Source organism: Rhinichthys klamathensis, unplaced genomic scaffold, assembly GCF_029890125.1.
Source record: "Rhinichthys klamathensis goyatoka isolate OS25496 unplaced genomic scaffold, OSU_Roscu_1.1 h1tg000412l_1, whole genome shotgun sequence".
In the NCBI taxonomy this organism is placed as follows: Eukaryota; Metazoa; Chordata; class Actinopteri; order Cypriniformes; family Leuciscidae; genus Rhinichthys; species Rhinichthys klamathensis.
This window is the reverse complement of record NW_026606912.1, coordinates 2,953,366-3,097,544: the sequence shown is the minus strand read 5'-3', so window position 1 is coordinate 3,097,544 and position 144,179 is coordinate 2,953,366. Positions and strand designations below refer to the sequence as shown.

Here is a 144,179-nt window from a genome sequence, read left to right as displayed (position 1 = left end):
TCATTAGTATTGTAAGAAAACAGTTATTTTACCTGGTCAAGAACAGCTCTGTTTTCAGCACGCCGTTTCAGTGCATATGACTTTAAATGATAATGAGCTTTGCTCACCCCGCCTCTCTGTTCTGTGCTACACCGTAACTCAATAACACAATAACCATAACGCGTTGTTCAGCATAAACGTGGGATTATGAATTATATTGAGAACGTCATACATAGAAAACATGCCGTAATGTACCCTGAGTGTAAACCTTAGACGCATTCATTGTGAAGCGTGCAGCTAGCGATTTGCAAAGATTAATATATTAATATAAAGTTTAATAAAACGTTACACTCACTTCCGTTCTTCTGGAGATTCAGCAGGAACACGAATATCTGGTACCGATGCTTTTTTCATGAGCAGCTTCTTAGCAAATCCAGCTTTATACTGATCCTCGTTTATAAAGCAGTCTGGTGAGAAATTATGAGGTGCCCCTAGGGACATTATTTAGAATTACCTTGCATATACATGTACTTTTCCTCTAACATAACCATATAAAACCAAATTCATTCACATACTATAATGAAATGCTCACACACATACAAGTGAAATGCTTTGACAACCACAACTGAAACGCTTACACACACACAACTGAAATGCTCACACACACAACTGAAACGCTCACACACACACAACTGAAATGCTCTCATACATACAACTGAAAATATTACGCTCACACACACAACTGAAACGCTCATACACACACAACTGAAATGCTCACACACACAACTGAAACGCTCACACACACACAACTGAAATGCTCTCATACATACAACTGAAAATATTACGCTCACACACACAACTGAAACGCTCACACACACACAACTGAAATGCTCACACACACAACTGAAACGCTCACACACACACAACTGAAATGCTCTCATACATACAACTGAAAATATTACGCTCACACACACAACTGAAACGCTCACACACACACAACTGAAATGCTCACACACACAACTGAAACGCTCACACACACACAACTGAAACGCTCTCATACATACAACTGAAAATATTACGCTCACACACATAACTGAAACACTCACACACACACAACTGAAATGCTTACACACATACAAGTGAAATGCTTTTACAAACACAACTGAAACGCTCTCATACATACAACTGAAAATATTACGCTCACACACACAACTGAAACGCTCACACACACACAACTGAAACGCTCACAAACATACAACTGAAAATATTACGCTCACACACACAACTGAAATGCTCACACACACACAACTGAAACGCTCACATACATACAACTGAAAATATTACGCTCACACACACAACTGAAACGCTCACACACACACAACTGAAATGCTCTCATACATACAACTGAAAATATTACGCTCACACACACAACTGAAACGCTCACACACACACAACTGAAATGTCTAATACAGGTTAGACAATAATAATACAGGGCTAAGATTATTACAAATAAACACAAGATTCTGACGCTTATCCAAGGGTTTGTGGGAGTGTGGAGCGCGCACTGCATGGCACGGAGGCGCGAACACTTGCGTTTTCCTATCAGCAGTGGAAACAACTTAAAATACTCTATAATTTCTGGTCATACAGAAAATAATAATACATCATTCGCAACTACTTTTATTTGTGTAAACTCACAATAACAAGAAAACGTTGTGCTTTTGTAAAATAAAATAAAACAATCAGGCGAGCTTTCATGGTCTCCGTGATCGCGTCTCAAAAATGAACTGAAACAAAATATAGCCTATGTAGGCTAAAGCTTGAAATGTCCACTTTTAAAGAACCAATTCGAATCGAAAGCAAATACCGTCTGATAATGTAATCCATATGAATTTCTCTCTAAAGGCCCATCCTTACAGCGGAGATGGAGGTATAGCCTCGTTATTTTTTCAGATTATAAATCACCTATAGCCTAAATCACCTCTCTGTATGGTTCGAGAGTAGGCTATGGCTCTTTTCATTCAGGACTGCGGGAAAAATGTCATTTCCTGGTTTGGCCTTAGTTAGAAAACCAGTAAAATCAATTTTTTGCATATAAATTTGTGAATATTTTGAATGTTTAATAAAGGGGCAAAAAGTCACATACAAAAATCGGAAAATACTTCAACATTTATTTTTTTGCGTAGCATTTGGTGTACACAGTTCAAATTCAAATTTTGGTGTTCAACTTTGCGTTTTAAAAATAGGGCTTACAACAACCATTTTTCGTTTTTCAATTGGCTTTATGCCACAGCTTCACTACTTCCTGAACTTCAGCCAGCCCTTTGTTTCCTGTCTGTCATCATTGGACAAACTGATTAATCCAGGTGCGCCTGGCCTCAGTAACAATAATCAGGCACACCTGGATTAATCAGTTTGTCCAATAATGACAGACAGGAAACAAAGGGCTGGCTGAAGTTCAGGAAGTAGTGAAGCTGTGCATAAAGCCTATTACGGGTTAAAAAGGGGAAAACGAATGGACGCAAAAGTACAGGGAGCATGGGTAATTTTAAAGCTTGCTAATGATTTCACTGTGTTTAAACGAGAAACAAGCCAAAACAAATTTGGGCGGTTTTTTGTGCTCGCAGTTTTTGGCGAGGTTTTGTGATGGAAAACCTTGGCATCTGGCAACCCTGCTGGAGTGGGCGGGGACTCTAACCACCTTCCGTTTCAACTGAAATGCTTGCATACAACATACTGAAATGATTTTCAGTTGTGTGAGTGAGAGCGTTTCAGTTATGTTTGTAAAAGCATTTCACTTGTATGTGTGTGAGCATTTCACTTATGTGTGTGAGAGCATTTCACTTGTATGTGTGTGAGCATTTCAGTTGTGTGTGTGTGAGCGTTTCAGTTGTGTGTGTGAGCGTAATATTTTCAGTTGTATGTATGAGAGCGTTTCAGTTGTGTTTGTAAAAGCATTTCACTTGTATGTGTGTGAGCATTTCAGTTGTGTGTGTGTGAGTGTTTCAGTTATGTGTGTGAGCATAATATATTCAGTTGTATGTATGAGAGCATTTCAGTTGTGTGTGTGTTAGCATTTCAGTTGTGTGTGTGTGAGTGTTTCAGTTATGTGTGAGAGCATAATATTTTCAGTTGTATGTATGAGAGCATTTCAGTTGTGTGTGTGTGTGAGCGTTTCAGTTGTGTGTGTGAGCGTAATATTTTCAGTTGTATGTATGAGAGCGTTTCAGTTGTGGTTGTCAAAGCATTTCACTTGTATGTGTGTGAGCATTTCATTATAGTATGTGAATGAATTTGGTTTTATATGTGTATGTGAGAGGAAAAGTACATGTATATGCAAGGTAATTCTGAATAATGTCCCTAGGGGCACCTCATAAGAAATGATTCGCGCAAACATGAGAGCATTGACGTTGCTCGTGGGGAATATTCCCTTCGAAAACAAACTCAGCCACTGCGTCTTCAGCGGTTCGGATTTAGGAACATTAAAATGACTGCTGTGTTCGTTATTACACCCAAGAACAGAACACCACAATCACTTAGACGCCATTCTGCTCATAGACAGTGCTCCAGCATATCAACAATGACCGCGCCGGTCCGCGCCGCGCAGACTATGATTGACAGCTCCCTCATGAGCGAGGCGGGTCTGTGTTGAAACGGTGCTGTCATTCAACAATTGCGGGAGGGGCGTGCGAGCCTGTGACGTCACAGGCTCGAACGGCTCGATTTGAGGCAGGGGAAAACATATAAGGAGATTAAAACAAAACCACTGGATGGATTTTTATCATTATATGATGGTTGTGTACAGACACTGCCAACACACATTTCAGTACAATCAACTTGTAAAAGTGCATGTACCATTATATGACCCCTTTAAGAATGCCGGTAGGCCTTTCCCTGCCCCTTAAACAACATTGCATGCTAGCTGGCATTTATGGTGAACTGTGGTAAGTGACACTATGAATAGTGAACCCGGAATAGAACAGAACAAACGGCAATGACATTAATATGACACGGAGAATAGCGGCAGGACAGCTTGAATGATGGCGCCGGCGTTTGGCTGGCTGACCGCTGCGTGAGCACGTCACGGCTCAGTCCGTGACATTTCTTCTTGTTCAATTCTCCGCTAAATTTCCCCTGTAAAATGTCCTTGTAACTGTTATTCTCCTCCAACAGACCAGCCCGTTCTCATCCCAAGGCGTCATCTAACTGACGCTTTTGACCATGCGTCAACATGCCGACGCACATGGCACCCCTTAAGCGTCAAGATGAGACACGCCTCCTAGTGGTCTAACCCTAACCCTACTCCAGACCTAAACCTACCCATAACGGAAGCGTCATCTAACTGACGCTAAAAGGTGCCATGTGCGTCGGATTTAGACGCATGGTCAAAAGCGTCAGTTAGATGACGCCCGAGGATGAGCGTCTCATATTGACGCATAAAGGGTACCATGTGCGTCGGCATGTTGACGCATGGTCAAAAGTGTCAGTTAGATGACGCCTTGGGATGAGAATGTGTTGAACAGACACATATTTTCCGCTGGGGTAAACTGCACTGGGCGGTTGAATGTGCTTACTCAATCCGCCATGTTTTTTGTTTTTAAAAGTGTCTTATTTTACCCAGAATGCATTGCAGTGTAGTCCTACTTAAGATAGTCAGAGTAATATACGTTTATTACAACGTAATTATACATTTATTACAGTGTTTGGAATAACGCCGTTTAAAAGAACAGCGTTAGGTAACGACGTTATTTTTTCAGTAACGGGGTAATCTAACTAATTACTTTTTCCGTCGTTACAACGCCGTTAACGTTACTGGACGTTAAATGCGGTGCGTTACTATGCGTTGATTCATGGGCGTCAGTTTGGTTTGAAATGTGTGGGGGACAGAGACGCATTCGGAAGTGCACTTTCAGAAGTGCTGGGTACAACGACGCAATATACGTAAATATACGTTGGTAAAAAATATACTAATGTCATAGAACGGATACCTTATACAAATAAATCGCCGTTGCGGAGACTATTCATTCCGGTGAAATCACAAAATAAAATGCACACAAACGTGTCCCTGCTTGATCTAGATATATAGATACATACAGCTATATCTAGGAGCTAAAGTTCAATCTTTAAAAGCACTCCATCTTGTTAAACTGTTTACTTTTTTAATGAAGATAAAGAAATACAGCAGCCTATGTCTTCCAGACTATTTATCTCAGGTTGTTAGAGTTTGTTTGATTTATTTAATTTGCTACAGTTATTGCAAACACACTTCATATTATTTAACTGTTTACTTTTGAAGAAAATACTTGAAGTACAGAATGTCTACCAGACCAGTTGTCTGACATTGGCAGTTTGATTTATTTAATTAAGAATTTGTAGTTTAAAAGTTTACTTTTGTTGTGAACAAAACACTTGGAAGTACAGGTTGTTAACTTGACCAGTTGTCTCAGGTTGAGAGAGTTTAATTTAATTCGCTAGAGTTAAATGCACTTTATATGGTGTAACTGTTTACTTTTCTTACAAAGATAATACTTGAGGTGCAGGATAAACCTCTTGCTGTCTGTCGACGTGCAATAAATATCGAAAGTTACGTACAAAAACCTGTCTGTTCTACTCATTTCAACTGACTTGTGAAAACTGCTAAAAAAAATCCAAATTATTTGACATATAGCTACTTTTTTTTAAACAGTAACGCAAATAGTTACTTTCCCTGGTAACGAGTTACTTTTATTATAGAGTAATTCAGTTACTAACTCAGTTACTTTTTGGAACAAGTAGTGAGTAACTATAACTAATTACTTTTTTAAAGTAACGTTCCCAACACTGTTTATTACAGTGTTATTATACATTTGTTACATTATTATTATTAAATGTGTTACATTATTATTTTGTTACATTAGTCTTTTTAAAAAAGTAGCGATTCTTTTGGAAAAAATTTGCGATTCTTTTTGAAAAAAGTGGTGTAAAAAATGTAATTATACATTTGTTATTCTTATTATTCATTTATTACAATGTAATTATAAGTTTATTACAATGTAAAAGTAGCGATTCTTTTTGAAACGCTTAACGTTATCGTTTTCTCAGAGTTTAGGCTCCTGTGTAATAGTAGCCTAGGCTATTCAGCAACTCAAACATACCAAACCAACAATTACTAAAAACACACAAAAACTGATTTTGCACGGATATTGCACTAGTACAATAAAATTTTAAATATTTGCTGACTTTTCATGGATCAAGAAGATACATTATAAGAGTGTGGATGCAACTTTATGAACTCATTTAAAAAAAACAGCTATTCCTTTAAATGTTGTATTTGTATGACAGAGCCCAGACAGCAACATAGTATCGGCCCAGATCCGGCCCACATTTGGTACGTGTGGAATCCACGTGTATCAGATGTGGGCCGGATCTGCCCGACACTATGTTTCTGTCTGGGAGAGAGCATATTATGAACTATGAGAAGTGTCAATGTTAAGCAGCAAAATTACAGATCAAAATTCAACCAAGTATAAAGGAGTCAGAATTGTTATTGAGATGTCAGGAAAAAACTTTGACGTTTGGATTAATCTTTCAAACACTTGCTATGCACTGGATCCTGCTAATTGCTGCTTGTGGCTATAGTATATCTTAAAACTGAAAGCTCATTCAGCAAACAGAGCATCCTCACAACATTTGAAATGTCTCCGAGGTCATATTCAGTAAACCACATCTAAAACACAACAAGGCAAGCAAAACAACTTCACCATAGTCTCTTCAACTTCTGTTTGTCTTAAAGTTACTCTTTCACTGCCCTCTGCTGATGAATAAACATAGTGTGCTTGGCTGCAATATAAGTGGGCCGCTGGCAGTGAGACTTCCTGTATGAAATATTATCTTTCACGTGTGACGAACTGTAAACGAAGTACCTAGGGGCAGCGGAAACACACATGGTGTTCTGATGAAGCCTAATTTATTAGTGTTCCTCTCCATGCATTTAATAAGTAAGTGTGTTGGTAATTGTGTTCATGTTCCTTATATCTGAACCGTCCTTTGCTGTTGGTTCATTAAAATGAGCTTCATTAGATAGAGATGCATTGACAGCTAGCGAGATGCGGCTGGCAACAATTAATTGGACATCACTACAGAGCCTCCAAACCTGAGAGAATTATTTGGCGGAGTGTTGAGTTGCTTTGGAGGACTGTTTAATTATACGTGCATTAACAGCTCGCTTGTTTTCTTGCCCATGTGTGAATTCGGTTTGCTCATGTCCCCTGCTCATCACTCTTTGTCTAATACGTACGGGTATTCTGAAATAACAATGCGATGGCGTGCACTGTTCTGCATGAATAAGCAGGGCAGTACATGTGCTTAACAGTGTTCTGCATTTCCTGCAGGTTTGGTAAAGGTCATTGTCAGATGGAGTTCGGTGTGCATGGGTTTATGCTCTTTGGAAGGGGAGGTAAGGTGTCTTATATAGAGGACATTCAAAAAATCATTGTCACGCATATTTGCTCAGTTAATGACTTTCTGAAAGAAAAGAAAATAATGTTTTTTTCCCCCCTTATTTGTCAGTAAGACATGCCATAATGTTCTGAAAGTTCTGAAAGACACTTTAAAGTACTTACATTATTTAAGATCTTGTGCACTAAATGAGAATAGTATTAAATAAAACTACAGATGACATGATTTTACCAAATGTCTGATTTCCCAGTTATATGTGACTGAAAAATTCAGTCACACAATTCAGAAACACAAAATTCATAAGATTGGATGTAAAATAAGTTTGTTAGTGATCAAAAAACATAATACATTCTCCAAAACTGGCTCGTTTTTTCTTTTACCGTGAGGGGAGACTGGCACTATTTTCCTCGAGTGAATAATATATATATAGGTTTATTTTTAGTAAAGTATAGTCAGAGACTAAACACCATTACAGATTTCAAAGGTTGTTGAAAGGTTATTTTACATTGTATGTGGTGAGTTGTCACAATGGAAACCTGTCATTAATTATCCCATTACATTTATGCATTTGGCAGATGGTTTTATACAAAGCGTCTTGCATTCAAGGTATAAAAGTCTGTTCTTGAATTCCCTGGGAATTAAACCCATGAATTTGGCTTTGCTATAGCAACATGTTCTACTGTTTGAGCTACAGGAATGTTTTTATATTTCTATTAACTTGCCCTAAAAGGACATGTAAGCACATTAAACTATTTTTTCAGATGCATACATTTATGAAAAATAAGCATATTACACATGTGAGAGGGTGGATACGAGGCTTCTGCTGTAATGCTCTTCATGTATTGCAGTGGGACTACAGCCCACATGCTCTCCAATTCCCAAACTATTTAATGACAATCCACCACATTAGAGTCAATTCATATCCATTCCTTTATTCCTAATTCAAAAAGACAGACATAGTGCTTTTCTGGCATCCTTACAGTTTCACGCATCAATGCATTCCCAGGATGCTTCTACAATAGGGAATATAAAGTGCATGTAGAATTAGGCAGTTGAACAACTGCAACCAAATATTAAAACTTGCCAAGCATCAAATGTGAGTAACAGGGTAGTAAATGGTCAATTTATTGAGAACAACAACATAATAAGATTAAGTCAAAGAATGATACACTAAAAAAAACACCCTTCTAATTACTTAAAAAGGCGACATTGAGCAGTTCCAACTGTGTAAAGTATTTTTAAAGCAGCTACAGAGTGGGAATTATTTTTACATTTGTATTCTTTCTGGCATGCATCTTCCATGCGAACTCATAACCGCCACCAGAACTAATGCCTTACATGTAAACATGCGTGTTATAGTCGGCACATAGTCACATGATAAATTTTTTGAAAATTTTCTCATTAATATTAGCATTATTATAAATGTCCTTGTCATTTGAGGCGTAACATTTTGTACTGTTGCCATGCAGATAGTGATTATAGAAAATCACCTAAATGAGGTTGATGCCAAACAAACTCAACTAAATCAAATTAATAAAAAGTAAAGCAAAAATTTATGTTTTTCTCAAACAAAACAATTTGTGAAAATATATATTCCCCCACTTTTTTTGACATAGGCCTAACATAGCTAATGGAACAAAGAAGGATAAGAGAATGAACTTCATCTACAGATGTGGTAGAAAAATGGGCATATTTAAATAACGTACCAAAATTTCAGTAATCGGTACCAATACCAGTAAAATTTGGCATGTTACTAAATAACTAAAGCTAGTAAATCCCTACTGATGCATGATTGCCAGTTTACTACATAGACAGGTGTTGCAAAAATCAAGCGTAGCGTCAGTTCTGGCAGGTCACGTTAGTCAAGCTCGCATCAGCCACTTCTACCTAGGAATACGACGCCTATCACTGTATACATAAGCTCCTTCAGTATTATCAGCATCTATCGCGTTCTCAGGAGCGAAGTACCCTCCTCCATCCCAAGCTCCTCCTCTCACCAGTCAGGATTTGGCATTCTGATTCTCCCTGAATCAGACTAAAATTCTCGAATTATGTTGTACATTAAAATTAATTAATGATATCTACAATACATTCATGTTGGTTCTGTTCTGTTTACCCTAAGGGGGGTTATTGCTGCTCTCCCTGCTTTTATCCATGCTAGGCTGCATGGATGCGCAGGGAGTTCTCGCCGAGAACAGAACCATACCGCCAATCCAAACTGTATGCTAACTGTCAATCATATTTGACGATAGTGGTCCTGACAGAAATGCCATTTTAGACGGTTTCAGTAGTTTCATGATTAGGCAAAAAAAACTGTTTGGGTTTTTTTTCACAGTTTTAGACATTTCATATCTAACATCATGCTAAACGATGTTCTTAGCTTCAACAAGACAGACAACATTCACTTTCTCCTGGAAAGCCACTGCTGGCTAATGAGGTGGTAAATGAACTCACTCATTAAACTTCTCGAACATCTGCCAAGTATTCCGTCCAGGTTCAGTTCTTTGAAGTACAACATTAAGCATTTTTGCAACTGTGAGCAAGAATTTACTTAGTGACAATAAAATATCACAATATGAGGCTCAAGTGCGCTCATCCAGGATGTGCACTTCCTTTTTTGTATTTTAAGCATATGCGGGATTGTATTTTTCAAGTAGACCCTGAGTAACTATGCAATTAAAATTCAATTAGACCACTGTAATTAAACTAACTCTTAAAACCACAGTGCCAGTCAATGGTGTAGAACTGTTTCGGTGCTCATAGGAGCAAAATGAACCAGAAAAGGGCAAGCATCTAAACATATTAAAATAAATATATAATTGGCCATACCGGTACTTTAGATTAGAGTCCAATTCTCACTAACTATTAACTACAACTTTTGCCTCAGTAAACTCCTAATTACTGCTTATTAATAGTTAGTAATTATTAAGGTATTGGGTAGGATTAGGGATGTAGAATATGGTCATACAGAAAAAGGCATTAATATGTGCTTTATAAGTAATAAGCTGCCAATATCCTATATGCATGCTAACAAGCAGCTTGATAGCGAGAATTGGGCCCTAAACTAAAGTGCCATATAATTACACACATATGTGAAAATATTACTTTGCACAAGTACTCATTGTAGAAGCTCTATATTTAAATGAAACAAAATCTTACCAAACAACAATGGCCTTTACATATGAGTCATATTTTATATATGATTCACATATAACATATTTGCTGGTGAAGATGGCACATATTTGAAGGAAGACTGCATCATGCCTGAAATAGATTCAATATGCTATATGGCAGTTCTCTTCTCACCCATCCGATATGCAGAAGATATAAAAATTGTGTGATTTATTTGGAGACTCGCAGCTCTGCCAAAATTGTAATAGCTGGTGGGTTAATTGTTAAGGTGTTCTGCGCAGTGCCTCTTTAAAGATCAATCATTTATAGATGTAATAATGACTTTGTAATGGTTCACTGGGTGTGCCACGTTGCCCTGCAGAGAGAGCCTTAATTCACCCATCATGAGCGGCCACAGAATGTTTTCCTGTCCTTTCTGCAAGATGAAGGACACATTAAATTTCCAAAAGGAAATCTGTATGATTAATCAGTATTTAAAATGGCAATTTAACACTGGCTGTGTTGTTACAAATGTGCAATCGCTGAACTCAGACGCTCTTAAACATTGCGTTTCAGACAGCATTATTTTCGCATTACTCTGATTTATGTTTCAGGGAGATGGCTTGTAGTGATTATTTTTCCTTGGTGGAAAATGCATGTTGTGATATGAGTGGGATGGGGTGCCGTAAAATGAGTGACTAGTGAGGAATTAACCTAGCGTAGTATCGCACTGATGAAAGGATATCGGCCAGTCATAGAGAACTGATTATATTTACGCAATGCACTTTTAATGATTTTCCACAGATCCGCACTCTCTGAGGGTGCTGGTTTTTGCCTTTGTAAAAAAGGAACTCAGCCCCTATACAAAAGCTGTTGTTTTATAATGTGCCGCTCCTCTGAGAAGCACTGCCTCATTAAGCTCATACTTACTTTAACTCTCGTTTAACTCTCGTTCATTTGAAGGCTTTTTGTAAAAAATAAATAAATAAATGTTCTTCCTCACATTCATACCGGTGACATATTATGAAGAAATGTGTTTTAAAAAGCAGGTTAGAGTCAGAACAGTAAAAAAAGAGATCTTCATAAAATTTAAAGATGAACATTGTTAGCAGTGTTTCATGGCCTTTTTTTATATACATAAATGCACTTAAACTGTACAACAGCTTGTCACTGGGGCAGTACCTAAAGGGGCAACTTTGTAACTTTACACCTAAAATGTGCATGTTAGTACTTTAGAATAGCAATATGTACACTTAACCCTTTTAGGAGCAAATACAGCACACAAAGTTGTCCCTTTAAGGCTGACAAGCTGTTCCCTAAAAATGTAAAATTTTCACACACAAAAAAATTCCTGAGAGTGAAGGTTTTGGCAATTTTTATATCTCAAGTGTCAATTTTTATTAACAACAAACATTTGAATATACATTCATCCTTTATTTTTGATTTTATTGTTTTACCCTCATACAGACTTTCAGTCTTAATTTCCAATAACAGTGGCATACAGCCAAAATGCTTCTGAAATAAATGTAGTCAAACTTGACTAATTCTGGGTCAGTGAGAATGAAAATGATGCTTAAAATTATTGATTGGCTTTAGTTTTCAAAATATGCTATTGGGTCAGTATATACGACCCTTGACTTGGGAATGGTGAGGATAAGTGAGTAATAAAGGGAATGGTCCTCAATTTACACCAGAAATGACTTAAATACATCTTTGACTGGATCTATAAAAAAATCTATGACTGGGTTTGGATAGTGCTTGCTTTTTAGACAATCTGAAGCTGCATTATGGGCACTGCACATCACTGCTCTTTTTTCTTTGTTTATTGCTGGTTGAAATAACTGCCATTAAAATGAATGGGACTTTTGACTCAATGGACTGATTTTCTCAGTTTAGGCTTAGTCAAACACAAAAAAAAAGTATGGATCCAACTCACCTGCTTAAAGCTTTCTTCTTTGACTTACAAAATCATCATGTTGTTCTGGAAAAGCTGCATTGAACTGCATGGTACCTGAAAGTTGTCAGCATTATCAATTTTTAGCTCAAAGGCCTCACCAAACATTCCCACTTAAACCCCATAGATGTTCTGTTGTTATTTCCCACAAGCAGAGGCTCATATTTTTAATCCGGTGAAAGATGTAGACTTTGACAGCAACCTCGGCCGAGTTGTCCAGAGCTCAGATCCACTGAAAGACCAGACTGAGATCTGGTCTCCGTCTGTTCCCCCCAGCCACACGGATTCAACAGACTACACAGAGCTTGTGTGCTGACCAGCCCACGGTGTAAAAACTTATTATAAGCCTCTCTGCATGGCTGCATGTGTCCAAAAGAGCGGTCGGGGAAATAGATGCTATGCACCATCAGAGAGAGAGAGCGTGCTTCACATTAAAGTCAGACCTATGAGTTACCCTCCACGCTTCGTAACAGCACTTTTGGGGACTTTGGAGCTAAAGCCTCTCCATGATTGCCATCTCTAATATCACTTATATGTTTCGAGCCAGGGGAGGCATACTTTTAAATGGCACTTTCCTCTCCCAAACGAGTGTGCGATTGTTCGAAAGTCTGGCTACAATGCATCGGAGAGTTCTCAACCTTAGCTGGGAGCAGTTTAAACCCACGCTAAGAGCACATTAAGAGCCCACTTTTTTATGTATCTGTTTAAAGCCTATGTAGAAGCACTGAAAATTCTCCCTCTTGTGTGTCTTTTTATATTTATGATTAATTGCAACACCGTTATTCCTTTGATAACAACGCATCCTACGTATGTGATGTGTGCTTGGGCTGGAAGCCTTTAGAACAGATACGGTTCACGGCTCTGAGGCTTCTGTCCCAGTTGTGACAGTCGCATTGCCCCTGACACGGCCTTGAGGCTCATTCTCCAGGGTTATTACTCATTTCACACTCACACACACACACAAATACAAAGAAACACCCACATTCATACACAGTGACACCATCATGACAACCCCGGATCCATGCTAATTATCCATAAGGAACAGGAGTCCTGCATTCCTAAGTCAGCTGGGGAGAAGTCTACCCAAGTTTGTTTGACACCTCATCATAAATCAGGGGAACTAGGCCAGATTATGTCCCTCGGCCTGCTTCTAAACCAAGTGAGGTTGCATTTTAGTAAAGAGAGAAGTATTGTCTGGTAACACGGGAGCTTTGAATATTAATCTCACTTGGTTTGATCTGTATCCGATCGCGGACGTTTTCCACCGTGAGACTGAAGTGCAATTTCTGTCTGGCTTTGAAAAGAGCTTCTTAAAAAGTTTCATCCTGAAATATCTCTGGCGCATTTAATGCTCATCAAATTAATTTGTTATTTTTGTTTGACTTTACAGTACGCGTCCTTCTGTCCTCAATCAGATAATGCCGCTATGCGACTCTTGCACAAACGGAAATTGAGAAGATGTTGTGTAGACGACGTTTCTTAATGATGTGTCTAGTTCCTGACTCTGTGTGAATCGCTCTATTCCCAGATCAGAATATCAGAACATTCTGCCATATATAGAGAGAGCATGCACAAGCTCATTTGGAGCAATAGGTGCTGAGTGTTTGGTGAGTAATTATGTCCTATGGGGAGCTGTGATTCAATGAAAGAGAATTTGAAATGAAGAAGACAGAAACATCGGAACCAGTAGGTCTTGTTATCAGACATCAAATTTGGAATAAATAAATAAATGAAAGTATAAGAATAATGCATGTTTTATTTAATTTTATTATTTAAAAAAAAAGATCAATGAAATAAAAGCAAGCGTTTTATTGATAGTATGCAATTTCAGTGGAGACAGTGAGTGTACTGTACAGGACAGAAGTGTAGGCGTATTGTGGACCATCTCATGTTTCATTAATTCAGAGCTGCAGTGAGACAGATCACTCACATGGGAGCATTATTAATAATAGATATTCTCAATGTTTCGAAAACAATGAGAGAAAGGCATTCAAACAGCGTATCAATAATTCAAGGTACATTCTATAAGGAAATTATTTTCCATGCTGTGAGAAAGGGAAACTCTGTGTATGTGTGTGATTGTGTGCGTTAAGTTTTCCTTGACAATTAAGGTAAAAAACATAAGCCTGAGGTCAGCCTTTGAGCAACATACTGCTGTAGCATCTCAGGCATTATGTGTAAATGTTTTATACCCGTGGTAAAGTAAATTAGTAAGTGTTTTCTCCTGCAGTAGGGTCATATGTTACTCTATATATTTTGGTGTCTGGTGGTTCACTTCTGCATTTTATTTGATTTATATGTATTCTTTTGTTTGTTAGTTTATGTATGTATCTATGACTGATAACTGATAACATCTTGGTCATTTATCAATCCAGAGATCATGATTTTTACATTTTCTGAAGACAAAACCATGCGACATATCTTCTACCAGGCAAAAATTGAGATGTCATTGCAAGAGGGAGAGGAAGTTATTTTAATTTAAGATTATGAGGGCACATGCATTTAAAAATAATAATAATGATGTGCATGGATAAATGATTTCTAATAAATACTGCAACATTCCATAAAAAAATAAGAATTGTTGGTAACAACAAAGTAATTGTCATGGTCAAATCAAGTAAAAACTGTACATTTTCCATTTCTTAGTGTCCCATCAGCACTCAAAGTCCTCTGAAACATTTGGCGAGAGTGTAGATTGCATGTTGTTTGACTGTTGGTGTGAATGACAAAGGAAATAATCCAACGATGCTCATTATTTCTCCTCTGCTTCCTATCTCCTCTCGTCCTGTCCTCTCTGGCTGTAGCTATTCAACCCTCGTCTTCCAGATTACCTGCTACCTGCTTGAATGGCCCGTCTCCCCCTCCCAGCGTAGCAGCCGGTCTGTCGGCGACAGTGAGACATCACTGCTCCTGGAATGGGTGCTGACACCATGCCAGAGAGAGACTGGAGCATTCCTGACAGTACAATGTCCGCTCCCCAAACCTCACTCGGGCGCCTTAGCCATAAAGCTGACAATGCAGGCCCACAAGTTTTAATGGTCATTTTCTCTTGATGTCAGGGAACACGTTCCCTAGCTGTGCACATATGCATGTATTTGTGTGTGTATTTGTGTGTATATCTCCACATTCCAGCCATGTCTTGTGGGTGTGCGCTTGTCTGGTGTTTGTGCTAGAGGGTAAAATTGCAAACCTATTGAACGCTGCTAACACCCACCTGCCTCACTGTGCATATAACACACAGACACAATCAGCCATTTGTCTTGACTGGTTATCAACCACCACCAGCAGTCTGCCCCACGGCGTTATATTAGTCCCCGCGTGCGCAGTCCAGGGATCCAGTGCGTGACAAGCTCTCCATTTGAATGCAGAGCCAGAGCGCCTGATGCAAAACCGTTGTTCCCAGCCAGTGCCTGCGCCACCCTGTACTGAAACACAGTGAAAGCAAGATAACGTCACATGCTTCACGGACAACATAGGTCAGTGTCAGAGGCCAGGTCTGTTGTCCTGACATTTACTCTGAGCTTCCAAAAATAGAGCTGCATTGCCCACAGAGGATGTTAAGCTTCTTATATGGTTCTAAAAAATATATAAATCCTTTGGACTGGTTAATATTTAATCCTTTACAGGTTTTATAAAAGTTTTATAAATAAAGCATTTTTGATAAATATGATTAAAATTATGTATACTGGTGGTCAGTCTTCTAGAAAAAAATATATATTTTACAGGGAATTGGTCTTATTCACCATGTTGAGGTCACATGACTAGCCATTTTACTGATAAATTAATTATTACTAATAGAAACTGCAAGCAGATATATAGGGCCAACCCAGCAACGTTCTCGCCTTCTCTGCCTTCCCTGCCTGCCTCCATCCATCCGTTCAGATGTACATGTGAGAGCAAACACAGACTTCTAATCGAACACACTTATTTCTAATCCAAGAGGAAGAAAGATTATTCAACGCTATCTCACGACCAATTCGTACGAATTTGTACGAGTGATTAAAAGGTGGCTAATTTGTACGAATTCGTACGACCTCACTCGTACGAATTTGTACGGTTTGTCTAAACCCACGTGATGGGTAGGTTTAGGGGCGGGGTCAGGGGTAGGTCATTCGTACGAATTGGGCAACTCGTAAAATATGTACGATTTAGCAAAAATCGTACGAGTGAGGTCGTACGAATTGTTACGAATAAGCCACCTCGTAAAATTCGTACGAATTGCCGTGAGATCGGGTTGGATTATTACAACGCTTACCCGGATAATAAAGGAATTAAAATGACACAACATTACATACAATTTTATAAAGTTGTCCCACACAAGACTCAAACCCACTATCTCTGGGTCAGGTGCCTGTCACTCATCGTGTTGCGCCACTGGGTAGACGTGTGTTCACACAGCCGCCGAAGTTCAGTCATTCATGTGAGAATCAGTTCAAACTAATAATGCACCGCATGTTATATTTAATAAGTTCAGATAAGATCATTCTCAGAAATACACAATATCTGGAACAGAAGCAAGTTTTGCACCACTTCTGGCCACAGTATCTCTTGCGGTTTGGGACTGTGCCACACAGGATACCCACGACCTGAAAGGGTTTCAGTCAGTTGACACGGATTCACCAGACTGCTGAGGATAGCTTTCAGTGTGAGAATGAGCACACAAAAGAATTACTTAATATTCCAACCAGATTAGCATGCTAAGCTAACTTAATATTAATGTAGTTTATATCTGATAGCCACATTAGAAAGAATGGCAACTGGTTAGCATGGCTACCAAAACTCGTCGCTGGAGGGAGGAGTCATGGAGGGAGACCGGACGACACCATGGAGACAACATTAGAGATGAAGCCCACCACGTAGCCAATGAAGCGGAAAGATGCCGATGACCTAGGAAGGAAGGGAAGGGAAGGAGCCACAGCAATGAACCCCCAAGGTGGAAGCAGGGATCCGGAGGGCAGAGGTTGAGCTGGAGCGACAGAAGAAAAAAAGCGGAGCCTGAGGCCCCATCCACACTACTGAGTTTTAGTTTAGAAACGGATAATTAAAACGAATACGATCTTCGTCCACACCAGCGTTTTAGCTGCGTATTAGAATTGATCTCCGTCCACATTAAAACGACTGAAAACGCGGATCACGTGACCATTCACCAACACTGGGCATGCGCGTGCCGGTGTAAACACAACTTCATTGATAAAATTATCCCACCATGCTCTGGGTTAACCCCAAACCGACGCTCCATGTACGGTCAACGCCGCCGCTGCACACGGGAATTGTCACAGATCGCTCGAATAATAGCTTGACTCCGGCGCATGTAGGCAGTTATAGCGTTGTAAAATGCAGAATTTACTTGTACAACAGCTGCTAGCAAAGATATAGGCCTACGCCATGACTGATGACACCCAATCATAGAGCCGAGCGTGAGCCTCTACTACGTCATCGTTTCTAAAGTCCTCCGTTTTGACCCGTCTACACTAAAACGCCCTCCGGAGATTCAAAACGAAAAACGCATCGGCAGCGTTTCTAAAGTTCTCCGTTTTGGGTCTCCGTTTTTGCCGTTTTAGTGTGGACGGGAGGTGCAAACGTAGCAAAAGGTCTCCGTTTTTAAACGAAAACGCAGTAGTGTGGACGGGGCCTGAGGGAGGGCAGAGCTAGCCCGAGCCGTAGGGGTGGAGGGGGTGCAGTGGACGGCCTACAGGTCCGTGGCGAAGGCGGTGCGATGACCGACCCAGGTGGAGCCAACGGTCTGCTGGAGTCAAGGGAGGAAGGAGCACCGGTGCAGGAGCCAGGGCGACGGGTCGAGGTGGAGCGGAGCGGTTTGAGGCCGGAGGGTAGCCACGGGCTCCTCACGCCCAGGAGGAGATGGTTCCCAGCAGTCCCAAGCTGTATCCACACCACTGAGAGGAAGCTGGGGTGGTACTGAGGGGCTGATGGGAGGCAGTGATGACTGGGTGGCAGGAGTGGCTGAGGACTGAGGAGGAGAATGGAGAACAGAACAAAAAGCAAAGCTTTCATAATGGGAGAGGGAGGCTGGGCGGGGTTAGCAGGACTGAAGACGATGATACACATTCAGGCATGATGAAGGGACACAGGAAATGTATCCCTCCACACTCACATAAATTGTCCATTGAATCCAGCCAGAACTTACTCTCAGTGGCGGGAGGGTGAGCAGGGCTCGCTTCCATCCCGTCATACTCCATGAGCACTCCCACGGCGATGGATGGTGCAGCCAGGTCGCACAACTGGTCAGACTCTACTGGCTCCGGCTCTGGGGTCTGCTCTGGGTTCTGCTCAGTCGCTCCCGTTAGCGTTGGCTCAAACATCGTGGAGGAAGCAGACTCTGTCACAACGCTGTGTTGTGAACACGAACACGAAGATGATGATGAAGATGAAGATGAAGGGAAAAAGGCATCTTTAATAAATCCACAGGTATATCCAGAGGACAGCAATCCAACACAACTTAACCACAGATGAGACCCGACAGTAATGAACAGAAACAGAGGAACTTAAGTATACATGCAAACAAGGATAAATAATAGCACACACCTGAACTGAATGATGAATCAATTTAACAAACATGACAACTGAAAAACAAAGTCCAAATGGTGTGTGACTGTGACAGAAATTCTTTTTTTGAATGTCAATGGTAGAGAGGCTTTATTTCGCTGAATAAGCCGCATTTGTGAGGAAATAGCTCATCATTTAATGAATCGACAGCCCATCGGCTAATCTTCAGCATGTTTGCGCTTAAACATTCATTTTGGATTGATCTATTTTTAGAATTTACACTAGAAAATGCCACCTTTGTTATTGTTTTGAATATGCAACTTCTTTCTGCGTAAATTACATACTGTGCCTTTAAATTAAGACAATAAAGACATTCAAAATGTTACAAAAGATTTCTATTTCAAAAAAGTGCTGTTTTTCTTAAACTTTCTATTTATCAAATGTATCATGGTGTCCATAAACATAAAGCAGCACAACTGTTTTCAACATTGATAATCTAAGAAATGTTTCTTGAGCAGCAAATCATCATTTACAATGATTTCTGAAGGATCAATGTGACACTGAAGTAATGGCCTGCAGCATAAATGCCAGGACAAGCAAGGATGCCAACATATAGCAAAAAAATCATTGAGGTTGAATTCATTTCTGTCCTTTGTGTCCATTACAATGTCAGTTTTGTATGTATATGGGAAGAATGAAAAGAAACAAATAAATAAATAAATAAATACATATACAAATAGGTTTGGCGTGAAGTGGACTCAGATAGGTGTCAATATAAAGTCCAAGACTACATTAAAGAGTGAGACATAAACAAAACCTTCTGAGTGTGCCTTTAATAGTAACTCTAGCCTTTAATTAGATTACTGCTGACATAGTTGGATTTAGCACAGTGAACATAGTGAGTAACATGGGCTTTATATATTTTATTTTTTAGGGAAGTTTAAGCCTATCCATGGGCCTATTAGAGATTAAAACGGCTTTGAATTGTATACAGTACCAGATGTTTCCAGGATTTTACAGTCTAATATGTGATTTTTGGCTTAGTCATCCAGTTTGAGATTGGGTTTTTTCCCAGGCCATTATGCTTTTAGCAGTGCCTAACGAAGTGGAATGTTGAATCATTATGCAGAGGTGTGATTTGATCAGAGGCCTGAATAAGGGATATTGTTGAGGGGGCGTCATACTGTAGATCCTTACATCCTCTGGAAAGTGGTATGAAAACAATAAATAACTTATTGATCTTTTTTCATGGTAAAGCAAGAGGATTTTAACCAGCAAGAGACCATGAACATAATTGGACCCGCAAGAAACATTCATCTTGATTACATTCAATTTGAACCAATAAGGATTGGGTAAGTACTGGTCATACATCAAAGTCAGATTGGAGGGACTTAGTAAATGGGAACTAATCTTTTTCTACCTGTGTCATCAGAGAGGTGGGCAGCTGAAATATGTGGACTAGCAAGTACACAACAACACAGCCCAGCAAAACAGTGATAAAAGCAAAGAAAGAAAGAAAGAAAGAAAGAAAGAAAGAAAGAAAGAAAGAAAGAAAGAAAGAAAGAAAGAAAGAAAGAAAGAAAGAAAGAAAGAAAGAAAGAAAGATTGGTATCTGAAATATTTAGACTAGCTGTAAGAGAGACTGTTTCCCATAAGAACTGTATTTCCCCAACTCGATCACACTAAAATGCGTCTCTATAGCACGCAGTGTGTTTATCGTGTAATTTATACGCGAAAATGAGTTTTTACGTGCATAGGATACGCATGGGTTGGTTAGGGTAAGTTTAGTAGTGGTGTGGGGTGCGTGTGTATTATACGTTTGGGTAGAATTAGTGGTGTGGGGTGCGTGTGTATTACACGCAAATGAACTGCGTATCAAATGCACGCAAAAACTGCATTTCATATGCACGTAAAAACTCATTTTCGCGTATAAATTGCACGATAATACACAATGCGTGCTATAGAGACGCATTTACGTGAGAACAGGCTGATTTCCCACATGCTAAGCTTCTTATATTGTTATTAAAATAGAAATACCTGAGCTGTGTTTGGCTAATTTAGTTACAATGTAATATTGCCACTTTAGTGATCCTGACTGTATTTGTGTCTTATAAATATCACTCTGGTTTAAAAAATCTCTGCTTGTTTGAAAAAAATAAAATAAAAATGTTTTGTTCTGGTTCCAACATGTCACTCTTTACTTTCGAGGAAAGCTATAAATATAAATATGTATTTTTAATTATGTGGTGAAATTAATAAACAGGGGGGAAATAAATGTATAGAAGTCTCACAAACCTATACACTTCATTTCGAAATGAACATAAGTTCCAGAAACCGGAGCCAGTTCTGAACTTGTGATTCTTTGACTGAGAAAGTCTGATTCAAACCACTGTAATGAGGGAGTTCGAGGCTGTTTCTTGAATACTTTTGAATGACTAATTAAAAAGAACAGATTCCTACAGTCATTTGCTTGTATAGGCTAATTTCATTAATAATTTCATTATCCCCAGGTTTCACAGAAGGCTTAAGCCTAGTCCCAGACTAAAATGCATGTTTGAGCGGTTTTAACTGAAAGCAACTTGCACTGGCATATCTTAAAATATGTGCCATTGTTTTGTCTCAAGATGCACACCAGTAATGTTTTTGTTTTTTTTCTATAGGCACATTTATAAAAGCTACTTAAATATCCTAATTGAATTTAGGCCTAATCCTGGCTTAATCTAACTTGGAGTACCACTTTGCCCTTAAAAATGATCAGTTGGCTTCATTTAATATTAAAGGGACCTTAAAAAAATATTTCTTTTTTTTTTCTTATGGATACAAATACATTCTGTCATGTTCAGAAAATGGATTTAAGTCTTAATCTTGTTTACTTTCAGCTATAGAGGCATGCTCTGGGAAGGCATGCTCTGGGAGGGATTTGAGACTTATTGAATAGTAGCATGAATCCCAAATAAACAATTAATAACAACAGATCAGGAGCAGAGCCATGAAGTTGAGCAGAATCTGCCAACTTAACTCCGAGTTAACTCTAGTCAGGAAGCAAAAAATTACATTGTTGTTTGAGAAGAGATTAATGAGCCTTCATTTAGCAAATGCTCATTAGAGAGAAGGCAGTTCTGCCCCAGAAACTCTTGCAACCAAATTTGCAAGACTCCATCAGAAGATATCAGATATTTGGCACGCTCCGCTTTTGCATTCACCCGGTGTTCTGCGCTCGAATCCGCTTAAAGTCTGAACTATGACCAGTGTCAAGCATATTCTATTGTTTCTCACCAGCCGAGTGTATTCGGTCTATCTAAATCCCAGACTAGCTGCTGAGAGGAGACAGGCGATGTGCCCTTTCTATGATGAATTCTCTGCTTCAGTAGCTTTACCCTGAGCACATGTTGTGTCAGACTTCTTTTGAATTGATAAACAGCATTGTGTGCATGGACAACCATTTTTTTAACCTGCGAAGACTTTGCCCCTACGGATCTGGAATATAAGATCCCCATAAACAATAGTTTGACTGTCAGTAAGGCTATGGGCATCTCACAGAACAGTTTGTCCCCATTATTGCCCCTTAATTACATTCAAACAGCAGTAAGAGCAAGCAACTCATTGCACTGATGAGAACTCTATTTGTCTCTTTTCAAGGCTGACGGCCCAGAAGGCATAATGCATTTATGTGCCTTTTTGTTTGCAAGTCATTTCACCGGCACTAGATTGCTCACATCCAAAGAGAGATAATCTGAAATCCCTTTTGTGAACATCCATATGTTCGTACATTCTCTGCTGGAGCCTGTCGATATCTCAACCTCTTAAACATATAACGCAGTAATACTTCCAAGACAGCCACATCTTAAAACAGTGTAGCTCCTGAAGGAGGAAATGCCTGCATGCGGTCTGCTTCTTTTAAGCTTCTGAATCTATATCCACCCTCACACCCATATGAATCAACGCAGAAAGGCACATTAAAAACGGTTTTGGAGCATCATTTAAACTTGTGCCATGTGCTTTTCTATGGCGAAAAGAAAATCTTTAAATGGGGCCAAGCTGAAGCTCTCATAACACCCACAATGTTCTTGTATTCTCTCTAATTCGTTTTTTGACGTGTTTTTTAAATGCTCTCCATGCTTCTGGCACAGATGTAATAAGCAAACATTTTATCTGATGAGCCTGTCTGAATAATACTGTTAGCTGAGCTGTTGCTGATCGGAATTTGGCGTCTTGGATTGTCTCCTCTTTTCATCCTCTTTTGTCTTTCATGAACAGATTTTGGTTTCTGACAACATAAGCAAGCTGATGAGGATTGGAGCATCCAGTATGATCAGAGCCTTTTTGAAGTTACAAACATCTCCATGTTTACTCAGTGTTACATCATTCCCTGTTTACTCTGTGCATTTCAAAGGGCTGTAATTAAAGCAGAAATATCCTCTGATTTTACAGCTTTTTCCTGCCATGGTCAGGATAACCTTGCTTTAAATGGTGCACTACCCTTTTATCAATGATCCCATGTCAAACAAATGATCATTGAAAAGGAACGCAGTAATGAGGACATGTCTAAAAACATCTGTGTGCCTGTAAGCACCCAAGGAGAGATGGAAGGAGGCTCTGAGTTTAATTAAATAATGAAATGTCTCTAGGCAAGACACTTTACCAAGTAATCGCTCTTTTTATTTATTTTTATATTCTGATTTCTTGACGATTAGCCGCACTTCAAGCTATGCTTCTGGTTAGACTGTCACATCTTGGCTAATCATAACTGCAGTTATTCTGTTAGAATGCCACAGTACATTCTTCGTAATCTTAAAAAAAAAAAAAAAGATTTTGCAGTATGACCCCCTACAGCCTAAGAAAAAAACTAAATGTGGTGTCTTCTTCCTCAAAAACTGTACAGTCTCTGTGTATATCAGCTCATATCAAACTGAATATGCTGATTTTAGATATATTCTGTGTATAATTTATACAACTGAAGGCATGATGTGCATTTTATCAACATGGTGATGACTACAATATTTTATACATTGTATGTATGTTTGTATGTAATACATTTATATATATATATTTCACACATTTATGCATGTAGATAAAATCTATATTTTTTATTATTTTCCATTTTATTTCAAATATAAATTATATGTGTGTGTGTGTGTGTGTGTGTGTGTGTGTGTGTGTGTGTGTGTGTGTGTGTGTGTGTGTGTGTGTGTGTGTGTGTGTGTGTGTGTGTGTGTGTGTGTGTGTGTTTTAATATAATTTATAGTTGTCGCCATGTTGAGAAACTAACATATTTGTTGATCCTGGAGCAACATTTCAATCATAAATTGTTGTGTTTGTGACATTCTACTATATTTAGTTTACATTTGTCATGTTCTACTATTAGCATGAACCATGCGAATATGCTTTGCCCAGCATCCCAACATCCTCCTCTGTCAATGTCCCATTGCGTTTACGCGTCTCGTGGGCATTTCCTTCACATGTCACTGTATTTCCTCGCTAACTCATTAGCTATAGCCGGCTACTTGTTAGTGATCTTGCCTTCTCTCCATGCTATGAAAGGCAGGCCACTAATTGAAAGTGTGTTGTGTGGAAATGAGCACTGCGCGCTGTGCCGCAACTCTGTGACAGGGCTAAACAAGAGTGGCTCCCCTATCCCACCCGGAGACAGCACCAATTAAAAGTGAATGAAAGTGGAATGTGAAGAAAGCTTCAATCAGAGAGACAGAGGACTGCTGTGTCATGCTAACGTTGCTGAATGTGGGGGAGGGAAGTACATGCTAGCTGTTTTGTTAGCTTGTTGCCTGTATATCTTTTTGCCCTTGGGCAGACTTGAGTATTGCAATGAACATCAGATCACAGCAAATGAACAATAGAAAGTATGAATGAACCGCTACAGGCCTAGATGACCTTAGTGGGTACTGAGATAAACAGGTTTAGATACAGTAACAGAACAACTACACAGTGCCACCTAGTGCCACCTGAACCCCAAATTCACAGTGCAGGGATAGTTTACCCAAAAATGAAAAATCTGTCATCATTTACTCACTCTTATGTTTGCTCTAAAACATGTATGAGTTTATTTCTTCTGTTGAACACAAAAAAAATGATATTTGAAAGATTGTTGGTAACCAGAGGGTATACGGCACCCATTGACTTAGTATTTTTCCCCCACTATGAAAGTATAGTAAGAGTTAGTAAATCGCTTTAGTTAACCTCAGTTATTTATTTCACACCGCATGCTACTAAAATAGTATTTAAAAAAAGTTGAATCAAACAAGCAGGCCACTATGCGTAGATGTGATATGATTTGTTTATACATAAAGATTAACTACAATAGCCATTTATTTCTGACACCAAACTTTTTTTTCCTTTTTTTTTTTTTTAGAAAATTTACAAATTATGATCAAATCAAATAAATCAAAATCACTAATGTGCTTACAATTACAAAAATAAAGAAAATAGTTTTGGTAGCACTCTTGTATTATTCTCTTACGCTCTTGTCACCTTGGATTAATCACTGATAATATATTTTTATCTATATACAGCACTATTTTAGCTTGGTTTATTTATATGCATACATATCATAGAGAATAAATAAAATCACTAAATCTAATAAAATGTATTTACTCGAACAAACGTTGATTATTATTGACTATATTCATTAGCCTACTAAAATAAAACTGTTTTATTCTGGTTTGTTTCTGAAAATGCCTTTTTCCTAAGTATTTAAATTCTTGTTTGACTGACGGTTTAAACTGTTGAAAGCTGTGCTAAGCAAGAGCCAAACAGATTACACATCATCATCATCATCAGCCACAACGGTTCTTAATTAGTTAGAAACCTATTATCCTCCAATGACAGGATCTTTAATTAGATCCACTCTGTTTCGTAGAAACAACTGCCACCTGTATGGGACGGCACAACACAACAGCCTAGACCAGGGATTCCCAAAGTGTGGTACGCGCACCCCCAGGGGTACGCGAGCTGCCACCAGGGGGTGCGCGAGAGGAAAAATGTAATGGCGGTCTGTTTTGTAAGTGGGATTTTTCCATACAATAAAATAAAAACCATGAACAGTAAACATTTCCTTTGTAATCGCTTTTATTTAAAAAAAAAACCCTATAATTTATTAGTTTTTGATAGAAACGTTGAAAACAGCTGCTGTCTTCTACGCACTGCTCTGCACTGCAGCCGCTAACGTGACAAATGTGCTTTCGCGCGATGGCTGGCGCTGAGCCAGTGCTGTCATATATCACAACCATTGAGTGTTTTCAACAACATAATGTTTATTTTAGGTTTCAGACATTTAAATACACATAAGTACTAGCAAAACAATGATTTTGATTTTGCTGATTTCTATGGAAGCGGCAATATTAATCCTTTTCATTATAATAAGACGACACAAGAGCTTCACATTTTACCCTATTCTTCTCCCAGTTCACCGGCCTCTTACTTTCACTTTTAAATCCAACAGATCCGATTCTCTGAACTGTGGCACAAACTAACGATCGTTATGAAGGTGTTTGAACAATAAAACACATCCACTTGCACATATTTGACAATCGGAATATCAGTGTTTCATGCTATAGCTAATACATTTGTGAATATTTTTGATAAAAAAGGAAAAATGACATAAAAGCAGATCATCATTCATTCAGCGCTGTGTTGTGGTTGCGCTGTGTCACGTGACAAGGAATGACGCGTCACCATGGAAACATTAAAGTGACAAGTTCTAAATAACGGTCGCCTTGAAAAACTCACGCTGGGGGGTCAGTTAAAATATTTTAAACTTACGTGTGAAATGGTTAAAAGTGGAAGCTTGTGCATAGCTTTGTTGCATTATATTGAAACGTTGTTGATGTTGTTATTGTCATGCGTGTTCTGGTTATTAGTGCATGATTAAACATGAGTCTTTATATGGCGATTAAACAAAGCTTTGTTGCATTTTTTTTTGTTTGAAGTGGGGATTGGGGGTGCGCCAACCCGGTTGGGACATAGAAGGGGGTGCGCAGGAAAAAAAGTTTGGGAACCGCTGGCCTAGACTAACAGAGGTTTGATACAGCTACTCTGAAGCCAATCAGCACTTCACAAACGCCACCAGATGTTTCAATTTCCTGAGGCATAAATATTCTGGAGATTTAGTTCATTGTGCACTTGGCCTGTATGTTACCTAGCAACCCAAAAACATGCAGTGTCCATAACCTGATCTGTTTTCTTCTTATAGTCACATATGCAACACATCAGTGATGTCAATTGAGAACAACCAGTCCAGCAATTAACTTCTGTGTAAGCATGACATTTATTGCCTACTCATATAACACCACTTATGTGAAGACCATAGAGCCATCGCATAACTCTAGGTCTGCAGATACAGGCACTGTGTATGTTTTCTCCAGTCACGTGTTACGAGCACGCAGGCAGATGTTGGTGGGGGTTCTTGCAACGCCTAATATAATTGTTGTAGGTCTAATTACAAGCAGTGCAACGTGACACAAGTCGTGAACCCAGCTTAATACATAAGTGGTATTGTTTCAATAACATTAGAAGTAATTAGTGGCAATCTTACACCATAAGAACCTCATTAAAGCAGCCTCATCCTGCCGCGGATGCATTTTCACTGACTTTGCAATGCTTCCATCTTGTGGTCAAGCTCTGTAATCAGTATTAGACATTTTGTAAGCATTAAGCATTTTGACTTATTCAAACATACATTAATAATTAAGACATTAATAACAGGTCAAGTAAAAATAGAATTAATTTATATTACATTTCATTTCATTTAGCGCTATGCTCATTTCTAACGTTTTTTTTTTTTTTTTTTTTTTTTTTAGTTATGGACTCTCCGAGGTAAATAGGCTACTGTAACGTCAGATCAGGTGACAAGGTCAAAACCTGCTTTATTGGCATCTTTATGTGGTGAAAACTATTACTGGGCAATTACACGAGAGAGTGTATTTCAGTTAGTTATTTCTTATCTCAACACATAAAGGTATAATGTATGCTTTTTTCGTGCAATAGTCAAGAGGAAGAGATGATCGGTTCACGTGCCTTCGTGGGTCAGGTAAGCCAGTGATCTATCATATCACATTAAATAGTGTCAATAAGACATTTATTGTTTAAATTTCACGTTAAGAATGACGTAATTTGAAATCTGATATTAGCTTAAAATTTAGGGTTTTAGTTTTTATCCACAAACGGCTCAAACTACCGCTCAAGATGATACAGTGAGTTACAAATTGTCACATATAGGCTAGCACAGTATGGCTACAAGGTATAATTGATTCCCGTGTCATAACCTTTCACCAAAAGACATAATAGGCCTAGATATGGGTTATTGACAAATAAAGCTTAAAAAAGGGGTTTAAATAAATATTTTCAAAACTGATGTAATGCATATTTTTGAGTCATGAATAAAATAAGTCTCAGTTGTTAAATAACATTTCAAAGGCGTTTTTTTTTTTTTTTTTACTGTTTTTATGTCAGGCGGTACAGCCAAATACTGTAGTTGTACCACCTGACATGGAATTTCAGGTGGTATATATAAGCCTATAACTCTCGCTGAGTGGCTATGACACGTGATTGAATAAAATCGTAAGACTGTTTGTATTGCCTGCAGCTGCAGGCATTATTCAGGGAGAGAAAATGTGAGTTAATAACTGTCGGTTGGGTGTAAAGACCATGGATTACTTTTAGTGTACTGAGTGCCTGCTGACAGAGTTTGCTTTAGGGTGTACCTGAACTCAGGGAAACAGACAGATTTGATTATGAATTCATTTGCATGTTTTCTAGGCCGACCCCTTCTTACATTTCAATGGGGAAAATATGGGGGACCACAAGGGAATCCGGCATTTCTCTGTGTCAGTGGACTATGAAAACCACAGGGCTACTTGTTCCAAAATGGAGATCCCATCTAACATTAGGCTGTGTGTCTGGGCAGTGTCCCATCCAAAATGAAGCATAGCGGCTGATGAATAAAGAAACAGGTCATGTTTATTTTATATATCAAGTATAACTGCAAAAATAAATAAAACAGAAAATAGGCCCCTTTTTACATCTGTTTTACATACAATTGAGCCTCAAGACTACAAAGCGAGTAATTCGGTGAAGATTCTTGGCCAACTGTTTTCGTTTCTTGCCACAGAGCTCATGAAGTATCTGATTTCTAATACAGTTTTTTTTTCTCCCCCAGTCATTTGTATATGTGAGTTTTCATACTGAATATATATCACCACCAGCTCCGAAGTCCATTCGCCACACCTCCTCTCTCTGTTTATTTAAATACGTTTTTTTATGAGAGCTCAGTCCTTCTGTGTCTCCCAAAGACCGTGACCCTTTGACCTGCATCTGTGCATTGCACTGCCATTTTTAATATCCTGACTGCTGATCAGAGCTGAAGGCCGGCCTGCCCGTGTGACGTGTGCTGGTTCATGTCATAATTTATTACACGCTATTTTTCTTACACAGCCAAGTTTACTGCAGCTGCCAGAGTGGTAACTGGCAAAGCTTAAGAGTACTATCTAGAGGATTGTTTTGCATATATTACAGGGTTAAGTGCAAACCAATCTGGTTTATACAAACACAGCAATCCAAACAACGAATACATTGAAGCTGATGAGTACCACACCACTCGGGCTGTCTCCCTCTCTAGCAGATTGTTTGAGGCTGATTAGTTGTATAAAACACAGCGCTGACTTTGATTACATTACATATCGTTATGTGTGGACGATTCGTGCGCCGCAGATAGACGGAAAGAGTCCCGGGAAAATGCTTTGGGACACAAGGTCAATTCAACAATACGCATTTGATTGCATTTATCCTGAAACAAATTTCTGTGTACACTATACGTTTTTCCTTTTCGTTAGGTTCCTGTAATGAATATCCCCTATATGTGCAACAGAATAGTTAGTGTCCATCCTAACACCGGATAATGCAAGTTCTTCCATGTCACATGTTTGGAATTTGTTATGGGTAAAGTAGTTCAGAGGGGTTCAAAATACAATCTCGAAGGTCGGAATGAAATTGTCTTGGCATTTTAAATGGAACACCTCCGTATGTCACTGAAAATAATCTTCCATGTGCTCCTATATCCTCCTGTGGACAATGAAAGGGGAAGTATTTGTGGTTAAAGGCCCGCTCAAAGTGATAGCCTTTCGATGCAGAGCTTCACGGTCTGCGCTGATTTCCCACAAACCCGTCAGCTAAAGTTACAGATGCAAAAGACAGAATCCACCTTATATCATGTGTGTTTTCACTCAGGTTCCACATTCGGCCGAAGTATCCGTTAATCCCACAAGCAATACACTCTCTTATTACTGACTGTTGCAGTGAAACATGTGCACTCTCTCTTTCAACAGGGTACAGCGGGGCTATAAGGCCCCTGGGGTAAAAGGCCTTTTACGTTTTTAAATTCGCACACAACTCTGAATAACAACAAACACCATGCAGTGCTGTGCTGGTCTTTGGTGTTAGTATGAAGACAATTAAATCTTAACCACTTTCGCCTTTTGGTAACTACGCACTGCAAAATTGTTATGACGCACGAGATTATTGAGTCCAGTTATAGAAAAAAATTATAATTTTGAGTTAAGGTTGTGAAATTTATTCATTTTTCAAATATTGTCAATTTGAGAATCTCTTAAATTATCCAACCCAATCTCATGAGAAAATGTATAATTTGGCAAATTGGTGTGCAAATTCGTACAGTTTGATTGTGACAAACAAGTAATTATGAAGGTATTTGCCACGAGTCAAAAAGTTATTGTATGTTCTGAGACAACAAAATTATCTATTTTTAGTTTTGTTGAATGTAATTAAATCAAGAGTTGTTGATAAAGGCCTGTAAACACTGCACAAAACACTGTTAGGTTGTCAGAGGATGAAAATGCAGAACTTTATCAATTATTTTCTTCAAGTTTTCCATTACTATTAGATTATTTGTTAAGGATGTGCAAAATTGAGCTCATATAGACAGCTCCAATCACAGCGAAGATTAATATGTGAAATAAACCTGTAATATAGGCTAACCGTATAGCTCCAATATGTCGACTGTTAATTTACTAAAATCAGAATACATGTGTTTTTATTTAGTGAAGATGTTATGAGTTTCTCAATTTGATTCAATTTGATTTTTTGTACATTTTGAATATACTGAAATGTTTGTTAAAAATATTTTTGTTTTTGGTCCATATACTGTATATTTTACCATTTTTACTCCAGTTGTACACCAATTATATTGCTCCATCAATATTCAATAAAAATAGGTTATATATACACTCTAAAAATGGTCTTTCACAAATTTTTGCAAGCAGATTTATTAAGTAAATTTCACATATGGAATAAAGTAAACTTAACTAAGTTGAGTAAAATTAACAAGGAAAATAAAGTCACTTTAACTTGCCCAGTAAAAGTTTGTTGCATAATTAAATTAACTTTCCAGTACTTTCAAATAATGTAACACTGAATTAAACCATGCGTTAGGGATGTATGCTTTAGCTACTTGTCTACATAACAGAAGTAACGCTGCGAACACAGAGACCTCAATATTTGGTAGGGTATACACAATAACAGCAGCATCCGATGGATCATTTTTTAAGTAAATGTGTCATTTTGAGTGGAAACTGAACTGTAGATGTCGTAAAATGGCCAGTCACTAACCTAACAACAAAAGCACTGATAAAATGTCCTTATTATTCATGCCCCAGTGCATGATGGGAACACCAGTATCAGAAAAGTTGAGTAGGTTTTACTTAATTTTATAACGTTGATATTTACAGTTTAATTTCAACAAGCTTGAATTGAGTAGGCTAAGCTACTTTTTTATTCTTGCCTGAACTAACGTTCCATGTAGCCAAGAAATTACATTAGTTTTTCCTGTAGTATTTAGGCCTACTTCACCAGAGAATCATTTTTATCAGTGTATTTTTGAGTTGACATTTGATTGGTTATTTTTGGGACCAGAGAAAGTGCCGTTGTGCCACAACAAACCCCACTATTCCTGACTCCACACGTGCTCCACTCATACAGGAATGAAGACAAGCTATTAATTTGTGTCGCGAGAAAAATACTGCGCGCTGACATTGATTCCGTGCCAATGGTCCACTTTTTGCCAGGGAACAGACGGGTCTCTCACGGCCGACATCTGCGCGGCTGGCCGCTTTGTCATGTTGTTGGCGCGGCGCTGTCACTCTGAGAGAAACAGCGTGACCATGTTGATTAGAGTAACCTTTTGGGCAGAGAGTGGAAATATGCTGTCAGCTCATTACAAAAATACATAAGCTCTCACATTCAATTACTCACTTAGCAACCGAAGATTAGTTTGCGGGAGCTGCCAACACCGTTGCCTTCGCGGGGTCAAGAGAGACTGTAATCAGAGCAGTTTGAGAACCGCTGGTGTATCGCTTTCTCTTTCACTCCCTCTCTCTCTTATCCTCGGATTCATCCCTTAAGCCCGCTCTCCTGACCCTCCCGCTCGAGTCAAACCTTAAAGCTGATAAATATTTACTATAGTGCAGTTCTTTTTTCCCCCTTGGGTCTTAAGTGAATTTCATAGTTCATAAAACATCACACGGGTTCTTTAATGAGAGCTTCCCGCTTCTGCTACGGGGCCCTCGCGAGCCTCAGATTATGTGTGTTAAATTCAGCGAAGAGAAGTGTAAAGCCATCCGCACCGAATCCCACCCACAGACTCGGTTAAACACAAAAAGTGAATGCGCGTACACATTCGGTTCTGCATAGCTTACTAAGTGGATAACCGCCTGCATTTTATCTGTAGACTTGATACTTTTAATGTGTGCGTAATGCATAAATGTGTGTGTATTTGCAGCATAATGTTTATTGACGCTACAGAGAAAGAGAAAGAAATAAAGCGAGCGCACTTGTGGATGTGAGAGTGGAAATCCTCTCCGGGCCATGAATCACGCAGAGGCCCTGGCGTGAGACGCCCGCCACCCACCACTCCTCGGCGGCTCCCAGACCTCCTTTTTCGAATACGGATCAAATCTGTTAATGCCTGACATTGGCTGTAAACCAGCTGTCCATCAGCGGCCACGGGGCAGATTTGTTATGACTGAAGGGATTCTGGGTAAGGCTGCCAAGAGAGGTCTATCCTTCTCTCGTGGCGCTGGTGCTTTGATTGCATGTTTAACCTAAGATATGTTTTGTGGAAACTGGAAAGTACGGTGCATGGTGGATATCGTCTGTCAGGGAATTAATTGGGGAAAATAGCTGGACTTGGGGGGGAAGGGAGCGCGGACACTATCTCTCTGCCTCCTGGTGTTTTGTTTCATTGCAATCGTTCACTGTAATATCACTTTTTGTAATTGGCCTCAGATGATAATCATCACCGGGCTTCTTTAATCATAGGATAATTACGGTGCGCAGAATACCTGGGCAGTTTGTATTTCAAAAAACAAATGATTTTTTTATTAGATAAAGCTGCTGTTGTGCAGCTAACATATCACAGTTTGATTATAGGGGACTGAGAGCTGGGGCTTGGGAACCCCCCAGACAGCCGCAAGGGTGTGTGGAAAATTTAAGAGAATTTCACAAAATTCATTTTTAAGGCTGTCATATAGTTGACGTGTTAACTGTACAAGATGTCAATTTAATGCAATCATTTTTAACACATTTAATAAGTTTGTACTTTTTATTGTCTAATTCGGCTGTATGACTGGTTGGAAGACATGAAATTAATTTAAACTATTTTATTTATTTACAGCCTTAGTATTATTAAATATGCAATCGTTTTGTCTTTATTTCACCAATGTACCTGCATCCTTTGTGTCCACTAGAGGGCAGATTGGGACCCCTAAGCATTTTAAATCTGAACAGTCCAGTTTTTAAATGTGTTCATAATTATGCTAGGCCTTTGAGATGTGTTGATTGAATGTTTGGAATCTTACCCCACTGAACTTTAAATCAATGCTTTCTTTCATTGAAATGGTGATACATGATCTGCAAAATTAGCTATTATTTTCATTACACATTTTATTTGTTTTGCAGATCTTGTGGAACTAATCTTCTGGTTTTAATACCCCATGCATAAGATAACAAATTGCTTTTGATAGATAACATATTGCTTTTCTTGGTTTTATTATAGGATAGTGTCTGGGAAAAAGCACCGAAAAAGTTAGCAAACGCTTACAGAGCAGTTCATTTGTCACGGTAATGTAAATCTGTCATTGTGATTTATTGATAATTCATTTGTTGTGAAAATGCTTTGCTTTAAATCTTTGTTTGTGCTTCATCTATCAGAGTGTCGTACATCATTGTGCCTTTGGGTTTTCTGCTAAATTCATGTTTCCTCATGTTATTTCAAACAGTTCTTGATATACTTGTTTAAATTCCTTGCGGCTTGAAAACTAAAGTTAGAAAATTATATATCCCTTGTATTCAAGGCACATATTCTTATGTTTTATTATATACAGGAATTGTCCTCTGTCTTTTCAGATGTAAAATGATATGCGCTATGTAATTTTCTGGCCGGAAAGAACAACGCTAGGAAATCATTTCTTCAATCAATTGTCTTTCAATATGTTTATACTGTACTAGGACATACCTCTTTAATAATATAATACCCCGAACATATTTCCTTTTGCCTTATTTAATTTTTTTCACATCACTGAAAATGACATTTTAAACCTAAGCTTAGCTTTTCATTTTCAGATATGATCTATCATTCAGAATCCAAGCGGCCTGTGCTGTTGATACAAATAATTCTGATTTATCTCCTGTAAACGCATGTGATTTCGCCTGTCACGGACGAGTAAAGCGCTTGAGACATTCCGCCATTAATCCCCACATTGTTTTATTTACTTTCGGCTCTCACCAAGTGGAAGGCAAAGGGCGCATTATGAGGTCACAAAACAACGACTTCCCTGTTGGGTCTCAGCAACAGCCTGTCATTTGTGGCATGCTTTTGAGGGAGTGAATTGCCCTGAAGGTTGCGGAATAACACGCACTCTAATCTGAGCGTCCTTGCGAGTGCATTAAAGGTCTTAAACTATCTGGAGAGTGTCGTAAGCCGTGTTCCCGGTGTGCTGTATGCGAACCTGCCCTGTGCCTGTTCCTGCGATTCCCCAGGGGCCGTTCTGAAACCAGGGCCAAACGTTTCGCAGCGGGTCAAAAGTGTGCACTCCTCCTCCCACTAACCCACAGGCGGGTGTCCTGCTCACCCCACACCAGAGGCAGACCCTACTGGAGGACTGAGGTTAGCCCACACCGCTAATCAGCACTGAAGCCAGGGCAGTGCCGTATGATGGGCCCTTCCTGATTTCCCAGCACTAAACCTTGTTCCACACCCTTATGAATGTACACACACTCGTGCATGCATTCTCCATAGATACAGCTCATTCATATTGCTCATGTTTGTTTGCTCTGGCAGGACGCTTGAGAGGGAAACGGTTATGCCTTCTCTAAAGAGCTGGACCTTGAGGGCCCAGAGAACATAAAGATGTGATCTGAGCCTTGTAAATGAAAGAAAAATTGGCTTTAGTATATGATTACCTGATTTACTTCGGAGAGATGTGTTTGCTGCTAGCTGGCGGTCCTGACCTGGGGTCCCACTTGCTTTTCAGCGGCCGTGGTTTCGGTGGGGAGGAACGCTAACAGAAGGCAGTTGGTAGCTAGCGTGCTGGAATGAATGTGGTGACAGGCCTAGTAATTACACACAGAATGAAGGGCCACAATTGCTAAAAAGCTATAAAGGTGCTAAGCTCACTATATAACAATGTAAAAAGTGATCAGTTGACCTAACTTAAAACATTTAGGAAACCCATTGCCTTAAAATTATTAGTAAATAAACTTCATGCTTAATAAAAAAAAATAATAATGTGGAATTATCAAGTTCACATAACTTTTTTTTTTTTTAAGCGTTAAGTTTATTTACTTCATAATTTAAGGAAACGGGTTTACTAAATTTTTTTAAGTAGTTGAACTGAACACTTTTTACAGTATACTTGTTTCTCGAACTTATAATTTTTAAAATATGATGTCGCATTGTAGAGCATTCTAGGGTTTTGCAGAGTACCAAACCACATGCCATCCCACTGAAATACAGTAATGATATAGGAAAATGTTTATGGTGGTAAAAATATGTATTATTTGTCTTTCTTTCGTTCAGAGTCCTTCCTGCGCTATTTTATATGTTTCTCGAAATGCACCACAGAGGATGGCCAACACCCGTTACTATATTTAGATGGGGGAATCCACCCAAAAGATGTCAATCATGTGGCCACATCTCTCAGAAGAAAAGGTAAATCAGAGCACACAATCTAATTCAATTAATACATTTTAGCAGTAATAGAAATTGAGAACATCTGCCATTTTCTCAATGAAAGCATCGCCAAGAAGCGTAATGATTTTAATTATGTAAGAGCGAGATGTAGAGAAAAAGAACAGCTTATGCACAACCGAGAATATGGAGCAAAATGCAGCATTTCTTAGAAAACAAGCACACGACTAAAGATTTATCTGCTTCTGGACTTGACTCGCTGCTTAATTTTTCTTGGACTCCACCTATGTTTTTCCAAGTCCCGAGAACTATGCATAAAAAGGTCAAAGAAATAATGGTTTGGAAAAAAACTAAACAAAGTGTGTATTAAATTTTAAAAATACTAAATTACAGCCTGATTTGGGGGGGGGGGGGGGGGGGGGACAAAAAAACAGAGATTAATGGACTCAGTCCTGTGCTTTGTATATCTCACTGGCACTCAGTGAAGAAACACTTTATAAATCACACTAGACATGTGAAGGATTATTAGTGCAACATGCTTTGTTTCTTGGTTTGTGTTATTGCCAAATCTTTAAGTACCTGCACTACCCTCCTTTAATCTGTTTTTAAAAAGCCACCGAAGACGTTTAAAAGTATTATTCTTTCGGTGTGGTTTTAGAATAGTGTGCTGTTTAAAAAAAAAAAAACTTAAAAAAAACAGGAGACCGAAGGTACGCAGAGGAGCAGACTGTGATTTAAAATCACTCAACAACAATAACAAATTGTTAAGAAACTACCAATGTCTTCGATTGCTGGAGTGTTTAGTAAAAAACATCCCACTTAATCAGCTTCATGTCTGGAAAAACATGCTGCCCTGAGTCAAGGACTGGGTATGGATGTTTATTTTTGATGATAAATAGTCCAAATGCATAAGCACATAAACGCAAATAAATATTCGGCTCACACTGTTGCCCTTCAAGACTCAAGATCTGCGTTTCATCAAGAGAAAATTGTCAATATAATCCAAAAAGAGTGCTCTTACAGGCAAGACTGGCATGTTGCCAGCGTCACAAATCATATTTAAGTAGCTTATATACCTTCAAAACAGACTAAGCTGTAATTATTCCTTTAAATATGTATGCAGTATCCCTGTCCATTCCTTACACACACAGGCAAACACGCACATCTGTATTTGCAGTTTTCATATTTCTCTTGCACACCCATGTGTGGATAGATGTTATGGTCCATTAGCAGGAGATAACACAGAAACTGAAATGTCTGTATGGTTAATGTATTTGGAGTATTTCATGGAAATCGTTAGCTTGTTTTAGGGCAGGCTAATTCATTTTAATAGTGGCAAATATAATGTAATGATAATACTTAATTATTGTTATTATAAAAGTTACCTGGAATTTAAAATGTAAATGGCAAGTGTCATTGGACGGGAGTGAGAGACGTTTAATATTCCCTAATATGTAAAAATCTTGCATTATGCTAAAATGTAAAAAAAAAAAAAAAAAAGTTTGTTTAAGAAACAAAATACCATTATCACACTGCCACAGTTCTAATTCCGGGTTAAAATTAGGTGACTTAAATTGACTTCGATGTGTTCAAGTAACTATCAGAAGAAAATATATCTAGGCCTATTGAGTGCAGTGTGAGCATAAAGTGACAACACAACATTGAATAAACGCATGACAGCGTCAAAACACCAGAAGCAATAACGAGATAATACGCGGCCAATGAATGTTGTCGGTATATTTCTCAGAGATGTCGCGTTTGAGGTTCTTTTCACCGTTTTGATTTTTTTTTTTTTCGGCACAGTTATAATTCGGGATAGACGTTGCTTGTAGGCCTAATATGTAGCCTACATGTAAGTAGGCTACCCAGGGAAATTCGCTTTAAAAAAATCATTAAACATAGGCTATGTGGTTCTGTTTGCTTTGCTGTTTGAATACATTCAGGCAAACTGGTTAATAAAAAATAACAATAAATAAATAAAAGAACAGGTGGTTTTCGTGCTTTTTACACCATTCAATACTTCCCTTCATTCCTCTGATGATTAGGTCATCATCGAGCTGGGAGATTATATGACAATCCATTCAGGCCGTTTATCGGCTAATGATTTGACTTTTGGACTTATCAAAAGAGATAAAAAATGAGACATCATGTGACATTTTCATGTCAAGTTCTAATTTCTAATAAGCTTGTTCACAATCAGTTTGCTCAAATATCTTTTCATTACCCCCAGGCCTAATGATAAATTACAGTGAGATAATAGAATAAGGTCTCTACACTTTATGAAAATGTTATTATAGCATAAAGATTTAAATTAGAAAATCCCTCGTTTAACAAATGCTGATAAGCAGTAAATCCTAGAGGACTTGAATTGAAATGCTTGAGAATATTTGCAACATTTTTAATAAATACGAAAAATCAAACTTTTTTTTTTTTTTTAAGATATTACTTTAATAGTTGCTTATGTTCTTATTTTGTTTTCAGGCGGTTAAACGCTGATTTAATCAATTTCAAACTTGATCGTCCTGCCATCGTACATGTCAGTTACAGCCCATTCCAGAACATTTTATTTTGGTATATCTACGACAAGACTTCAAAAACGATTTCAGTATATCAGGTAGGCAATTATATGGCCAGAATCCACGTTATTTTGTGTAAATTTAAATTAATATAAATAACAATATCATTGTTAAAGGTAACATTTACTATACATCTGTGCAACATCATGACAACACATTTTACTCCTACTCACATGGTACTTTACAATATGTACATAAAGTCCGAATCGTATTTTGTGCAAGATTTTCCGGTTTCATATTCTATTTATCAGCTGTCAGAATCCACGTCACTTTTGCCTTCCTCGATTTTCTCTGTGGTTGCTTTCGTGGATTTGTTCCATTTCTGTGAGTTTTCTGATTCCTCTGATGAAGACCTTTTCTGTCTTCTCCATTTTGCTCGTCTGTTTTTGAACCAAACCTAAGCGAAGAAAATGGGTAAAATGCTTAATTTCAAGAATATGAAAAACAAAGATTATACAGATGTCATTTGAAATCTCGAGTTTGTTTTATGCAGTGTGCGAATTATTCACTGACTTTCAGGGGGTCGAGGAATTTCTGTCAGTAATTTCATTGAGGTTCGTCTCAAACAACCCAAAAAGACTTTGGCGCCCCTGCCGCGAACTAGAATAAATAATCTTTCTTAAATGCGTTATAGACGAAACACTAAACGATTTTGTGACATGTTCATCAATAAAGCGATAAATTACAGTGGTTGAGACTGATTTTCACTAATTAGGCTACTCCTCAAGCGAGCACTTCTTCTAAGCGCATTCTGACTAAACTCAAATGTAACTTTTGTGGTTACAAAGTTTTCGAGTTCACAATTGCACTGATTTCTCCTACGTAGCTATTAGTCTACTTTTTTTTTTTTACAAACACGTTTAAAAAAAAAAAAAATTAAAAAAAAAAAGAAAGAACGAAATGGAATATAATCTTTAGTGGTTTAATAATCTTCCTAAAATCCTATTTGTATTAACTATTGTAAGGCCTTTTTTATGGAATGCTGTAGATTAGAATGTCCACGCTGTTATAGGTCTTTCTTGTGATAGCAATAGCAGTGTGAAATTACAGGCAGCTCCACAAAATAATTCTAAATTAAATAGGTTTTACACACACTCTGTCAGTATTATTACACTGTAAAAAAATATTGTTGGTTTAACTTAAAATTTTAAGTTCTTTGACATTTAAAATGTGAGTTGATACAATGAAGGAGATTGTTTCAATCAACAGAAACTCAAAATACTACATTAGCCTATATGAACCACATACATTATGGTTTGACAAAAAAAAAAAAAAATTGTGATAACAAATCATGAAAACATTTTAACAGTGTAAGAACCTCGGCCATATTGAACATTTTGTAGGCTGCAAACTAACGTTAACTTTCATTTTAAGTGTTTAACTTTAAAAAAAAAAGACCTGTCACTCACCTCTACTTTCTCTTCACGTAGGTGCACTTTTCGTGCCAGTTGCTCTCGTGTGCCAACATCAGGGTATTTGGTTTCTTGAAAAAGGTTCTCCAGTGCCTCCAGCTGCTCGTCGGTAAATATGGTTCGGTGTCTTCTCTTGCGCCGACAGTGTAACTGGTTGAGTAGCTGTAGCTCGGTTCTGGACAAGGTGCCCACGTTCATGTACGACATCATCTGATGTGGAACTGGAGAAATAAGCACTGAACCGGTGCTATCGTAACCTGAAAATAAGATCAAATCGTTTTTTGGAGCGCATTAATATAAACTGCATAAATATAAAATTTCAAAGTCATCGGACTTGTGTAACACGTAAACAAATGGCTAAATTCTGCAAAAAAAAAAAAAGTCCTCATCTGATCAAGAAACAATCTTTATTGCGTTCTTTTTTTAGACTAAAATTGTTCGATGTTACAATTAGGTTCGTCAGATAATCGTGTTGGTTTGATGCTTTTGTAATAAAAAAAAGAACTATTCACACCGGACTATAAAACTTAAAATGTGCTGCAAAAATTAAGAGGAGCAAAATCCACCATGCATTTTATTAAGAGAATTCTGAAACATGCACTGGAATAAATAGGCTATATATAAAAAATACATATATGCTATAAACCGTAGAAAGAAAGCAATAAAAGTAACATAGCCTACCTGTGGGAATACACGGACACTGTTGCGAGCCGAGGGTTGGTATTGCGCCGCAGCAAGCTGGCCCAGTCGGCCCCTGGACATGAAGTTGTCCGTAGTAGTAGTTGTTGTAGCCTATCCTGGTTCCATTTATCGATTGTAAGTTAGGAGCTGGAGGTCCTGTGTGTGAATACAGTCCATTAAATTCGCCAGCTGCTGTGTACAAGGATTCCGTCAAGTTGGAGAACACAACCGGAGCATTCCGATGGAGCAGAACCGAGTCCTTGCAGCTGGGTCTCCCTGCCAAGATGCTGTCGATACTAAACATCCCAGCGGGCATCACAAGCGAAAAGATGTTTGAGACTTGGTGCCAACCGAACTAAAATGTTCTCGTAGTCCTTTTAAAAATCACAGGTTTTCCTCATAGTAGCAAAAAGAGCGAATTCTTCGAGTTTGTTCCCTTTGGAAAGAGTGACCAAGCGCAAGAGATTCAGTGACTCGTTTGTGGCTGAGCTGAACCTCCTGCTCAGTTTTATACCCCGCTGACGTCATTGAAGGATTTGTGAATGACTTCTCCAATAAGAGATTGGCTGGGCTTAAGGTTAGCACACAATGGCGTGAAAACCACCGATCTGTGTATTGAGAATTAATTCGATTAAAGTTATTTGCTGACTTTTGAAACAAATAATTTAGTTCCAGCCAGCATTTTTAAAGAGACAGTCAGATGAATTCTGTCAACACTTATACTTTAGTTGTAAATGGTTGTCATAGTTTTATATTTCCTCTTTTTAAATTAAAATACTTTGAGTTTTTTTTAATACAATATAGCTGTAAAGTTCTTTATGCGTAAAATGCATCTGTTTGTTCCTGTGTTGATGAGAAGAATAGCGACTTCGCTTCAGCAAACACAGATTCTGAGTCCTAGCAGGTGAGATTCTTTTTTTTATTTAGATTTTGTAAAAATGTATAGCTCGCTCTCATATCAACAGACACTCCTTTCAAATAATTTATTTTTCAATGTCGTAACAGAGGTGACAGAAGAGGTTTTAAGTCGCTATAAATATAAATGATTTGCAGGATTATTTTGACATAAGAGAGTAGCTATAATAATTTCATGTATTATTAATTGATTTGCTATTGTTGGGCTATGGCAGGCATCATCTGAATCAGCAGGTTCTGGTAACATCCACCCAAGCTTTTCATCTATGAAAAAATATAACAAATAAATGAATGAGCAGACGTGGCTTGAAACATTACTTTCTATACTGGACACAGAAAATGCACAACATAGCTAGCTATATCTGACAGAACTGAAACTTTCGGTTTTATGTATTTCTAGTCGTTTACAATTTAATGTTTACTGTTTTAAATAAAAAAAATACAATATGATGGCATAAAATAATCTATTTGTTTACCACAATAAAATACACATTATCATATTAAATGTCTGTTTTAAATAGTGCTAAATCTTTATAGCCTAGGCTACTTGACATCAATTTACACAGTTTAGGGAAACTGTTTCTAAACGAGCCTATACATTTGTAGCAGGCATAGCCTATAACAGTAGGCTATTATATCAAAGTTTGAGACAAAATCACTGAGTTACAGACGTTGAAACTATAGCACTCCCTAATGGTTCGTATAGCAATCTATTTATTTATTTCTCTTTTTTTTACCCCTGAACTGATGTCCACGGATTCCGCTGCATTACCAAGGACTATATCCTAAATTGCTTAATAGTGCATGTTATTTGCAGAAGGCTCGGTCTGACACGACTGTCGCGCTCTGTCCACGGGAGATAATGCTGAGCAGATTAGCGTGTTTACTCCATCACGAGCGGATTCCCGGTAGGGAGGAAATCGCGCGTGTTAACTTACAACACCTCCAATAAGCACGCGCTCAATGAACATATGACCCTCGCTGTGATAAGATAACGACCATTAGCGGCTCTATTCTCCAGCTCTAAAACATACTTATTGCAATTACATTGCTTGATCAAATGGAATTTGCATGAGGGAAGATGCTGCTTGCTTACATTGGCTATTCAATTTATCTCCAATATCGCGCAATTGTAATGTCTGAATGTTTATTGGGAAACCAGAGGAGATCCAGGAAGCGTATCCGTGGCATGGCACGGTTGATTAGCCTAAACTAAATCTAAACTATGAATAACACATTCATATTGTGTTTATACACTGTATCCATCGTGTATAAAATTGATTTAAATTTACGGAATCACACAAATCTACTAATTATGTACAGGCATAATAACTGCACAACAAAATGTAGATGCGCAAAAACTCTCTCATGAACCTGCCACACGTTAATCAGTGGTTCTTAGTCAGGGGGCCTCAGCAAACTTCTAGAGGATACTAACTTTTGACATAATTATTTAGTATTATATTAGCCTACTATATTATAATATAGGCCTATATAATTTAAATTTGCTATTAGCCTATTTAATTATGTAAGCTAAACACCAAAATCGCCAAATGAAATCAAGATGTGCAACATTCAAACTGACATAGCCTATTTCTCATTTAACTGTCACTTCATTTGTCCCTTTTTAGTTATAGGCATACCGTATCGTTTTTTAAATGGAAATCACGGAATTAATCTACTGACTGCTGTTTTCTGTAGTAGCCTATACATAAAAAGTTTGAAAACAACCAGATTCGTCAGTACAGTAGAAGGACGAGGAGAAATATCTTAGTCCACATGAAGCGGGCTTCGAATATTATAATGGGGGACCTGGGAGTCAAAAAGGCTGAAACCCACCGCATTAGACTATGTTGACAGAACGTAAGACACGCAAATGAAACAATGAGGGGCTATTAAAATATCGGCCAATCAATGGTCACACGTTATCACAGGAATAAATGCTTAAATGCAGGGCCATTTACGCGTGGAAGTTTGCCTTATTACGAGCGGCAATTACTTTTCAATAGGTGCCTTTTGTTGTAATAATTGCATGTTTATCGCATGATTAAAAACGGGAACAAGGTGCTTAACTATGCGGAAATTATTTAACTCTTCATTGAAATTGACTTTGTTTCTACTATATATATATATAGGCTATATATATATATAGGCTATATATAAATAGGACACACACTTTGGTTTTACTATATATATATATATATATATATATATATATATATATATATATACACACACACACACACACACACACACTTTGGTTCTATTATATATATATATATATATATATATATATATATATATTGGTTCTACTATATATATATAGTAGAACCAGTCAATTTCAGTATATACTTATAGCATATTATATATATTAGAACCAAAGTCAATTTGGTGTATATGTGTGTGTGTGTACAAATTCACACACATTATATGTGAGCGGTTTTACTTTATTTGTTTTTACTATATATATAGTTTTTCACTTTGGTTTTACTATATATATATATATATATATATATATACACACACTTTGGTTCTATTATATATATATATATATATATTTTTTTTTTTGGTTCTACTATATATATATATATAGTAGAACCAGTCAATTTCAGTATATACTATATATATAGCATATTATATATATTAGAACCAAAGTCAATTTGGTGTATATGTGTGTGTGTACAAATTCACACACATTATATGTGAGCGGTTTTACTTTATTTGTAATACTAAAAAATACATTACACCATTTAACTTCTAGCATAATTTTGACACATTGATTGGCCCTTAGCCCTTATGTAAACACTTTAGCCTATTATGACTGAATGAAAGGATACTTGCATTTTCAGCTCTGCTCTCTAGGCACTCTGTAATTCAAAAAGGCACCTATAGCATTATTATTTCCTCTTTTTGTACATGTATCTCAACTTTCAAGAGGCACTGAAAGGAGGTAGTAAAAAGGATTGAAAAAAAATGAGATGGCCATTTGAAATTAAAAGCCGCGAAAGAGGTGTGAAGCCACCACTTACATGCTGAATAGCTGACATCAATCACAGAGAGTAAATGGTGGCTCTGCAGACAGGCCTAGACAGGCCTCTACAATAGAGGGTCCGCACACCGGCATCTTCACGGCACAACATATATTTCAAAGCCTTGATCTCTAAAATCTATCGTAATGCAGCAAATCAAAAGGGACTTTGTAATATAACCACATTTTAACTAGCAAAAACAAACCTCAGAGTGAGACAAGGCTGTCAGAGCCTCCCGATCGCCTCAAGTGCACAATTCTCCATTTCGTTTTTTTACATGTCATCATGTCTCAGAGAGAAAATATCTGTGTGGATGAATGAATGTCAAGATAGACAGATAGATAGATACATTCCTCCTATGTGGACCTCCACAAAACACCCAAGTGTGTGTGTTGCATTTATAGTGCTAGACAGAGGCAGAGCCATGAACAGTGCCAGACAGCAGTGTTTATTTCCTGTGTATTTCAGCCGGGACAGAAAGGGAACCTGGCATTGGATTAAAAGGGCTTCTTTGCATTTAATCTTTCATTCCATACTGGTGCCGGCGAGAAATCCATATTTATTGTTCATGTCATGGCTGTCATATGGCGGGTGCCTGTTTTACAGTATGTCTTTTGTAGGACCCCCTGAGCTGAATTCTACAGTGCTGAAACACAGGCATTCACTGGTGCAACAGTTCAACAGACGCCTTGAGAGCTTGAGACCAGAGCACATACAGTGACTTACAAAGATTAAAAAATATTCACTCGAAATATTTTGGAATGTTTACTATACTACTTATGATATGTTTTTTTTTATTATTAAATGTGAATATTTTGTGAGTGAAACAAGTGTTTAGTGTTATGTCTGAACTCTGAAGATAACAGCTCACTATTTCTACTTTTCATCTAGATTTTTGATATTTCCAGTATGTTCACATAACACAGAAACAACAGCAGTGCTTTCAAAAAGGTCTTATGTTTTTACTGGGGCCGTCAAATCGATTCATCGTGATTAATCGCATCTAACATAAACGTTTTTGTTTCCATAATATATATGTGTGTGTATATATATGTGTGTGTGTGTGTATAAATGTGTGTTGCTATACAGTATATACACACACATACAGTACATATATAATATATATAAATATAATAACATATACACATATATTATGTAAACAAAAACATTTGTTAAATGCGATTAATCAATTTGACAGCTATAGCTTTTACCAATTTTTACTTTAAACAAATACTAAAACCTCAAATGGGACTGAAGCAGTTAAGCATCTCAATTGAATCAGTTTTTGTTATTAAAATATAGTGTGTGTTTATCTTTTTAGGCCTGCATGGAATTTTTAATTCAATGAAATATAATTTCCACAGTGTGCATCAACTGACATAATTTTTTTATTTTTTTTAGAGAGAACTGTTGTTTTAATTTAGTGATTTTAGTGAATAAATAGGTGGCAAACACAGAAAATAAGACAACGCTCTCCTTAAAACTAATTTTAAATCAATAAAAAAAGTTATTTGTATACAGCATGTACAATCTCTATAATAAATGTATTATCCAGAGAAAACCTTTTTTTCATCAAAGAGAAAGTAGCATGTGGCAAAGTCAAAATGTTTAATTTTTTTAATTCAGTTTTTGAAACATTGCTACTGCCCATTCTGACCCTTCTCTGTTCATTTCGTACATTTTACACAATTTCCGAAAGAATTTACGCCGAGAACCTGTCATTGTGCATAAAAGAAGCTCTCTCTATATGAGGCCTTATTAATCATTATTTCTAGTGTGAAACTATCAGCCAGTCTCAGTAATTACTGATTAAAAGCAGCTGGTCCTCTGGCTGTACCGCTCTGAGACAGGAGCGTATGCAGTGGCTTGTTATCTAACCGAGCGTTAAGATGAGAATCAGAGACACATTTACACATCTTAGAATCAAGCATCCCTCTCTGCACTCTCTCTCCTGTCAGAGAGCCATTGTAAAGCGCTAATTTGCCCATGCAGGAATCACAAGAATTTCAAATGGGTGCTGAAGGACGTGACAGAATCATAATGGAACCTAGAATCAATCCATCAAAACGTCAGAACAGCGAATGTCACAAATGAATTGAATGCAGCATATTAGTGCGTTAACTCAGGCTTCTTAATGTCCTGTGACACTTCAATTTCTTTTAATTTTTCCTTCTTTTCTTGACTCAAAGACACGTTAAGGCCTCTAAGTGGTATTTACTTTTGCGCTACAGGTTGATACTCGCAGTTTGAGTTTGTTGTTTATATAAAGTATGACATTTTTATAATTCCTAATAAGTGTTGTTGACATTAACATGACTCTAAAAGGCTGGACAATACCATGGACAGCAACAATGAGGCGTCTGTGTCTGTGACATGCTTACCATTAGAGGGCACAGGTGTGCAAAGAACACTGCAACCACAGATGCCTATCTTTATCTTCTGTGAATGTATCATTTTAACTACTAACATCATGCTACATTAACAAATTGAGATGATTGACAGCTCATTTTAAAATATTCCAAGGGAAAGGCTTTGCAAAATTGCTAAATTACAAATACATAGTCAATGCAAATTAATTGCATAATTGGCTTTTTAAATAAAAGCAAAAACTAATCATGGTGTTTTTACTTCCGGATGATGTGGGGATAGAAGAAAGGCAGTAAAACAGAAACATATTGTCTGGATCTGGGAGGTATTACGGGAGAGCACCTGGACCGACGACGGCAACTTAAAGTAGAAACTCAATCTCTGAGCTTTACCTCAGCCTGCTACTGGTGGTGGTCTCCATTAATCCACCACAGGTGCCAAAGACCCTGGCCTGCCTGGCTGATACTATACCAGAGGAGATTTGTTTGTCAGTCCTCCCTTTTGTCCCACTTTAATTTGAATTCTTTTTTGTAAATCACTGTAAATGCTTTGCATAAGTTTACATATCCAAATGACTTCTCCAAATCCTCTTTCCATTCGTCATTAGCCTTTGATTTGAGGATTGTCACAAAAACATGGTCTATGTGTAGACGTTTTTTCTTTCCTTCAGAAATGTCTTATTGTAAATCTATATCTCAACAGCCTTGTAAAATGTTAAGATAACGATAACCATTTCTGAGGCTATAGTGAATTACTCTAACACGCTACCTTGCACAAGAGTGGCTCTGTTTCACTTGGCTTTTCAAATTACACAGTGCTGCCATTGTGATTTACAAATAAGTGAACGTGCCAGCTAATAATCTTTAATATCCACCGATGACAGAATGGAATTAGCCGCATATTTTCTCCCAAACATTCAATTTTCTTCCTCCTCGTTGTGTAAGCTAGGCCCTAATCCCGTCTTTATGCGGTGGGGTATTAACCCTATTGAGGCATCAGTGTGTTGGCCTCTGGACCCGGGGGCGCAAAGCGCGCGCTCACCTGGGCTCAACGCGCCTTTTGTTAGCGCGCGAGACGCACCGTGCCAGCGCGCGGGTTATTCAGGAGCCTGAGAATCAAATACAGTATTACATTTAAGCTATGCAATAATTACCCTCATTAGCCGTAACTGGAGCGCGCAGCGAACGGATTTACCAATAAAGCTTCACTAATGCTATGTAGACTCAGGAAACATATCATAAACATAATTCAATAATCATTGGAAATACATATTAATGCGGCCCTCCGACCCTCAAACTGTCAGCGTTTTGCCCCGGAGGAGCGTTGTTAAATTTATTTCCCCCTTCCTTGCTGCGGTCATTTCCCACATTTCCATTCAATGAATTGAATGTTTATTCTCTGTGCAGCTTCAGGGTAAGTTGCAATGCCTCAGTAACAACAAATAAAAAAGTTTTGTTGCTCTGTCCGTTTGTTCAAAAGGTCGTAGGATTCGCCCAGTCACTGACATGGAGATTTAAACCAGTCATTATTCAATTGCACCGTGCGGGTTAAAAACACAGGCTAGTGTCGGGAACCTTTAGACAACCCCGATGCAACATATTACATTATGGGTTGCTTCAGAATGTTGTTATTGGCTCTGCGATGATTTTGATTTTATCGCGAGCTGATTCAATCAGAACAATGTGTATTTGAGTTTATTGTGGTAGACAGCAATGCTTAAAGCACTATTTGAGCCGATGCGGTCTGGGCATCTTTAAGCTTTCCTGTACAGATCATAAATAGGAGAAAATTAGTTTGAAAGTTGAATCTGACAATTGTGTTGTGTAGTGGTTATCTAAATATTTAATCTACAAAAACATGAAATGTCATCAACTATTAAGAAAAAGTATTTGCATTTAATCTTTATTCAGAGAATCTGTATGATAGGGATATTTATCAATGCTTTTGTAATGTTTACCTGAATCGACCCTTCGATAAGCCCCGCCTTAAAAACGTTGTTGACCAATCAGCAAATGTTGCAGTCCGCGATGTTCCCTTTTGGTTTTGCACTGTTTCTTTGGATAGTTATTATAAAAGCCATTTTATGGGAATTATCAACAACAACAACAACAACAAAAAATCAACGGTAAAACTTCTGTAATAGTGTAATAGTCTGTAGTGACATGATAAACGCTGTAGGCATAGGCAATTTTTTTCCGAATCAAATCTAGAGAAGTGATTAATCGCAATTAATCGCACCCAAAATAAAAGTTTGTGTATAATCATTTTGTATATATAAATACACACATGCATGTATATATTTAAGAAATATTTGCATACTGTATTATACATAATTTATATTATATTATACATGTAAATATTGTATATATAAATAACACATTTTTCTTAAATATATGCATGGCTGTGTGTGTATTTATATATACAAAATAATTATACAAAGTCCATACACATATATTATGTAAACAAACTTTTATTTTGGATGCGATTAATTGTTGCTCAGCACTAAAATTTACATTTTAATTTACATTCTGATTAAGGTAGTCAAAGTGTTAACAGTAACAAACGTTTTCACATATATACTGAATGCATTTTAAACTGCAGATGCTTTTTACAGAAATATCTCTCATTTGGAATATTCTGCAAAGCTAATTGCCAGGCTATATTTGAGCTATTTGTATCAGTGTATTACTGCAAACACAGTGTTACAGTTTTGCACCTGCACATATGCTGGGTTCAGAAACCTCACCCAGTGCAGTGAAATGGGGATCAGGAAGGAATTTGTGTAGCGAATTGAGACGTACCTTGCCGAAGGGAGAATGGACATTGGCAGCCTTGAGCACAATGGTGGAGTTGAGATTTGAACTCCATTTGGTTTAATTTCCTCTCAAGTGAAAGGCAAGGAAGATTAATGTAATATCCCCAAATCCATCCTGTTTTATTTCTATTAAATCAACAGTGAAATGCAACCACTAGGCCTGTTTGTGGATGGAGAATTTGGATAGTGTTTCTCCATCTAGCTAAAGAGACCTCGTGTACTTTCAAGGCAATGAATGATGCTAGTTAAAAAAAAAATCAGTTGTTGCTTAAGTCAGCCTCTCCGATTGCACGCCATCCTTCAGAGAAGAAATGACTTGCAGTTATTAAATTTAGTATGAGTTACTGTCATGATACGAAATAATCAGTTATTTCACTTTTCCATGGATAACCTCAGGCTATACCTGCTATTCATTTTCCCCATTATATCTTTTGTTTTCTGTGCAAAGTTTTATCAGTGATATTTCGTTCTCCAACATCGAGTGGACGGCACTTAAACAAGTAAAACTAAAAACACACCAGAAGCACAATAACAAATCTCTGGGTGGGTGGGCGGTTGGAAAGAACAATACTTTTATGGTGATCTCCAGACTCACTGGCCTTTCAGAAATGTTGGTTTGCACAATAGGCCGCTGTCCTGAATGAAACCCCACTAATCCGCAGCTTTTCTAGTCATCCTTACAATGGAGTGATTGGGAAGACAAACATGTTAAACTGTTAAGCTAATTCGGACTCTTTTATTATTTTTTTCCTCTGCATTCTGCAGGATTACAAATGCAGAGCTCAGTTGTTAGCATGCAGACGTACTCACTCAGCATCGGTTTAAGTGCTTGCATAGGTGAGTCAACAGCGAGCCTCACCTGTAGTCACACTTGCATATGCACACCGTGGCCCGCACAAGCACAGCCTGTTTTACAAAAGTGTTTTCAATCCATAAACCGAGACCATTGCTTTTTAAAGCGTGTCTTTTAAGACACCATAAATCTTTCCTTCTCGCCAGCCGCTTTCTCTAGAGTGACAGTCAGCATACTCGAGTTTGACGATGATTGTTTTCAGTGCACCCTTCGCCCCCCCCCCCCCCACCCCCACCAGCTCTGCACTCTATCATTTGGAACAATAATAAACAACCACCGACGCGGGCAAAAAAGCCTCCTGAAATCTATTACTGAGAATAGTGTGGTTATGCGGAGAGCGGAGGGGAATGTTTCCCCCCCCCATGCAAACATCACTGTAATTTCCAATGCCAAACTGATTCGGGCCAGGCTTACCATGCTCTTATCTGATCCGTACGGGTGGTCTCCCCGACCCCTCCTTTTATTCCAGTTGCACAGATCTGGAAATCTTCTTCACACCACACTTGGGTTGTGGGTCTCCCCTGCCAAAGAGCGACTGGAATCATTTCAAGGGAAAAAAGGGAATACAAGTGGTTAGATTGGGGGATTAAGATCACTTACAATATGGGCCGGTTTATAACGTGCTCTCTGTAGAAACATTCTCCTTTTCATTTGGCTGTCGAGACGCTTGCTGAGGCAAATTTCTTGGTTTTAGAGTAGCAATCAGGCGTTCTTCAAGTCCTGGACCACTGAAGGCCCACCATGTAGATAATGTCCTCAATTACAAAGGGGTGAACTTGGTCTTGGACTTCAACAATAGTTTGCCTTTGCAGAGAAAATAGTCAATTTATTTGACATAGAAATTACCCGATTACAGACCTAAATGTGTCTGTATATAATCAATTACACACTTAAATTAGTTTATTTATTAATAAGAATATATAAGAATAGAGAGATAGAGAGAGGCATGTTTCAGACAGTGCTGGAACACCGAATTGATTCCTCTTTTGCGTTTACTTGAGCTTAAACGAACACACAAAATTATGTCAAAATAACCGTCTCGGCAAGTATTCTCTCGGTTATGTCCTAAGTGAATAGTTAAAAAAGAAACCGTGCATTCGGTCTTAAAGTGACAGCGGCCTAATATTCCTGTCATTAATGTTAAAATAAGCTTGAACCTATATTTAATTTATATAGTGAACAAATAGTGTTATAGTGAGTAGAGCAGTCAGGAAGAAAGTGATGACGACTGATAAGTGTCCCGCAAAAAGTGTGAGTACCAAGCAGCATCCCCAGGTGCTCCCTTGAGATCCAGACCAAAAAAGTTATGTACACCCATGTATGTATACATATATAATTGTATTAAATAAATGTATATATTATATAATCTATTCTATAGTAATAATACTAATTTAAAATATAAATATAATATATTTATATTATAAAATATTATAAATATAAATCAAAATTATATTCTATAATACATTTATAATTATCTATAAAATTTATAATAATGAATATATCGTTTTATATACAGTATAATATACATTATACACACTCTAAAGTATATAAAAACATTTATAAACAAATCATAACAGCTAAATTATTACATAATTTAGAGAGTGAGAGAGAGAGCGAGAGAGAGAGATTTTAGTATACAATCTAAAATATTTCTGTATTACAAACAGAAAACAAAATGGAGAGTTTAATGTAGAATTAATACAACCTGTCCCAGTCTGAAAAAGTACTACACACAATTCCCTTAATAAATAGGTGTCAATTAAAACCTTATTAATGAAGATGACACAGTATCCATCAACAGTGGCAGGCCATGCATTTGACACTCAAACTGATTTGAACGTCTGCACTCTGCAGCAATGCCACATATGTAATGGCACCATAAATACATTTTTACTCAGACACAAAAATGTCTGACAAGGAAATAGTCCTACAATATCACAACATTTTAGCACGTCCATATGTCAAGACTGGCAATAGAAAAGTTTTAAACACTACCCGATGTTTGCCGAACAATTTTTTCCCTCCATGAAAATAAAAGCTAGGCTGAACGTCAGACACACATCATTTTTTAGAGTGCTCAGTGTAATGTTTTCTGCAGTATAGACTCACAAATGCATTTGAGCTCTGAGCTTCTGGCTGGATCACAGAACAAACAAACACACACACACACACACACACACAACTCTACTAGCATATATCTGCATTTGCTCAGACAATGTTGTGCCTTCATACACACACAACCTCCTTTTTCCACTTTCTTTTGGCTGAGTCACATTACAAACATAAGAATTTAATAGCTACTCTTCACTGATGAAGAAACCTTCTCTTAATGTTTCTTTTTCTTTTTTTATTATTCACTGTACCTCGTAAACACAAATCTGTCCAAATATGCAATTTCTTGTCTTTGTGAATATTGTTCTTGGCTGGGCGCACCCCAGATTAGATTATATTGATATAGGGAAGATGTATTTAGAGATAGAAATTAAATGGAGTTCCTCATGCCATAACCCTTAATTTGTTTTAGGTTTTCATTACATATGTTCCTGATTACTTTATTTGCTGATTTGCTATGTCTGTTATTTCTCATTACTACAGATTCAAGAACATCTGAAACTAAACATGTGCAGGTTTTCACTTGGAATTCATTTAGCCAAGTCTTCAGCACTACAACAGTGCAAATATTTGTTTATATATATATATATATATATATATATATATATATATATATGTTCCCAGAAATAAAAATGGACACTTTGGTTTTTCAGACAAATGAAAAAACAACAACAACAAAAAACAACAGGAAGGTGGCAATAAAAATTCTAACATCATAATATAAGATGAAATAAAATGTGTTCTAGTCTCAGACATGGACAGCACCAAAATGCATTTACTTTTTTTTATTTTTTTACCAAAGACATTCTTTTTGTCAGGAAACATTTTGAATTACTAAATGCCTTGGGAAATTTGAGTAGCCAAAATGTTCATGCATAATACATGTGAAAGCAAAACAGGGTGTATCAAATATTACGTGGTCTGGACATGTACCTTTCAGAAAACATGAAGATTGGTTACACTAAAATTGCAGCAGCTTCGTAATTTCCTAGAAAGCACATACACATTTGTTTCATCAGTAGGTAACAAGAGGCCCCTTGACAGAATTCGATAAAGCCATACAGTAATATAATGATTTCATATGAGTTACTGTCTTCACGCACTCTGAAAGAGCATGTCAGACATTACAGTAAACCAAGCCTGAAATTTGGACCTGATTACGTGGCTCTGCGCCCACAGTGCAAGTTGATGGTAGAATGAGAAATGCCCCTCTCCCCACTTTAGACGCTAAAGACATCACCCATGCTCTCAGTGGATTCTCCCTGCATGTAAACTCAAGAAGTAGGCTGAATAAGAAGCACCAGATGTATGTTAGTTCCCGATCCTCCACCTCTGCCCTTTGGAAATGTCTTAAATTTCCTGGGATGTTTCTGTCGAAGAGGACTCTTTCAGGGCAGACAGCTTTAGAATAAAGTTTCCATCCCACCTACCATGCGGTGCCCCGTCTTTATACGCAAGTGCCTCTACGTCTGCATTTATCCTATTACCGAAATCTACCAGGATCCAATTCATCTCGGCAAACAGTTGGAAAATATGTGATTTGATGAGACCTAAAAAAGCTCAGATTGTGGTGCCCATCTTGTCCCTGAATCTAATTCTCCATGATTTGAGCAGCCAAACATCCCAGCCGGGCTTAATACCTTATATCAAATCCCTCTAAAAGCGTATCATTTCCAGTGATTTCTCACACTTGCGGCCTACTTGCAAACACATCGGCAACTGGGTGGTGGAAAGCCACCAGAGTACACATTCTCTGTCTCGTTGTGTTTTTGACCGCTGCCAACCTATTTATTTTTCACATTCTAAGTGATGGCTGAGAAGAGAGTCGAGGAACAAAGAGTCATTCTGCAAGCTTGTGCAACATTAATAACAGTTCCATTTTCCACATTGCTGTTGAGTGGAGAAAAGTAGCATTTTCTCCTTTTCAACATGCTCATATTCTGCTCCGATATAATAGCTATGTGGGACAACCGGCAACAATTTCACTAGACAGAGAGCTATTACAGAAAACAGGCTTTTCTTATCCAAAGAAACATGTAATATCTTAAATATAATGTTTATAATTGTGGGATTTTTCAACATGGTGCGTACAGTGTACAGAACCGAAATGGTTGCAAAAAAATCATCTCGGGCCAAATCATTCACTGGAAATAGATAATTGTGACTGAGCTAAAACCATAACCATAGCTCTCACCAAGGTATTACAGGCATAAGAAACCAAATAGTCAACCAAAGTTGTTTCATGTCTGAATTTCCAGAACAATATCCAATGACCCTCTTTAGAGGAATATCATAACTGAGTGATGGCCAAACACAATCCAGCCCATGAATCTGTCACCCTAATACAGTTTGCACTATCATTAAATTATTGTTAGTGCTGCAGTTAGTGTGCGGTTCGTCCCGGGAGTAATATTCTTGTTTTATTTCACATCTTTTGTTGTTACATAATAACTTGGACCAACTGTGTTCATCCAAAAGGAGCAAATAATTACAGATCATGGCTTTAAATGTTATTTCACAGTCCACATTTTGGTTTGTCTACGATGTCTAATAGTTTACCCAAGTGCTGCTAAAGAAAAGGAATGTGTTTTTTTCCCTACATTTTTCCTCCCCAGTGAACCACAAAAGGGCCAACACATGGTCACCTCAGGACTTTATATTTAGATATTATGTGGAATATTTTCAAACACATCAGAGAAATGATTCCCGTCCCGAAGCCTAGCTGCGTTTTAAAAAAAGACCTTTGAGTTACTGCTTTTACCAACTGGAAAATGCCTTGTCAAACCAAGCAAAGCGGGTCTCCATTGGGATGTCACATAATAAGTGAAAACCCAAGGAAAAACGGGTCATCAGAATTCCATAACCACACACAAGTCCCGCCTCTCAGGGGAGCCACCGTGGAAAGCAAAGCGCTGCCGAGAGTCACTCCTGTTTTGGCTCTGAGGAATAATGATACATATACGATATATTCTGAGAAAACTCAGCTTTTATCCAAAAATAGATGTAAAAGGTGTTGATCAATAACGGTAATATTATAAAATATGATCATAATTCTAAATAATTGTAATATATATATAATAAAATGTAATTTATTCCTGTGATGGCATTACTCCAGTCTTCAGTGTCACACAATCCTTCAGAAATCATTCTAATATGCGGATTTGGTGCATACATTTTTTTTTCTTATTAGTATCAATGTTGAAAACAGTTATGCTGCTTAACGCATTTGTGGAAACCGTGTGGAAACATTTTTTTTTCCCTAGGATTTTTTTTGATTGAAAGAAATTAGATACATTTAATGCATCCTTGTTTAATAAAAGTATAAGTAACTTTATATGATTTTTTTTTCCACATTTCACAAAAAATATTTAAACTTTTTTTTTTTTTTTTAAACAAAAGTGTTCATAAAGTTCAGTCTAAACCAGTTCCTTGATGTTTAGAAGTTGTAGTGAGACTCTGCTTCACTCTGTAATTACATCATTGCTTTGCATTACTGGTTGAGGCCAATGATGTCATTAAGTCTGAGCAGCTTCCAAAACTTCTGCAATGGGTTTATTGTATGAGTAAATCTACTGTTTGTTTCACTAATTCCTAATATCATTAACCGGCTGTTTTACATGCCCCTGAAATTCAATCAAGCCAAAGAGCTCTCTTTCTTTCTCTCTCTCTCTTTCTCTTGCGCGTTCTCAGCCACAGCTTAACATGCACTACTTTATTTGTTGAGTGCTTTTTAGAGCTGCGATTAAAGGCACTGTTTTATTCTGTTTGCTCTGCGGGCCTTAATTAACAATGCAGAGCCATTTATTACATTACTGCTTGTAAAATTTAAGTACCTCCCCATATTGGATGCAGGATTTCACTAGAAGAGCCTGGGGGAGAATTTGACACTTCGCCGAAGCCAACGCAAAGCTCCTTTTTTATTTCATCGACTCTAGAGATACATTGCGATGTCAGAAATATAGACGTTTGCTTTAAATTATTAGTACTTTTTTAAGTAAACACAAGAATTTGGATACTCCGGGCAGCCTGGGGAGCTGTCCGTTAACAGACGAATTGGGTTTAAAGACCGCGACTTTGGATGCGCGACTGATAAGACGCAGCGACTGTACGTGTTTATGGGATACACAGCAATAACGCAGGGGCCGGAAAAGCCCCTGATCCCTTCTCATAATAGCATTTTCCTAACTGCCTCTTTATCATAGGCAATTTCGAAAACTCTTAAGGGAATCCTTTTTTTCAGCCGTGGAATCACCATCTCGCAATAAATTCCACCTTTAAAAAAGTGTGGACCATGTGTTTTATGAAGTCCAAGTTCAGTCAGAGTGCAGGCTGAACCAGGGCCCCGTAGTCTCTGGGTTTCATCTGATTTGCGGTGGCAATAAAGGTGCAGGGGAGGGGGGGAGGGGGGGGGGAGAAATCCCTCCACATGCTGCCCGTTTCAGATGTGTTTTGGATTGAAAATAGGATTAATGTGCTAAAGTGTGATTAGAATGGTTAAACACGATTAATTGGAACGGACTCGTATCGCCAGGGGAGCGGGGCGGGCGGAGGGGGGGGGGGGGGGGGGGGGGGGGGGTGTTCCTGGACGGCCTCCAGTTCACCAAGTGAACAAAGCACACCAACTGTCCAGGATTTTCCATGTCTCCACTGGTGCGCCTTTTCCTTTGCATTTTCTCATAGCCAGCTTGTCTGAAGGCAGATTAAATGCAGCTGAGAATGTTGGTGTAGGCCTGCAGCGTGGGACCCTCTGGGAATAGGCAGGAACCACGAGCTTGGACTTGGCCTGAGCTGCGCTGCTTGAAAACAGCCATGCACCCAGGGCAGAGGTCCAGGTGGATCGGCAAGGGAGAGGGGAGTAATTTGGGGTTATTTAAAATGATCTATTAAACCCCTGAACTTTAATCAGGGTTGCTACTATACTGACAGGCATGATTTACTTACAAATCAAGATGATGGGGATGGGAGGGGATGGATAAGGTCAGAATTTGCGTCCTTGATTTTCGGCAGGCGATCAGGCGGAGTCCCGGCGCTCCGACTATTCCCGGGCCGAGCGAGCTGACTCATTAGCACCTCGGAGACGGATCTGAGTAGCTGATGGAGCGGCGAGCTGCACTCGGGGGGTGGGGTGGAGGGGGTGAGATCACGCAAGGAGCTGACACACTTGTTTGAGTTCTGTCTAAACACAGCAGGGCTCTGACAGACACCTAAAGTCAAACTGTTTTACCCCAGACTCACTAACTCACAGAGCAGAGCCCGCATTTCAAATGTGATTAGCCCTCATCATCGGAGGGTTGAAGAAGTTAACGGTCGCGTAAACACTGAGCCAGCGACGGCGGGAGAGGCGCAGCCATGGGGCAAAAGTCGCAGAGGACATGAAGAGTGACATCTGAAGATCAAGGGGTCTCGTTCTAAAACAAAAACAGTTTAAGCGCAAGGTTAGCAAACGTGATTTAACACGGTTACGTCTTCAAGAAAACCTTTGAAGTAATACAAATAGAAATCAAATTTTGTAATTAAACTTCAGGACACTGAAACCTTATCAAAAAAAGCGCATTTGAAAACACTAATAAAACGTTAAGCTTGCTCTTTACAAATGAATGTGTCTAGCATTCCTGTTACGCCCTTTGGCGTTTCTGTATATATTCATTAAAAATATACTAAAAACATTTTTCTAACAAATTTTTTTTTTTTTATATTTGGAATTTAATAATTAAATTAAAGTTGAAATAATAATTATTCACATGTATCAATAGTAGCAGATCAAATAAATAAAGATAATTCAAAGACACAATTGATATTAATTAAATAATCAGACGTGTGTCATGCAAGACGGCAGCAATTAATAAATACTTTCTAATCTCTATATGTTCTTGTTGAACCGTAATGATTGACAGAGTGTTGACAGGTAAGCCCCGCCCCCTCTGTGTTTCACCACATTCACTGCTCTTCTGCTCAGACCGCTATGCATTGGAAGATTCTGACAACTCATAAAAGTATACGGGTTCTGGCAGCTGCTGCCCATAAACAGCTGCTGAACCCTATAAAACCATTATGAGGTCCTGCTCGGGTTCAGCAGGAAACAGGCATATCAATGTGTAAAACGAGTGGATAGATAAAGCAACTATGATTTAAATGATGTGCAGCAGCATTTAGCATCTTAAACCAAATGGAGAGAGAGTTTTTTTTTTTTAATTATTATTCCTTTATTAAGTCTTGTGTACATCCGGACTGCCTTATCACGTTCAAGTATGGATTAACAAAATTCAGATGTCTCTTATTTTAAGGAAAATAAGATAAGTGATTATAGAAAAAAATGGGGCAAAAGAAGTACAATATACCACGCAGCGGATCTACTGTGCATGAACATGCTGTATTCATTTGTTTTTTGCAAATAGACAAGCCAACAAAAACTTGCAGTCATACCTGGTTTGAGTTCCAAATTCATCACCTTTCTTGCTTAAGCCTGAGGAATATACACAGGGTTTTTTGTATGTGAAAAGGTCTGCAACATCACAGAACGCAGTGTTTCTCCAAATGTGATCAAATGTCAAGACTTAGCTAGTTATAGGCTTTTGTGTTAAACCCTCTGGTTGGGTCGACCTGGCAGGACGTTAATATGCATTGTCAGAGGATTTGAGGTAGAGCTGACTTGGAGAGAGGCTTTCTGATGCCTATGTATAATTGCCGGGGTCAAGGCCGTAGCTTTGGCGCTGGCGACTATAGCAGGCATTATATATTATTATATGATGAGGGACTTCAGACTCTCGTAAAGTAAAGTATCAAGGGCATTTCCCTTTACTTTTAGCTATGGGGCCTGGATTTTGTAAGAATCAGGCCCTGGTTCCTCAGTTAAATGTGTTTTGTTTGGCAGATTAGTTTCCAAAAATCTTATTTTAAATTAAAAGAAAACATAATAAAACAAAACAGGCACAAAAAAATAATAAAAACTCCAGGTCTGATCCAAAAGTAAAGAGCATTTCCTCTGCATCTTCACTGCATCATTTACACTGTCAATGTCACACGGTAAATATAGTTTTCTGTAAGTAATGAAAGGAACTATTATATTATATGACATCGACTATGTTCACACTTTCACCCTACTATATATATATATATATATATATATATACACTCACCGGCCACTTTATTAGGTACACCTGTCCAACTGCTCGTTAACACTTAATTTCTAAGCAGCCAATCACATGGCGGCAACTCAGTGCATTTAGGCATGTAGACATGGTCAAGACAATCTCCTGCAGTTCAAACCGAGCATCAGTATGGGGAAGAAAGGTGATTTGAGTGACTTTGAACGTGGCATGATTGTTGGTGCCAGAAGGGCTGGTCTGAGTATTTCAGAAACTGCTAATCTACTGGGATTTTCACGCACAACCATCTCTAGGGTTTACAGAGAATGGTCCGAAAAAGAAAAAACATCCAGTGAGCGGCAGTTCTGTGGGCGGAAATGCCTTGTTGATGCCAGAGGTCAGAGGAGAATGGCCAGACTGGTTCGAGCTGATAGAAGGGCAACAGTGACTGAAATAACCACTCGTTACAACCGAGGTATGCAGCAAAGCATTTGTGAAGCCACAACACGCACAACCTTGAGGCGGATGGGCTACAACAGCAGAAGACTCCACCGGGTACCACTCATCTCCACTACAAATAGGAAAAAGAGGCTACAATTTGCAAGAGCTCACCAAAATTGAACAGTTGAAGACTGGAAAAATGTTGCCTGGTCTGATGAGTCTCGATTTCTGTTGAGACATTCAGATGTTAGAGTCAGAATTTGGCGTAAACAGAATGAGAACATGGAACCATCATGCCTTGTTACCACTGTGCAGGCTGGTGGTGGTGGTGTAATGGTGTGGGGGATGTTTTCCTGGCACACTTTAGGCCCCTTAGTGCCAATTGGGCATCGTTTAAATGCCACGGCCTACCTGAGCATTGTTTCTGACCATGTCCATCCCTTTATGGCCACCATGTACCCATCCTCTGATGGCTACTTCCACCATGTCACAAAGCTCTAATCATTTCAAATTGGTTTCTTGAACATGACAATGAGTTCACTGTACTAAAATGGCCTCCACAGTCACCAGATCTCAACTCAATAGAGCATCTTTGGGATGTGGTGGAACGGGAGATTCGCATCATGGATGTGCAGCCGACAAATCTGCGGCAACTGTGTGATGCCATCATGTCAATATGGACCAAACTCCCTGAGGAATGCTTCCAGCACCTTGTTGAATCTATGCCACGAAGAATTGAGGCAGTTCTGAAGGCAAAAGGGGGTCCAACCCGTTACTAGCATGGGGTACCTAATAAAGTGGCCGGTGAGTGTATATACTGTATATGTATGTATACTCTGCAGTTTGCTAATGTTGACCTACTACAAGTTCCAAAAGGCATGTGGAATATATCCCATAATGAGCATTCATTTACAGTGTGATGGATGGATTTTATTATTATTATTCATACAAAAGTTATTGTAAAATCAAATTTAAAATAAGATATAAAGTCACAATTCTGAGACAAAGTTGCAAAGAAGAGAAAAAGTCAAAATTGAGATTTAAAGTCTCAATTATGAGAAATAAAGCTTCAATTATAAATAGTCATACTATAAATATATAAGTATAAATATTTTTTTTTTTTTTTTTTATAGAAATAAAGTATCAATCAATCAATCAATCAATCACCTTTTATTTATATAGCACAATAAAAGCAACAGTAGTTGTGCAGTAGTTGTGCTGTACAACAGAATAAATATCTTAAAAACTAGACCGTCCGCAAAGTAAATGATAAAGGGAGTTTACATCAGAAACACCAATTTAACAATTCAACATCAAAAATCAAGGACAATTGTAAGCCAGTGAAAACAGGTAAGTTTTTAACTTAGATTTAAAAACAAACTCTGTGGATATTAGTCTTAAAGATACAGGAAGACTATTCCACAGTTTTGGACCAACAACAGAAAACGCACGGTCACCTCTCGTCTTCAGTCTTGATCTTGGAACCATCAACAATCTTTGTTGAGATGACCTCAATGATCTAACACAGTCATTTAATTTCAAAAGATCAGAGAGATAGGTTGGAGCTAATTTGTTTATGGCTTTAAAAACAAAAAGCAGTATTTTAAAATCAACTCTATAACAAACTGGCAGCCAGTGCAACTAACGCAGTATTGGGGTAACATGATCAAACTTCCTCGTGCCAGTCAAAAGTCTGGCTGCTGCATTCTGAACCATCTGAAGACGACTAATATTGGATTGACTCATTCCAATATAAAGAGAATTACAATAGTCAAGTCTAGATGAAATGAACAAATGAATCACTCTCTCGAACTCTGTAAATGTTAAAAAACTCTTAGCCTTAGATAATAGTCTTAATTGGAAGAAACTAGATTTGACTACGGCACGTATCTGTTTGTCAAATTTAAGAGCAGAATCGAAAGTAAAAATATTCCATATGATTAGATCTAATGGCCAAAAGTTACAACATTTTAAATTGAATCGACAAAATTAGATTAAAAATGCAAAATAACCACAATTATTTCCAGGATGAGACATTGACGCCACTGAATTAATCATACAAACAATACAATGAGGTCCTGTATCAATAATTTAGCATTCAAATTCAAACTAATTATGGAATGGATACCATTTCACTTACTATAATTTACACAACTGTAAGCAGTGTACATTATTTACTGCACTGTATTCAGTATAAGCATTAAGCAAGTATTCCATTCCGACCACAGACACTCAAAACAGTATTTAGGCAGATATATCTGTGCTTTGCTGATCATTTAGTGATGTTAGAGATAGTGATGATAGATTTAGTGACAGCGACAACATTTCCTGCAGTTCCTTCCATTCAAACTAGTAAAAGTTTGATGTGTGCTAGTTAGAACTGGCAGAGAATCATCAAGGCAGCGCTTCTTTCTGATCGTGAGCGCTCATGCTGAAATGAATAGTAATGCACATGGGGGAAGTATTTCATTCACATATGCCAAACATCAGCAGGAGCCGTAGGATGCACAGTGGACGTGTCCTTTCTGAGTGTCACTTTTATTACAGGCCCGGCTGGCTAAGAAAAACCGCCCGCACTCAGCCCACTGCAAGTCATTTCTCTTCCCTACACACTGACATCTGATGGCCTGATGCTAGAGAGGTCTGAAAAACCAATTTACCTCCATCTTTTTTTTTTATGGACTATTTTTCTTTCTCATCTGCCGCTTTCCATATTGAAGCTTATGAGTAGCACGTAAGAACAAAAAAGAGCTATGGTTCACATCCTACCATGATTTAGAAAATATACTAGTGAATGTTAACATCCATAGGTCATGGCATGTACTATAAACGTCATGTTCTATAATGAAGACGCCTCTAAAAATCATTGATAGCAGATGGGTATCAGTCCCAGGGTGAATAAATATCCCACTATCTTTTTCATGTGGTCGAGAGAAACATATCCAGCAAGATGTTCTCAACGTGCTTGCCAGTACGCTGAAATGATGTATTAGAGAGCAAAGAGACAACATAGCTAATCTTGAAATAACTTTCTCATGTTGTCTTGCGCAATTTCACTGTTTCTATATATCAGATAACACGTGCTGTCAGGCCTCGGAGTGCACTACATCATCTGTGATTCAGATGTTCATGAATACTCTCTGAACACACCGACTGTTTTGCTATTTGCACAACGGCTATTTGTCTGCTACACTACGGGTTTTCTCTCAAATCCCCTGGAGGTAATTTTCCAGTGATTTTGTGATGTTTGTTCAAAATAGATCTTTGAAAACAAATCGAAGAAGTGTTTACCGAAAAGTAATTCACTTTGGCCCTGTTCATTTTTCATTGAATTAGCTATACACACATAAAATGTTTTGACTGTTCCTACAAGACCATAAGTGCACTAAATTCATAATCATTGCTGACAGACATAACACGTTTGTGCTGCAAAAGTGCAGCGAGGGAATAAAAATTACAATTTATCAGACAACGGAAATGTGTTCTCACATCCTTGAGGGTATCAAATATATTATTAGGCTTCTCTAACAACACTGTTCCTTTGGCTAATATATAAGGGATTATATACATATGGGAATCATCATAAAGAATTATGTTAATTATGTTTTGAATTCCTCAACAGCTCCTGTAATGATTTTTTTGTACTTTTTTATGAAATACTTATTTAGAAAAAAAAATGCAATTCTGTTTCAGAATGAAGAGAAAATTTTAGAGGCAGGACAAAATGCACTGCAGCTTAATCTTAAATTAAAACGATACTTTAAAGGAAAATACTCAAAAAACAACATTTCATTCATATACACTACCGTTCAAAAGTTTGGGGTCGGTATGATTTTAAATACTTTTAAAAGAATTCTCTTCTGCTAACCATGGCTGCGCTTATTTGATTAAAAATACAACAAAAATCAGTTAAATATTATTCCAGTGTAAATCAGCTGTTTTCTGTGTGAATATATAGTAAAGTGTAATTTATTCCTGTGATCAAAGCTGAATTTTCAGCATCACCAGTGTCAGTGTCTTCAGTGTCAAATGATCCTTCACAAATCAGTATAATATGAGGATTTGATGCTCAAGAAACGTTTATTATTATTATCAATGTTGAAACAGTTGTTGGTCTGTCAGTTGTACAGTTTTTTTTTTTTTTTTTTAGGATTCTTTGATGAATAGGAAGTTCAAAAGAACAGCATTTGTTTGAAATAGAATCTTTTGTAACATTATAAATGTCTTTACTGTCCTTGATAAATAAAAGTATTGATTTCTTTCCTCCAAAAAATAAAAATAAAATTCTCACTGACCCCAAACTTTTGAACGGTAGTGTATATATCAAAAATATAAAATATGAATGACAAATTCCAGTCTTAAACTACATCTTTTTTTTTTTTTTCTTTTTTTTTTACTACACGTTGCCATATGAACAAAGTCTCAGTCGTAAGAGTCATTTGTTCATGAATCAAACTTCACTTGTCGCACGGCATGTTTGTGATTCACTAAAAAGAACCGGCTCATTAGAGTCATTTGTTTGGGAGTCCAGCTACACTGGCTGAGCTGTATGTTTTTGAATCACTAAACAGAAACGGCTGATTCAGGAATCGAACTACACGCTGTATGTTTTTGATTACCAAAAAAAAAAAAAAACAGCTCATTAAAGTAAATTTTTTGGGGAAATGTACAACAGTGGTGGCTGTCAGAGTATTTTAGCGTGGTTTTCAGTTTTTCTCTGCAGAAGAATGAATGTGCGAAAACTGTTAATGAATGGCAGTTGGTGGTTCTTGTATATATTTTTTGGAAACATAACATTCTCTCACTCACACACACACTCACTCACTCACTCAACTCTATAGCATATATCTGCGTTTGCTCAGATGTTGCGCCTTCAGACAGCCGACTGAATAGACCTGCAGCTCTTCAAGAACACTGCCCTTGACTTGACTCTCAATCCAATAATTAGGCAGAGGGCTCACTGGAAGGGACGTCTCCAGGCCCCACACCCCCCTGCGGTTCCGCTAGAAGACATTCCATAACCCAAGATTGAGAGATTAATTTAGATTATCAGCAGCATGAGCCAAACCCAATCTGATTACTCCACCTTTAGGCTTAATAGGTAAAACAAACAGTGATATCTCTGGATCTTATCTACGGACAATTGTATCTGATGAGAGCTGTTGATAAGGAAGGTACCACTCAGAGGAAACGGTACACCCGGGTCTTTTCCGTGGACCCGGCAGGAGGCTCCTGGGTAAAGCCTGAATAACAAATGAGTTTGCTGCGGATTTGGCTAATCATCCCAGGCCTCGAAGCCCCCCGGACAATTCTCAACTTATCGCAAGAGTCAGAGCACTTGAACTGGAGACCCCTACCCCTAATTAACAACCCACCACAAATGAAAACCAGCTGCTAATAATTACATAATTAAAGTGCCTATGGGCGGAAAAAAAGCATAATTTCTGCAGCCATCGCCATAAATCTTCTGCTGTCCGAGCCCATACTTTCAACGTGAACTTTTTCCCGAGCAGGTTAATGCATTACTCATACAAAAAACAGTATCCCTTTGTATTTTTATTGGACCTGCTTTATAACAAAGAGAAGTCTGAGTGGTCTAAGTGAATGTCTATGGCTTGCCGAGGGCACAGGCGCTTTGACGCTTCGGCATGTCACCATCTGCGAAGGCTTTTTTGCTCTCGAGTCCGATCACAGAGGGGGGTCATTACAGACATAAACAAGCTGCCGCTTTACACCTACTTCTGTGACTAAACACACCCACATAAATAGAAAGAAAGAAAATGAAATCTCTTAGCTTTATTATTGCAAAAATAATTGTTGGGTGGGGCGGAAGAATGAAAATAGTCATTCATTTTGCTAACAAACTCCAGAAACAGCATTTGGTTTTACTTTTGATAATTCAAAGCCACACTACCCTGGAACCAGCAGCAACGTGGCAATTAGGCAATTAAAACTATTTCACAGAATAAGCCATAAACACCTCTAAGTGTATTGTAGCCGGGGTCACATGCTCAGACGGCCATAATGCGTGATCTTTCACCAACGTCTTTCCAGGATGATTAATAGTTTAATTTCTACGAATTATTCAGACACACAAAATATTTGATAGAACGACAGCTATTACCAAATCTAGTAATTGACATGTTGTCAGGATGAAAGGTGTAATTTGTTTTCAGAGCACTTAACAGGGTTAGAAAAGCCACCGGTCTTAGCATCATCAATCATCCGTCATTGAGCGGCGGGGCAATAGCGTGCACGCGGGTGAAATGTGCTGAGCTGAATGAATACTGTCAGACAGCTCCCTTCCTCTCTTTGAATGTGCACACACTGTTTTTACTGTAAAGATCATTACAAGAAGTCCTCTGGTACATTATTTGTCCTATTGAAATGAGTGATCGCTCTGGCAGAGCTGGTGTTCCCCACCCCCCTGTTGAGGTAATTGAGTCACAAACATATTCCAAAAAGAAAATTTGGTATTGAGCTACATACCTCTTGTTTAAGCATCACACTTAGCATGACAAAGCAACACTGACTCGACAAATAGCGTACATTTGGGGTGGGGCCATGCGTTCAACACCCAATGGAAGGTTAGTGAAGAGTTTGGGAAACCTGTTCGAAAACAGTAGTTATTTTTGCATGACTTCACCTTAAAGGCCCCGTGAAATCAAAATCTAAGGTTTTTAGCTTTTAGTATGAATATGTTAGCTTTAAGGTTATGAATAAGCGGGTGTGTTCCAAAACAATGCCAAAATTCACATTTTGGAGATATAAGCATTCAAAACTTACAGTCTCTCATTTCCGCTAAAATGGATCACTTATCTTCTGTCCAATCAAATGCTCTCTAGAATCTAAAGCGTCTCGCGCCCTATGCTATAAACACCACCTGGCCAAAGTGACCGTTGACACGTCAGGGAGCAATATGGGCTTGAGATGTGTGTTCGGTTGCTCAAACGCTCGAGTTTTATTTCGTTTTCCAACTGTACGTTGGTTAAGAATGAAAGGGCTAGAATTTATTTACACCTCTACTATCGAATCCAACTTATCATCAGCGCTCGGATTCGCTTCCATGGTGCTGTCAAGTACGACTTGCAGTCTGTGAGGAAAACTAAACGCTATTGACTATATGAAAAAGGGGAGGAGCCATTCAATATGTCCCGCCTTAGCTTCCTGTTTCATTAGAAATTACATCAACGCATCATACAAAGCTGTGCGTTCCAAGGCACTTCAGTGGGCCTTTAATATTCCTGTTTTTCACTCAGATAATTTGTGCTTTATTCCAAATCCAAATGGCATGTTAATATTTAATATATTACAATATAATGTGTCATAAGCTGTTCTATGTGTTTGTCATTTAAATTTTAAATGCAATAATCTTCACTTTCTGTTTCATCTTCGTCCTTTTGGCAAAGCTAAGCTCATTCCCGCTGACACTCTTATGAGTTTACTTCAAAAGAGTGCGGCAGCAAGTACAGAACGTACGGCATGTGGCGATGAGACCTTAAAGCCAATCACACTGGGAATGGGAAAATCTGAAGCAGATTTCTTGTATTTACATTATTCAGTTTTTGTGACTTTAAACAGCGTCAGCCAATTACGAGCTCAATTCGCACAAACCCGGCCATGACTATCTGAGGCCTTTGTTTTCCTTCATGTGTACTGTAAGGGAGTTTTCTGTGCTCAAGGGAAGTTGTTTTTCTAAGCATGCATGTTGACACATCATTGTACCGCTACACAAGGCCATGATTGGGGCCGTGGGTTTTCCAGCACATTTCAACTTCTGACAGACTGAAGGTTAAGATGTTCTGAATTAGATTTGAATTACAACCACTAAATGCCCCTGTCAGAGTTAATTATGCCTGACACTGGCCATATACATCCAGCTGACTGGCTCTTATAGGAAGGCTCATAGCTTAAACAAAGACAGACTCTAAAGGCATATCTCCTAAAATTGTCAAAAGATAATGAGCTAACAGAGGCACATTTCTGGTAAAAGAATGCTAATCCATCTTTTAGCCACGACTATTGCTCCACAAAAATGCCAGCAGGATATTCTCGCACAGCTGTGAAAGGGAAGAAATGGACGAATCAAGAGCCAAGGGCTGGCTTTAAGGTTTTGATTATAAGGATCACACAAAACGCATAAACACACAGCAATTTTCTAATGCATTTCACATCCAAGCATACTCTTAAACAGCCTGTTTTGAGTTTGCTAATATTTGCAGTTGACTTTCTTGCACGTTTGAGGGATTGGGATTCAAAAGTGTCTTGTTTGATATTATCATAACGTCTAGAAGTGATGAAAATACATCAGGATTTTATTTCAGGGATTATAACAATTTGAAGGGCTTCGGGGAGGTGGATTCACACAAGCTGCAGTGAGAAGCAACACATACAGTCAAAATGTAAAGCTCCCTTTTACGCCGCTGCAGTTGTTTAAGTCTTTTGACACAGTAATTGCTCAGGGCTGTGCACAGGGGAACGAGGTATCCTTAAACAACGGTCAAAGTCTTTGAAAAAGAATGAAAGAATGAAGAAATAAATTAAAATTCCTGTGTGAGATGCTGAAAATAAACAGTGTGCTGGGGTTGGCATCAACAATTTGCAGGACGGCCTCTGCTCTTTGTCACGCCGAGTGCCTCCCAACATGACTGCAGCTCGGATCGCGCTTCCCGCCCGGCCAGGTGTGAAAGGCTCACCTCGAGGAAAAACTTGTAATCGTAAGTGATTTTTAAGAGTCCAAAGACACAAATTTATAGGCAGTGACCTAGGTCCCAAAAGTAAGAAGTTAATTTGTCTACCATCTATCCTTAATTTTAGAGATCCAACAAGATACCCGCATACTCATTCACGGTAATGTAAACAACGTTTCATTAGTAAAATATGTAAGCCTGTTTCCACCTCTGAGTAAAAAATAAAACAGGTAATTGTGAGATAAAGATTAAAATTCAAGAAATGAAGTGGTTCTGAGATATAAAAAAAAGATACATTGTGAAATATAAATTCACAAATATATAGATACATAGATGCAATTCTGAGATATAAAGTCACAACTGCAAGATATAAAGTTGCAATTGTGAGAATAGTCGCATTTGTGAGAAATAATTACAATTTTGAGACATTAAGTCACAACTTTCAGATTTAAAGTCCAGTTGAGATATAGCCACAATTACGAGACAAAGTTGCAATTGTGAAATATGAAATATTAATTGTGAGTTGCGTAGTCTCAATTGTGAGAGACTTTATTTCAATTACAAAAAAAACAAAATCAGCTTACATTTACATTTAAGACAATCACCTTTATTCATTTCTTTTACTCTGAGGTTTCATATTAATAATACACTTTTGCGTTGGCATACCTCACATCTTAGCGGTGTAATTTAAAATGAGAACCTAGTCCAGAAACACCTCATTAAAAACTCACAAGTACCCTCTCAGGTGTGCCTAAATGGATGCCCACTTCATGACGCTCAAAAAAAAGTTACTCACCGAGCTATACACATCACTGGGGAACCTCAGAGTTGACCCAGAGAATCAGCTCCCCTGCTATTTATAGGTATACATTACACTCCAAGTGAAAATTAGGTTACCCAGTAGTGTACACAGAGCAGTGGCCCACTGGTCCTAGCAGACCCTATGAAGCATGTTTAACAAAACAGTCACTGAGCTTAATATACTCCGCTTATTATCAAGGGTAGGATTAGGGTAGGATTTGGCAAGCCATAAATATATCATAGCTTCATTAAATCTGGACACTGCGGTAACATACACCAGAAAATAGATGATTCAACCTCACAACACTCAGCAAACCTTAAATGCTCTTGTGCAGCGCTATGGGAAAAAGAGGCCTAGTCTGAAAGGGCCTTACATATGAAACCACTTAATTAGGGCTCCCAAAACTATGCCCCACTGTTCCAACAGGCATTAAGCAGTTGACATGGTGAGTTTGTTGTGGTGGGGCCTAACAGGGTTGTTTGTGTATCATCATCAGCTGTTGCGGTCTTAACTCAAATGTTATCTGAGAGGCAAGAGCCGTTTAAATCAGCTTTGATGGCTTTTAGGATAATTGTATAAACAACCAATTGCTAGTTTAGAGGGATTACTTTGTCTGAATCAGCCCTCCAGTTTATTCTGAAAAGCGCCAGTTAGTAAATTACTCCTGATGGCCAAGTAGATCTTAAGAAATATTCCAGGTTCAGTGCAAGTTAAGTTTAATTTCAGCATTTATGACATTATGTTGATTAACACAAAAATGATTTTAAAGCAAAAAGGGAGGTTACAGTTGGGTACTTACAATGAAAGTGAATGGAAACCAATTTTGGATGATTACAAGCAGAAAAGACAAAGCATTGATATTAATTGCTCTATTAAAACATGTATTTTATTTGAGCTGTATAATAACTATATTAAGTTGTTTGTGTGGTAATTTTAGTGTCTTATGGCTATACTATTGAAACAGTGAGTATTTTAACATTAACGGATTGGCCCAATTCCCTTCCATTGTAAGTGCCTCACAGTCACCCAGATTTTTTTCTTTCTTTTTTTAAGAAAACGAAGGACAAGTGGTAAATAATAATTGCTGTAATCAACATTATGCCATAAGTGCTGTTGACTGAGCTTAAAGGCCCACTGAAGTGAACGCGCAGCTTTGTATGATGCGATGACGTCATTTCCACTGAAACAGGAAGCTAAGGCGGCGGGACATATTGAATGGCTTCTATTCATTTTCAAATAGCCAATATTGTTTAGTTTTCCTCACAGACTACAAGTCGTACTTGACAGCACCATGGAAGCGAATCCGAGCGCTGATGATACGTTGGATTCAATAGTAGAGGTGTGAATAAATTCTAGCCATTTCATTCTAAACCAACGTACAGTTGGAAAACGGAATAAAACTCGAGCATTTGAGCAACCGAACACACATCTCCAACCCATATTGCTCCCTGACGTGTCAACGGTCGTTTTGGCCAGGTGGTGTTTATAGCATAGGGCGCGGGACGCTTTCGATTCTAGAGAGCATGTGATTGGACAGAAGATGTGATGATAAGCTGAAGTCCGTGATCATGTCATAAATATCCGTGATCCACTTTTAGCGGAAGTGAGAGACTGTAAGTTTTGAATGCTTATATCTCCTAAATGCTAAATTTGCCATTGTTTTGGAACACACCCGCTTATTCATAACCTTAAGTCTAACATATTCATACTGAAAGCTAAAAAACTTACATTTTGATTTCAGGGGGCCTTTAACTTGTACTAAAACCAGAATATTGCTTTAAAACCATTTTGACGTTTATGCACAGTGACAGACGTTACATTTAACAAAACACATTTAAGCATAAAAATTCTGACATACATGTCACAGTTCTTCTGATTCCATCATCCGCAAAGCACATCGATTATATTCGCCCCATGACAGATCTGGCTAATTGTCGGCCTGTTGGTTTATTTAAGCTACATACCAGCCTAACATTCTCATGCATTGCGAGCATATAAAATCAATTCAAGCCCTGTCCTCAGACATGCCTGCATGGAGCACTTTACATACAGTAAGAGAATATGTGCTCTAATAATACTGTAATTTTATATATTGGCTTATTTTTCTTTTCCTAAATAATACATGTGTTGTGTTAAGTTCACCCGGCAGGAATTTCACTACGTATGTGTGCCTAGACAGAAAATAGACAGTCCAAATCTATCCCAGGTTGCCTCTTGGTGAAAATCTGGCCTTCTTAAAAGGAAAAATATATAGATGAAGGGCTTGGATATCAGATTATCATCAAGTAGCACAAGTTCCCCCTTATTTTGTAGCAGATTTTAGTATCAAGTCTCTACTTCAAAGTAGCTCATTACACTAAGTCCTGATTTCATGGTCACAGCTGTATTGTATTAGCAATCACAGCATCTATACATACTGAGCTGTGGTTTCTTTTTTTTAGGGAATGGGCGGAATATTGCGGCTTATCTTACAGATATCGATGTCACTTCAGGCGTGCATGATTGAGACACTCCTTTTGAGGCTCCATCAATGATGAATTGGCATGTGCAAAATCAAGTTCGGCAATGAAAACAAGCCTAAATGGGTTTTTGTCCATTAATAATTTGATTGCCACAAAAAAAAATTATCCACCAGGCGGATGGTACTAGAAAAAGAGAGGAGTTTTTACCTTCTCTGTTGGAGTGCAGATAATATGGCCACTCATGAGTTTCCAATGGAAGTAATTTTCCCAGTATTTCCCTCCTGGCACGCCAGTCATCGGCCTCCTCACGCTCTTGTCAGTCTTGCGGCGAGTCACAATTTGTGGCGTAAACATGATACGCCAAACAAAATATGTGACGTTATCAATTCCTAATTCAAATGGACACATAAATTGCAGTGGTTTAATTCTTCAAGCATACAACAATTATTTGAATTCATCCCATTTAATAATACATGCCTGATGGCTGTGTGTTCACAGGGCTCTCGGCACAATCAAGATCCCGGATTTGTATCGAGTTACTCATGGCTAAGAGAAAAAAGAGAACTGAATAACCAGCGTTTGAAGACTAGACTGTCTAATCACACTATGTGGGCTCACATGAAATCCTGGGCAAGATTGAGATTTGTACATCAGTTCTTATTTCTAACACATTTCATATTTCTAACACATTTCTTGTTTTTTTTATGCATTGTACAACAGAAACAATTTCACGATATCTTTGAAAAATCTGATTCTGTCCCCATTCTATGATTCTTTTTGTAAGTGTATACACACACATCACAGTACATGAATGTGATTATCAGTCAGTATCATGGTATATCTTTCCTATCACCAACACAAATCAGCGGAACTAAACTGATACGGACATAGGCCTATACAGTATTATTATGGAGGGGGCCATTCAACATCTACTCGGACAAACTTCTGAGGCAGCATAACGGTCTAATGATCTAAGTAAAGACAACTACAGTGATAATAAGCAAATATTTCATTATTACAATACTAATTTCTCACTAGAAATTGAATAAAAAAAAATGTTCACAGTTGTGAAGTCATTTATTTTATACACCTTTTTTCTGGACGCAACTTCTCCTGTGCCTTTTTTGGGCCGCATTTTGGCACACTTATTTTCGAAAGAGATGCTTCTTCAGTAGATTCTTAAAAATGGCTAAAGACTAAACAGCTCGGGTTGAAATAGGCAGGTCATTCCACCAGCTTGTAACAGTCAAGGTAAAGGTCCGTGAAAGTGATTTTGTGCCTCTTTGGGATGGTACCACAAGGCACCGTTCACTTGCAGAACACAAGGTTCTAGGTCTGAAGTATTGAGGGGGTGGTGCAGGCTGGCCTGGATGCAAGGGGGCAGAAGTTGTCTAAACAAGATGTTAGACTGGAGAAAAAGTGTCAGTTGCACTGTTAGTATCTAGTGATGAGAGCTGATTAGGGGGAGGAAGTGTGGATGGGACCAAAGAGGATAGGCGGGAGGGTGAGAGTGAGCATTGGTTTTGCCGAAAGGTGACTTGTGGAGGAGTGTGTATTGCGTCCTGAGCCATATTGAGGTTAAGAGTGAGGAGTAAGTGATCCGAGGTGTGCAGTGGAGTGACCAGCGTATGGTCAGTGGAGCAGTTTTTATCACTGCAGTTTAAAGGAGAAAATACTCAGCAATGGTGTTGACATGAATTTGCACATGGTGTGTCTTAAAGCATATTAAAAACGCCACATAGACATATAAACAACATTAAATACTTGAATTTCACCACAGAGGGTCTTTAAATGTGGCTGTCACTCCTGTGTGTATATGTGGCCTGGGTCATTCCTGGCATTCGGTAATATTTAAGTCCCCCAGACTTTTTAAAGTGGTGGTTCACCAAAAGGAAATGTTGAAAGCTTTTCACAATACTTTGGTATGTCCATTATAATGAATAAAAAAAATATTGCATTTAAATAATTTTTTATCATAAAATAATGTATTTTGTCATGTCCATGAGGCACTTCACTGAATGTGTACTTAGAAAATATTTAACAAAATGTGCACAGTCACAGTATCTATCATTTTTTGCCAAAATTGTATTGATTTGTTGCTTTATTGTGAAAAATTGATTTCTTTTTAAGAACAAGGTAATGTATATTTCTGTACAGAAAAACCTAGTTTTTAATACCCAGCCTATCCGTGACATCAGTTGCTCTCTCGGACAGGAAGGATCAAACAGTCTTATGTTCAACGAAAACAAATCTTCTACTCTGGTCTTCTCACCTCCCACCATCTGGAATAAATAACCAGCCCTCCCTAGAACAATAACTACACTGAGCATAGTTGTTCCTTGTTATTTTTACAGCAATCTTAAATGTGTCAGAGCCACTACTCTCCATTATCTTATCCACGAATATTAAAAAGGGCTATATTATTTAATTAGAAACCTCCACTTTGTAGTGAAACAATCTGCAAGCATTTACCCAGAAATAATGTGGGTGGGAAAAACTCAGAAAAGGGCGAGTCCAAAGCACTCCTGGGAGAAAAGCGAAAGGTGTCGTTCGACTGGGTGGACTTGTCCATCTATTCAGGGCCTCGTGTGAAGACAAGGCTGGAACACATGACTGCTTAGTATCACATCTCAACAAACACTGCATTTGTGGAGGTTCAGCTTATAAGGGTAATTACCTTCAGATGAAATGGAACACGGCTGACCACAAACCCACGGAAAAGTTAGGCATTAAAGGCTGAACCACTTCACTGAACACAACCCGTGCGCCGTGAAAAAGAAAATACTATAATCTGTATCCATAACAACAGATATGAAGCGGTTAAAAACTCAGATGGTTCAAGTCGAGAATAACAGGTGTTGATCACAGACATCAGGCCAAGATTTTTTATTTATTTTTGAAAACTTTTTGTATTTGTTCACAATAACCACATAGCTTAAGGTGCTCATCATTTATTATGTTTTTATTTAATATTTTGAGGATATTTTATGGTATGATGTAATATGCATTAATATATATATATATATGATACCATATATATATGCATTTGTTTCCAGTTTTTACAATACAATACAATTAATTTGTTCCTATTTTTTTATTTTTCAAATAACCCCTTCATTGCTGAGTGCTTATATATACATATTTTCTTTTTTCTATTTTTTTGTGTGTGTTTCCATAGTGCCACAAAAGTCACTAAGTGTCATACCAGTTCTGAAGTCAAATACAAATCAAAACATAAAATTATGACCGAAGTGACACCAGAGGGATAAAACGTTGACGCTTATTGTCACGTAAATGAATTGCTAATAATTTGTTGTTTTTTTACGATAATGCAATTTAGCCAGGCTAAAATGTGTCATGAAAGTCAATTCCACACTTTCCTGTATTCCTTCAATCATTGCTTTTTGGACTGGCACATGCCATTCTGACGGACCCCTTATTGCTTTTCAGACGGATGACATTTCTCATTCGAGCTAAACGAGGGAAACATGACCGTTAGACTAAACTCTCATTACTCTCCTCTGCAAACAGTGGGGGCAATTTACAGACACCACTCAAGACTAAAACACTGTTATTGCAAATGGAAATAGGCCCTGGGACCCAAATGATTCGGTTAATTATTTCTGCATCTCGCCAGCCCGAGATGTCATGCTGTTCCCAAAGCCCCATGCTCAGACTTCATTTCAATATTCCCCAGATTGCTTTTGTGGTTCATGAGAGGAGAAAATGGGTGCGTGGCCAGGAGTGAGAAGAGAAGGGAGGCAGGCTTGTCTGAGCTGACGACAGGTGATGATGACAAATCAAACATACCCAGTGGCTCATCAGAGGAGCTGTGTCAAGTAATTACCATCTGATCATGGCTTTCATCCTGCTCTCATTACTGCTAACTGTGGACATTATAACCTGGGCTCTTTGGGGATTTGCTTTCAGAAATATTCATATTCCATTTCTGTTCAGCATTTAAGAATCGTAAAATGAGAGATTACATGTATGCCTGCCTGCATTGTTGTTAATGTGTTTGCAAAATACGTCCTCGGCGCAGATTAATGGGGAATTCTATGATGGCTAAATTATGTTCAAGCTGATGAAGAAATATAGCTGTATCAAAGCATTTCCCTCCTTTGTGCGTTTTCCTTATTTTGGCTGTATGTACACGTACACTGCGGGGTCCAAAAGTCTGAGAACATATTGCAAATCTGGAATTTAAAATGGAATTTTCACCTGGTAATAAAGAGAAAGTTTCATAAAAAAAAGAAACATTATAATTATGATTATTGATCCATAAACTCCAACATTTCTAAATGAATAAGCAAATTGATCATGTAACTCTTAGCATCCACCTTATTTTTTCAACATAAGCATTATTGCAATTTGTAATTCGAATGTGGTTGGCTTCCGGATTCATTCAAAACAGTCGTTTATGCTACTTGATATTGCAAACTGGTATTTATCATATTATTTTTTATCATATTATTAACTTGTTTTTTTAATGTGATGTAGTTACACGTTACTACATATATTTACTATAGTAATAACAGTAAATTATGCACAATTAGTAACCAAGTAACCAACCCTATAGTAAGTACTAGTTAATTAATATGACTCATTGCGTAAGTAAGTACAATGTAACTACAATCACCTTAAAATAAAGAGTAACCTTTTAATTTATTATTGTAATCAAACACACTGGTTTGTAGCACAAAGTTTTACTGCACTTTGTTATTCTTCTTGTTTACCTATAGCAGCTAATAAATCGAAAGTCTCGCACATTCACAGAAAATAACGTAATTTTTGGTTGCAAAATAAGGATAGATGGCCAGATGTTTTGCTTCCATCTTAAATCATGCTGGTGAGCATGATCATCAGGTTTTATACAATCTTAGTTGATCCAGCTGTTAATAAAGAGGGGCAAACTAAACAAGCAATTAATAGCCGTGTAAATGCATTTCTTCTTGTTTTACATCCATGATGTTCCCAAACAAAATACACTATGTTAACAGAGTGCTGGGGACGCTCCCATTCTAAACTCAGTTACAAAGCTCTCCATGCATAATGAGATGAAGCCATTAGCATGAGCCAATTCATCCTAAATAGGGAGACAATGGTTCTGGCATATTAGCCAGCTAACAACTGACTTCCTAATTGTAATTGTTCCTAAGTGAAAAGATAGTGGGGATTTGAGTGTTTATTCTGACACTCCATTAACACCTGAGCCCCGGAGAGTAAATCCCCCATGAGACAGACCTTTCAGATGCACCAAACACACATACATATGCTGGTAAAGGGGCCCAGGCCCCCCGCTGTTTACTCCGCTAATAAGCTACATTAAGAGGGAGGAGAATGCATTAGAGCAATGATTTTGTATGCATCAAAACAATTTGCATTACCAGTCAAAATATTGGAGACAGTGAATTTGTTTCTTATGATCTCAAAAAAAAGAAAAAAGAAAAAGAAATGTATAATAATAAGAATTTTAAGGCACATGCTTTAATGCCTCATATTAGTATTGTCGCAAATAAAAACTGAATTTTTTTTTTTTTTTTACAAATTTATAATAAAATATTTTATATTTTCACAGTTTGACTAGGAAGGGAAGAAGAGTTGAGGTAAGGATCTATGTGCAGGCGGTATATTGTTTATTCAGTTTTTAACTGAAAAACAGAAAACTTCTTAAGCAATTTGGACGTTCATTTACATGACAACGGCATTTTGGGGACCTGAAAATACAATCTTTGAAAACGGGTTTTAAAGTGCAAGTTTCTGAATACGATACCATTATCATCTCTGTGTAAACAACAAAAAACACAATTTTGTGAAAACGGTGACGTCATGCACATGTCGACTGCATGCATAATTCAGGATTTTAGTCGTTTTTGTGGATCGTTTTGACAACATTGTCGCCTGTATGTAAAAAATACAAAGGTTTCTGTGTTTAGTACATCAATGTGTAGTAAATTTACCCTAAGTGAAGAAAAAAACACTCTGGAACACAGGAGCTCGAGGAAAATCACTGGAGAACAACAAAACCAAACTATGCGTGACGAGAACACACAAAGAACTGAACCGAACTAGCGGTATAAATACACAGGGTAAGTAAGTGAGAGAGAAAACAAGGAACAGGTGGGACTAATCAATGAACAATTAAGTAACTATGGCAACTAAACAGGTAAGGAAAAAACTGAATTTTCAGCATCATTACTCCAGTCTTCAGTGTCACCTTCAGAAATAATTTTTATTAGACATTATCATCAATGTTGAAAACAGTTGTGCTACTTAGTTGTTTTGTGTGCAAACCATTATACATCATCTTTAGTGAATAAGAAAAGAATTTATTTAAAATATAATTTTTTTGTAACAATGTAAACATCTTTACTGTCACTTTGCTTAATGCAGAATAAAGTAGGCTATAATTTCGTAAAAAATAATAATAAAAAAGTTGGCCTCAAACTTTTGAACAGCAGTGTATATAGAATCCTATCCAGAGTAAAGTTCACTTACATTCCTGTACTAGCTCATTCTTTGTCATTTTCTCACATTAGTCTCCTTATGATAAATCACTTTTGTTGTAGTAGTATACTCCTTATTTACAAGTCCCTTCGGATAATAGCATCTGCTAAACGAATAAATGTAGTCTGCAAACTGATGATGCAAAGCAACTCTATTGACCACAGCGCCCACCTAGCAATTCTTAGAAAGACTACTCTGTCACCAAAGGAGACCGAAAGAACCGCAAACCGATGGAGAAAAGGAGATTTGACTGATAGAGTGATGCTAAATGTGATTGCTGATTTGGGGCCATATATGTGGAAGCGCGTGCGATCCTTATCTCTCCTGATGCCGGGGTTATTCCTCGGCCTGCCCTTATGACAGGGTGCACGGAGCTGGATCCAATTACACGTGAGGAAGCGCAGGCCCGTTCCTGAAGCTGAAGGGCCATCAGTAAACCGCCGCATTAATAACCCGTTGGAGTCCTGACCTGCGCATTGTAAGGGCCTGACTGCAACGCACTGTAATCCTCAAGTGAAGGGGAATCGAAAGAGACTGTACAAAAGAGGGAAACAAATGACCGTACGAGGATGAAGAGGCGCACTGCACGGAATGCCTGCTATGCTCGATTACGATTGTCGCCTGCTCCTGGAGCTTGAAAGAGAGAAAAACAAGATGCTGAGGTCGAAAGGGCGACTTGTGTAAGCGCGTGTGCGCTGAGTGACAGACGGTTTAGCGCTGGTTTGGGACCTGTGCTCGAAAGGTCAGTGAAAAGTTTTGGCAACCGAGCAAGCGGAAAACAATGAGCCCCCTCTGCATATTTATTCTCTTTGTTTTTATAGCGCAGAGAATAAATGGCTCAAATGACACGGCACAAGCCTGCACATTGTCAACACAGGTAATAAGTCACCATTAGCCTCTCATTCCCACACTCAGCATATCAGCCCCGCCTGATCCCAGCCCAGAACACTGGCCGTCATTTGCATTCCACCTACATATATAACCCATAGAAGCACATGTACGTCTTTTAACAGCTACAGATATTTATTTTCCTCCTTTATCTACATTATTTGATGAACAAAGCCATATTCAACTTCTCCCTCCTAGATCATCTCAGCGGACATGCTCCAGGTGATCTGCTATGAGTAGCCTACTTCATCAAGAGTGCTGTACTTTGGTCAAATCTGGTTTAGACCTTTTTTTTTTTGTACTTTAAAATGACGCAAAGCAGTTTAATCAACTCTGTTTGTCAGAGTTGGAGTCAAGAACAAAGCCTTAATTAAACCAAGAACCAGGACGTACATTTTAAAAGTGAAGCATGTAACCAGTGCCACCAAACAAAATTGGAAAATAATTAATGAAATAATAATGCCATCTACCATTGTTTGGATCAGGGGGTCAAGGTTTCTCTGGTTAGCGTGACCCTGTTAGCCCCTGTTGGTAGATGTTGTACCTACCCCACTGGGCTGCAATAAATATATTTCTTTATTAGGGATGAAAAAGGACTTTGATGATTTCAGTCATTTAGTTGCCAGCAGGGATTATTTCAATAACACATGTAAAATAACAAAGAAAAAACAATTCATATTTTAGGACTTTTCAAACACGCACTACGAGATTCAGGAATAATTTCTACCCCAATGCCATAAGACTGTTCAATACACATTGATATTCAATAAAAATACTGGATACTTGATAATGTCAACAATAATGTCACTTTTTTTAACTTTTCTCTCATTGTCAAGCAATTTATTGTAATATCTGTATTTTCTGTGTGTGTGTGTACATAACAGTAAGGTCTATTGCATTTTTTCTTGTCTATAGTCTGTGGAGAAGCATTGAAGTTTTTCATTGTGCATTGTATTGTACTTGTACACATAAATGACTTGAGGTTATGATGACACACAGTCATATGAAAAACGAGTCATTAACTACACTTAAAAAATCATTGAAAATCATTCAGTTCTGATATTTTTGTTTTCTAAATGAAACCATTTCTGAACACAAACCCTATCTAACGGACAATTTCTTTGCACATTTAAAAAGAATATACGGTCACATTTTAGTTTAGGGTCCAATGACCCTAAACAATGACTTTTGCCACAATAAACTCATAATAACTGCTTATTAATAGTAAGGTAGTTGTTAAGTTTAGGTATATGATTAAGGGATGTAGAATATGTTCATGCAGAATAAGGAATTCATATGTGATTTATAAGTACTAATAAACAGCTAATAATATGCATGCTAATAAGCAACTAGTTAATAGTGAGAACTGGACTAAAGTGTTACCAAATATTTATACTGTGTATATACATATATTTCTTTTTTTAAATCTGGAACGGAAATAGACGTTTTCTCCGTTTCTTTCACATCTATCACAGCTAGAAATATATTATTTGATGGCATTATATAGAGTATTGTGTCTTTAACTTCTATACACTGCCATTTAAATTAATCAATTGATACCAAAAAAAAAACACTTGTGTACATACATGTTTTTACATTGTACTAATACTTAAAAAATACCTAAATGTAATTACAGTTGTAATTCATTTCTGTAATACATTTATCATTACAAAGTAGATTCCCTTATCACTCCCCATACCAATATGTATGCATGAATGTATAATGTAAGTACATAGAAGTTAAAGACACGTAATATAAAGTGTGACCTAATATTTCCTATTTAAATGTATAAAGTGTCTTTGTTTCAGTTTAAAATTTTCAATGTGATCTCAAGACCCCACTGTATGTACACTCAGAGCATCATGCTGGGATTATTAGTCTCAAACAGTCCCACCAAATCAGCAAACATCACACTAAGAATCATAATTCATGGCATACTGCTGAACTAATGTTGTTTTGGATCCAACATTTAATTAGAATGTGTAATAGTGTAGCAAAACTCTCCTATCAGAATATATGCTCCAATGCTTGCACAGCTGATGTGAGGTCATTTCTCACCTACCAAGAGTGAGCGCTCCAACTCTATTTTTTACTTCTTGGCAAACATTGATGCAGCCATACAAACTGCGCAAGTGGCGAAATGAATACACAAGACCATAAAAAGGCCCGCCGAGAGTGAAAGTATACTCGCAAACACAATTCATACCTACTTCATCTATTACATAAGGCTCCTTGCAAATGTGATTAAAACATTGGTCATGGTTGCCGAGTCAATCTAAACGCGAACGGCCTCCTAGCACTCGTAAACGGGAGGCAAGAGCACTCCTTGGGTTAGGAAAATACTGAGGTCATCAGCATATGCTTGCACTGCGAAGCCCACACTTACACTGTGGCGCGCGTCCGGCTTTTCACACAGTATTAGTAGCCACAGCCGTGCAGCTCATAAAACAATCTAATACATCATTTCTCCTTTCAGGATCTGGAAATGCATATAGATTACAGCGAAAGCAACGAAAAGAACACGCATAACACCACAAATGAACGACCATACCATAACTTTATTGTAGATATACTCAGCTACAATTACTTTTAAAAAAAAGGGGGGGGGGGACAGGGGACAGAATTTTTAAAGGTTTTTGTGATCCATAAGGTGCAGAATGCAAACCACTGCAGCACTGATACAGTATGAATGAGAAATAGACATTTAAATACACGTCCCTTAAAAATACAGAAATTGCGCTGCAGTTTGTGACCCATAATTCCCCTATTTTAAATCCCCGTACTGTTAGTGCTCTACGGTGCTCAACATTCCCATAAACACCTTCAAGAGGAGCTCGCCACACATTCCAGTCCTGCTATGTTGTCTTTGAACACCTTGCTGCTGCTAAGAGTGCATTTGACTTTTAAATCAGGAAATTATATTTTTTCCTTAAAAAAAAAAAAAAGTATGACACTTTTTTTTTATGAAATAATGCCCTTTTAAATAAAACGTAGGGCTGATTTAATGAGATCTATACAATGTATTTAGTCTAAAAAGGAAATACAGGTGGATGGGAAAGGAGTTTTCAATGACATGCACTAATACATCTGGATTCATATAATCTAATATGGGGGGTGATGGATGAGGGACAGTGCGGTCCCAACATATTAAAATCATGCCAGTCGAAGGACTTGACGGGTTACATTACAATTCCATATTCAAAGTATTACATTAAGGCAGGACATTAATGTACACATAGGACACATATTTAGCCCCAGATTGTAGAGATTTGAAACTACTTTTCTACAGTGTATTTTCTCTGATGACATCCTGCAGGCACATTGTATCTCTCTGATCACTTTTAAATACATTGGTAAACTACCAGCGATGCAAACAGCAGCAAGGCCAAAATCACAAGTTATTCCTTTAAACGTTACGGCATCATATATACATGTTTTGTAATTTTTTTTTTTATCGTTCTGACATGAGGTAAAGTATGGCGCCCGAGTGCAATGCTTATTTGTGCTACATGTTTAAAAAGAAAGAAAAACAAACACACAAAAATTATTCTCCACCATGAAGGAAAATACAATCTGCAGCATATGATACGATGGAGGACCACTTTAAGAAAACACTCCCACAGATGATACATTTTTTTCTTTTTTTACTGTGATATCTGTTCTGTGGGAATAGCTCTGGCATGATGATCGATTATTGGTTGTGAAAATAAAATTGGTTCTCAGGAAAAAAAAAAAAACCCAAAAAATCTCCATATCTATGCAGTGGCACCATACGTGTGATTTCACATTCTCTGAAAGGTAAAAATCCAACAGTGAGAAGAAAGCTTAAACAAAAAGTGAAGGAAACAAAGTGTGCGCCTTTCAGAGGCTCGGGGAGGGAAAAAAGAACGTAACAAGCTAAAAAAAAAAAAAAAAGAATAAACAAACAAAAACACACACACACAAAAATAATAAATTTGCAATAGTCTGAGGGTTAAGGGTTACAGAATCAGTGTCATATCGCAGGGCCGGCACGCACTGACCCTGATGCACAAACTCACGCCATTTGTTGAGGGAATATGGAAACCCATTCATTTCCAATGACTTTCGATACTCAACTTTGGGGTAGCGACTGAGCCCATGTAAAGAGGGTCACTCAACTCTTGCAAAAACAGAATCAGATTGCACTCACTTTCAAGAAGGGGAATACTTCGGTTGGAGCCTCAAATGTTTGTGAAATCTTGGCTTTAATCGGGTTACAAGACAGTTTGTAACCAACAAATCAATTTAAAATAGCCTATGAGATCTAGAAGCAGGAAAACAAAAACTGGAAGGCAATATCCAAGTATGAAGCATGGCACCAAAAGTCCTTCACCTTATAGAAACCATAATGCAAAAAATTGCTACAGTAGCAAAAGATGAGACAGTTTAGATGTTACAGGTTTGAAAGGCACCACTTTAGAGCATACTCCATTAAAAGATGCAAATTCAATGTCAGTGGGAATGTATTCTAGTGCAAATAGTCGTGAGTATATATATTTATCCCCTTATAAGGTGCTGATGAGTGTATACTGTGCCTTAATGCCATTCAGATTTGTAAAAAGGCATATCCACAAATATATTAATCAACGTTTTATGATAAGGCCAAACTATTCGCAAGGGTGAGGTAGCAATGCCTGGGATTATGTAACTTCAGGAATAGTTTGTCCGTAACATAATAACAGAAGTATAGACAGAACAAGGAAGGGAAAAGTTAGTTAGCCTTCAAGATTATAAAATGTTCAAATTTGCACCCTTATTTCTTGGAGTAGCAATGATAGACAAGGGTGTCTTGTTTTCTCACTATTAATACATTAACAAAACAAAAACGCAATTAGAGTTGGTAAGACTGCAAGAGAGGAAAGTGAAGAAGGCGAGACGCATGGCTTATAAGAACTTTGAGTGCAATCTATCGATTTTCTCAAGTGTTAAGTAACCCTTCTGACCGATGTACAATTGTTTTCATGTGAAGGAAAAACCTCAGAGAGGCATCAAGGTTATGTGCGGAGAACCTTTTTTTCTCAGCATTTCCCCTTCAAGCATAAAAACCAAAGGAAAAAACAAACGGGGAAACAATTTCTACAGCCTGACGAGCAGACAGAACAGAAAAAACAACCCAACAGATTTCAAAAAGGTAAAATTAAAGAGGTAATACAGTTACAGTGCAAAAAGATGAGAAATTCAAGCTTAAACATAGCACCAAAAAAAAAAAAAAAATATGCATGCAATTAACTGAGGTATTCAAGTGAAGAATGCCTATTAATATGAAAACATTTAGTCTAGACAAGAGGCTACAACACATTTACGCTAAAAAAAAAAAAAAGGCTGGTTACCACATCTCCAAACGTGTGAATGTTGAGGGATTGATTTAACAGGTGCAACCTCACAACGCTGCATCAGTATCGACTTTGGTAAGCGATGCACGTGAAGTCTAGCGAAATATCGGTTTGTCCAAAAGACGGTATGTAAAGGTGCTTTGTGTCTTACAGAATTATCCGATTCTATTCCTCTTTCCGCTTTTTAATATAAAATCTGCAGCATATTTTCCCAGGTGATATGTCCTCCTGTTTATCGTTCGTGTCGTTATATCAAAACTAAGTCAGTCTACGGAGACATCTAATGTTCATAAAGACTGTCAACTAAATATCATCAATATCAGTATCAAAAGACATTACTGAAACCCAAGTATCAACGTATATTTCGTAATAAACATTTAATATTTATTTTATATAACGTAGTTATGACGTCTACACAACCCATCCGGTTGGCATCCTCAAGTGCCGTTTACAACTGCTGATTACAGTTATCGGGAATGTCAAATTCCTATCCGTCTTAAGGATGCGAGGGCCTTTCTCTCTCGATACAAGTGATCTAAACAATTTTGCTGGCAAAAAAAAAAAAAAAACGTTCATGACTCTCGTCGAAATAAAAGCGGACACTAGAGAAGTGCAATTATGATTGAGAATATATCATCTCAAGATAGAGAAAAACATTTCCAACAACACCAACACTCTTTCTTTCCACGTGCCCTTCCTGCCAAATGGCAGCAAAATGGCACTAGTGCACAGATTGAGGAATTTTGTGTTTTTATGTTGTTGTATTTCTCTTATATAGTTGATACCTTGGAGTTTAACTATGTACACTGTAATACTACCTATAAGCTTTAGCTTTTTTTTAACCACTACCACAAAGCAGAGCATATATCTTTTTTAATGTTAATAAAAATAGGGAAAGGGGGACCTGACCTTTTTCTTAACACTTGCAATACATAAAAAAAAGCACTCGTGTTCAAACAAAGCTGGGGAGAAATAAAGATTGTGTTTGCGCACGTAAAGAATAAAATGAAATATGGAACCCTATGTGAATTACTCTGAAATCTTTTGACTCGATTCATTTAAGTTAGACAACCCCAGTGAGAACGCAGTCAGCAACAATTCTTCACTCGGTCCTAAACTGGAGCCGAGAGGGGTTCTGCTGTGTTTTTGACTGGTGTGTTGGGGTGTCTGCGGTCTGAAGCTCAGTTGGTTTGGACCTGAGGTTGATTGGCTTTGAGACTGCGCAGGGCTCGGCGGGCGGCCGCTGACTTGGCTATCCGGTAGCTGCGTCCCACGCCTTTGAACTTGCCTTTGCCCACCACTTCCACTGTCACCCTTACTTTTCCATCGTAGGTTCTCTCCGCAGGGCTGTTGGGAGGCAGAAAAGGAAAAACATTGATATGGCTATGACTATTGAAAAATGTGACTGACACAAAAGCAATGGTGGACATTTCCTTGAATAAAAAAAGCAAGTAACTTGTTGAAAACTGGTTGAAAATAATAATTACAAATTTATTTTAATTATATATATTTTTTTTTTTTTTTAAGCTATAGCAACCATCAGTAGCTATGTTTCCACCCACCTATTTGTATGCGCTTTTTGGAATAATCGCTGGACGGAAACGCAAAAATGCACACAAAAACCGTATGCACTGGATAAACTTTTTATCCTGGAAGAAAATGTGCATAAACTACGATGGAAAAACCTTATAAACTCCTTGATGCACGAAAAAGACATGTGACTTTGCAATGGGACGGCATTGGGACCAGCGGACCGATCCCATTGCACAGCATCTGAAATACTGTTTTGGTTGTTTTGAAATGTCTGAGCAAAGTCTGTCGTCAAAGTGGTGAAGAACTGTCTTACACAAATGTGTTCCCAAACAGCATGCATTCGTCTCCGAAAGCAAGATAACTTTATTACGTTTCGGCCGCGCGCTCTGAGGTGCAAGTAATTTATTACATACGAAATTATTATATACAGTGGCTTCTCTGGCTGCAGCAACTTCCATTTTTCTTAGTGATACTCAGCACCAGTTTATCAGGAAGTGACAATTTGTTTTGTTTCGGCTCACTAGACAGAAACGGTGCTTTACTCGCAAATGTTTAATGCGATATTCCAGTTTTGCGCACAAGTTAAATTCGCAACTTTGGGTGGAAACATAGCTATACAATAGTGCTGTCAAAATTAACGAGTTTAACGCATACGATTAATTTCTTTTCAGTTTAACGCTTTTTTTTCCCTGTCATCTTTTGGCTAGCGTTACATTATATGACCACGCTCTTATTCACGCAAATGCTTTTAAACCATTCAATTGCGATAAGACACAAAAGAGAACGCAGTGCAGTGCTGGTGCTTGTCTATGAATCTGCTGTCTGTGTGACACACACGACTTGTGCGCACAGAAAGCCACTTCAGACAACGCTTGAGCAGACAAAAACACAAAATTATGCCAAAATGCACATTTTATCAAGTATCCTCATAAGCGCAGTCTTAAATGAGTTAAATGAAGTCTTAAATGAACGTAGAGAGTTGTGTGAAAATGGGATGTGTCATATGCGGCAGGTCTTAAAGAATAAACCTGCTGCTGTGATGTCAGTCATAATGTTGTTTAAAGAACAAAAGAAAATGACTCGCCACTCTTGACTGAAAAACTTTTGTCGCTTTGATAAGGATGAATCTATTTTTAATTTGTGCAGTGAAGACTGATGCCTGATGACTTTATTCAGTTTCTGTTTATATCCTACCTGTTAAACCTACCTGGAAATCTTAAAGCACTGTTTAAACGGTTACATGGGTCAAAAACAACGAAAACAATTTTGCATTTTGACAGGGCAAGTAAAAATCTGAAGCGGTCTGACTGGGCAAATCGAGAAAAAAAAATAGCCCTGATATATTGAACGGCACAGCTAAATGCGACATTTATTATGTAAATATTATGTAAGACTTATGTAAAGATTGTTTTAAGTTCACTTAAATTAAAAGTTTTTATATTTTTCTAAAAGCCTAATAAATATTCAAATTGATAGCTTTCAATTATACTGTAATGTTGAATGGCTCTAATTAATGGCTAAAATTAAGGGGAAAAAACAACAGTGTTGGTATCAGTGATACCGGCCTGCTTTCAAAAAAAGATGCAATTAAACAAATATTTAAAATATAGGCTAGTATTGTAAATTATTACAATATAAAATATATTAAAAACTATAATTAATTACATAAAAATGTGCAATTAATTGTTTTATCGATTGACAGCACTACTATAAATACTTTATACTTTGTGATATACTGGTAGAAAAAAATAAATGTACCATGCAGAGTTTAATTTTTGACATTTTAGTATCTTACCTAGGCTGCAAAACAATAATAATAATAATAATAATAATTCCCAAAAGCCTAATGTGGCCTTTAGTATTGATATTGAAGCACTGAATCCACAATTTTGGTATCTATCCAGCCGTACTCACATTACAGATTCCAATCTCTTATAAGCAGGTTGTAGTTACTCGGAAATTGTCGGGATTCAAAATGTTTCAAATGACTCATATTTGCTCTGAACCACACACTGATACAGTAACTTTTACAGTGTATCAAGTTTTGCACATTCAAATGATCGCAACTATGCGTGTATTGTGCAGATGAATATGTTAAGAGGTTGCTTGTGTATAAGGGAAAGACATTCCCACCTGAACTTAGCAGTCTCCGGTTCCATCTCCAGGAGTTCACGCACTGGGGATCGAGGGACATTAGCGGAGAATTTTTCTAGAAAATGAGGCGAAAACAAAAGCAGAGCATTTCAATCTGACATTTCATCATGCATAAAAATGTCACGATGTTTGAAAATGACTGAACTTATGGTCTTCGCCACATGAGCCGGCAGACAATCAGACGGAACAGAAATGCAGAACTGATTTACTCATCCGTATGTCTTTGGCCCTTACCTATGAGCGGCCTCATCATTGGATAATACACTTGCCAAACTGTCTCAAGTGACATCCCGCTATCCATGTAAATTGCACCAGCTAGCGATTCAAAGATGTCTCCCATTGCTTTGGGGACCTCAATGTCTTCCTCCTTCTCCTCATCTTCCTCCGATCGGCGAAGCTACGAGAGAGTAAAAACAAATCTGGTTCCTTTTTTCTTTCTTTCCCATACACAGAAAATAAGTGTTTCCTCTCAGGACAGAAAACTGTGCTTATCCATGTCAAATTCACATCCCCAAACTAATAACACACAACAAAAAACAGAAAACGATATGTGGAAAAAAATATATAACTGTGGTCATAACTTAAAATGTGAACTGACAGCTATGCTATATACTGTAATGGTATTTCCTCTCAAAATGAACTGCGATCAATTACTTCTAAGTATTACACTTAAAATACCTGAATGTCCAATATTGGGGACAACATTACCCAGCTATGTAATTAAGGGGAACATTACTTATTTTATTCAATTTGTCTTTCCTCTTTCAGTATCCAGTGTTGTCCCTTAGGCATAAAATGCTTTCCAGTCAAACAAGACTAGATTCAGTGCCAAGATAACCATTTCAAAATAAATTAAATCCAACTGCATTTTTACAATCCAAAAACGAAAACAAATACAAACACAGACCAGATTCCCGATGACTGCCAGTGATAGGATGTCATGGTACTAAACCTTCATGAAATATTATACATCTACGCTGACAATGGCATGTAAATGAAATGATCATTTCCAAGGCCTAATAACTTAAACAGATAACAGTGGGATGATGGCTCACCTCCGAATCCATTCCTTGCATTTCATTCTTCTCCAGCTGAAATTGCACAAAATCATCGATCACGTGGAACAGTTCGGGTGAGACAGCTTTGAAGTACTTGTGGTAATCGTACTTGACAGCCAGGGAAGCAAATATGGTGTTGTTGACAAGTGCAGAGCGCAGGTCGGTCAGCACGCCTGGAGAGTGCTGCCGGGTATCTTCATAAAGGTGCTTTGTTATGAGGTAGTCTAAAATTGCATCACCAAGAAACTCCAACCGCTGATAACAATCTGTCCGAAGTTCAGAGTGGTACAAAGAAGGTTAAAATGAGACCATTAATATCACATATCATTAATATAACAGCGTCACACCACAGGAAATATTAAGTTATTGTGAGAAAACACAAGTGAAAATACAGTATATTTTTCTGTAGAGTTGTTCTCGCCTGGCGCACACAGCAAACAAACGGTGTGATGAGCCTATGCCAATTTACAAAGAAAGTATTGTTTTATAATAAAATGATTCTTAATAATAAATCCGAAAAAAAAAAGTTAAATTAAATCGAAACTGCATAAGTTGGGAGTTTTGTTGTTAAAAAAAAAAATCACTTTTTTTAAGCAAAAAAAGTTATGTGAAACTGAAAATGGTAAAGTAATGCAAATAAGAATACTTAATCTCACACTTGGGGTTGCGTAACATACCAGTACAATTTTTTTTCCTTTTTCAAATTTCGGTACCTGACATGAATGATATTTAATTTATTTATTTATTTAGATTTATTATATAAATAAATACAATATATTTATTTTATATAAGTCATCCAAATCAACTGAGGAACCAAACAGTTACACTAAATGAATGGGTAACTATAGTAACCAATTTAATTAAAAAAATTAGATTTTATTATTATTATTATACAATTTAATATAATAGTAATAACTATTATCATTATATTAATTTATAATAACCTACATTATAATTAATACAAACTTTTGTTTGAAGTACCACAGATAAGAACAAAAATAGGTAGCAATAATAATAACAATAATAAATAATTATTACCAGTTTGTTAGTGGTAATTTAAACAATTACTAAATTGTATAATACATTTATTTATAAAAATGATCAATTTAAACTACATTAAATTGTATAATACATTTATTTATAAAAATATTCAAAATGATCATTGTTATTATTACAACGTTAATTTATATAATTTATTTTAAAAAAAACATTATTATTATGGTAATATAAATAAAAAGGTAGGATAAGAATATAGCCAAAGCAGTACTGTTTTAGTTTAGTGAGATCCTAAAAGAAACGGTGATGAAATCAGAACTAAACCACGGACCTGTTATTGTGTTGTAATGATACGAGGCGTGCGTGAAGGCCTGCAGAAGATATGCCTTGTTTTGAAACGTGTAGTTTATCTTCTTCTCAAAGTTCTCGAAGCCTGAAATGAGGTGGTTTAGGGTCCGCTCGGCATCCGGGTGGTCGAACATGCAGCGCGGAGGGATCTTCAGCCAGCCGTACTGCAGCTCGGCCGACCCCCCTGAACTCTGCTTCTCCGGCGGGAGCACCTTCAAGCCGAGGGAGCACAGAAACAGCTGGGCTGCCCTCTCCCCACAGCTGGTGAGGTAGCACCCCAGCAGGGCCTCCACACAGTCGGCTATGCTCTTATCAGCGATGCATTGCTCGGTGTGGAGGTCGTAGGAGATGGACTGTTTCCCAATATCCGTGCCACAGTTTTCCTCGGAAGGGTTCCAGAAGCCCACCACAAAGTCATCCTCCTCGCCAGCTTTGCTGGGGTCCAGGTAGCACATGGCATCCCAGGAACTGTAGTCAAACTCGTCAGCGCCAGTGTCTGGGGAAAAGTGGGAGTTGTGAGGTTTTTTGGGTGCTTTCCATTCGTGGCCAGGCTCAGCCGGCTGGAGGGAGATCTTCTTCCCGAAGGCGCCGGAGCCAATCAGCATGTTATCGATGAATCTGATGTGCTCGTAGTAGTACTCCAGATCATCTTCCACATTGACCTCTTCTTTAGACTCCTCGACCTCCACATCCTCTGCTTCATCGTCGTCATCCTCCTCCTCATCACTGGCTTTTCCGTTGGCCAAATCTTTATTCTGAGAAACAAAAACAGATTTCCCAATGTCTTACAGCTCAACAAACCAAACAACATCATGAAAGGAACGCTGAGTCCAAGAGCCCTGTGAAGCCAAGGCTCAGTATCTACAACAGATTTGCAAAGATTACAATTTAAAAGTGTTTTAGTTCAACCACAGTATTATGTTTGCTCAGGAGAGCTCTAACAGAGCCGAGGCTCACAGTCCAAGTCAATGACTCATCCAATCTAATGTGATTCAAAAGCTGAAACGTACTCTAAAAATCTTTTTTATATCATTAATATGCCATAACTTTGACCATATGAGCAAACGTCTATTGCATATGCATTAAAATGTTAATATCCATGACACCTAATACTGTAATAATACATGGAAGTGACACTTAAAATTACAGCAACCGAGGCAAATTAAGAACACTCGTACCATACGTATACACCTCGAACCACACAGAGCGACCCAAAACATACAGACAGTCTCCGTCGAAACCATGGAGAGGGCTGGTAGAAACCAGAAGCAGAGTTCTTTCCATTTTTCTTACTTAGTTCTGTTCACATGTCCTAATACATCGCATATGCTCAAACACAGATGGAAAACTGTGGCTTACATTTAATAAAAGATGGTACATATCTTAAGTAATTGTAGCACCTCTTTCTGACCTGATATATTTCTTTGAATTGTGTCTTGGCTTAAGAGATGCAGATTTCTTGAATTTCATGATATATCCGAATAAGCTTATAGTGAGGGTTGCGATATGGTAAGGTTGAATATCCAAATTACAGATCAAGAGTTTTTTTTTAATAATGTTAAAAACATTAGGGGGTCTGTAAGATTTTGTAATGTTTTTGAAACAAGTCTCTTATTCTCACCAAAGCTGCATTTATTTGATTAAAAATACAATAAACAGTAATATTATTATTACAATGTAAAATAACTGTTTTATATTTCAATTTTAAAATGTATTTTATTAAGGTGATGGCAAAGCTGAATTTCCAGCATCATTACTCCAGTCTTCAGTGTCACGTGATACTTCAGAAACCATTCTAATATGCTGATTTTGCTCCTCAAGAATAGAAAGTTCTGTACCATTATTTATGTCTCTACTGTAACTTTTGATCAATTTAATGCATCAATGCTAAATAAAAGTTTTCATTTCTAAAAAAAAAAGAAAGAAAAAGAAATCTTACTGATCCCAAACTCTCGTTTCTAAAAATTTTGTTCTGCACAAAATATATAGCATACATTTAAAAAACAATTATGGTCATCACATTTGCACATTGTTTGAATGAGAGCACTGGGACGGACAGACCATGTAATTAAAATATAGAAAATAAAATTAACCATTTATCTAATAAATAGATTAAATCAACTTTACTTGACCTGACACATTATCGTATTTCGTCATTGCATTATTATTAATAATTTATTTGCATATCGCACTTGCCCTCCATGCTTTTTACCTTACAACAATTCCAATTTGTATAAGGGTAATTTGCTAACTCATTTCATTAGGTTGGCATTATTACATTTAATCTATAATGAGTTAAGCTACTACCTTTTACTTATTCATCCATTTCTTGTATTTAGAAGTTTGGAAGTAATTACCCCAGAGACAACAAGTGAACTGTGGAAAATGTGTTAGCATTAGCTTAAAATCAAATCAAAGGTGTGTCATGCTGAACTGAAAATGTCTAATATTTTTTATGTAAAATAAATAAATAAACAAATTCTGCCCTCTATTCTGAAACCCAGCTTCAGGCAGAAAGGATGAACCTGCCCCCTAGTGGCAGAGACGGGAAACAGCTGCAGCTCAACGCTGCCAAGATGTTCCTCAGCTCAAGGCAAAGAGCCATGTAAACAGACTTGTAATTGTGCATGAAGATGCATGTTGATATTGGGTTAAGCTTGACTTGAGCTATCGGGTAAACAAATGGAGATGCTCTCTGACTCATACCTCATCTGAGTCCCACTTGTCCATGCTGCTTTTGTCCTGATTCACAACGTAGCCCGGAGGAAGCCAGTTTACCGGGGGATCAAAGATGGATACCACCATTCTACTAGGAAGGCCCTTTTTCTTCCCCAAGCGATAAAGGTTACAGTTGCTGACCTGGAGATAACAAAGGCAAAACATTTGTTTTCCATATAACAAATCAAGTAAAAATGAATCAATATTTAAATAGAGGCATAGCGACTGCCAAAAACTGCCAAATGGTAGTAGTAAATTAAATTAGCATCCTCTGACATCAGTTATTGCAAGGCGAAGTGTGATGAAAACCAGTAACAATTCAGTATGCAAATATTATAAATGAATCATTTAAACTTTAAAAGGTAGGGTAGGCTAGCAATAGGAAGCTAGCTAGCTTTGAAAGCATTAGATCCCATCCTCCCTTTAGAGCGCTCTCAAAAGACACACCTCATACAAAAAAGTCGGACCGAATGCAATGATTGGACAAACTTTTTTTTGGTCCCGAGACTTCCACAGATGGTATATGTACATTTTTAATATAGACCACTTCCATCATTGATTGCTATCAGGATATGAAGAGAATTTTTAACCAGAATAACAAAAACAAAATTGCCTACCCTACCTTTAATTGCCAAATATTATATTAGTTCAAGTAATTAATTAGTAACAAGTAGTAGCACGCAATTAGTGCAAATTAGTAAAAGTGAAAAGGGAAATTAACGTAAATATAAATAACAACAACAAATACTACTAATATTTATTAATATATTTATCGACAATTTATTAATACTTATGCAGGGTATATACAGCAATCCTTAAGTTAAATTTACTACTTTTAATACCTTTTTTACTACCTTCAGAATTTTTTTTTTAAAACCATCACCACACTGAATTGCAAGTATTAATCAGCGACCTTTCTATTATTTACACAGATTTTGACATATATAACATACAAAAAATAATAGATTTAGAGACTGATGTCAGTATTACTAATATTATAGCTACTGATGTCTCGATGAAAATGATTTCCCCCCAAATTTTAAACATTTATTAGGCTTCAAAAAATATAAAAACTTATAATTTAAGTGAACTTAAAACAATCCTCTCTTAAACCCATAATACATGTCATATTTACCTGTGCCATACAGAAATTGAATATGGTTATAAAACAGTCCGCACTGCATAAATTATAAATGAAATATAGATTAATCCTTATCAAAGCTACAAGCGTTCTTTAGTCAAGAGCAGTGAGTAATTTTCTCTGTTCTTTAGGTTAACTTTACTGAGACAGACAGAATTAATGGCTGCTGTCACTTTAAGATCTGCCGCTGCTGACAGGATCTCACGCATCACATTCTCTCACTCCATTTAAGATTTTATTTAACTCATTTAACACGGTTCTTGTGAGGATACTCGACAAAACGGACATTTTGGCATAAATGTGTGTGTGTTATTGTTCGTTCAAGCGCGAAAGAGAACTCGATACTGGCGCGCGTCTTTCTGTGCGTCGTGTGTCAGGAGGACATTCACTGACAGCGCGTATTGTCACTGTTGCGCATTAAAGCATTTGCGTGAATAAGAGCGTGATCATAATCCTAGCTAAAGGATGACAGAAAGAACGGATGCATTCCTGCGTTAATTGCAAAGCTGGACAAAAATGAATCGCATTAGTTAACGTTGCTGTCAGCACTTGTCATTCATTGCTGACAGAAAATATTGCGGTTTGAAGTGGACTCGTTTTCATGGTAACGTAGGCCTAACGTTACACCGAATGTTTTTTTAGTAACTACACAATGTTCTACATTAAATATTTAGCTAACAGTCTGAAATTATCCTGACCTGAGCTAATTTCCTGAATCAACCAACTCACATCTCCTTTCTTTCTTTTCATCCATGATGACATTCGTCACCTGTTGTTGTTTCTGGCGTTTCATCACTAACTGTGTCGCAATCTATTTTTTTTACAGCCTATGGTCGCAACCGCTATACCTGCTCATTAGAACTTTCAGTGAGCTATTTTACACAGGCTCGGTCCTGCTCCTCCGTGGCAATGACGGCGTGCGGTTAAAAATCACAACAAACGAATTTGAAAGTGTCCCCCTTGTCCGCATAGGAAATTACACCCGTGGGTAAGACATCATCCCCGGGCTTTATGAACTTGCGCTTCATGCTTTCACCGACGACGCTAACGTGACGTATGGATCTCAATCACAGTGTGTTGCCAGGACCCGCCCTGCTCTGCTTCTGATAGGCTTGTAACGTTAGTTAGAGCTGCGTTCCTCTCATATGATTGGTAGGTGAAATCAATTGACTCGAAAATATTAAACCGCATGCAAGTTCCCCTTTTTCTTTTTGTCCTCACGGCCGAACGCCGGAGATCCGGCACGGTGCCGGATTATTAAGCCCTGGACACCTGATAGTCTGAAAAAATAATACCTAACTTGGAAAAAATAATACCTCTGAGACCACATTTAACACTTTTAATGGCCTTAAATTTGACAATTTTGATTTATCACTTTTTAATACTTTTTAAAACCCCGCGGACACCCTGTTATGAATTGTGTATAACATTATGTAAGTATATTTAAATTAAATTTAGATAATAAGAACAAAATAATGATTATATTTAAAATATAGTATTTAAAATACGTTTAATAATATTTATTAATAAATAGTTAAGAATAGTGCATAATACTAAAAATATAAGTATTAAAATTAGGGGTGTAACGGTTCTCTGTAAAAAAATGAACCGTACCGTTCTCCACCCACTGTTCGGCATGCACTTGCACAGCGGTTCATCTAAAATCTGACAATGATGCATACACCTCTATAATATGGTTTGCTTAAAATAGCACATAAAACAGACAGAGTTAGGCTAATGTACGTTTCTGTCGATGGATACCTATTCTGGCTTCCCCTAAACTTTAAATGTGAGTGCCGTATGCTCTAATATGACCAGTCATTTACGCCATCACAACCGGGGTGTTTAAACCAAACTCATTTAAGCCGTGCCAATTTAAACATTCAAGCGCAAGAAGACGTGAAAGAGAACGAGTTTGTGCTGTGAGAAGATTTGTATGCACTCATCCGAAGCACGTACACGCTAATATTGAGTTCTCGTCTTGTGCTTGAACGGACAAATTCACACAAAAATGATGTCAAGAGGCCCATCTTGTCAAGTATCCAAGTAGGTTATATCTTAAGTGAACATAAACAGTCGAGAAAGAACGCCTGTGTGTATCAGTATCAGTGTACTGGATCCGTGCATTTCGTCTTAAAGTGATAGCAGCCTAATATTCCTGCTGTCTGTGTTTTTAATGTTAATCAAACAACAAAAAGACAAGGCAATCACTCACTGCTCTTGATTGAGTAACTTTTATAACTTTAAATAATGATTAATATCTATTTAATTTATACATTGAAGATTATATGCAATGTTGTTTTACATTTGATTACTTCAACAGTAGTTTTTTAGTGCAGAAATTTAATAGATACACGAAACACCCGAAAAGCACTGTTTATTTTATTTGTATCTTTGCTCTATTGTATTTATTTGCGTTGTAGTTTGATTAATTGTTCTTATTTTCCTTGTTTTTATTTGGCAGTAGTCATTTTTCCCCTGAACATAGCACATACTGAACCGTACCGAAACCGTGAGAAAACCCGAACCGCGAGTAATCTGAACCGTTAAACCCGTAATTAAAATAAATGTATTTGAAAAATGTAAAATAATAAGTATTCTTTTTAATTTAAGAGTATAACTAGATTTGTAAATAGATTAGTAAAAAATAGGATTACCGTAGTACTTTTTTTTTTTTTTTTTGCCCATGTAAAACTTACTGCCACAATGCTAGAATACTGTGAGCGGCTCCCAATGCATTACTATGTGGTTACTAGGGTGTGTTTGGTGTTTTTTGCTTTGCAGTTGCTTTATTAATCTTACCTTCTTGCTTCTCATGTATGACAACCTGCCCTCATGGGCATCAGGATAAGTGCAGAACAAGTAGGTGGTGATGGCGTGTTTCAGGAAAGAGTCACCCAGCATCTCCAACCTCTCCAGATTGAAGCCATCACTGGCATTGGAGAGGGTCAGGGCCTGCAAGATGAGGCCGGGGTTGGGGCCCAAGGTTTTCGGAGAATCCCAGGCTGGACCTGTGCAGGATGTTGTAGAGGTCACGTCAGAGACCTCTGATGACACTTCTAAAGGTGCTGTGGTGCTGGTTGCCATCTCTGGTTTGGGGCAACAGTTTGAGGTAGGTTTTTTCACATGTCTGTCGCAGAGATCTGAGTTACTGCCTGGGGTACATTCATCGCTGGGCTGGGGCTGGGGCTGTGGCTCGCCGGCTAGAGAGGGCCGCACAGGAACTGAGGTAGTGGTTTGAGTTGATAGGTCACTCTCCAGAGAGCCCAGCTGAGAGCATTGGCAAATGTCATGTCTGTGTGGGAGGTCGTCGCTGTCACACCGAGTGCTGTTAGGGAGGTTTCGGGAACAGACGCAGTCGCTCTTGTCTTTGTTCAGCGTCTGGACTTCAGTCACAGGGAGCATGTGGGTTTCTAGCTTTTCATCTGGTGTGTTGCAGTACTCACAGGGGAGAGCGCCCTCTGGAGGCTGGGAGGCCTCCATATTGCAGCTCTCCTCGGCAGTGTGGTCTGAATCTGAGCTTGTGCCGTGTTTACAGTGATCGTCCTCTTCCATACATGCACTGGGGCAGGAAATGAAAGATTTGCTGTCGATGGATTTCTTCCATCCGAAATCCAAATTAGGATACCTGGGGTCAATATTCAGTGAGATTAGGACTCAAATGGGTGCACTTTCTGAAATCAGCTGCTTTCTAAGGTAGCATCCTAACTGAGATGTTACCTCACAAATTGCTGTATTGGAAAACTCTATAAAGACAGTAACTCTCTGTGCCACACTAATGACTCAACTGAATCCAATAGAGTTTGATGTTAACATGTTGCTAAGCTATTTATACAACCCTAAAGCGAATAAAAGAACATTGCACATGCCAAATTTAGGTTAAACAGCCATTTAGAAATTAAAATTAATGGTTGCCCGATGTGATTTTTATTTGACGGCCGATTGCGATATCAGAGCAACGCCTTGATTCTATAATGAAAGATTTGTTTAAATACATATTTACTGAATGTCAGTGTTAGGGTTTATAAGAAAGTGTTATAGCGGTAGCTATAACACTATACAATACACTATACTATAATACAGTGTTATAATATAGTGTAGTGTTATACTATATAACACTACACTATAGTTATACTATACTATAATATAGTGTTATACTATATAACACTATACACTATACTGTAATACTTTATCATATATATATTTTTTTTATAACATTTCTGTCAACTAATTTATTTGACAATTGTTAAACAAAGACAGTAATTTAACGAAGTTAGAGAACGGTAGCCTCTGTGTATCTGCGCTGTCAAAATAGAAGTCCCGCATTCTCAGTACGGTCAAAATAAAAGTCCCAATTCTGACACTTAAATCAAAGAAGAAGAGGCAGCAAAACATTGCCTACATTTTAGAACAGCCTTTCTTGTCATGAGTGTGCCGACAACGGCTTGAAATGCCACCTATTAAGGGAGCTCGCAAGGTTTTGGAAAAGAGCGAATGAGTGTATTGTGTCTGATTTGTGGATTTTCAAATGACCTGAAATCAGGAGGCAGGGTCTTAGCCCCTACGCCAGCGTCAATGGCTGTCTGAGACCGCAGTTCTTCGGCCGTCAGAAGGCAGTGAAGTCTGTAGAGAATGCTGGGAAGGCAGACAGCTTTCCTCCACAAAGAGGCTGGGATGGGGTGAATGGCACAGAGCTCCGGAACTAAAATCTAAGCAGATGGAATAGAAATACAACCAAAGACTGTTATCTGATGCTAGTCAAACCTCTGTACGACCGTTACCGCTCTCAGTGGAAGGAAATACTCGCACACACAGTATGATTAGACTTAATTCAAGTATGATGGCTTATAATTATCACCACAAATTCTTTGTCAGTTAATACCTGTTTGTTTTGTAGGCTTTCCCACTTGGCCTTTCTCTTCTCCGCACTGCTGAGAGGAAGGGCTTTCCCCTTTTGATTAAGGTGCCGAGGAGTTAAAAGATTCAATCTACAGGAAAAGACCACCATGGATATATAATGAATTTCTTGGGGAGAAAAAAAAGCACATACCAGAATTTGTCTTTTTTTTTTTTACTTCCTACCTTGAAGATGTGTGGTCCACATCCAGTAGAGGCTGGTTAACATTAGACAGGTCCAGGTTGTACTTGGTTTTGTAGTACTCAGCGAAAGTCTCATACTCTGGAGAGGGGAATTTACTGAGCGGGGTGAGGTCTGTGTAAACGTCAGCCACATAGAACCGATGTGGCTGGTCAAAATTACGATACCTGAGAGGGAGGAATGAGACAGAAGAGGAGAGTTCAACTACAGTGAAAACAAAAACACAGTATAAGTCATCAATGAGAGCTTAATTACAAGGGTAATAAGACTCAGAGATCACAAGTAACTTTTGTACCTCGGAATGATGACAGCATCCTGGTAGTCCTCCAATCTGAAAATGAATGGGTTTTGCTTGGTGTACTGAGTGTTTGGAATGCCAATGCGTGCTTCAGACTTTTCAATATCCTCCATGAACTTGAAATCCAAGTCCAAGGTATTGGAATCCTCAACTGAACAGAGCACAATATCTTAGAGAGCAGGAGGTGGCCAATGGCTGATATAAAGCCGATATATATGATATCACACTATTTAATTAAAGATGTAGTGAATATTAAATGATACAAGCGGCAATGACATTTTTATCATTTTTATTTGACATATTTACTAAATTAGAATATAATAGAATATTATTTTTAGAAATATAAATAATTTGAAAATGAAACGATATGAAAAAGATTATTTAAACTTGATAAAAAACTAGCATAAACATAACAGTAAAGTATAAACAGATTTATACTTTAGATAGCAACTTCTTAATTCTGTAATCGTATTATATTATTATAATACTGTATATTTTCAGTTAAAAACAAGAATAAAAGGAAGTAAACAGTGCACTGAGTAATCTGGTATGTCTTCACTGACTTGGAATCATATTTTCTCAAATAAAGACTATGTAACACTAATTTTACATTCAGTACATAATGAATATGACAGCCAACTGGATATTGTTCAGAATAGTTCTAAATTAAGGTTTGTGTCTAGTAACAGAAAAACTTTCCTGTAAACATCCTATTTAGACATATGGCCCATCACTCACAGAGTACATACATAGTTATAAATGTCACATATATTTGTAAATGTTTGCAAATTTTGTCCAATTTAATGTGTATGTACAGAATGCCAATGTAAATCAGAAAGTTACACCGTTTAGCTTATTACTAATAACAGAAAGGCTATAACACTATAATACATTTTCATTTACCATTTACTTTTTTTATTTCACAGTTCTCTAATTTATGAGACTAAACTGTTAACTAACTCTAATGCTCAGGTGCTGAGACTCGCAGTGATGTCAAAATAAAAGTCCCAGAGCTATTTAAACAAAAGTCCTGCTTCCGTCACTTATCGGCCAAACAGAAAAATTTATTTGGTAATATTGATCATTTAAAAATGCAAAAATTAGCCTTGGCAATATATCAGTCAACCACTAGCGGTAACAAACAGGTAGATGATAATGAATTCCATGATTAGCTGGGTCTGTGCAGTTTGGAATGGAGAATGTTGGAATGATAATAATCAAAAAAATGTTTTACAGCACTAGATAAGACTATATTATACATTGACAATTAGAGGAAGGACTAACTGTAATCTTAAAGACAAACAAGACAACATCTGCAGCACTCACCAATGTTGAGAGGTAGAACGCAGTAGGCAGAATCTGCCTCGACAGGCTTAAACTCTAGTGCTGGCTTTTCCAGACGGAGGATGTGGGAGAAGATGTACTGGTGGAGACGCGTGATCAGCTCCAGCTGCGCTGCGCTCAGAGCGAAGCCCGACTTCTGCAGCTCAATCGAGATGGTCACCTCACCAGAACGTGTGTACACAGGGAAGTGAGGGATCTGATGACACAGAATCGGATATTAAATAAATAACACATTTGACTGTTTTCTAGATAATTATCAAAGCAAATTACACTGAAAAAAAGAGTTAAACTTCACATTTTTCACAAGTTCTTCTCCAAGCATCTCCGGATTCAGAAAGATAAAATAAATTAAAGGTGATCACCCGAGGTATTGGTTTAGCTGTTAGAATGCCAAAACATCGGGTAGTGTCCTCTGGCGGATACAGCTTCCTCCGCCGGAAGTTAAGCTCATCAGGAAGAGGGGTGGTGAGGACCATCCCTACGACGTAAAGGTAACAAGGCTGCTCTGGCACAGGGTAACAGCCCCGCAGACACTCTGGTATCTACAAGACATCACACCCAACATGATTCTATATAGTCTACACATTGCTTCACATTGTTGAAAGAAAATAATCCTTTTATTTTAGGTGGGATGTATTAAATTGAACAAAAGATGACTGTAAAGAGTGTAAAATAATGTTATAAATCATTTCTGTTACAATTTTCTTTTGAACTATTAATCAAAGAAAAAGTATCACCGTTTCTATAAAAATATTAAGCAGCACAAATGTTTTCAACATTGATAATATAAGAAATGTTTCTTGAGCTCCAAATCAGCATATAAGACTGATTTCTGAAGGATCATGTGACAATGAAGACTGAATTAATGATGCTGAAAATTCAGCTTTGCAATCATAGGGATAAGTTACAATACAAAATATATCAAAATAGAAAACAGTTATTTTAAATTGTACTAATATTTCAAAATATTTCAGTATTTTTGATCAAATAAATGCCTTGGTGAGCATTAGAGACTTCTTTCAAAAACATTTTGTTTAAAAAAAAAATCATACCGACCCCAATCTTTTGAACAGTTCATGTAAATGTATGTATATCACTACTATGGTGGTACCAACAAAAGCATGAATCCTGACAGTCTTTTAATCTTCATTCTTATTACATCACCTGACCCTTCATGCTGTTAAAAAGGCACACACTCACGGCTTTTGGGTAACACTGTCTCCGTTTGGTGGAGCCTGGTCTTCCTGGCACGTTTGTCTCTTCCTCATCATGCAAGTCCAGCTCCTCCTCATATTTTACAGTTTCCTTTCCCACCGGCATCAAATGATCATCCAGTTCACCTAGACACGAACATTGCGTATCAATCAGCGGCTCTCAGAATGCATCAAATATTGTATATTTACACTTTTTCATGCTCACCAATTTTGTGCAGTTTTTCACAACAGAGAAGAGCGACAGCTTTCTCTGCAAGTCTTGCACAATTCATCGTTGGCCCCTAAGGGGAAGAAGAATGTGTTTAGAAGTATTCGTTTTACTTTCAATCAGGGATTTATACAAAAATCACACACCTTTCTGCACATTTTTGTATTTAAATTGCATAGTTCACCAAAAAATGTATGGCTTTTTTTTATGAATTTATGTATGACTTTCTTCCATGGAGCACAACAGATTTATAGCAGATGGTCTAAGCTATTTTGTTTCATACAATGACAGTGAAAAGGTGACCATAGCTGTCATGGATTTTCAAGGCAAAATTATCAGTGAATATTAACTTAAATTTCAGTCTGTTTCTCACACAAAGCATCATATGGCTATAGAAGATGTGGAATAAAGCATTTAAGTAATATCGACAACTTTTATGGTGCTTTTTTCCCTTTTTTTCTTCCACTTTTATTGTATGGAAAAGAGCAGCGTGAACATTCTTCGAAACATCTCCATTTGTGTTTCATGGATGAAAGTAAGTCTAACAGGTTTGGAATAACACAAGGGTGAGGAAATGACAACACTTTCGATATTTGTGATATGGACAAAAAAAATCCTAACTTACCTAATATCACGATTTTTAATCAATATTTCAATTTCGATTTTAATCACGATTTTCCTTACACACATACTCGTCTGTACACATTTTTTTATGTGACGCTGTTGGTTATTTCTAAATGCCTTTTTTCACTCTTTTTGTATGTTGTGCAGTTAAAAAATGCCTGTAACATTCAGCTCTGAATTGAATAGCTTTTGTAACTTTAATAAGGATTAATCTTTGATTTATATAGTCAAATATGCAATGTTTTTTTACATTTGATTATTTTATTCAATTTCTGCACCTGAAAACTAATGTTAGACCTACCTGAAAAGCATAGTTTATTTTATTAGTATCTTTGCTCTATTGTATTTATTTGTGCTTTTGCTTGTGGGTAGATTATTTGTTCATATTTTCTTTATTTTATTTGACAGCAGTCTTTTTTCCCCGAACATAGCACATACAGAATCATACCGAAACTGTGAACCTAAAACCATGATACAAACTGAACCGTGAGCTATTTGAAACGTTGCAGCCATATTGCAGTGTCACAGTCGGAAGATGATTCGGAGTGAGATGTTTTTGTGGATGAAAAAGGCCAAACCCACCATTTTCGTGAAGACTGGATGCGAGAATTCAGCTGGTTAAGGTGGTACTGTAAGGGGACGAATTCCATGAACTGCGAATGTTGCAGTCGCTACCCCATAACTGCGGGGAACACGAAGTTTGCCCACAGTGCAGGCACTTCAGTTTAAAAACAATACGCTAGTTAAACACAATCTTAGCCTCAAGCATAGAGTATGCGGTGAATCAAAAAGCAACGCCACTGCCGGTTGCTTTTAGAAGACAAGAGGTTGTAACGTTAAATCAGAGCGCAAAGGCATTGTAATTTCTGCATCTATCATCAAAGTATTTATTAGTAATACACTGGAAATTAGTAGAAATGTGAATATTTGGTTAGTATGTTGATTTACGGTGTGTGCTCCTAAATGTTCTGGTTGTGCCCCTAAAATTTTCAGTTGGGGGCCACTGTGCTCCTAGTGAAAAAAGTTAATCTGGAGCCCTGCGCATGACAAGGCATTCCACACGGCGCTCAAGGTAAAAGACGTTCAATTTTTAAAAGCCCGTCTCTAGACCTGCGTGTCTATCTAAATGTAAACATCTGCGTGTTTTTTAGCATCGCGAATTCTGTGTGAATGGCCCCTACACGATACATATATGATACATCATCTCTCCTGTATCCAAAATATTCCAAAACCACAGATGTTTGTTTTGGCCAAATCCTTATCCTGCCCTGAATTCATCTTCCCCGTTTCTGTGCTTTCTTTAATGTCGCAATGGTAAACACACTCTCTGTTCTGACGCCAGATTTAGGCATGCACAGGGTCCGAAATTTACTTTTTGGCTCACCTGCCACGGGGACTGGTAGATGAAAAAATCCACCAGCCAAGCATATTTTTTACCGGCCAAAATAATAAACAGCCTTTTTGTGTCACATATACATTCATTTATATATATTTAAACATTTTTGACATATTTCTGGTCTATTATTTTCCATTTTTACTTTTATTTACACACATATTATTACACAATTTACACACATTAAAATAATATTTTTGTGGTGGTGCCTATATGAAAATAGTTCTGTACAAATTAAATGTATTAATTGTATATTTAATAAAATATATGCAATAATAATATATTATAATTATTTCAAAAAAATATTTAGTTTTACTCTGCCTATTTTTTTTTACTCCATTTACTCTGACTGATCCGATCAGTAACTGAAGGACTGGAAATATCAGTTGTTTTAACCATTCATTAAAATGAATCGGTTCAAATGAGTCATTAGTTCGCGAATTGGACGTGTCATTATCGGATGTGTTCGCGTTGTGTGATTATCCCGGCAGCAAGGACATCCCTCAAGATTTGTGTCAACACAGAAAACATTTAATCACTGGATAGGTTTTTTCATTTATTTAAAGTGCGGAACGCTTCAGAGAAGATGGTATTTTAGCACAATTCACACCCAGTGGTAATTCAGGAAAAAATATATCCGAATGCTCCACATGAAACTATGGTCTTCCGACCTTTTACCATCGTGTCGATTTATTTTGATTAATATGTGACAAGGAGAGAGAGCAAGACAGCGCTAAGAGAAAGAGTGCGCGCGCGCGACCGGGGCTCTCTCTCTCTCTGCTCGTGCTTCAGTTGCGCCCTGTCACACGCACTACTGTCGTCTACATTACTCACAGATCAAATAAGACTATGGCGGGACAAAAATTCGCTTTGGAGCAGGAGCATCAATAAGAGGACTCGTTAACGTTAACTCGTTACATTACTATTTTGGTATGAACATTCACCCGCCAGTGTGGCGGATAGCCTTTTGAGATTTACTCGCCAAACGGAAAATCTACCCGCATTTGGCGCTTGGCGGGTGTTAATTTCGGACCCTGGGCATGCAGCATTCAAAATTGTGCTTTCTTGAATTGATTTTCGATTAATCACACAGGCCTACTTTTAACTCCTAGCAAAGCTGACTAAATGTAAATTGTTTTAGAAAAATGTGTTAAATATATTGTGGCCAGAACTCACAGTGACAGGAACTCTGAGTGGTGAGTTGATGGGTAGAAAGAGTGTGGATCGATAACCTCCAGTCTTCAACTCCACAGTTTTACACTTCGGAGCAAGATGAGTGAACGGATCACTGGGCAAACGCGCACAATATCTGCACAAAACACAAATACATTAAAGAATGAATGCAACATGCAACAAAATACAGAAATCTTACGATTTAGGAAAAGGTACTGACCTGTTGATGTGCCCAATGGCTGTGTTAATCGTGACGCGGGGGCCTCCGTCCTCTGAGCGCAGGACGTAAGGTGGGAGAACGTTGTCATCATCGGTCACCGAATCCAGTTCAAAATCATTGCATTCTGCTGACTTTGAGCACTTATTTCGGAGGATCTGAAAGACGTACAACTCTTAACATTACATGTTTTAATGCACACAGACCCTCCAGTAGAAATAGTTCTCATTAAACCTGCTGACCTTTTCTATGGCCTTGTAGGTCTTGAGATCTTCTTCAAACGTTTTTGTCCGTTCGTTGTCAGCTAACATGATGTAATTGGAGACTGGAGCACGGGCACGACCTTTGGATTGCACGTACGACCGGTACTCTGTCGGCAGGTCAAACCGAACCACCAAATTGCACTTTGGAATATCAACACCTTCTTCCACAATGCTGGTTGCAATGAGCAAGTTGGTTTCATGGGCTCTGAACTTCCTCAGGACCTGTACAGTAGTGTGAATCAACAATAACAATTATGATCAGCTTAAGCTAAGGAAGTGGCACAGGAGGCTTTTTTGGACTGCCGAAATCACTCACCTCCTCTTGTTTTCTGAACTCCACCTCCATTTGTTTGTTGCGAGGCTGGTTCTTGCCGATGCTGTGACCTGTGATGAAGTTGCTACTAATGTACGCCAGCTCTGGGTCCTGCTTCCCTGCTTCCTTAATAAGTCTGATACACACAAATAATACAAAGTGCATTAAAGTTGCTTTGGATAATTCAAATTTGCTAAATGGCAACTAGGGGTGGAACGGTACACAGAAGTCACGGTTCGGTTCATACCTCGGTTCAGACATCACGGTTCGGTACGATTTCGGTACAATGGAGTGAAAAGCAAAGCAAAAATGCAGAAGGCATTTTTATAAATGTCTTAAACCTTGTATTTTTTTAAATAAGTTTTATTAATAAAGGCATAGAACCAGTTTATTTGTAGTGCACTGACAGTAGTTTTATATAATTAGTTTATTAATTAAATTATTAAAAAGACGAAAAGACCTTGAGATATGTTTGGTAATTGTACCTGAATGAATTTAAAATTAATTTGCTATTTCAGATCAAGATATTTGTTTTCCTTCATTTTAATTAACTAACTTTATTCTCATCTGAATTATAAATAATTGATTTCCGTATAAAATAATACTACCATAAAAACTTTTGTTAACAGTTGTAGGTTACAGTTTGACAAGAGTTTAGAGTGTGACAAAAGCACAATGTTGTGTTTTATTTCCAGTGTACACAAATATAAGTAAACAATTTGCAGTTTTAATGATGTCCTGTATGAAAAAAATGACGGAGTATGTTTTTACGTTTCCACTGTTCGATCGCCCGTGCCTCTCTCTCTCACACACACACACACACACACACACTGTTCATCGCGCGATTCGCGCCCGCGCCTCTCTCTCTCTCGCACGCGCGCGCACACAAACACACACACACTGTTCATCGCGCGATTCGCGCCCGCGCCTCTCTCTCTCGCGCGCGCGCGCGCGCACACACACACACACACTGTTCATCGCGCGATTCGCGCCCGCGTCTCTCTACTCTCTCGCACGCGCGCGCACACACACACACACTGTTCGATCGCGCCTCTCTCTCTCTCGCACACACACACACACTGTTCATCGCGCCTCTCTCTCTCTCTCTCTCTCTCTCTCTCTCTCTCTCTCTCTCTCTCTCTCTCTCTCTCTCTCTCTCTCTCTCTCGCGCGCACACACACACACACTCCTGCATTGCAATCTTGATCGCAGCCTGTTCATTGCTGCGTTAACAGTCACACCAAAAGCGAATAGAGCGAAATTTATCGCTATTTAAGAGGTTTTTTTTTTATTTGTACCGTGTATTCTGCGTGCAAATTCGTGCACCGAACCGTGACGCCCGTACCGTTTCGGTTCAATACGAATACATGTACCGTTCCACCCCTAATGGCAACTAAATATATCCACTACCATTCTAAAGTTTCAAGTTAGCAAAATGTTTTTTTTAAAGAAATTAATACTGTTCAACAAGGACACATTAAATAGATCAAGTGACAGTAAAGACATTTATAAACAGGGTTGAGTATAGTTTGAATATTAGCGATTCGGATTCTGCTTATCGATTCCTAGTTTCGATTCCAATATGGTAAAAAAAAAAAAAAGTCAACCATTTAGATAAACATATGTATTCCTTTTTGCAAAAGATTGTTGCAGCTTAATGCCATGAACAAAAACCAGCAACCTAAAGAACTACTAACTATTTAACGACTACCTAAAATAAATTTCAAACATTGTTCAGTTGTATACAATTTATTTGTGCTATTGCTAATTTGCTTATTTGTTCTTAATGTATTACTGACTGTATACTTTAATAAAGTTCAGAAATTTAAATCAAATTTAAAATAACACTGCATAGTTTTCTTTGTATAAATAAAATATATATTAATACAAATATAAATAAAATATAGATTAATCCTTAAAGTTACAAAAGTTATTCAGTCAAGATCAGTGAATAATTTAATTTTGTTGTTTGATTAACAGTAATGATAGACTGATGCAGTAATATTAGGCTGCACTGTCACTTTAAGACCTAATGCACTGATCCAATATACTGTTACAAGTTTTCTTTCTCAACTGTTTACGTTCATTTAAGACATAACTGACTGTTAAGGGAGATATTTTGACAATTTTGAGTGTTTGTCCGTTCAAGCACAAGAAGCTAAAAAAAAAGAACTCAAGGCGGCTTTTTGTGTGTGTGTGCTTTGAATGTGCTCAGCACAAAAAAACAGAGAGGGGGTGCCGAATTGAGTTCTCTTTCGCATCTTGCGCTTGAATGGTTTAAAACCACATTAAAATGTGCACACATGAATCTATAAGCAGTTCAATTTTTTTATTTTATAGCAAGTATCTAGCCTGGTTAAAACCAGACCATTCTCAGTTGTAACTGAGTTATGGTCTGGCAAAGCGTCATTGACAAATCATTTCCAGAGGGGCGTCACCAACGGACGTCGCGGATAGACCTAAAACCAATCAGAGCGATGAAGGAGACGACGTATGCAGAGCGGCGGATAAACATCTCCGAGTGTTGTTCTTTGCTCGGTTTTTAACAAAAAAGGAAACGTTCAAATCGCTTAAAACAGACGCGATAGCTGATTCGAACAAGTGATGTTCGACGGCGGCATCCATCTTTGTAATGTAGGCTACAAAATCTGCTTCAAAATCCTAGCGCTGTCGTCATCGTGTAAAGGCCGCCCCAACGTTTCTGATTGGTGCCTCGATTTCGACGGATTGGAAATGGGCTTGAATGAGCTCTTTGCCAGACTAACTTTCAGAGCAAATCTAAATTTGCCGGAAGTTGTCTGGGTTTTCCCAGGCTAGCAAGTATCCGATTCCAGAATTGGAATCGATTTTCGATTTCCAACCCTATTTATAATTTTACAAAAGATGTCCATTTTAAATAAATGCTGTTCTTTTGAACTTTCTATTCATCAAACAATCCTGAAAAAAATAATAATCATGATTTACACAAAAATATTAAGCAATAAACAGTACACTGAAGACTAGAGTAAAGGCTGTTGAAACCTCTACTTTGCCATCACAGGAATAAATTACATTTGAAAATATATTAAAATAGAAAGCAGTTAATTTGAATTGTAATAAAATTAAAAAATATGACTGTTTTTACTACTTTTTATAATCAAATAAAAACTACCTTGGTGAGCACAAGACACTTCTTTCAAAAACATTAGAAAATCTTACTGACCCCCAACTTTTGATTGAAATATTGCTTTAATTTTATATTATAATATTTGATGATTTCATAATAGTGACAAATAACAAGAAAAATTATTAGACTAAAGATCTAACCCATAAAAGTGAAAAGCAAACAACTCATCTAAAATTGTATATTTGTAAAATCAATAATATAAAAGTCTGAATCTAAATACAGACATCGCACACCCCTACTAAATACTAGGAATTCATAAAAATTATATCTATTGTATTGTTTTTATATAAGATTACATTTGCCGTCATTTAGCGCTCAGTTACTATTTAAATTAGTAATAATGTTGTGATGCACTTATTATTTGCATAGTATTTTCTGAGAAAGACAATGGAGCACTGCAAACAAACCTGTTTAAAACAACCGCTGTATATCGCCTTTCCACAAAGATGATTCCACAGAGGATGTTGGTGAAAGGCGAGGGAAAATTTGCTTCGGGCTTCTCCTTTGCCTCCGCCTCTTCATCCTCGTCTTCGTCCTCAGAATCGCTCCAAGAAACGTAATTGTCCTGATTGCGATTGTTGTACCACTCCACACTCTCAAACTGCTGCCGTTCAAAAGGTTTGTACTCGTGGAGAATCTCCAGAAGTCTGATGACTTTGGGAGTGACAAACTTCATGTCTAGGGAAGCTGGAGAGAAATGCTCCTCACATAAGGCGTGGATTTTTCTCAGAATGGTGTCCGTGAACAACAGGAACTTGCGGTTCAGGTCTTCCTGTTCATGTTTGATATATTTCTGAAGCTCCCGGACCATGATTCCCGCAGCTTTATCTGCGCACCAAGGGCCCAGCACAGTCAACACAGCACGACAGTCATTCAGCACCTTGGGATAAAAAGTTTTTAAAAAATCACACGATCAAAACAAATCATACAACTACAGGCAGTTTATGTAAAGAGTCTTGTATGTAACATCTTAATTTTGGTCTAGGGTTAGAAGAGGTAACATTGAGGTTGTGACCATCATGTGCTTAAAGGTGCCCTATTTATTTTGGCATAGTTAAATAACAAGAGTTCAGTACAGAGACAAAATAGGATCCTAAGGGGAGAACCTGTTTGGAGATGAAGGTGGGGTCTCTATCTTCTCGATGAGTGAATAAGTTGCAGTCATTAAGAAAATGAAGGGCTTCATCCAACTCGCTCAAAAGCCTCTTAGAGAGCCCACTCTGATCCTGGTACAGCCCACAGTCCAGCACCACCTCACGAGGCTGGGACGCATACCTGGGTGTAAATTGACAGGTAAGAAACTTCAAGCAATATTTATAATACCGTAGATGATACTCAAAAGGGGTCATAGGATGCTTTTTGATGTTTTCCTTTTAGTGTAATTTATCTGTGCATTTATATGATTTGCAAAGTTAGAAAGCTCATAGTGTCCCATAAAAGGGATTTATTCTAACAGAGAACACTGCACCAGACCTGCCTAAAATGGCAGATATTACTTCCTCAAACGTGTCACAACTGTGAAATATTAGCATAATGCCCGTCGAAAGAAAGAAGATGCCGCTTCAGTAAATTGTAGCGTTGTCGTCATGTCACGGAGATGCTGCGTGTTTAGATGCGAAAGCAAAACCGCTTTGTTTTGCTTTCCGAAAACAGATGAAATACGGAATAGGAGGTTAAGATTTATTTATAACGCTGGTCCTGAGCAGTACAACCCAAAAGTTAGTTAGAGCACAGCGCATTTTACAGAGGACAGCTTCCTGAACCTGTTTTATACAAAGACTATTTACCACTGTGAAACGTTGGTTCAGATCGATCGTCAGCAAATTCAGAATCCAACTCGGGCTTGAACCGATATGGGAAAACCAAAAACATTATTAACTGTGTGTTAACAATTGCTTAAAGACTTGGAAGCTGAAGCCTGTGATTATGGTCAGAGGCGTTACTTTTTTAACACACACTTGAGGTGTTTGGTTAATCACAATGCACTAGGTCTGACTCTGCTGGCCAATCAGAACACTCTGAGCATTTCGGAACGAGGGGCTTTGTAGAAATCAGTGCGTTTCAGAAGGACTGGGAATAGAGGAGCTGCAATAATGTACAGTATGTGGAAAAAAAAGTTGTTTTTTTTTTTACATTAAAGAATGTTATCCTATTTTATTAACACCCAATAATCAAAATGATGAACTTTTAAAATGGCATCATATGACCGACATTTTTACAAGGAAACACTACCTATCCAGCACCACAAGATCGGTGGCAGTTTCTGCATTGCTCTGCAAAATCTTCTCCAGGTTCTGAATCTTCTCCTCCAGATCACAAGGGTCACATTTGCCATTTAAAATGGAAGCAGTCAGACCCAAAATGCGAGGACAGCCTGGGCAACCCTCACAAATCTGCAAAGAAGATTTACACCATTTAATAAAGCATTATAATGAGGGATGGATATCACCAACTTACAATATGATATCTATCCGTTTATCCTGGATTATAGTTAGGCAAAAGTATTCAGTTGACAACTGAGATTAATCATGAAAACATAATTGTGTAAACTAATTTATATCCCCAGCAAATGTTTTAATATCAGGAAAACACTATATTTCAATACATTATTGTATTAGCACAACTCTAATTATAGCTAATGTATTCTACAGCAATACTCTGAAGTCAACTTAAAAGTTGATGGTATGAATTTCGTAAATTAAGTGTTGTGACTAAAATATGGCTGATATCTCACATTAGTTAAAATTAAAAATGCATTCAGCCAATCTTTAAAGTCAAAAGGATAATTCACTGAAAAATGAAATCTGTCATAATTTACTCATCCTTATGTCATGTGAAACTTGTATAACTTCCTTTCCTCTGCAGAACACAAAGATATTTTGAAGAACACTGGAAACCAAACAATGTTTGAGCCCACTGACATCTACCAAATGGAGACACATCTCAAAATATCTTCTTTTGTGTTCCACAGAAGAAAGTAAGTCATACAGGTTTGGAACGATGGTGAGGGCAAGTAAATGACGAAAGAATTTCACAATGGACAATTATTGTTTTTTACTAAATATTGCCGTTTATTTTAAATGATTTATCCATGCACACCCTTTGTTTTTAAATTAAAGTGCCCTTGTAATCTTTAATTAAATTAAACTTCCCCTGCCTCTTGCAACGACATCTCTTCTCTTCTCTGATGACGTGTTTACTGGCATGAGTGACAACCTATCACTCACATGAGATCACAGCAATAGCAAACCACAACGATTCAATTAATTCCAGATGGACAAAATCAAGTCCCGCCCTAAATTTCATTCTCATTCTAGAAGTTCTTTCACTTGGATGTGTCGTAAAAATACAGCAGCCGCACACTCAAAAACTTGGATGTGTCACAATAGGAAAGAGAAGACGATCACAACTCCCATTTCATGTCGACTTTAACTCTGAACTTAAGATGTTTTGTCATTTGGCCAACTGGCATTAAAATATCTTCTCGGAGTGCCTTTGTTCAACCTTCAGGACTAAATACATGCCTATTAATATACCAATGGATCGACATCTTTTTAGCATTATATGGAGTGACAGTTAGATGAGACCTCTATCATCCCTCTCTTTACACTGACAGATGTGATTTCATAGCCTCCGTTCAATGCCGTAACAGACTGCAATTTCACCTTCATTATTTCCTGATAAGGATGGTCCGTGATTGCAAGGTGGCATTCGTCAAAAACCAGCAGGTTGATTTTTGATAGTGGCAAGACTCCATTCTTTAACACATGCAGGAAGATGTGGCACGTCATCACCAGCACCTGAAAGATCAAACATTATGGAAAAGAGAGGGATGAGGAGGATAGGAAAATATCACAGATTGAACAATGACACCTCATCAAGATGTTCAACAGTAATATGAATGAATTCATGGGCACATTAAAACGAACATGTTTAAATCACACCTGATTCCCCATAATCTTTCTGTTCCACATCCCCTCAGGCCATGATGTCATTTCCTCTGACATGTAGTCGGCTACCTGGAGATCCGAGTGGGTTCTTACAGTAGATGCTTGCTGAACCACAGATGATGCTTTAATTCGGGAAAAACGAACAACACAGAATTTAGATTAATCAACAAGGAAAGTTTTGATCATGCTTTAATGGGGTACATGGCAACGCATTTGTGACATGGCAGACTAGACAATTACTCACCCGCATTCACAAGGAAAACCGTTCTCTTTTCATCCTCTCCACGGATTTGGTGGGAGAGTTCTTTGATTAGGAGCACTGCGATAAAGGTCTTCCCTGAGCCAGTATTTAAGCAGACTATAGTATTGTGTTCAAGAGCTGCTTCAAGAAGTTCAACCTGAAAATCCAATTGGGTGAAATTATTCAGCAAAATGTAATGTACCATGTACAATAACATTAAACTTTTTTTTTTTTAATTCAGCAAGGATGCATTAAATTGATCAAAAGTGACAAAACAATGTTATTTATAATATATACACTTTATAACGTTGTTTCATAAGAAATGCTATTCTTTTGAACTTTGTATTCATTAAAAAATCTTGAAAATACTGTATCACGGTTTCCTCAACAATATTAAGCAGCACAACTGTTTTCAGCATTGATTACAAATGTGTAATGTGACACTTAAGTCTGATGTAATGGCTGCTAAAATTCAGCTTTTCCATCACAAGAATAAAATAAATTCCTTCATTTTTGGGTGAACAAATCCTTTAAGTGTAAACAAAAACTTTAAGGACAATACAGTAATCTCCCCACCTAAGAACCATTTCAAAAGGCTTGCCTGATATTTTCTTGGTGTGTATATGTTGTCATGGATAGCTTCCTGTTGCCACGGGAGACCGAAGAAGGGCCCCATGGGTGAGGAGGCAGGGGTCACCAGCTGTAGGCCAGCCATGCTTATAGACTGTTAAGCAGGGGACCTCCAGTCATCCAGTGTTTATCTCATTGCATCGTGGCCTTCTAATGCTCACTGCAAGAGACAGACCATGTTACATCAGATCAGTAGGTCACCAACAACAGTGCTGAATTCAACTATGCCACATTGCTGTTACGTTCTGTGGTATTTTGAGCGACATGTTATTCAGTGCTGGTTAGGGTGGATTCATCTGGGTTACTGATTACAGATGAGTGTGTTTACTCACAGCGTGTACGTTCCCCACTCTGCTGTGTGACCAGGCCGCACTTATTCTGGGCATCATTATCAGAGCTCTTAAAATCAGCTCATTCTTGTTCCCCTCGAGTAACTCTGCGTGGAAAAACAGACACACACTTAGAACCTGCACAACTCTAAAGCAAGAACAAATGTGTTTTACATATGGAGCAAACAGGTCTGAGATTATACAGCATTTTTCAATTTCTTTACTTATGGAATCAAGCAAGCACCTTACTACAATGTAGTGATGTGAAACAAACCAATATAATAATGCTGACATTTTACACACAATATTTACAAAAAAAAAAATGTACACACAATATTAAGTGTAAATGAAATCAATAATATTTAAAAGCATGACATTTATTGCCTTATATATTGACTATTCTACTGCAGTTATCAGAATTTATATATAATAAATTTGTGCATAAAAACGCCCTTCAGCTGTGACTTATTCACGATACAGCACAGCCTCTCGTACCTTATTGCTTACATAAAAATATTATACACACACACACATATATATATATATACACACACAATTATACATGTATACTAATTTCATCTTAAATACCTTCCATCATATAGAGTGAGAGTAAGAATAGCTGTGTTATAGCTTCAGCTGCAAGGTTTCAGCAGCTGGCTAATGAGAGGTCTGTAATTTGGGTCTGTATTTACTGTATTTATATATTGTGAGAACGGCACACTTGGCACTGCTCGAGGTTCAGGCGAGAGCGCGTCTGCAAACAGTGGCAAGCGTGACGAAAGGCTGTAAGGAAAGCCCTTATATGGAGATGTTTGGGCGTGTTTTATGCAAATGCCTAACCTTGTGCATGCAGCCGCCTATTTAGAATACTCCAAATTCACTAATAACAGAACGATGTTAAGAACAAATTTGTGTGTACGAATGCGTTGTGAATTAGGTGGAGATTTTCCATAAGAAGTTCTCCTGTGCGTAAAATATGAAATAATCCACGCAATTAATGAATGAGACCCAATGTTACTAAATAATAAATGAAATACGTCAATAATGAACTAAATAGTTCAACTAAATAGTTAACTAAATCATCCATACATTATCCATTGCTTTCACCCATTAGCAGTGGGCATTTAAAGACATGATGTGACTATTTCAGCAGAGAGGAATGATCACAGTACCTTAATGCTGCAGATGGGGGAGGGGCCCTGAGATAATATTCTTTCAATACTGTGAAAAAGAAGAGAGAAAATATAGCTTGTGATAATGGACATATCTCTGGCAAGGAGAGGACAGCTGAATTTGGATGACAACTGGCTTGTCAACACATTTTTGCCACTCAGGATCGAGCGCACACTTTCCTCCTGACAACCACTGTTCGACACAGCTGCAACAAATCACCACAAGTCATTTCAGCTCAAGTAACACAAGGCTTCATTTTCAGTGAGTGGACACATTTGCTCTTGGTTAAAAATCTGCTCTAAGACTTCATGTTCGGGTTCATGAATCTCTAATGCAACCACATAGGTTATTTACTTTCAGATTTTGAAAACGCTGACACACATCTGTTTCAGTGAACGAAACATTCGATGTTAAGCGCTTGGCCGCAAAACAGCTGGGCAGGTCACGTCTGCCCGATTCGACTATGCACAAGCAGATTTCCAGTGTTGAAAATCAAGGCTCGGGACAACTTGTTACTGGTACTTTATCTTAATTAGTCAGATCAAGACCATCACAAAAAATAGTTACTACAGTAATTATTATAGTATCATAAAAACCATTTTTAAAAAATAGATGAGATTTCCTTTAAACGGGATTCAAGAATCTATGTCTTTTTGAGTGGCAACAACTAATAAAATAAGATAAAATAATATGAAATATAAAACCGTTACCAAAAAAAAAAAAATGACATCGCTTGTGCGTGAATAGGCAAAGTTGCAACAAGGGGAAAAGTGTATACAATATTTTAAAGTATTTCATATTCTACAGCTTTATATTACGTTTTTTGCACATAATAAATACAATTTATGATACAGACAACCAATTCAACCTTTTATAGGCCAAGGACCCCTTGGTGGACGACAAAGAGATGATGCATGAAAACTGTTAAATACTGTATAAAAGAGTTGCATATAGCCTATATAATAACTGGATTAACGACAAAGTTACCATTGTCAGATTAAACGAATATCAAAATGCTTGATAGTTGCAGCCCTAGTGCCTTTTTTATGTGAGTGGTGGCCAATAACAAGTTAGAAGTAGAAGTTAGAACTGTTGTATTAGTAACAACACCGTAATGGTTAATTTATGTAAAGCCATTATTCTTAATTCTATCTATAATCAAGAGATAGGATAATTAACTATTTGATTAGGTTTATTTACAACAAAACAGATGAAGTGAAGTGCTCTTATTTTAACTGAACAGAACTACACCAGCATGGATGTCTAGACTTCCTGTTAACCTCTAGCCACACTGTAGGCAAAACGGCTGGCCAGACTGGCTGCATACCGCAGACCCAGTCGAGTTTCAGAACAAAGCGCTGAGCATGACCTACATTACCATGTGAATGACTCTGGATATAGCGGCAGCTAGGATTCTGTGAGGACTGATTGTTTACAAGTAAGCTTCAATCCAAGATTAAACAGCTAAAATCTCTCAAAAAAGTTCCCACTACAGCAGAAACACGTGGCCAAGAAAATAGAACTTGCACTGTGGAACAAAAACAGTAGAGAAACCAGCTGTCCTTAAATTGGTTCAAACATAGACTGCAAAATTTTTTTTTTAAATCAATACATTGAATCATGCATTTAGGAGAACTATGAGTTCCATTACAACTCTAATCATTTACATTCCCAACAAGAAGATATTCATATACAAACGAGACAAAAACTGGCTTCAAAGTAATTCCACATGCAGGAGTTCCAACATAAACGTGCCCAACACCTGATTTCAGGCCTCCCAACTCACACTTGTCACATGAAAGGGCCCCTCAGGCCAACCCATCCAGCGGGTCACCTGATCTGACCCTGAAAATAAAGGGCAAGTTTCCATAACCCCATAAATTCTCATCAATAATTCATTCTGCTTACATTACTGTCACTTTATTTTGAAGAATGCAACTAGTTGATTCAGCGACATATGGCATTTGCAGCGCACGTGAAATTTTCTAAAGAGATGCAGCAGCAAATCTATAAACTTAGTCAAGTACACAACTTTACAGTGTTATTCTTCTGTGGTGTCTGCATTTCTAGAGCTCATTGTAACCCTGAACTTGAGACTAAATTTTCAGATATAACAATTCATGAAATAAGCACATCAACTTGCATCACACTTAGATTTGAGTTTGAAGCCTTTAATATGGACCTGATGGATCTGTCCAGATGCTTTATAATAATAATAATTCATTACATTTACATAGCGCTTTTTCTCGGCACTCAACGCGCTTTACATCTCCTCAACCACCACCAGAATAGTAGCCTAAGCTTTAGTAAGTTGCTTATTTTATTAATAAGATGCCAAATTTATGACATATCTTGTTAATTGTATTTAAATTCTCCAATAAAAAAAAATTACAACAACAGAAGCTTTTGTAAATGACATAGCATTATTAAAGCAATAACTGGCTTTGCAATCAATCAATACAAATAATAATTATTTTACCTCCGAAGCATTAATATCAAAACACCAAATGTCACCAGAGTGCATAACAAAATCAATTTCACAGTATGTTGAGTAAAGCACTTTAAAATAAACCCCATGAGCGTTCATCATGTGGATTATATTCATATACCATGGTTTAAATCAAAGTACAATAGTACCACCTGATTCCATAGCTATACCATAGTACTGCCACACAAGTTTTTAAGATATAGCATACATTATGGTAATAATTCTACCACAGCACTTTTTTGTAAGAGACATCATAAACATATTGTAGTGCTAAGAAGATGCTTGTGGTATTACCAAAGTGCATGTCTGAATAGCATGGCATGGTGTACCACAAACAACCTGACAGATCCTATTAAGGTATTATTTTTTTAATAAATAATCTTAAAACAACATCACATTTACTTTATTCTAAAATGAAAAAGAAAGACAAAACGCTTTAAATCATCCTTGATGGCACACAAGCAGCTTTGCCCACATTTCTAACACAAACAGATGAAATCCAAAGCCCTCCAGCAACATACACATCATAATCACAAATGCATCTAAACAACTAAATATGATTATTTATGCATATCAGTTAGGCCTCATTGCGACCTTGGCCTTGAAGCCAGCAACACACCCAAACCCCCCCCCCCCCCCCCACACACACACACACACACACACACACACACACAAATCGTGAATCTGACAGTTTGCCAACCACAAACGTGATTCTTCTTGCACTATATTCATATTTGATTACATGTGAAGTACATCACCGAATATGTCCTAATAATAAACACGTCTGCCATGTGAATCAGACGGCTAACAGACGCGTGTAGCTAAAAAGGCACCGTCATGCAAGAAAAAAACACAACATGCATTGATTTACCTCACTTAAAAACGTCTTATAATAATCCATGTATTGCATTTAAACAGCCAGGGACTGAAACCATAAACAGTTTTTAACTAATGTAAGACAGGTCTGTTTTTAATGGTGGTACGTTAGTGGTTAGCACGCGAGCTCGTGTTAGCTTCGGTTGTTTTTATTGATTATTTCAGGATCACGAGAGGAAAAACATAAGCGATCGGACCGCGATGTGTTTGTAGATTGAGGCGCGTGCTCACCGATGGTGAATTGTTTTATTGGTCGTGTTGTGTTGAAGAATGTCTTGTTAAACGGTGCGGCGCCCCTCTCTCCCCATTCCCTCCTGCTGCTGCTGTTGTCAAGGCTTCTGGCACGCGAGTGAAGTCTGCCACTACGAGGAAAGCGGGAAGTGTGAGAACAGCTACTATGAACACAATTATTCCAAAGCCATGAGGATTCTTTAAAATAAAAGTCTCCACCTTTCTCTGACAGAAACCAAAGCCCGTCTACGGACATTCTCTGCAGAAACTAAACTTGTGTTGCTTTAACTAACTACGGGCTGGGGACCATTTGAGAAACAGAAGGACACGTTTCATACTCACACTAGTCTATTAATGTCATAAACAATTACACGACAGCATAATGTGTTGTGCAACTAAATATTTGTGTTGTGTTTAATAAAAAAAAAAAAAAAATCTGCTAACATTAATTTGTAAACGAATTCAATATTATTTTCATTTTCCTCCGCATTCGGTCCACAAATTATATTTACAAATTTTAATTTCGATCTTTAAGTCTCGTTTGTTTTCTTCACACATTGCGATGAGAATAACCTCACAACTGTGAAAGGTTTTTAGTAATAATTAATCTTTTTTTTTTTTTTTTTTACATATTCACTTAAATTGTTTATTAATGTATTTCCATCTTGAAAGTTCGGGTCTAACATTAAAATCCATACACAAAAAGCATTGAAAAATTCGTAAAAGTAGCAACAACAACAAAATGGTAAAAGACAGTTTTATGTGACCTTCATGTAACAAAAAGAAAAGAAGAAAAAAACCTGGTTCATAAAATTACCCCAAAACAATCACTTACATTTGTATTTCCATAGCTGTGTAAAATATATAAAATAAAGTAAAATCATAGTACAAATGGGAGTACAAATGCGATGTGAAATTAAAAGTTAGCGGCATAACAAAAGGAATCAATTATTCTTAATGTAACTAAAAATAAGTTGTGAATAATAAAATGTTCATACATTTGATGAATAGAAATGACAGAGCAACGATAGACCATGTAGACAGCAGCTAGTAATGTGCTACATAAATATATTTCATCTGTTTCCCTTACTGTCTATGTTTCCTCTGTAGTCCAACTTAAAATGGTACCAAACTGGCAGGCCTGCCAATCTGAGAGCAAAGTTACAATGGTATCTTACTACCATCTGCTGGTAATTTTAGGAACTACAGTCGTTTCAGAAAGACACGTTTGTGACGTATATTTGAATCTGGATCACAGTTCCTGTTTTGTTGTAATGTTTATCAGAGAGAGCTGCACCAAAGCCTGCACTGAAGTGGGAAAAGATTTTAGATCATATATATATATATATATATATATAAATACCGTAAAACACTGACATAAGAGGAAAGACACCATAGTTCCTGTCTTCTGCACTGTCATAAAACACCACATAAAGAAGCAATCGTAATAGACATAATACTAAAATAGGTGTCATTTATAACTGTATCTATATATATATATAACTGTATCAGTGAAAATGAATATTACTTTAGTGTTGATCTGATTAGTCTTATTTAACGTATACGGTTGTATACCGCTCATCATCCAGTACTATTCGAAAACGCTGCACTTTCCCGAGATGCATCCGCTCCAGCTCGCTTCCTTTAGACCAATCAGAAGGATGGTCAGAAAATCCCTTTCTCTGATTGGCTTAAAGCTGCAGATGCGCAATTTTCAAAGTCAGCTAACTAGCAGACCTTGAGACTCGTCAGAGCGGACAGCAAATAAAGTGGTTTCAAATAACCTGCGTTATTGGAGGGATTTAAACGGCTTTACCATCTTACTTGATCTGCTTTTAAAGTATATCAGTTAAACGGTATGTGAATTTTAAAAAAAATTTCTCATTAGCTTGTTGTTTGTGTAATTTATTTTGCTTTGGCGTAATTTAGGCTAACGTTAGACAATGCCAGCATAATGGATCTGATGTTTGTGTTGTGTATATAAGTAATTTGTGTATTTATGTTTTTAAGTGGCGCATATATATAACGTTATATATGTAAGCGACCTTTTAATGTGACTTTTTTTTTTGTTGCTAATTGACTCCTGCTTTTGTTTAAAGGTTAACTTGCATTTAAAGGGCATTTTCTGACCTGGAGCCCAGAAGACGCTCCTTTAACATGGCATCATCACAGATACCAGCAGCCAAAAAAGATGAGAAAGGAAGAAATATACAAGTGGTTGTACGATGCAGGTGAATGTAACTGTTACATGTTTTATATATGCTATTTTTAGCATGCCACACTCACGTGTTTTCCTCTTGCAGTGGTTTTGCATGTTGGTTTTTACACTCCTGGTACAAAACCCTCTTTGTTTATATTATTTATGCTAATTGTGATAACCGTTAGGTGATCCGTGATATTTATTTATTTTTATTTTTATTCTCTCTGAGACAATTCTCTACAAATGTAGAGCTGTGACGTTTTAAATCAATTTATACAATTAATTAATTACAGTGTTTGTTGGCCAAAATAATGGTTTGATCATTTGTGTTATGTTTCACTTGTTTCATTATTGCTGAAATTTGCTAAAAAGCATAATATAAGAGATTTATTTACTTTTCTATGATTTTAACTATCTTTTCTTTATTTGGTTTTGTTATTTATTTTTTATTAATGTTTATGAATTGTAATATCTAAATAAAATTATATGTGTGTGTTTATGAGATGAAAATTAACATCTCAGTTAATATCATTCTCATGTCTGATGTGCAATTCACAGGCCCTTCAACACAGTGGAGCGTAAATCTGCCTCTCATACCGTTGTTGAATGTGACCAGAACAAAAAAGAGTTGACGGTCCGTACTGGAGGTGCCACGGACAAAGCCGCAAGAAAAACATACACTTTTGACATGGTTCGTTTTTGGCTTGTTTTCCACCCACATCCTGAGTCTTACTAATGTCCAAATCTTTTCCTGTGCAGTAATGCTCATTAAATGTCTGGTTTACTAGGTTTTTGGTCCTTCTGCCAAACAAATTGACGTTTATAGAAGTGTGGTTTGCCCCATATTAGATGAAGTTATTATGGGCTACAATTGTACTATATTTGCGTGAGTATCTCTCTTTAAATATAATATCATTCAACTTTACTGATGGCTTTACCTGTTACGTTTCTAAATTTATGTAAAGGGTTTTTCATCAAATGTTTTTAAATTATGAATTATGAATTTCGCCATGAAAAAGTCAAAGAAGCTGGCATGGCATTAAAAAACACAATCTTTTGTATTTATATTGTTTAATTTCTGTTTGCTAAAAGATATGGACAAACTGGAACAGGGAAAACCTTCACAATGGAGGGTGACAGATCGCCCAATGAGGAGTTTACTTGGGAAGAGGTAACATTTGAGTTACATTTTGGCAGTTCTGCAGTATAAAGTGTATCCAATGGCTGTTTAGAATAATACGTTCATTTAGTGTTTTATTTCTTTCCTAAAGGCTACTAATGTTAATAAAGGTTTCTTACCCCAGCAACTATTTAAATTTAGTTTAATGGAACTCTTTCTAGCCTTGTTCTGACTTAGTTTTGCTACTGTGCCTTTATGACTTAGATGTAGATGATATCTGTTATGCTCTTTGCACATTAAATAAATAATAATGCTTTCTTATTGAGATTTTGCTGTTGGGCCACAGTATCAGTACCCATATTTATTTCCTTGATATGATCTGCTCAGGGACTCATTAGGTTTTTTTATCCCCTCTTCCTTTACTTTCACCTTCTCTCTCACAGGACCCTTTGGCTGGAATTATTCCCAGAACTCTTCATCAGATCTTTGAGAAACTGTCCAATAACGGCACAGAATTCTCAGTGAAGGTATCTCTGCTGGAAATCTATAATGAAGAACTGTTTGACCTGCTCAGTCCTGCTCCTGATGTCACAGAGAGACTACAACTGTTTGATGATCCCAGAAATAAAGTATGCTTCTAATGTATTACACCTCCCTATAATATCCACACATATATATATATATATATATATATATATATCATATGAAAATATTCACTAAAATCTGACATTCTGTGTTTCTGTCAGAGGGGTGTGACCATTAAAGGTCTGGAGGAAATCACTGTGCACAATAAGAATGAGGTGTATCAGATCCTGGAGAGAGGAGCAGCCAAGAGAAAGACGGCCTCCACCCTAATGAATGCTTACTCTAGGTAATAACTGGATTCTTAAATCTCAATTTAAGAGACAAAAAAAATTGTACGCCAGTGCTAAGTTGTTCATTGTTTATAATGCCCCTCTTCGACTTTTATTCCACCAGTCGATCCCACTCCGTGTTCTCTGTGACTATTCACATGAAAGAGATCACACTGGATGGAGAGGAGCTGGTTAAGATCGGAAAACTGAACTTGGTGAGTCTACTTCTGGCTCAATAGTGGGAGTTCACCAGTGTTAAAGTATTTTTAAACTGACAATTCGTCTGTCACACTGTTCAGGTGGATCTTGCGGGCAGTGAGAACATCGGGCGATCTGGTGCTGTTGATAAACGTGCGCGTGAAGCCGGCAACATAAACCAGTCTCTGCTGACTCTGGGTCGTGTAATCAAGGCTCTAGTGGAGAGAGGCCCTCATGTGCCTTACAGGGAGTCAAAACTCACCCGCATACTGCAGGACTCGCTGGGTGGACGGACCAAAACCTCCATTATCGCCACTGTCTCTCCTGCCTCCATCAATCTGGAGGTATGACTTGTGCTGGTTGGCTTTGTACTGTTTCTTTGTTTTTCTGCACTATCTGGAATGTTGACTTATATGTTGATTTTTATGTTATTTTAGGAAACTCTGAGCACTCTGGATTATGCTAACAGGGCCAAGAGTATCATGAATAAGCCAGAGGTCAACCAGAAACTCACCAAGAGAACTCTGATAAAGGCAAGTTTCTTTACTGATGTTCATTTTCTTAAAGGTGCAAAACGCAAGTCTCTGAGTTTTTGCAGAACTACGCCCCCTCTGGCGACAAGCGAAACTGCAACCAGAGTTGTGCACGCTCATGGACCACACGCATCTTTTATTGGATATGTTTTATGTTTCATGTTGTACTATTCTTCCGAACACAATTCCTAGTTTATGAAACTGTTCACTAACAATGGTAGTAAAACCAACCTGATTGTACATGTATCTAGCTTACGCTAAAGCATTACACATTTTACGCATCGTCATTTGTTGTCATACATAGATTGGCCGTATCAAACATTAGAGACTGGGCTATATCTTACCGTTTTATCAAGAAAAATGCCAACTGAGGATCCCGTTTGAGACCAAGAGCAGACCGGAGAGCTCTCCATTTGTTGAATGCCTTCCCGAGGTTGACTCTCGTCTTACTCCGACGCCTGTCTGACTCCAATTTGGACCTTTTGGTGGCACTAGACACAATTTTTTGTCCGGTCTCTTTGAATCCATCTTCTACCTTTGACGCACGAGTTGTCTTCGCTGATGCTAAGAATGGCGGCGCCGGCGAATACACAAACCTGCAAAACATAGCCTGGTGAGCGTGAACGCGCATGACGTCACGCCCAGTCTCAAATTCTAGCCCGAATCCCTCTTATATATTTTACTGTACAAGATTATAGAGGCATTCTCAGTGCGCAGAGAAGGGCTCATTCAGCCCATCAGGCAGTTCTTTAAGCAGGTATAGGATAGAAAAACAGGTATTTTTAACATGAAAAGTTGCACAATGCACCTTTAAGACTAACCAAATTTTTTTCATGTTCATGCGCATCAGCATTGACAAATTTGTGTTTCTAAAATAAATGTTGCAGGAATACACCGAGGAGATTGAGCGACTGAAAAGAGATCTGGCTGCCACCCGTGACAAACATGGAGTGTATCTCTCTCTTGATAACTATGAGTAAGTTCTGTGTACTTGCTACTACCTTTCTAAAGTTTGCAGTCAGTTAGATTTTTATTTATTTTTTTAAGAAATTAATTTTATACAGAGCTAGGACGCATTAAATTGCCAAAGTGATGTTTACAATGATACAAAATTTCGATTATTAAAAAAAAGTTTATTTTCATCAAAGAATACTGAAATGTTATCACTGCTTCTACAAAATGTTTGCAGCACAGCTGTTGTTAATAAGAGATGTTTCTTGAGCACCAAGTCTAGATATCAGAATGATTTATATTAGTTTTACTGTATTTATCAAGTAAATGCAGCCTTGGTAAACATTAGACTTCTTTTAAAATAATTAAATTCTTACCAGCCCCAAACTTTTGAAAGGGTAGTTTGATCATTGGTCCTTGGATAATGCGGCTTATACTAAGTACTACACTTTGGCACGTGACTTGCATACGTACTGAACATGTATATGTGTAACTAAATAATGTACATGACATACTGTATAGCTAAATATGTTCATGTTTCAGGAATTAAGACTTATTTTTATATTATTGGTTGAAGCAGATAATTAAGGAGCAGACTATATTTAATGCTTTATTTGCCCTTTTGCAGGAATATAAACAGTAAACTGTTGTCTCAGGAAGAGCAGATTACCGAGTACAACGATCGGATCGCTGCTATGGAGGAGGAGCTCAAGAAGGTGAGCATCTTTCAAATCCATTCTACTTCTGCTTTTCTATGTATACAAGACCTACCCAACTTCCACTTTTGAGTGTGAGTGATGTGTCTGACGAATTTTGTCTTGGCAGATTATAGACTTGTTCACAGACAGTAAGCAAAAACTGGACCAGTGCACTGAGGACCTGCAGGACAAGAGCCAGAAACTGGAGGAGGCTCACAAGGACCTAACGGAGACCAGGCACCGCCTCACTCAGGAGGAGTTCATTGCTTTACAGCTCCAGAGTAATGAGGGTCAACTATACAGCACTGCTGACCAGGTCTGTGATGGTAGAAGGAATCGGATGGTGTGTGTGTCATTCGATGATGCACTGATAATAAATGCATACATGCACACTCCTAACTGAGTCTCTCTCATCCAGCTGTTGAGCACTGCTAAGGCCAGCACGCAGGACGTTAGCGGTCTCCACGCTAAGCTGGAGAGGAAGAAGGAGGTGGAGCATCATAACGGGGAGGTCCAGGAGAGCTTCGCCCAACGCATGGAGAACTGCTACAACAGCATGCAGACCTCGCTGCAGGAGCAGAGCCACAAACATGCTGTAATGATTGATTATTACCGCTCTTCTGTGGGTAAGATATATCACATGGATGCACTCTTCATGTAATAACCCTGTTTTTGGATGTTTCAAATCACTTCCAGCAAGTGAGTCCTTCCAGGAAACTGATCTAATTAATGCCTGTTTAAATGTCTCTGTGTAGGTGAGCTGCTGAATACAAACAGCAAAGTGTTTAAGGAGACATTAGGTGCTGTCTGTGAGTCTTACAGCAGTATTAAAGAAGCTGTTGGAGAAGGTGTAGAGCGGTGCAAGGAACGAGTGTTACATCAGGAGAAACTCTCTCTGGAGGCTCAGAACAGCATGCTGGAAATACTGGTAAGAACTCAATCAGTCCAAATGTTTAGGATTATACACGCTTTTTTTTTTTTTTATACCAAGGCTGAATTCTTGATTTTTGTCCATAAAAATATTCAACCCTTTTTTTTTTCTTTACATTTGTTTTAATCTATGGGCACTCCTAGTTACTATACTAAAGTTATTATAATTAAAATAACTGAATTTGAGCTGCATGCTCTGTTTTTAAATAAACCAATACATTTACATTGGATATGGATTTTTTTATAAATAAATAAAAATACACTTTCAATCTGATGAAAGTTTTGAGCTTGACATAACTGGTAAAATATAATTCATAAAATTGCCCATGAAGTTTTATTAATTACAATGACTTTTCCAGGCCTACGCTATAAGTCACTTTTAAAATTGTTGCCTCCATATCCAGGTTTTCCAAGACTGTGATTTTTGGGATTACGATCAATATTAAACATTTTAATTGTGCATGCCCATTTTTCCCAATTTATCCCTTTACCTTTGCCATCATCTTTAAAAACACTTTCAATTTTACTCTATTAAATGCATCTTATGCATATCCTTTTCATACTGTGTACTTTACGATGTTGTGATGCCTGAATGCACTTTTTTATTTAATTTTTTTAGGCATTATATTTATTACCATTCATTGATTTTTTTTATTTATTTATTTTTTATTTTTTTTTAGGATGAACACAAACAGCATCTAGAGGAGGTTCTGGTCGCCCAGGCGGTGCCAGGAATCAGGTCTGTCATGGCCACGAATGACAGTCTGAAGCAAACCCTTCACAGATACTACACTCTAAATGAGCAGGTATGTGTGAGAATGATGACTTGACCTGTTGTTATGCCAGTTTACTGCTTATTTGAGATTTGTAATAAGCCATGGTAAAAATCTATCTTACAGATGCGGGGTCTGAAAGCAGAGATGATGTCATTTTTTGACTCTTACACTGAATCGTTGGCCAGTATGCGAGAGTGCGCTGTGCAGGGCTTTAGCACTCTGCGTGCTGAACATGACAAGCTCAAGCAACAGATCAGCCAAGCTGGAAACAGCCATCAGGCGGTAGGTCTATAACCCCTGGACAGTTTCTTGAAGAGGAGGATTGACTTTAATCCAAGCAATCACATTTCTGTTAAATTGATTGGCTCAGATGGTCACAAGCTTTATGGGTATGAATGTAACCAATTAAAAAATGTTCTCCTGTAAAGTTCTGTGACAGAACTTTTGTCTAAATCTTTTGACCACTGGTTCTTAAACTGCTTCAATTGTTCCTTTTTACAGCGTGTGGCCGAGCTGGTTCAGTGTTTGCAGAACCAAATGAATCTCTTGGTGGTGGACACTCAGACTGATTTTGAGGGTCTTTCACAGGCAGCATCTGCCCAGATTGTTTCACTAGAAACACTAGAGAGCTCCATACAGAGGTGAGAGTATATTCACTACATATAACTTCAAGTTTCCTGTAACAAAACCCTAATAAATTGTTTTTATTATAGTAAATGTACTGCAACTGAGGAGCACACTGTGTCTGCCCGTGCTCGACTGGGGTCTTCTGTGGACGGAGTGATAACAGAGATGAATGGAGTGACGGAAGAGGGAGAGAGAGCGCTGGAGGAGTGTGCCGGATACTGCAGACTGCTACAGACGTCGCTTGACTCGCTGGCTGAGTCAGGACTCGCGTGGTGTCACGAAGCCAGAAACGCAACCGAGAATAAAGCCCAAGAACAGCTTACACTCATCAGGGAGACAGACATGGCTGTGCAAGACTTGCTAAAGGTTAGTTTGGTCCTATCTCATTGCCCACAGTCTTTTGCACTTGACCATTTGTCTACTTCCATGATGCATTTCTGGTGTTTGAGACTATCCCTTATTTTGTGTGTGCATGCAGTCTGTAGAGGAAAAGGGGAAGAAAGCTGTTCAGGACTGTGAAGCCCGTTTGACTCCCATGCAGCAGGAAGTGGAAGGAATTCTGGGTCGTGTGGAATTGCAGACCGGTAAAGATGATGCTACCATGCAGGAGCACAAAGAGACCCTCTCCTCCATCAGCACTCTGGCTCTGGACACTGTACACAACTTCATCAGCTCAGAGCTACGGCAAGATTTACCAACAGGTATGAGAGAAGCTGTGATAGCATTTTGGGTATAGCCACTGCTCAAGTAATCGGTCCAAGTGTACAGGGCAATAATGTGACGTGTGTGTATCTTTACAGGAACGACCCCTCAGCGTAGGGAATACGCGTACCCACGTGTGCTGAACAAGCCGAGGAGTCGAGAGGAGCTGGCAGAGGAGTTCAGAGCTCAGCAGGAAGAGCTGAACCAGTGTGAAACTGTCATAGAGGCAGAAGAGGATAAACCTCTCGACCAGGTAGTCCATCCATATTCTTTATATTACAGGAGGAGTTTGAATCAGTGGAAACGCTATCAGTGGAAATGCTATCAGTGTTTGCGATTTTTAAAATATATTAAGATTTATTTGAAGGTGCTGTAGATACCATTTTGTTGGACTGGTGTAACCTCAATTCTGTTTTTAGGATTCTCTGGAGGATGAAGTCAGTGTTTCTAGTGATGGAAACATCACTGAACAGTCGTGCTCTGATGAGAACCTGACGTGTTTTGAGAACGGAAGGGTTCCCTTCTTCAAGGTGAGACATTTTGCACCCATTTAATGTTATACATAAGCTTAAAGGGTTAGTTCACCCAAAAATGAAAATTCTGTCAGTAATTACTCACCCTCATGTTGTTCCAACCCCGTAAGACTTTCGTTCATCTTCGGAACACAAATTAAGATATTTTTGATTAAATCTGAGAGCTGGATCACTCCTCCATAGGCTTCTTAAGGGATCGAAACTGGCCGGCCCAAAAGTTATGAAAGACATCGTTAAAATAGTCCGAGTGACTACAGTGGCTCAATCTTAAGTTTATCAAGCGACGAGAATACTTTTTGTGCGCAAAAAACAAACAAAAATAACGACTTTATTCAACTACTCATTTCCTTCCCTGTGGGCCTTGAGATTTCACGTAGTGATATTGCACAAAGCTTCTGTGTTGCACGTTACACCCAGGCTCACTATTGGCCGACGCTGGTCATGTGTGTGATGCGTGTGACGTACAACCTAGAAGCTTTGCGCAGTTCCACTACGTGAAATATCACGGCCCACAGGGAAGGAAATGAGTAGTTGAATAAAGTCGTTATTTTTGTTTGTTTTTTGCGCACAAAAAGTATTCTCGTCGCTTGATAAACTTAAGATTGAGCCACTGTAGTCACTCGGACTATTTTAACGATGTCTTTCATAACTTTTGGGCCGGCCAGTTTCGATCCCTTAAGAAGCCTATGGAGGAGTGATCCAGCTCTCAGATTTAATAAAAAATATCTTAATTTGTGTTCCGAAGATGAACGAAAGTCTTACGGGGTTGGAACAACATGAGGGTGAGTAATTACTGACAGAATTTTCATTTTTGGGTGAACTAACCCTTTAAGGTGCGGTCACATTAGCAAAATTTCACGTGCAAAAAAGGTCTATTGTCAAGTGTAATGATGTATGAAGTACTGCTCACACAAGTTAATTTCAAACCAAGCAGCTTTCTGTTGATCAATGCAGCGAATTTGTGAAAAACTTGAAATCTGTGTGGCGAAGTATTTCGCCTTCGTGCAATTGCCTGGATTTCTATTGAAATGACTGGATTTTGCCGTGAACATTTTCCAAACAATGTTAAATCTGATCACGCCTTGACTGTTGGCAAATAATTATCAAACTCGTTGGTTGTAGATGCAGATTGACAATATTTTGTTTTTTGTCTAACTAGAAGAAAAACAAGAAGGAAAACGGCAATAAATCCTTGAACCGTTCAAAGGTGGAGAATGAGTGTATGATTACGCCGCCACGTTCTAAACTACCACTCAGGTGTCAGAATTAAACTAAATTGTTGCAGTTATACTCTCTCCTTGGATGTCTTAAAGTGCATAATTTTAAACTTCCGTGTACGTCTTTTTAAACATGTTTTGTCTATGTACTTGCTTTTTCATGTCTGTTTCCTCAGTCACAGTTTAATATTAAAAGTTATAACTTCTGGGTGATTTCTTACTGTTAATTTTTCCTGTTAGTTTCACTAGAGTTTAGAGCTTGCTTTTTTGTGGTTTGTTTTTGTTGAACATTTGTATGTTTAATTAAAAGCTAAAATAAAAAAATGATCACTCCATATTTGAACCAATAAAACATATTTTAAAATATGGTTCTATTTTGAAATGTTTGTATAAAGTTTATTCTTTCTATTAAATTGTTTGTTGAATGTAATATTGGTTGGCTTTGTTGATTGTTTTTCCACAATTTAAGGATTTATTTATTTTTATTACAAGAATGAAAATGTTTGCTTTAGGAGGTTTGAATTAGTTTAATTAATAAAGAAATTTAAATGTAAGAATTGCTCTAACCTTATTTAATGAAACTTTCCATATTGAGTAAGATGTGTGCATCGTTCAAATATTTGAAAATAGGGTGTTTAGGAAAACCAAATATATACTATATTGGTTATTTTATTATTAACTGTTACAATTTTGTGCATGATTCTAATTGTCTCAATTCAAGTGCACAAATGAGCGTTTCATATTTGGTTAATTTCCTTACACCTGCTAAAATAGTCTACTTCAGCAGTAATGACATTGATCGTTTTTTATAAAAGAGTGTTGCAGCCGAGTGTTTTCCTCGAGATTTTTCTGTGGGTTTTTCAATTTATTAGTAAAATAAGGTGTCTGTGAAACTTAAGTTGACGATACTTGGTCGTTTTGTTCAACAACGTAAATTACACGCCCATATCGAAAACGCGAATTTAGAAGCTGTTATGTACTTATGTTTAATAATATTAAAACGTAACTAGATATGAACTGTTATTTACGTTGGAGAACACAACGTCAGAGTATCGTCAATTTACCAGAGGCCTTCTTTTTTTTTTTTTTACTCCTAAATTGAAAAACCCGTATAACAATCTCGAGAACCGCTGGCGAATCAGTCCGGGTTTGACATCACGGCTACAGTACTATTGAATAGAAAATAAAGTTTGTCTATTAAAATGAAAAATAACGTGGAAGGTCCGTTTCAATTTCAGTTTCCAATAGTCCAATCAGAACCGCTGTCTAAAGCACGTGTTTTTATGCCGAAGTCTCGTGCAATCAGAATCACTCTATGTACCACGTGGTTTCATTCCACGTCTACGAAGGGAAACCAGATTACAGCGGAGCATCTGAAACCTCAGTTGTTATCAGATCCATTATTGAAAATGTAAAAATATACTCGATGGCATGCAGTCGGATAATTTGACCCTGGGATGGATTTAGAGGAGGCTTTCCAGGTGGTTGGAGAATTCGGTAGGCACCAGAAACGGATGATCACCATCCTGGTTTTCCTACAGGTAACTAACGTTAATGAAACATGGAAATCCGTAAACACTGGACTAACATTTTTGTTTAGGTAACTTACATTTTATATTTCTGGTAACACAAGCCGGTAATTATGCAAAACTTATATTTGAGGGTTCAAACCTTTAAAGCCTTGTCATATTTGCATTATCTTATCTTCTTGCAGTAGGATGTATTTGCTTTAATTTGACCTAGTTTCAGTCAGGCATAGGCTATGCTTGCTTATATGTCATTAGTATTGGGTTTTCCATTTAAGGCCCTGGAGTCATTACTGGGCAACAAAACCGAACATTTTTATGTCAAGTAATACTTTGAATTAATATTCAGAATCTCCTGGTTCCAAATGTATGTTTTCCCTACCTATTGCTCAATATGAGTCAAATAGGCTTTCACAAATTTAGCATTCATTATAATGAAGATGGCAGAATGTTTCTTAATGGAACGTACTTTAATATTAAGGATAATATAAAAAACTCTGTCCCATAAAATTTGAGTGATGAAGCTGACATATCATGTTTGTGACACTGACAGTACATATAAGCACAATTATTTAAAGATTATTAATTACATGAGCATAGAGCATGTGTTTGCAGAAAATGACAACTGGTCAAAATAACACAAAAAAAAAGATGCCATGTTTTCAGATCTTGAATGATGTAAAGAAAACAAGCTTATATTCGTTAAAAAAAAACATGACACTAATGTTTAAACTTAGGAAGAGTTTAGAAATCAATATTTGGTGGAATAACCCTGATTTCCAAATACCGCTTTCATGCATCTTGGCAATGGCTTGCTCTCCACCACACCAGTCTTTCACATTGCTGTTGGGTGACTTTATAATAATAATAATAATTCATCACATTTATATAGCGCTTTTCTGGACACTCAAAGCGCTTCACATAGAAGGGGGAATCTCCTCAACCACCACCAATGTGCAGCATCCAAGGGGGTAATCCATCGACTGGAAGTTGAAGCCGGCCGGGTGCCGCCATGTTGTAGCAGAACTTCACTTGCGTTTGCATTTCCATTGACTCCCATTCATTTTGGCGTCACTTTGACAGCGAATAACTTTACATCTGAGGCGTTTAAAGACTCCATTTGTCCATTATTTATTTCTAAAGAAACACGACAATGTATAAAGGGCTCCATTACCTTCTATGTTACATTATGGCCCCGTAGAAACAGATTTAGTAAAAATAGGCTAACGATTGCGTCATAACCACTCGACTCTCTGTCGTGCTGTACAGAAATTACCGTACAGACAGGAGGAGAAGCTCGCAGGCAATCGGGGGGACGCCCCCGTCAAGGGAGAAGCCCATAGATAATGAGTCCATAAAAGCAACGGAATACTTACTACTGCTCACTCACGCCAAAGAACTCTTTGCTCAAGTTCCCCGTCTCTGCAAGATTAACTTTGGCAATTTTCACGCACAGCTACTAGAAGACTAACGTCTGTCAGACAGGTTGCTCACGTCATCAAGCTTAGTTTGAGTCGGTTTGAGTCTGCGCGTCAGGAACGGAAGTGCTCAAAAATCGCTAAAAATGGGCTTCAACTGTCTCAACTGAGTTCCAATGAGATGGCTCTGTCCACTTCTTATACTGTCTATGGCAGCATCCACCTGGATGATGCGACGGCAGCCATATTGCGCCAGAACGCCCACCACACACCAGCTTACTGGTGGAGAGGAGACATAGTGATGAAGCCAATTGGTATATATATATGGGGATGATTAGGAGGCCATGATGGACAGAGGCCACTGGGCAAATTTGGCCAGGATGCCGGGGTTACACCCCTACTCTTTCGAAAGACATCCTGGGATTTGTTGTGACCACAGAGAGTCAGGGCCTCGGTTTAACATCTCATCCGAAGGACGGTGCTCAATTGACAGTATAGTGTCCCCATTACTATACTGGGGCATTAGGACCCACACAGACTACAGGGTGAGCACCCCCTGCTGGCCTCACTAACACCTCTTCCTGCAGCAACCTGGTTTTCTCAGAAGGTCTCCCATCCAGGTACTAACCAAGCTCAGCCCTGCTTAGCTTTAGTGGGCAACCAGTCTTGGGCTACAGGGTGATATGGCTGCTGGCAAAAAAATTCAAGCATCTCAGCTTTGTTTGATGGCTTGTGACATTCCATCTTCCTCTTGTTCACAGCCCAGAGGTTTTCAGTGGGGTTAAGGGTCTGGATATTGTGATGGCCATGACAGAGTCTTGATCTGGTGGTCCTCCGTCCTCAATTTTGATTGGCCTGGCTGTGTGGCATGGAGCATTTTCCTGTTGGAAAAGCCAATCCTTCGATTTGGGGAACTGAGCAGAAGGAAGCATGTTTTCTTCCAGGATAACCTTGTACGTGGCTTGTGTCACACGTCCTTCACAAAGACAGATCTGTCTGATTCTGATCTCCTTTGATGAGTCCAGTTTTCAGCTTTGCCCAACACCTGGTTCTATAATGTTTAGACAGAACTGGAGAGGCCTACAACCCACAGTCTCTCAAATTACACCCATTGTGTAATTTGTTGGATGATTAGTGATGATCTGGTGGTTCTTCAATAAAGCTAGAATCGGGGAAGATACATCTTGCATGCATAACTCAAGCCACGTATAAGATTATCCTGAAAGAAAAATTGCTTCTTTCTGAACATTCTAGTGATTATCACTAACATATCAGAGTTTATATTTGCACGGATCTGAGATCAGTGCGAATATTGTTCATTTACTGGAAGGGAACTGGGCCTAGATCAATGAAAGTTAAGTAACCTGAAATATTTGTCTTTTTTTAAACAGATTTACATGGCATGTCAGTCCATGCTCATAATTTTAGTGGGTGCTGTTCCAGAATATCATGTAGAACCTTTTACTGAAGGCGTGGATGGTGATGTAACTCAACACAGTGTGAAGTTCACTGAGGATGTCAGCTCAATCGTGACTGAGGTAAGAGACTGTCATCAGTGTTGTGCATCAAACAAACTTGGCTTAAGCTTGCTCAGTCTTTCAAATACAAATCTATACTGTATATATAAATTAGGAAGAACTGTGTTTATATTATAATCTTTGTGTCTGGACAGGACAGCAGATGAATGAATGCATATTCAAACTATTTGATATTTATTTTGATCTTCTCTTGCAGTGGTACCTAATTAAACATCAAGCCTACAAAGTGAACTTGGCTGGGTCCCTGTTCTTTGCTGGTGTGCTGATCGGAAATGTCCTGTTTGGACCACTCTCTGATAAGATTGGAAGGAAGCCGGTATTTTTAACTGGTAGGATTTAGATTAACTGGTTTCTGTTCTTTACTAAACTATAATTACAGTTTCATATTGTTACAGTGCTTTCAAGGCCTCAAACATTCCAGGTTACGGGTTTTCTAACCTTTAACCGCAAGTACTAAACATCTGCAGTCTGTTTAAACTTTTTCTTGTAGATAATGTCAGCCTTAAAGGTATAGTTCGCCCAAAAAGGAAAATTAGCCCATGATTTACTCACCCTGAAGCCATCCTAGGTGTAGACATTCTTCTTTCAGACGAATACAATCGAGTTATATAAAAAAATGCCCTGGCTCTTCTAAGCTTTATAATGGCAGTGAATGGATGTATATTTTTTGAAGTCCATCAAAGTGTATCCATCCATGATAAAAGTGCTCCACACGGCTCTGGGGGTTAATAAAGGCCTTCTGAACCGAAGCGATGCGTTTGTGTAAGAAAAATATCCATATTTAAAACTTTATCGACTAAAATAATATATGTTGTTTATATGTTGATGTTCTTAATATGTTATACATGTGTGTTTGTATTATGTACACATCTATGGTGTAAACAAATTTCCTCTCGAGGACAAATAAATCATCATCATCATCATAACTAGCTTCCGGCAGGTGGCCTACGCAAGTCGTCTTACGCCAAAAAAGTAACACTTGACAATGTATGACGTAGGATGTAGGAGTAGTGTAAGCTTTGACTCCTCTCGCGGTTCAAACAAACAGGGCTGGGCAACAAACTCAAGCTCCTCCGACATTTCTCTTTAAAAATTGTCGTTTTAGACTTCTAATTGGTGACTGGTGTTTTGTTTTGCTCTATCCTCTGCACTTCCGCGTTCGCCAATGCGTCAAGGGTTACTCTTTCGCTGTTAATCGATGCGTACGGCCGTCTGCCGGAAGCTAGTTATTTTAGTCGATAAAGTTTTAAATATGGATATTTTTCTTACACGAAGCTTCGCTTCAGAAGGCCTTGATTAACCCCGCAGAGCCGTGTGGAGGACTTTGATCATGAATGGATGCACTTTGATGGACTTGAAAAAAAATACATCCATTCACTTCCAATATAAAGCTTGGAAGAGCCAGGACATTTTGTTAATATAACTCCTATTGTATTCGTCTGAAAGAAGTATGTCATATACACCTAGGATGGCTTGAGGGTGAGTAAATCATTATGTTTTGTTTCTGATACACAACCGACTGAAAGCCAAGAGCAAAGAAACAAACATAAAACCTAATCATTCTTTAAACAGCAGTTTAATGTGTTGTTATTATTGTGATTTGTTATTAACAGTATTATTACCGTTTTCTCTCTCTCAGGTCTGTTTTTTGAGGTCTTGTTTGGGTACGGCACAGCGTTAGCGCCCAGCTATGAGTTGTTTGCTGTGTCTCGGCTGCTGGTGGGGTTGATGAACGGAGGAATGGCATTGGTCTGCTTTGTTCTCACTCAGGAATATGTGGGAAAGTCCTACTGGGCTATGACAGGTGCACATTAATTAATAATAAAATCACTTTTGTTGTTTACTTTCACAGTAGTCTTATAAAGCTAATTTGATTGTCTTTGATCCAGGGACCTTGACCAATATGACCTTTGCAGTGGGCATCGCTCTGTTTGGCGCCTTAGGTTATTATGTTCGGCCGTGGCGAAACCTAGCAACTGTGGCCAACTGTCCGGGACTTTTGCTCTTCCTGCTCTGTGTGTAAGTAAGCGGTTTAGTCGGATCATTACTTCCTGTTAAACTACAGCACTGGGACTTTATTAAAAGCCACCAGGATGATATTGTCACAAGGGATTTGTTTACAGTGAAAGGGTGCTGTGTAAAGCTGCTTTTGGTGTCGAGAACACTAAGCCTTGGTGAAGATGTACTCTAGACAAAAAAAAAGTTATTTGTGTTCTCTTAAAGTCCCCCTGTAGTCAATAATTTGACCACTTAAAACTCCTCTTTAATCACCAAAATGACATGTTAAAAACAAAATTCAAGGAAAAAAACTTTCTTCATGCCTTAAAATAGCTTGAAAGTAACTACACCCTTGCCTCATTTAGTATATGCAGTTCTATGAATATGCAAATTAATCCCGCCTTCACTTACTCACACCAGCTCAGAGGTTCACTCATTGATGATCACACGTTGATGTGATTGGTTACAAGGTAGTTTATGATATCAGAAACACCGTGTTTTTGAGACTGTCTTTGGTTCACTACTGCAGTTTTAAAGAAAAAATACTCTGCAATGGTGTTGACTTTAAAATTTACACAAATTTTGTCTTAAAGCATATAAAAAAACACCACATAGACATATCACCACCACATAAAAATGTTCACCACACAAGGGGAACTTTAAGGGATATCTCAAGTGCACCTAAACAAATATCTATACAGTGCCATTGAAAAGATTTGAAGGCTTGAAGAAGGCATCATGATTTGGTGTTTAAAAATATTTCTTATTATTATAAATGTTGAATCAGTTATGCTGCTTAATATTTTATTTGAAATGTGTAACAATATTTTCTGGATTTTTTAATGAATAGAAAGTTCAAAGGAACAGCATTTATTTGAAATATAATTTTGAATTACTTTGTATGTCTTTACTTTTGAAATAAATTTGAATGCATCTTTACTGAAAGTATTTATTTCTCTCAAAAAAAATCTTTCTGACCCCAAACTTTTGAATGATAATGTAAATTATCTTTTAAATTTCGTTCGTTAATTTTGTTTGTGGGTTTTTTTTTACTTCTACCCTGTTGCCATAAAATGTCCCTAAAGTAACAACAATAAAACTACATTTAAAATCGAATTTTTAAATATCATATTTTTATATGCAATTTCCTGTCCTTTCACTGATATTGCATGTCAATAAATGTGGCAAAAGAGCAAAAAACTAGCTCAACCACAAGGATAAGTATTAATTCTGTATTATAATTAAAATTCACCACTCAAAAAGGTTCATATCATATGGGAATCTAATCTAAAAATGTCATTATATCTCTTAATCATGTTTTCATGAATGTAAAATGTGAATGTCTACCTAACTTCTGTGATTGTGTTTCCCTGACCATGCCAGGAATTTGCCAGAATCTCCACGCTGGCTTTATTCTCGGGGTCACACAAAGCAGGCCGAGGACATCCTGCAGTATTTTGCTGTGAGGAACGGGAAAGGCAGAATTCTAGTGAAGCTCCGCCGGACCGTCAACGCCAGCACTCCGGACGCAGCCAGCCCTGGGGTTTTCCAGCTGTTCACACATCCCATACTGCGCTGGAGGACTGTGGTGCTCATGTATGTGTGGTGAGTATTTGTATTATTTAACTATATTAACATTTGTGCATTTTTATGTACTCAATCTTTGTGTGTGTATGCATATATTTTGCAGGTATGCCTGTAGCCTTGTGTATTACGGGTTGACCCTCAATGCCAGTGAAGAGAAAGGTAACCGTTACCTTAGTGTTGCCATGTATGGGCTGGTGGAACTCCCTGCTTACCCTCTCTGCATGTACTTCATTAACAAACAGTGGTAAATACACTCTCACGATCACATCAACACGCTGCTGTATCAGACTATTATTATTATTATCTGAGCGTATATTTGTTTTCTTTCAGGGCAGGCAGGAGGAAGTCAATGGCCAATTTTCTCGCCTTTGCAGGTGTATCCTGTCTGCTCACAACGGTTGTACCTGTATCAGGTGATCATCTTTCCGAATAAATTAGGTTTTCACTAGAATCAAATTTCCCATTTTGCAGAGTAAATCTGTCAGCATACAGGAGTTTTTTTTTTTTTTTTTTTACATGATTATAGATAAGAAAAAAATGTAAAGTGGCATCTGCAAACCTAAAACTTATCTATGCAATTATTTTGAAAGTATGCTTTAAAAGTATACTTTTTTAGTGCCAGTATGTAAATATACTGTATGTATATACACATTTATAAATATTCAGCAAAAAAACTGCCCTTTTCCCAGCAAATGTCTGGGAAAAATGTTTAAATATTTGTATGAACATTAAAAGATTCAACAATATTCTCCCTAATTATACATCATGTCAAGCCTGTTTGCTTTTTTTAGGGTCCTTATTAAGTGCCACGTCATTGGCTCTAGTGGGAAAACTGCTGGTCAGTGCTGCATTTAATATTGCGTATGTGTATACGTCAGAGCTCTACCCAACTGTCATCAGGTACTTTACTTGCATGTTTTGACGTAATGTGTTTTTAGCTCTTATACAAGTAGAAATGTGTAATAAAATGTATGTCTTACAGAATAAGAATCTGTGCTTGAGCAAACTGTCCCCTCTAGTGTAGGTAATGTCAGTCATTTATGTCAGTACCACAGTAGACTTTCTCATTGTCCATCATTTTGACCAACAGAATTACCTTTCAATTTAATTTTCAAATTTTATTAATAATAAACTTTTTGTTTTCATTCACATTTTTATTTTTAATCGAGAACTTACAGGATGAGCATACACAGTAGGCCAGATCAGGGGTCCGTGAAAGGGCTCTACGATTTTCGCAATGCAGAAAACGCAGACGGAATCATATCATATGTACACAGAAACTCAAAAGTCTTCATGATAACCCGTTCAAGTAAAGCAATTATAACAGATATATATCACTACAGTAGAATGTACTTCTCACAGCAATAAGTAATAATAATAATGAAAATAACCAAATTATTAACTTTTTTTTTAAGGAATTATCAATTTTTCTTCCATGTTTTAATTTGAACAGTAAACCTGTTGTGCAGCATTTTGTTTGCTAAAAAATAAAAGGAATTGTTACATTTTCATTTGATTACATTTTAAAGGATTACATTTCATTTAAAAAAAAAAATAATTTGCTGTTATTACAAACATAAAAAAAAGTTGTTAAAGTTTTATTAATTAAATTGATTAGACATGCTTCTTGATTATTAAAATTGAATTCAACTATTAAATTGGAAAAAAATAAATAAAACGGATTACATATTGCCCTAAAAATGTTTGTTTTTTTGTTAATCTTTTAATAAATTGTTGATGAATTGTATACGTTGTATTATTTCTTTTTTTTTTTTTTTTCACAAGAGTAACAAGCATATGCTTAATCACTCTTATAATTATGAGAGGGTCCTTAATGAAAAATTATCCCCTGTGAGGGGTAGAATAAATGTATTTATTTATGAATTAACAGAGACTGTGCGCCACTTTTCATGTTCAACACCACACTTAGCACACGAATGTTAATGTGACCTCTGGTCAGTACAAAACAAAAGTACCCCACTGCTGGATTCATTCTAATGTAAGTGTGTTTGTGTGTGTTAGGAATGCAGGGTTGGGTGTGTGTTCCATGTCCTGTAGAGTTGGGGGAATTCTGGCACCGTTTGTGCCGAGTTTGGTAAGTAGCTATAAACTGGCTGACTTGAGAAATGCCAATTTTATAATTTTACAAAAATTAGATTAATTTTTTCCTCAAAGTTTTCTTGTGTAATTAATAATTAGTAATACATGAATATTATACATATAACAAAATGTGTATACAATAAATTTGTATTATTATTATTATATTAATTGCTTATGTACTGATTTGTTTTTTGGGGGGTTCCTTTCAGAAATCCTTGCACGCCTCCATGCCTTTTATGGTGTTCTGTTTGAGTGGGATTTCGGCGGGCTGCCTGGGGCTCCTCCTACCGGAGACACTCAATAAACCTTCTGCCGAAACTCTTGATGAACTGTCCAGCCCCACCTACCAGCGAATCTTAGAGCCGCAGGTAAACATGGGCAGAATTGTAATTTCATAAGACTATTAAAGTGTTTAATAAATTAATTTTCTGGAGTATTTCTTTCTGGTTGGTTGATCGCAGCATTTTGCATCCAAATATGTTTGTGTAGTTTCATGTCTCCTTACGTTTACATCTACCTTTATGCATTTGGCAGACGCTTTTACCTATAGTGACTTACGTTACATTTATTTATATTACATTTATTATTACTGTATAAGAATTAGACCTTTTCTTTATAATGGATTGTCGTGTGTGTTTTTTACAGGTCCACCTTTTGGAAGACAAGCATTTAATTGACCACAACGGAGCTGATAGTGACTGAGACATGGACTTTGGAAACATTTGATCAATTCCTAAGCACAGTCGACCAGTGTCAGAATGTTGTCCCATACAGAAAGACTAAAGGTGCCTTCTAGAAGAAATCTGCTGAAAGGATCAATTCAACTGATGTATCTATCAGGACTGTTTTAAAATAAAAAGGACCAGATACTCTGTCGTAAACTAGTTTCTCATAATGTCTGACAGTTCTGCTAATTTCACGTGTTTACTGCCATTTGTATAACCGATATCTTGATCTATTGTTTAAATCTGTTTTTTGGGGTTTTTTTTATTTTTATTTTTATTTTTTTTATGTGAGATGTGACAACATTCACCAGCGTGTATATGTTAGCATTCAATGAATCAATAATGGTTGCCAACACTTCAAAATAGTGATACTGGATCTCTGTTGGAGGTAAAGATCATTTTAGGCTGTTGTAAAGAAATAGTTCAAGCTAAATTTTGAATTATGTCATTTATATTACTGCCATTGTTTTTGTTCCAAACTTGTATGCTGGTATTTTATCTGTGGAACATGCTATTTTAGGGATTTAAGTTCCTTCAGGTGAGGACATTTTTAAATTGGACCATGAGATTTGAAATTCCATGGGGAATAATCAGTAAATAAATTGATTTATGGAGTTTGTTTTTTCACTGAAAAAAAAAATTAATTTACATTTTTGGGTGAACTATACTTCTAAGAGACTATTATATTTCTCCAAAAGGAGAAGTGAAGTGTTACACATGTATACCGTAGTTGTGTATATTTCAGTACATTGCTAAAAAAAAATGCGTTTGTTTTAATCTTCAGATTTAAGGGAAACGCTTATAAATAAATGCCTGTAATATAATGAGCTTGAACGTACATGTCCGTCTGTCACCAGTAGATGGCACTGTGTTGAAGGCCACTTCCCCTGAACTGAGGTAACCGTTGACCTGTTCCAGGCCTCATGGTGATGATGTCAGCGTTGACGCAGGTGAACAGTGCTCAGGTGAACCACAAGATTCAGGAGCAGGGAGTATTAAAGAAGTCGGCGCACAACTTTCAACCGCAAACCTGTTTTTTTTTTTTCCCCGTCTTCTTTTTCCTTGCTGTAATCGCAGCCTGTGGCGCTGCATGTAGCTGACGGAACAGGTTGAGAGAGAGCAGGCATTAACTATAATAACTGTTTTAATTCTTCCTCCAAGGCCTGACGGGCATTGTATCACCCTGCACAGGGAGATAAACAGCCGGTACAGGGGTGTGGCTTCGTCAGTGCATTGTATATCTTGTGTTCAACTTATAATAAAAACAAACATAATTTGTTATTATTATGTCTCTTTCAGACATAAACCTAATTTTGTTGATTTATTGTAATATTTTGTAAGTTATATGTATATATATATATATATATATATATATATATATATATATATATATATATTCTAACAATATAAATCTTAACTATCACTTTTGATCAATTTAACACATAGGGCCTACTTGCTGAATAAAATAATTAATTTCTTAAAAAAAAAAAAAAAGACTGACCCCAAAATTTTGAATCGTAGTGTATATTGTTAGAAAAAAAAATTTATTTTAAATACTTGCTTTTCTTTTCTTTTCTTTCATCAA

General features: G+C 37.7%; 4 protein-coding genes across 4 annotated transcripts; 2 read left to right on the top strand and 2 right to left on the bottom strand.

Moving 5' to 3' along the window:
• Positions 1 to 38,748: 38,748 nt before the first annotated feature.
• gsc (goosecoid) lies at positions 38,749 to 51,369 on the bottom strand. The gene is made up of 4 exons (XM_056235134.1): positions 51,260 to 51,369; positions 40,867 to 41,474; positions 40,183 to 40,442; positions 38,749 to 39,170 (listed from the first exon to the last, which is right to left on the bottom strand). Exons 2-4 carry the CDS (start codon positions 41,180 to 41,182, stop codon positions 39,021 to 39,023), a joined length of 726 nt encoding a protein of 241 aa, XP_056091109.1. The 5' UTR covers positions 41,183 to 41,474; positions 51,260 to 51,369; the 3' UTR covers positions 38,749 to 39,020.
• A 34,254-nt stretch (positions 51,370 to 85,623) lies between these two features.
• Positions 85,624 to 120,489, bottom strand: dicer1 (dicer 1, ribonuclease type III). Its single transcript, XM_056235149.1, has 29 exons — positions 120,364 to 120,489; positions 116,768 to 116,816; positions 115,599 to 115,702; positions 115,238 to 115,426; positions 114,640 to 114,793; positions 114,390 to 114,517; positions 114,111 to 114,245; positions 112,678 to 112,838; positions 111,552 to 111,720; positions 110,853 to 111,325; positions 107,283 to 107,415; positions 106,946 to 107,188; positions 106,707 to 106,861; positions 106,490 to 106,622; positions 103,294 to 103,369; positions 103,075 to 103,214; positions 102,237 to 102,416; positions 101,857 to 102,070; positions 100,528 to 100,681; positions 100,217 to 100,399; positions 100,017 to 100,122; positions 99,668 to 99,843; positions 97,937 to 98,762; positions 93,982 to 94,134; positions 91,259 to 92,030; positions 89,929 to 90,197; positions 89,108 to 89,270; positions 88,853 to 88,928; positions 85,624 to 86,533 (listed from the first exon to the last, which is right to left on the bottom strand). The coding sequence occupies exons 4-29, from the start codon at positions 115,349 to 115,351 to the stop codon at positions 86,368 to 86,370; spliced, it is 5,652 nt and encodes a 1,883-aa protein (XP_056091124.1). The 5' UTR covers positions 115,352 to 115,426; positions 115,599 to 115,702; positions 116,768 to 116,816; positions 120,364 to 120,489; the 3' UTR covers positions 85,624 to 86,367.
• Positions 120,490 to 122,117: 1,628 nt separating this feature from the next.
• Positions 122,118 to 132,132, top strand: kif11 (kinesin family member 11). Its single transcript, XM_056235031.1, has 23 exons — positions 122,118 to 122,219; positions 122,463 to 122,594; positions 123,122 to 123,254; positions 123,352 to 123,449; positions 123,656 to 123,734; positions 124,127 to 124,312; positions 124,430 to 124,554; positions 124,662 to 124,752; positions 124,837 to 125,079; positions 125,173 to 125,268; positions 126,156 to 126,244; positions 126,848 to 126,935; positions 127,045 to 127,233; positions 127,336 to 127,543; positions 127,673 to 127,845; positions 128,528 to 128,653; positions 128,747 to 128,905; positions 129,125 to 129,264; positions 129,337 to 129,616; positions 129,729 to 129,951; positions 130,051 to 130,205; positions 130,372 to 130,482; positions 131,645 to 132,132. Exons 2-23 carry the CDS (start codon positions 122,521 to 122,523, stop codon positions 131,753 to 131,755), a joined length of 3,177 nt encoding a protein of 1,058 aa, XP_056091006.1. The 5' UTR covers positions 122,118 to 122,219; positions 122,463 to 122,520; the 3' UTR covers positions 131,756 to 132,132.
• An 892-nt stretch (positions 132,133 to 133,024) lies between these two features.
• On the top strand, positions 133,025 to 142,753 carry slc22a15 (solute carrier family 22 member 15). The gene is made up of 12 exons (XM_056235040.1): positions 133,025 to 133,243; positions 136,038 to 136,184; positions 136,381 to 136,513; positions 137,824 to 137,988; positions 138,074 to 138,203; positions 139,566 to 139,787; positions 139,873 to 140,013; positions 140,100 to 140,182; positions 140,561 to 140,669; positions 141,792 to 141,864; positions 142,079 to 142,237; positions 142,515 to 142,753. The coding sequence occupies exons 1-12, from the start codon at positions 133,160 to 133,162 to the stop codon at positions 142,569 to 142,571; spliced, it is 1,503 nt and encodes a 500-aa protein (XP_056091015.1). The 5' UTR covers positions 133,025 to 133,159; the 3' UTR covers positions 142,572 to 142,753.
• Positions 142,754 to 144,179: the final 1,426 nt, after the last annotated feature.

What these genes read in the sequence shown, in the direction of transcription:
- gsc (XM_056235134.1), bottom strand. Translation starts at nt 41,182, where the DNA reads ATGCCCGCTGGGATGTTTAGTATCGACAGCATCTTGGCAGGGAGACCC. An exon ending in GTGTCCGTGTATTCCCACAG is followed by an intron (nt 40,443 to 40,866) that starts GTAGGCTATGTT and finishes TCTTATTTTCAG; the next exon opens with GTTACGATAGCACCGGTTCA. An exon ending in TACGTGAAGAGAAAGTAGAG is followed by an intron (nt 39,171 to 40,182) that starts GTGAGTGACAGG and finishes TTCTTCGCTTAG; the next exon opens with GTTTGGTTCAAAAACAGACG.
- dicer1 (XM_056235149.1), bottom strand. Translation starts at nt 115,351, where the DNA reads ATGGCTGGCCTACAGCTGGTGACCCCTGCCTCCTCACCCATGGGGCCC. An exon ending in CAGCTAAACCAATACCTCGG is followed by an intron (nt 102,071 to 102,236) that starts GTGATCACCTTT and finishes CTGTGTCATCAG; the next exon opens with ATCCCTCACTTCCCTGTGTA. An exon ending in AATGATGAGGCCGCTCATAG is followed by an intron (nt 88,929 to 89,107) that starts GTAAGGGCCAAA and finishes CTCATTTTCTAG; the next exon opens with AAAAATTCTCCGCTAATGTC.
- kif11 (XM_056235031.1), top strand. Translation starts at nt 122,521, where the DNA reads ATGGCATCATCACAGATACCAGCAGCCAAAAAAGATGAGAAAGGAAGA. An exon ending in CCAAGAGAACTCTGATAAAG is followed by an intron (nt 125,269 to 126,155) that starts GCAAGTTTCTTT and finishes TAAATGTTGCAG; the next exon opens with GAATACACCGAGGAGATTGA. An exon ending in TTATTACCGCTCTTCTGTGG is followed by an intron (nt 127,544 to 127,672) that starts GTAAGATATATC and finishes GTCTCTGTGTAG; the next exon opens with GTGAGCTGCTGAATACAAAC.
- slc22a15 (XM_056235040.1), top strand. Translation starts at nt 133,160, where the DNA reads ATGGATTTAGAGGAGGCTTTCCAGGTGGTTGGAGAATTCGGTAGGCAC. An exon ending in AACGGTTGTACCTGTATCAG is followed by an intron (nt 140,183 to 140,560) that starts GTGATCATCTTT and finishes TGCTTTTTTTAG; the next exon opens with GGTCCTTATTAAGTGCCACG. An exon ending in CACCGTTTGTGCCGAGTTTG is followed by an intron (nt 141,865 to 142,078) that starts GTAAGTAGCTAT and finishes GGTTCCTTTCAG; the next exon opens with AAATCCTTGCACGCCTCCAT.